This window comes from Hippoglossus stenolepis, chromosome 2 (genome assembly GCF_022539355.2).
Source record: "Hippoglossus stenolepis isolate QCI-W04-F060 chromosome 2, HSTE1.2, whole genome shotgun sequence".
NCBI classification, from domain to species: Eukaryota; Metazoa; Chordata; class Actinopteri; order Pleuronectiformes; family Pleuronectidae; genus Hippoglossus; species Hippoglossus stenolepis.
The window spans coordinates 26126698-26268730 of NC_061484.1; the positions used below are offsets into that span (position 1 = coordinate 26126698).

Here is a 142033-nt window from a genome sequence, read left to right on the forward strand (position 1 = left end):
TTTAAACAACAGGGTTTTGGCAGGTTTCAACAAGTTAAACTTAGGACTTTTGTAAAGTCAACAGAAGAAACATTAAAAAAATAATCTAGAGTGTTGAATATTCTCTCTGAAACGTATAGAGTGACATTTAGAGGTTAGGGTCAGAACCTGGGTAGAAAAGGGGTTTACAGAGAGGGACTGACACGATCTACGGTGAAGTCTGTGTGAACTGTTAAAAGAAAACAGATTTTGGAAGCACATGTAGAATATGAGCAGCTCTTGTCACATGTCTGCTCCACCGCAGGCTGAGGGTTTGTTGTCAACATCAATGAATGATTTATTCTGACCGCAAGAGGAAATGATGTCACCACTCAGGAACAACAACAGGTGTAATAACCCTTGATATTTCCTCTTTTGGCCGCTGACAGACCATAACATGTGGTTAGATAAGTGGAATAACGGGACTGCACTATCAGAGGCTTGTTCCTGTGTTATGCTCCTGGTGGATCCTGATGGTGGTGGCAGCTTGATCGTGGACTATGATTACAATAGACTGCTTGACATACTATACGCCTACTCACATATTCTACCATTACTGAAAACAACTCCTCCGTTTCATTCGTCGTTGCTGCTCCCTTCATCTCTATCGGACATTTCCTTAAGTACAAATACTTTAAACATTTGACACACTTACAAACTTCTTCTTCATTAATGTTGTTGATGTGTTCTATTGTACTTCTGGCCATCCTGGGAGAGGGATCCCTCACATGTGGCTCTCTCTGAGGTTCTATCCCCTGTTACTAGGAGGGTTTTTTCAGTAGTTTTACTCTTGTTGAGAGTTAAGAACAGAGGATGTAGCACGGATGTGGGCTTACGGACACTTTGATGACACCACAGGAGCAGTATGGAGGCCTGTTGTTTCCTTTTCTGTTGTTTTTTTCTACGTTTGAAGGAGTGCTCACCATTTACTTCAATCATTTGGCTACAACGCTGTTCACCCCTGAAACTCCAGAAGTGTTGTGTGGACTCAAACACTTCACCCACCCTCCATCGGCATAGTGCTGAGTAGATGATGAGTGAATTGTCATTTTTGGGTGAACTATCCCTTTGAGCCCTATGAGACAAATGGTGATGTATGAACATGGGCTGTACTCATGTGATTAGTTGATTGAGTGATTGATGCTAATGACTATGGGTTTTAATCCGCTGGGGCTAACACCACAACACATTAGCAGATACTAGCAACTCTCCACTTCCTGTGTTCACTCTACAGGACCTTTTAGTTGCTATGGAAACCGGCTAGCAACGAGGCTGGTTTCATTTAAAAACACACGAACAAGCGGCTCCATTCATTCTGCTCCGGAGTTCCCAGTAATCCCAGATCAATTTCACACGATGCGGAGCTAAGGGGGCGACACGCAGTCCCGCTGCTGGTCCCTGTGGTTCCTGTCTTTCAAGTTGAATCAAACTTAAAGTGAGAGGAGTGTCCGGAGCGGAGTTCCGGAGCTGAACGCGGCGGGTGACCGCGGGGAAACGGCGTCAGAGTGCGTGTTTCTCACCTGCTCGCTGGGTCCTCGGCTCTGAATGACTCCTGACAGCGGAGTCAACAACCGCGTCACTGCAACCGAACATGACACCGAGCGTGATGGACGGGGCGCTCCGCCAATCGCAGCCGCGGAACGACGGCGCTGCCAAGGGGCAACGTGGGGGCGGGGCCAGGTCCCACCAGCACATTGGAGAGTTTTCTAGTTGTGCTCATTGTGAGTTAGAGCTGGGCATCAAAACTATATTAATAATCATAAATGTATTATATCTAATCAATAGACATGTTTATCCACAGTGAGGATGTATAACACAGTATATATCTACCTCAGATTTGTAAAATGTCCTCTTAAGAAAGTATTTGTCGTTCCCTATAAACAAGAGAGTTTCTTTTAATTATTATTATTATTATATTGAACTTTCATCACACGGACCGACACATCAACACTCTTACAAAACATACAATACAAACAAAAGCATAAAAGACAATAATCACAAAATAAAACAATAAACAAATGAAGTTAAGTTGCCTATTAAATTTCATGAAAACAAGAGTTTTTTTTAAATTGTTATAATTATATTTAACTTTCATCACAGAGACCAAAAGTAAACATCCTTTCACTCCCACTTTTTTCACATGTCGCTCGACTATACTATACTATTTTGCACTATTTCTAATGGTAAATAACTTTTTTTGTCATCTGTGCATCACAACATGTCCTTATATTTATGTATAAATGGTTTCATCATCCGGCGCCACTGCACTTTACTTCATAACATTTCTATACAAACCACCACAGTGAAAGATGAATATAATGTACTCAGCATTTGTTTTTGTTTTCTTATTTTTATTCTATTGCATATTTTATATTTGTCATTCTCTTTTCTACCTCACTCTGACCTGCCTGCTGCTGTAACAACTGAATTTCCCCGGTGTGTGGATTGATAAAGTTTTATCTTATCCTGTCTTGTCTTACAGCCAGGTTCATCACTTTTTTGGGTCCCCTGGAAACATTTCATTTCTGTTGTTGTGATATTTTGTAGCGCATGTGTCGTCAAATTGATGAAGTTGTTTTCTTGTTTGCAATGCGTCGAGCTCTCTCAGCCGACGTACAAGTGCTATATCAGATGAACGGCTCACAAGATACGAGAGCCACAGACAGAGATTTCTGGAATTAGTAGCTGGATTATAAATCATTGGGTTTAGGAGTTACTGTGACCTTGTTTATTGTCGTGTTTAATCACATTATTTCGTATCCAAATCCCCTCACCACCTTTAGTGGCAGTGAGTAGGAGGGAGAAGCTCTTCTTGTTTTATGTATCTTTTCCCCTTGTTCATAGGAGCTAGGTTATATGTTTGTGTCATTTCTTTACCTTTTGTTATTGCAGGGTAGTTTAGGGCCTATAGAGAATTCTTGTTTGTTGTTTTTGCTCCTCTCTCAAGCTGATAAACTGATGTAACTTATGCTCTGTGTGGGATGGGAAGAGTGGGGAGCCACACCGCAGGTTATGTCTAGGTCTCCTCTAGACCACGGACAAAACACCCTTTGATGGGGGGGCCTCCTTGTGCCCCTCAGTGTTTTTAACATCATGGCTATGGCCCTGACACCTTTGCAGCTGTCTGTGGATCACACTGGTCTGACGATAAGATAAGTTAAGATGAGATGAGATGAGATGAGATGAGATGAATTGTTAAGATAAGATGAGATAAGTTAAGTTAAGTTAAGTTAAGTTAAGTTAAGATAAGATAAGATAAATTAAGATAAAATAAGATTAGATTAGATAAATTAAGTTAAATTAAGATGAGATCAAATAAGTTAAGATAAGATAAGATAAGATAAGATAAGATAAGATAAGATGAGATGAGATAAATTAAGATAAAATAAGATAAGATAAACTAAGCTAAGCTAAGTTAAGTTAAGTTAAGATAAGATAAGATAAGATAAGATAAGATTAGATAAAATTAGATAAAATAAGATAAGATAAGATAAGATAAAATAAAAAAATAAGATAAGATAATGATAAGTTAAGTTAAGATAAGATAAGTTAAGATGAGATAAATTAAGTTATGATAAGTTAAGTTAAGATAAGATAAGTTAAGATGAGATCTGTCTCCACACACTGACGCTCGGTGTGTGTCCATGTGTTTAAGGAGAAGTCATCATGGCGGCGCCTCCTTTCATCATCACAGCCATGTGAGAGCAGCGCGCGCTTCTTCGCATCCTCGTGAGTGTCTTCTCCGTTGCCAGGACGACCAGAGGGGCTGACCCCGGCCACGTGACATGCTGCAGCAGTCGTAGTAGAGAGTGTGTGTGTTACAGTGTGTGTGTTAGTGTGTGTGTTACACAGTGTGTGTCGGTGTGTGTGTGCCGCCCCTCGCTCAGATCGGCCCGGGCAGTCAGTGGAGCTGTTCGCCCGCAGACAGGCAGCTCACTCCGGGCAGCGAAAGATGGAGACGGCGACGGCGACGGGGGATCGTATTTTCGCCGCGGAAGCCATACTGAAGCGCCGCGTCCGCAAGGTGAGACACACCGCCGCCGTCCCGCGTCTTTCGGCCGCCTGCAGATGTTGGCCCTCGGTCAACACGGCACGGCACGGCTCGGCTCGGGTCCACTCGTGAACATACAACGCTAGCGAAGGCCTCGGTGCTGCCAGATGCCTTTGGTTAGTCACAGCTAGCTTGGGGCTAACTAGCACGGGCGTGTGGGAGTAGGGCAATAAAACGGCGACACAAAGAAGAGGCCAGGAGCTGTAACAGGAGGGAAATGGAGGGGCCCGACGTCTCTGCTGCGAGCTAACGGGAGCTAGCGCTACACGGTCACTGTCTCCATGTCGGACCCGACTCACGTCGAAGAGGCTGTTCGCTCCTGCAGCCTCTGATTCATGGGCCATTAACACATTAGTCCCACATCTCCTCGTGTCCTGTGGAGGAGACAGGGGTTCACCGACCACAGCTGGTTGGTTTTTATCAGCCTGTTGTGGCTTGTATACCACGAAAAGACCCCATAAATGAGGGTCGGATGCCATCTTAAGAGCCTGGTGCACACAGCCAGGCCTCCGGTCCCTGGACTCCACAGTGGTGCCTCTGCTTGTTGGGATGCAGATGTGCTTTGTTGAGCCTAAACTGGGGAATTCCTGTGTCACAGCAGGACGTTTCCAGCTGCAACACCCCAATACGAAATATAAGAACATGCTCCACACAGCTATTATGTATATATAAAGTGTATTTCCATCATCGACCAAACAAAACTATTTAAATGCAAACACAAAATCTAACATGAAAAGGAGCAGAAAGAGGATTAATCTTATATACACTGTCCCTCTTTCACGAGACATTAACGAAGCAAATCATTCAATTATCTTAAAAATAAAACTAGCTGCAGGCCAACACAGCCCCTCACGTCCCTCTGTTAGTTCCTAAGTTCATTTGATACCATTCACAGAAGCGCACAAAAGGATTTACCTGTCACAACACAACTTAATCAACGCATTAAATTTTAATTCCTCAACATAATGGTTTTATTTGTTGTTTTTTTAATATACTGTTTGTTTTTAGATTCATTGGTCTCTTTGTTGGGGTTGTTCCACCAGCCACAGCTGACTGAGGTTGTTTTTATCAGCCTGTTGTGGCTCGTATACTGGAAAAGACCCTATAAATGAAGGTTGGATGCCATCTTGAGAGACTGGTCCACACCGTCAGGCCTCCAGTTACTGGACCTTTTCTGCCTGTTACAGCAGGAAGCTTTCAGGCACATAACACGCTCCAGAACAAGAACACGCTCCACAAAACTATACAAAATCTTAGTATTAAATAGTGTCAAGAATGAGTATTCCAATGTAATCGAATCGCTTGCACTCAAACACAACTTCCATTTAAAGGCCCGATACGAGCTCTCCATTAAAATTTTATTGAGAGTGACTCGTCCTTTTTTGGCAATGCAGATATTTAATGGTTACCGTGCAGCTCGAGTTCCCTCTGTGTGGAAAAAAGTTTGTGAAAATCATGACTTCATCGAGTGTATGGGATTTTAAATGGGAGGGGATGAGCTCAGCAGTAAGGCATCCCCCAACTAAAAGTGATGGTCCCTAACTGAAATATAATTAAGAGCAAATATGATGTTTGCCAGACGAATATCGAACCTGACAAGGACTGAAACACGATTAAGTTTATGTGATTATGATGTTCTGCTTGAAAAGCATCCTGCAGGATCTGATTCTGTGTAAAATCCAAGAATAAAGTCGCTGCTGCAAATGAATTCCAGATTTAAAGTATTTTATTTTGAAATCTCTCTTCACTGTCTTATAATTGCTGCTTTCACTTATCCACCTTCTGTCTTTGTTTTGCAGGGGAGTATTGAATACCTGGTAAAATGGAAAGGATGGGCAATGAAGTAAGTGATGAATTTAATGTAAATATCACAACCCTCAGTCTCTTGAAAACGAGGCATTCCTCTGTGTTGTCGTGCTTTTAAAATGTCCTCATAATGAACCTGAGATGTGGATTAAGTGGATGTTGCTCCGTCCTTGTTCAGGCACAGCACTTGGGAGCCAGAGGAGAATATTCTGGATGACAGGCTGATAATGGGCTTTGAGCAAAAGTGAGTACACGATGACAGAACATACACCATAGCTGCTTTCAGACATTCTGTCATGTCCGGACATTTTCCTGAGATTTTCTGGTTTCTGGCTGTATGTGACAACGTAAATGTCAGTTGCTCCCGACATTTCCTGGCACTTTTCCTGCCAGCCCCCTTTAGTAAAATATCCGGGAAATGTCAGAGTGAGTCCATCTAAGAATACAGCTGCAAAAATGTCCAGAAAATTGACAGTGAGCCGGTGGGAGTGTTGATGGCGGTTCTGACACGTGACGGACGCAAAACTGGAAGAATAAAAATATCTCAGAATGCAAACGTAGGATTTTGGCTCTAAACTTCAAATCTTATTTAGCAAATCTATTTTGTTTATTCAAGTTTTTAGTTCTTGTTCTTGCACAATGTTTTGTCATCTCACTGGAAGTTAACTCCTGTGTCTCGTAGTGCTTGTACTTGCTCTGTTAGTGTCTTCACATTCTGAAGTCCTTTATTTCTGCTGCCAGGCCACTTGCGCTGCATGTGAGAGTCGATGTTAAGACTGAAGCTAAAACGGACACCATGAAACTGACAAAACTAAAATGAGACATCAAGTGGAAACTAAAACACAAGAAGACAGAGAGCGGCCGACTTCAAGCAGCCTGCGTGTCTGACTGCTCTACTTTCACACGCCCACAACCTTCATCAACCTTCTCATTTGATTCGTTTCATATTTGCTCATCCAGACGTCTCACTCTGTTTTTAGCTTGTGTTTGTGTGTTGGTTAACTGTCGTTTCTTTCTTCAGGGAACGGGACAGGGAAATGAACGGCCCGAAGAAGAGAGGACCGAAACCCAAAAACTTAGTCTTGAAGGTAGATTTCGATGTTTGTGAATCTGCATGGACCTAAACTACATATTCTTAATATTCAAATAGGGTTAGAGACACTTATGTGAGTGGGAGCGAAGTGATCAAAGGTGGTGTCGTAGGCGGATTTAGATTTTAGATTTGTTCAGGAAACAATACTTAGGTTTTCAACTGCTGCCCAGCTGCAGTTCACTGTTTTTGGGGGTTAATCGACTTGTTGCAGAACTGATTTGGTCGATTTAAGGTCAAAACACCACACTAAATTGAAGTCCTTATTAAATCTGGTTTGGAAGTGTTTTTAGTTGAGGTACACAGGCAGCATTTTCAGGTATCTGCACCTGGACATAGTTTAATCCCAGAAATCAAGCATTTCCATGTTTTTATCTTACAAATCACAAAAAGCAGGATTCCTAGACTAACATTGGAAGCAGATTGAGTATTTTGCCATCCAACTTTTCAAACTAGCACATTCTTTTTCTGTGAAAGTCAAACACTCACTCCTGCAAACACGGTTTCTTAAATTGTTTCTTTCAGGCACGTGGTCATAAAAAAGAGCCCAGCAGCCAAGCCTCCACCGCCCGCCAACAAGCATCCAGCGCCCGCCAAGCCTCCACCGCTCGTCAGACCACATCACGCTCCGCCTCCATCCGAGCACCTCCCTCCTCTTCTGCCTCACCTCGTCATTTGCCATCTTCGTCCTCCTCTTCCTCAACCGTCGCACCCTCTCCCAAACTCAACTCCCTCGCAGCCACCCACAAGCTAAAGAAGGACATTCACCGTTGCCACAGGATGTCCAGGCGTCCTCTGCCCCGCTCAGACCCCACAGGGCCTACTTTCTCTAACCCTGGTGGTTTCCCCTCCCGCATGCTTGTCTCTCCGTTCTCCGAGACCGTCCGCATCCTCAACCGTAGGGTCAAACCTCGAGAGGTCAAGAGAGGTCGGATCATCCTCAACCTGAAGGTCATTGACAAGCCAGGCAGGGGTGGCGCAGCTGCTGGCAGTAGGAATGTTTCAACAGGACGCCATAACATCCCTTCACGCAATCGTATCATTGGGAAAAAGGGAGAGGCCCCATATAGACCTTTCCAGCCTCCTCTGAAGATGCTGGGGTTCCCGATGTACGGGAAGCCATTTGGGCTGCAGTGTGGAGGCCCTGCGGCTTTCCCTTCCCACCCAGGGTCATGCTCTAGCACAGCAGCCAGGGGCAACCACACCACCTCCTCTCAGTACAAGTCACCTCCATCTCCTTCCAGCTCCAGCGGCTCTGAGGGAAAATCTCCCACCACCTCCAAGCCCCCCACTGGAGCCTCACCTTCCAGCGAGGATCCCAAGCCCAGTAAACCTCACACAGACACCCAGAAGGGGCAGAGCGCCAAGCCAGCCGCTCCCGCCCCATCCTCGGATGCAAACCCAGTGTTGTCAGCGTCACCCTTCCTCCCCTCCTCACCCTCTTCTTCCTTGGAAGACGAGGAGGAGGGTGGTGCCCTGGACCGCATGGAGCCCTCAGAGGGAGCCAGGAAAAATCCTCGCCAATGCCAGGCTAAACGCCCACCGCCCGCCACTCCCCCCTCCGTCCCAGCCGGGGACCAGAGCTCTGCCCCAACCGAACCCAAGAGGGTGCCTGCCGAGGGAGACCCTGACTGGTACCCCGAAATGGCGCCAAGCTGCAAGGATGTTGTGGTCACTGATGTCACCACCAACCTTGTCACCGTCACAATAAAAGAGTTCCCCTCCCCGGCCTCCTGCCCTGCCTCCCCCTCTGCCAGCCCCGAAAATGCCTCCTCCCCTGCCCCTGCGGCCACCTCCGACAACCCCTCCCCAGCCAAGCCATAGGAGAGCAGATGTTATGAAGTCGATCGCCATTGATAAGAAAATATCATGCCAGTGTTGCCACTTCAGCCCCCTCCTACCTTTTCCTTAAAGGTTTGTCCATATTTGTGTATCGATTAATGAAATGTAATGTAACTTTACACCACCCAGCCATTGAATAGTGGAAAAAAGCATATTTTTATTAAAAGGAAACTATATGAATTTGAAATGGGGCAGCTAATACGCCCCCTTGTTGTCACTTAAATTGCCATATTTTGATCAATTGCACATCACTGACTCTCGGAAGCAGACGGAGAGAAAAGATGTTTGTTTTCTTTCTCTTGTTCCAGACATAGTGAGTTTAGCTTCTCTGGTGTAACACAAATGGAAAGTGTTGTCCATCTGTTGTGTCGCTTGAGCCTTTATCAAGCGACTTGTGGTGCGTTTGAAAGAAGCAAATATATTTTCCGATCCACGCTCTGCGGCGGAGGCTGATCCAGACGGCCTTCGGTGTTACGCCAATTTCCTGCCCCCTGTTCTCATCTGAAGTCCAGCTTGTTAATGATAAGTGAGGTGTTGTGTCTTTGCACTTAACACAGTTGGACTCTCATATATTGCATCAATACAGCGAGGTAAATACAATGCACTTGACTGCATCAAAACAAAATGACCTATGTAGTTCATCAATTTTTCAAGGCCTTTTCCTCTTGCTCTCTTGAACGCACATGCATATACGTACAGAACGCGTCAGTATTTATATGCACGCACAACCTTAAAAGCTGCAAAGAAAAATACTAAAGCAGTAGTTTTTAAGTTATTGCTGTCCTTACTGTCACTCCTTGCTTGCCTTGTTTTCTCACAAACCCACCACCTCTTCTGTAACGTCCACCAAGACTCTAAACTGGCCTGCGGTTAGTCATGAAATATTCTCCTTTACGTCGTTTAACTTCTCAACATGTCAAGGTCTAGAGGGTCCGTGAGCTGAACACAGTTTAGACTGATGCTACCAACTGAGAGCAGCTAGAAATTGTCATTTGTTGAAGCTGTGAGCCACTTGGTTAGTGTTTGAAGTCTTGTGTCTTTTGGCCTGTTCCATAACTTGACAGGTTTGCCTGTTTACCTTCCACGTGGCAGGTAGAGTGAAGATCTTGTTCGTTTGGCGTTCGTGGGTCTGTCTTTCAGCCAAGTGCTTTATTTGTCGTCTAGATGACCACTCAGAGTCCTTGACAGTACAGACACTTTGGAATGGTGGAGCCTGAGATGGAACCACCGACCTTCTGGTTAGTCGACGACCTGCTCGACTCCTGAGCCGCCTCCGATGGGAGCTGAGGTTCCCCTGCTGCTCTTGGTTCAGTAGATTTTTTTTTTTCATGAAGGGTAAAAAATAGCAAAACAGTCCTTGAAACACAACTTTGTGTGTGCGTCTGTCAGGGGCATCATGGGACAGTTGGAAACAATGTCATGTACCTCAATGGTCAGGCAATAATCTTCATGTCAGACGGTTTGATCCATTATTGTTTTTTAAAATCTTTATTCAAGACTGTGATCTTTCAGTTTGAGAGCAGGACTTATTGATTTCATGTTGTAATGCTTTCAGTCAAAACCTTGCGCTTGCACTCAAATAGCCCCTGCTTGTGCTCAAACTGTTCACTTGCACTCAGATATTTTTTGTTGCTTGGACGGATTTTCCGAACCACAGCTTCAGCTCTTCTCCTCTCGCTCACACCTCTTTTGTGGTGTGAGTGAAATGTTTGCTGCTCTTTGATTTCTCTGCTCTTGGATTTTATCTTCTGAGCTTGGATTTTTTTTTGTCCAAATTCCCCGACCAATAGAATGTCAGGTGTAATGTTACAAAATGAAATCGTCCGTCACCCAGACGCTCACAAGTTCTTTACCATGAAACTCTGACGAGCTCAATCCCTGCAGGTTTTTTTCAAGCCTTTCGAACGCCTGGAATCTGGGATCAAACTTTTTGACCCTCAATAGAATCTGAAGTTCTCGGCCCTTTGAACACAGACTCCAAACCCTTTCTCTGGTGCTTTCTGCTCTTTCTCGACCTTCCCCGACCTTGACTTTACTCTGGTGTACCTGTGTGTTACAGTTTTTAAAAACAATCTTCCGCTTGTATTGCCTTATAGCTGCTCCACTCAACCCCAGTTACACTCCAGGTGACGTTTACCTCGTCTTACTCGGCTCCTCAGAGAGCGTGATTTAATAAAAAACACTCTCAAACCATAACTTTAACGTGGTAACTTTAAGAATCACCTCATCGTAAACTGTAATAACTCGACTGCTTTTGTTATCATCTTCTCTACAAGTCTACAAACACTGACGAGGACGATGTCGCCTCCTCTCCTGTCACATACTGGATGGTTCTAGTCGTCGTCGATACTGTTTCAATACTCTGATAGGTTACAAATGGAAGGATTTATTCCAAAATGACATATACATTATATGAAGAAATAGACACTGTTATGAAAAGGTCAATATCTCAAATTCACATGAAGATACTTTAAGGAAGGACAGTACTTAACTTCAGCTCTGATTTGACGTGAAGCGTGAACGGACTGAATCGTTTATAATTTTCCAGAAACACTATGAATTCAAGGATTATTTTCTTCGCTGAATGGATATTTCGCAGTTTGGGATAGATTTTTTTCATCTACTATATCTTTAATATCTTTAAGTGGTGGATAGAAGTGACTCTTGCAGTTGGTAGATGTGTAAGGTATTAGGCTGCTAAGCGACGTTTCTCGTTTCTTTACTTTCTCATACGGGGTAGCACAACTCAACTTAGTGGCCTCTCATTCAACCAAATAGGGCTGTTGATTTTGTTATTTGAATTTTTAAAGCTTTTTTCCCCTTTTTGAATTGTGTTGCATTTATATATATATATATAAATGCAACACAATATGATGTAATTTTAAGTGCTGGAGTAATTTGGCACTAATTGAGGAAAAAAGGAAGGATCCTTGTTTAAATGTACGGATAAATATGCTTAATGAATTTAAATTGTGCTTTTTAAGCTGTTTTTCCCTTTGTACTGTACTTTAATAGTTTGTTTTTTTAAATATGCATAATGGTGTTAATGTGATGCTGTTTATTTGAATGCCATTTTTTTTAAATAGTCCAACATGGGTTTGTGCAGAAGACGAACCCCCGACTGATTTTAATGTGTGAAGACTGCGGTTCTGTCTGTTTTTATGCTAATATGAATAATGTACATTGTATTGATGGTAATGACGAGGAGGTGGAGGATAATTATGACATTGAAATGTATCTGAACTTCTGAAGCATGTTTTGCAAACCCTTATTGTACAGATTATGTATTCAGTGTCATGTTAACTGTTACCGATGTTGCTTTCTGTGTTTCTTGTACAAGGCTTTTAATTAAAAGCTCCTTTAAAAAAAAAAACAGCTTGCTTCCATTTGCTTTTTCATTTGGTTTCCTCTAAGAAAGACTTGAATATAGGACGAACAGGAGGCTACTGATTATACATAGAAGCAAAACCTTGAATGAACATCTACAGCAATTAAATTCACTCATATGGAGCACAAATTGTTAAATTCAGATCTCTTGAGGTACAGGTTTGTACTTTGAAAAAGGAAAACTCGTCTGTTTCTGTTAGGAAGTGCTCAAATGAAGGTGACAAATGTTCTACAGCTTCGTCGCTGTAGAAAAAAGAGAAACAGCAACACTATCCTGTAAAGCTTTTAAGGTTTCAGTGTACAAAATGTCTGCCTTTCATCTGTGCCTGGAATAAGCTCACTCACCTCCCTGCAGAGGAGCGAGTGACCCTGACTGGCACATCACACAGACATGAGCCGATTCGTTCTGTAACTTAATTGCTCGGATGGAAGGATAAATGGATAAATAGATGGATGGATATTATCTCTTTGAGTAATCAAAACGAAAGACGAAGAAACAAGTTTATCTCAATAAAAATGAGCCTATATCGACGCTAAGGCCCAACAGTCTCCTTCACTTCAATCAAGTCGCACCAAATTATACACAATCATAGATATCAGTTCCCTCAATATGCCAGATTTTTTCCATCAAGATCCATTAATCATTTCATGAGAAATTGGTGAGAATGTTAAAACAAACAAACGCCCCATCTCACATTGTTACAAGGTGATTTTAAAAAACTGGATCCGTCCCTTTGTCCAGATCAACACCAGAATGTAATGAATTCCCGTTTGACAGGTTCTCTCATCTCTCCATTAAGTTTTGTGCAAAGCTGTTGTGTAGTTTTTGCTGATAATCAAACAAGAAGTAAAATCCTCCCCTCGTTGGCTATGATGCAAAACTGAACAGACATACATAATGCATGATTCTCATAGAGGTTGTCAGAGTCACTGCCGACATGTAGATGGAGTCGAAAGTGTTTCACTGAACATGTCTCCTACTACCATCAGTCCACATGCCTGGTGCCACAGGGCGGCGCTGTTGAGCTGCTTTGATGCACTCAGAGCAGTGTGTGAGGGCCAGGGTGATGTTAAGGTCGTCTGGGCTTTCATCTCTCAGTGTTTTGATGTTGTGATGAAAAGCCACAAACACGGAGTTCAGACAGATTTTATTTATCTGTCTGCTGCTCAGACACGTGAAGGATGTGAGGAGCAGAAGAAGAGGGATGTGATCCAGTGGTGTCTCCTCGCTGGGTTCGTCTGTTCCCTCTCAGGCACGCCACCACCAGGCTTATGAGCCAGATGGAACTGAACAGTGGTTTGATACGAGTGGCCTACATCTGCAAGTGTGTGTCTGTGTGTGTGTGTCTGTGTGTGTGCAACATCCACCACCTCTGCAGATTAATCCACAATCTGGGCGACTGGTCACTGCGGGGAAGCCTGACTGGAGTCGGGCTTGAGCCTCTGGTTGTGTTGGAGGTTTGTAATAACGATAATAATAATAATTTGACAGACACAGAAAAAATGCATTCACACCCTGTAAAACCAGTTAATAAATGAAACCAATATAAGACAGCATAAGGTAAAGGTGGTCATTACAAATAGAGAGAATAGGAGCAATAAAAACAAGAAAGGCCAATAAATACAAACACAAAGCAATAAAAGATAAAAAGATGACATCACATTAATTGAATTAACAAGCATGAGCTCTAACGTTTACGCTCCATTTCAAACCAAACCATCAGAATAATATTTGGACAAACACACCTTCAGTTGATTGTTTAACTATTCAGAGGTTTAAACTTCTTCTACGTTCACATTTAACACTGACATAAATACCATGTGGATAAAAACAGGAGACACATTTTCTTGCTGGTTTTGGAGAAATAAAGTAAAAGCTGGGAATATCTTATTTTTCTGCGAGTATTTTCCCTCTAGAAAACCTCATGTAAGTTTTGTGTAGATATTTCAGACTCAAATCTCGTTTCACAAGCTTCAGTTTACGTCGGAAAGGGAAGAAGAAGTCTCTGGAACATCAGAGTGAGAGACAGAAGTCACACGGGGATTAATGCATCATGGAGGAGAGCTGGTGCTCGACAGACTGAAGAGAAACGCAGCAGCACGACGAGCTGCACTTTACATTCACTCCTTATCTGCACCAGCGCACTGAAATATCTCAGCAGGCCGTTTGATGGATTGCCATGAAATGCTGTAACAGTGGTTTTTGGTGCCCGCAGGATGAATCTAAAGGACTTTGATGATCCCCTGACTCTTCCTCTGATGTCACCATGAGGTTGATGTTTGGGGTTTTTTAGAGAAAAGGCCTTTTTATTGGACGGATTAAACTTTGTGCGGGGGCCTCGCGTCCTCCTCAGAAATAACTTTGTTAGTTGTTAGTTTTCACAGATTCATCCTGAGCTGCACGTCTCTGCATAAATGAACTAACGTTGAGAGAAAACTAAAAGTGATCTATCCGGCGCTCGAGGAGAAACTTTGGAGTGTTTGTTTGCTGAACAAGGCCACGGAGGACGAGAGTGTCGGGGGTCGGATCAGAGGCTGTTGGTGGTGAGCTGCAGTTTGCACGGCCTCCTGGGAAAAAACACATTCTTCATCTCCGCCTACTCAGACCAGAAACCTCAGTGTCGAGGCCCCAGAGCTTTTCTGTTTCTCCTTCTTCGTCGTCTTCTGTTATACAGAGCCTCCTCCTCCTCCTCCTCACCATAAATTGCCTGTGAACTTCTTCTTTGCCCTTCAAATGCGATACTGTCAATTCTGTGGATACTTCATGCAGACTACACATGTTGTAGGACACACACTTAACGATTTCAGTCCCCAGTAACTGTGTCGTTGCAGAAGTGTGTCTACCGTGCATGTATTTGAGTCAGTGCATGGACCTAAGGTGGCATTTCTCACTATATCACAGATGAATTATACTTCACGCAGGGAGCACATCTGTGGGAGTGACTGGCCTCTTCTTATGTTTGAGTTTTTCCTTTTTGAAATCATAAATTCCATGGCTGTGGTTGTTTTTAATGTTTAGATGCCACACTTAAACCTAATTCTGACCCTGAAGCCAAGTCTTAACCCTCACAACCACACACAGCCTTTGTGAGGACCAGCAAAAATGTCCCCACAACGTCACAATGCCCTCATGGTATTGAACCAAAAATGGCCTTAAAGATAGACCAACACAGACACACAGACACAGACACAGACACACACACACACACACACACACACACACACACACACACACACACACACACACACACACACACACACACACACACACGTTGATCTATCACCTCTGCTGCTGCTCTGACTGACGCATGGCCACAGCCTCGCTCCTCCTCTCCCGCGGTCCCCATGGTAACGCGCGGAGGAGAGCAGCTTAGCAACAGAGAGAGAGAGAGAGAGAGAGAGAGAGAGAGAGAGAGAGAGAGAGAGAGAGAGAGAGCAGCTCTGGACCAGACTTCGCGGAGCCACCTATACACCGGAGCTACACGGAGCGAGCAGCAGAACATCTGGAGAACATCTTCAACGTGTAAGTGCCTCATTTGTAACATGTCTGGGTTGATCTCAGTGTAGGTTAGAACGAGATGCTGATGGTGTTGTGATGCAGGCTTCTCTCCGTCCTCCTCCTCCAGGATCCCGGTGTATTTATCTGTGATCTCCACACTCAGCATGAAGTTCGTGGTGGTGCTGGTGGGAGCGGGCACCTTGGCCTTCCTCGGCGCCGTCATCTGCATCATCGCCAGTGTTTATCCCCGGAAAAACGCCGCGCCTCTCGGCGACAACAGCACCCTGACATCGGAGTCGCTGCTCCTGGAGCCCGGCTCGGTGGCTCACGCCGGCCCGCTGGGCGCGCTGCACGGAGCCGAGTCCTACGGAGGAGGCAACGGGCTCGGCGGCATCGGACTGGAGGTGCCCACTCTGAACGAGCTCAACCTCGGCGAGGAGACGGGAGGAGGCTCCGCGAAGCAGTTCAGCTTCAGCCGCCTGATCTGCACCCCTGTGCCGGTGGGAGAGTGCAAGACGAAGGACCTGAGGCGGGAGCAGCAGCAGGCGGACGAGCCGCTGTACGGAGCCGGGGACGAGGACTGGACTTACCTCCGCACCACCGCGGAGGAGCTCCGGCAGATGGTCCTGCAGCAGAACGACCAGATCCTCATGGACCAGAGGACCATCCGGGAGCTGACGGGGAAGCTGAGCGAGTGCGAGAGCGGCCTGGAGGACGACCGGACCGTCCCGGAGCGGAGCATCGGGGTGTGGAGCGGGAACCGGCGCGTCATGGCCGGGGACGAGGTGAGCTCCTCCACCGCGGCGCAGCTGCAGACCGCGCGGGCTGTGGAGGAGCTGGCCCGGGCCATCATGGACCTGAAGGACCGCATAGAGAAACTGGAGGTGAGTCCAGGGCAGAGTCACTTGGGAGGAGCCCGTTGTCCCTGCGGCTCCACATTTGTCTGACAGCAGGAGATGAGGACTCATAACAGAATTATGACTCAGCCATTGTTTTCCAGGGACTAATTTAGACCTGAACACCCACTTCTCCCAGTGTGAAGGCCAGTTTAGGACCTCTGGGTGAAAGTGAAATAATCCTTTTCAGATATTTTCTATTACTTGACTAAAATGAGCCTCAAATGTCAAGTTTAGTAAAGTCCCACATCCCTCTGCTGCTTTCACAGATCAAGGCTTTAAATGCATCTTCCTCTCCTCCAGCTTTTAGCTTCACTTCTCCTCTCACAAGTCACTACTCATCACTTTTTATTATGCACACGCTCCCCTGCATGGACCCAAGGGAAATCTGTCCACCCCGCTGGCCCTCACCCACCCACCCACAGCCAGCCACCCCCCTCCCGACTGGTGTCAGCCGCCTCTCCCCTTCCATCTCTGCATCCAGCAGCAGGAGAGGGAGGATAAATAAAAGATGAAGCTGGCTGGACAGGAAGGAGGAGGGTGGTGCTGTTGATGGAGGAGAGTCAGGTGTGTGTGTGTGTGTGTGTGTGTGCTGAGAGTGAGATGTATAGAGATGTATACACACACACACACAAACATACACTGCCGCATCACCGCCACCCTGAGCACAGTCAGTTACAAGGTTGTCTCTGTCAGTGTGAATTTATATCCTGGACATCCAACATCTCTTCCTGCCTCAGCAGCTCTGTTGATATTATATATCGCCCTCGCAGCCGCCTCATCCTCACAGCAGCGTCTCTCCCTCTCTCTCTTTTTACTGCTGCTTCACCTTCACCTTCTGTGATTATTTCTAACGAGCTGCAGGAAACCGGCGTGTTTGGAATGGGCTGTTCTCTTGAGCTACTTCCTCATTATTACTTAACGATAGTGAGTCCTCCTCAAACACAATATACTGGCACTTTATATTGTTTGTGTGCAGAGCTTTTTATAAACAGTCCCTGGTGCAGAGTGAAGTTAGAGAACGTTGTGTTCGTCCTACAGACTTTCATGGTATTTATAGTTGGATGCTGACATGCAGACGTCCCATGTTGTCGGACATAGAACACTGTCAGTCCCTGGTAGTTGTGTCTTGTGCAGAAGTGCGAGTGTTGTGCATGTCAGGGTGCATGAGTCAGGGTGGACTCTGTTCATTTGAGTCCGTGCATGAAATATAAGCACAAGTAGACACAATGAAATGAGGCAACAGCCCCTCAGGTGACATTTTTCAAGTTTCTCTGCAAACCAAAGAGAAAAAACTGCTTTATTTGTGATTGCAAAATCAAATCCAAACACAAAATGATGCACACACACACACACACACACACACACACACACACACTAGGTGGTTTTTTTTCTTGCTTTTGTCTCCTCTGTTCTGCAGGAAGAATTTGCATTGACTTGCATTATTTCCTGCAGAATTACTCAGACTTTAAACACAGGCCATACTCTATATATATTTATTTTAATATACCTGCCTCAGCCCCTGTCTTTTTTATTATTTATCGCCCTCATAGCGTCTCACGCTCAAACAGCAGCATTTTTCCATCTTCAACGATTAATTCTCATACTGTCACTGTTGGTCTGTTACTGTCATGAATACAACCCCCCTCGCTTTGCTTTTACTCCTCTTCCATCAGAATCATTTCCACTACGACTGTACTGAACAGTAACATGCTTCTATTTATGCTGATACAATGAAGACAGGAATAGACTCTACTTGTTCCATTATGTTAAATGTCCTAACGTCCTCCAGGTGCAGCTGAGCGGGAACAAAAGGTCCAGTATCTGGACCAGATGTTCACTGTTATATATCGAAACTATCAGAATAATCACAATCTCTCCAGCAGCTATACTAAAGCAAATTGATCAGGATGTAATCATTGATATGTGCAATAACAAAACATAACACAAACTTTATACAGAAGACAGAGTCAGAGATGTTTGTGTATTTAAGGCCACAGGCAGAATCTGCTTAAGTCCAATGGAAGGAAATTAATTATAAGCAGAGCATTTCATCTTTAGATCTTCATTAGGGAAAAACTATAAAAGGGAATCTCGGAGCTTCCAATGGCATCAAAAAGAGCACACGTGGGAAATTGAGAAAAATCCAAATTCAGTGGAAGCTTCACAGCCCTCAGCCTTTGTGATGTGTATACAACACATCACAAAGGCTGAGGATGAATCCATAATGAAAGCTATGAAAACATGAATGAAAAGCAAAGCAGTGCTGAGCATGTTTAGCTTCTGAGCGCAGCAGGAACGTGTTATGACTGTCAATCCTTTAAAAACAACTGATGTTACATAGAGAAATACATTTTCACGTCCTATCTGTGAATTATACGTTGAAACTACAAGTGCTAATCTGTACTACAACTATCAAACTACACCAAAAGCCTCTATTTGACTCTAAATGGATTTATAATTTATAAAATGAACATCATGCTGTATGAAGAAGATGCAGGATTCAGGGTCTTCCTCATTGGCTTCACTTTCTGTACCCGGAGCCTACGTCCAGTCAGATAACTGATGTTCTGTTCTATATAAGCTATCTCCACTAAACCCTGTTGATACTAACACCAGGCTGCTTTCATCAAAGCTCTCCCATGAAGTGGTTTTTAGTTTTCTTCTCTTCACTGCATTTCTTTTATTTTCTCTCTTTACATCTTTTTTGTCTTTAATATTTTAAATACCTACTTAACCTGTGTCCCCCCCCTCCCTCTCTTGCAGGCGGAGATAGGCCCGGCTGCACTGAACCTCACCGACGCATCCCTGGGTACAAGCGGCAGCAGCAGCAGTAACACTGGCAGCAGCAGCAGCAGCGGCAGCCCGGGTGGTAACACCGTCAAGGCCCCTGCTCCACCAGCCGGCAGTGCTTCCTCCCCACCTGCAGCCGCCGCCCCAGGCAGCCGCCGTCCCGCCTCCCCTGCGTCCCCCGCTTCCCCTGCCCCCAAACCCCCCGCTCCTAAGGTGTCCCCCGGGCGTGGAAAGGGCACCTGGAGGGTGGAGGACCTGGAGGGGGAGCTGGAGCGCAAGATAAAGATGTTGGAGAAGGAGCGTCAGGCCATGAGGAAGGAGACTCATGGGCAACACGAGAAGATCAATCAGGGGCTCGACACGGTCAACCACCGCGTCACTGAGCTCGAACACAGTGAGTGTGGGGGGAGACAGAGGTGATGGGGCGGTGGATGAGGGGATGTATGGATGACCTGATTAGAGAGGATGTTAGACCACAGCATCCCTGAGCTGACTCACATGAGAGCTGACACTTTAATGAGCTCGGTGGGCGAACGGTGTCATCTCTGCGGAGAAGAGGCTGTAGATTAAAACAAGTGATTCACGAGTGCTGAAGGTTGTGAAAATGTCAAATGGGGCCGGGAGAGGGAAAATATTAATGAAATGGAAGTAAAAATTACCAAAATCAATTACTGCTCCTCCGAGTAACCTGCAAATCTTCATAATAAATATATATTTATAAATGTTTGCAGTTCTGAAGGGGTTTCGTTGAGTTTCTTCTAGCGTCAAGGTAACTGGAGGTGAGAGCTAACGATGGGAGAAGTGGAGAGAGACGGATAAAAAGAAAAATCACTTCTCACTTCTCCTTTTATCTCCGTCACTCCCCCGGCCTCTCCGCCTGTCTCCTCATCCTCCTGCTGCAGCATCTTCACTGTGGCCTCGAGTTAGAAGAGTCCATCATTACCTGTAACAGGCACTGTGGGGGCGTTTGTGTACGAACTGGCGGGGACAAGCACTAATGACAGGGTCCTTGTATGAATGGGCCATTAACACATCAACAACACTTCATCTCAGTCTCATCTCAGCACCTCCCTGTCTGACTGTTTCTCTTTAACTCCTTCGTCTGTGTGTCCATCAGCGCTGACAGAGCCGTCGTTCCCCGATGGCTTCGTGCTCTCCTTCCCCATGCGGACTAACTACATGTACGGCCTGGTGAGGAAGGAGATCAGTGAGATGTACGCCTTCACTGCCTGCGTGTGGTTGAAGGCCAAGGAAGGAGGCATCGGGACCCCCTTCTCCTACTCAGTGCCGGGGCAGCCCAACGAGCTGGTGCTGCTGCAGGGCGTCCACAACCCCGTGGAGCTGCTCATCAACGACAAGGTACGCAGGTTGTTTATTGTGTTGTGAAGGAAATTAACGACTTCCTCTGGTGAAAAAGATTGAGCATATTGTACCCTGCAGGCTTCCTTCTAATTAGTCAGGCAAAAATAGACCGAAATGGAAATCGTTATTAGTTTATGATTCCAATCTCGGAGCCCATGGGCTATCGTCTGGGGATGAATTAGCCTCTGTGGGGGGGAAGGGGCTATATTTTGGGGAGTCGGCCCAAGACTCTGTTCACTGTTTACAGTTTTTGGATACGTGTGTCGATTGCCCTCTGTGCTTTACCAACCATTTAAAACGGATGGTGCTCTTGAGCAACGCATCAAATAATTCAAAACTGCATTTTTAATAACAGTGATTTACCGAAGAATAAATACAACAGCAAATGGGGACATTCATTTGAATATAATATTTTTCTTCCAAAATAAGATGGTGCAAGAGTCCCAGAGGAACCCGGGTCGTCTTTTTATGTCGTCACGTTTGTTGTGGGCCCACAGCAAACATATGTTACCGAGGGGACGCGGCGCAGAGGGCAGCTCGAGCCAGATGTCGTTTTATGTTGTGTGTTACTGCTTTCTTTTTATAGAGCTTAAGGCTTATAGCCCCCCATGGCAGAGCGGAGTGCTGGTTTGCAGCAGTGATGGGAGGAAGGTTGGGGCAGGACTGAGTTCTGCTGACATAAACCTGTCAGGGGAGGGTGTAACCACAGCCACTGTACTCTCTCACCCGTAGGTGGCGCAGCTGCCCCTGTCCCTACCGCAGGACGAGTGGCAGCACATCTGTGTCAGCTGGACCCTGAGGGACGGAGTGTGGAAGGCCTATCAGGGCGGGAAGATGAAGGGCAGGGGGGAGGGGCTGGCTGCCTGGCACCCCATCAAACCAGGAGGGGTCCTCATACTAGGACAGGAGCAGGTGAGACGGACGGATGGATGGATGGACAAACTTCTGAAAGTATGGACATTGGACCGATTGGTGGATGAACAGATAGATGGACGGATGGATGCATGAATGTGTGGATGAACGGTTCAATGGATGAATCATCAAATGGATGGATCAACAGTTTGATGGATGAATAATCAGGTGGATGAATAAACTCTTTGAGGGCTGCACCGGCAGCTTTTCACACATGAACAAACAGAAACCTTAAGGACCCTCCATCACCTTCATTAGTGAGACATCCACGTTACATAACCATTATGAAATCTGACATTATCCGTCCTCCATTGTGTCAAAAGAACGACGCAAAGGCCATTCAGCATCTCATTGTCAGTGCATAAAGGCTCCTAATCAGAGCGCTGTGGGCCCGATGCTGCAGTGATGCAACAACACTTGATTTAATGGACATTTTCTAAAGAGAGGGAGAGGGAGAGGGGGGAGAGAGGGAGAGTGCTTTATTAATCTGTCTGGTGGATGGATGATGATCCCGGGACATTCCCTTTACAAAGATGCTTTGAATGGACATTTAAAAAAAAAAAAGTTTTTAAAAAGAGGAATCATCAAAACACGATATTTCTTTTCATGGATAAAGCTTTAGCTGCAGTTTCACTCTCACTGGACCAGAAAATACAACCACAGTATTTACTTCACAGCAATGTCCTGTAGTTCTCAGGATTAGATATTATATAATCACCTCAATATACGACATGTATACATCCAGAAAAGTGCATTATTGGAACATATTTTAAGGGTGAAGGACCCATAATAACTTTCAAGAGGTACTGGTCTTGTTTAATTTTTTGTTACACTAACGGCTGAAATGTTACAAGGCTGACATACAAAACACAAACAGTAAACATTGCCCCAGTAGTTCCTGTTCACGTCCAACCATTCTAACTCTTTTTCAATCTCCTCCTCCTGAAGGATACGCTGGGCGGGCGATTCGATGCCTCGCAGGCGCTGGTCGGGGAGCTTTCCCAGTTCAACCTGTGGGATCGGGTGCTGAAGCCCATCGAGGTGGCTGCCCTGGCCGAGTGCAGTTCCCCGCGCTTGGCAACATCGCCCCCTGGACCGACCTGGACGTAGATGTTTACGGCGGTGCGACCAAGGAGTCCCTGGACCCCTGCCACGCCGCCCAGAGATCCAACCCCTCCAGCCCCAGACAGTGAGGGGTGACGGAGAGAATTCGGCCATGGGTGGTCGGGGTATAGGTCGTTTTATGAGTTGATTCAGGCGTTTGAAGGCACATCATATTGGACTTTACAGTATATTTATTTGTTTGGGGAAGGAAACCTTTCTGGTGGAGCGAATGTTAGACCTCTGTGGTCGTTCAGAGTGGTGTATCTGTTTTGTTTTTTGTGTTGGTGTCCACGCTCGTGTGTTAACTTCTGCAGTGAGATACATTGAGTTAGCGAAGGCTGCATGGGTGGATCAACTTCTGGCATGAACCGGACTATGATGGAATATTTCCATAAGCGATTATTAATTGCCTCTGGTTAAATGTACCGCTGTACTGTGGGTAATAATGTGTTGGGCCAGTTAACTTCACGCGGTGATTCAGGCAGAGGGCTGGGTTGGGTTCGGATGCCGATATGGACGAACCTCTCATGATGCCATATCCAATCCTTTTCTTCATTTTACAGACAGAAAGTTCTATCTTTGTTTTCGTTGCGTCCAGTTAGCGGAAAGTGATGCTATCATGGTAACAATGAAAAAAGGAGTTTTGTTCTTTTTTCTTTGACTCTATATGATCCTGTTGAATAACGTCTGTGTTCTTTTAAGTTTTCTATATTGCGTACCATGATTTGGTAAAACGGTGGTCTTATAAATGTACAGTATATTGTGTAATGTATCTCTGCTAATGTTGCTCTGTGCCAGTCTGCTGCCCCTGCTGTTGCCTCACACACACACACAACTCACAGTCCTGCAGAGTCAAGTCGCAGATTTTTTGTTTGCAGCTTAAACGAAGCAGCGCTCGACCTTTTGATTGACGTCTGAAATTAACACTCGATGTCTAACTCACACACCGATCGGACACCGAGGCTACATCCATACTACGTTCTAGTTTTAAAAAACGTTTCACTGCTACTCTGGAGATTTCAAGCACCTAAAAACGGAGAAACCAGGACTGTGTTGTAACATGAACTGGCCAAAACGGAGATGTTTGGAATCGCATGCCCAGCGTACTTGAATGGTCATGTGATGTGCTTTTCCAGATGTGTGGACTGGGATTATTATGCTCGACTCACATGTAAGCGTTGCGTTAATGCCTTGCGCTGGGCGTGACCTATTCTGGGTGGTATTGCGATCATCATAACGACGGCAAGACACACAACTAGTTATCAATACAGTGATAAAGAGTAGCTCATGGGAAATAAAATCCACAACCAGATGAACACACACCAGGTTCAACAGCTGCCTCCGCCTCTGCTTTCACATAAACGTTTGCTTAGGTTGTGTAGCTCTGTGGCAGAAGGTTTGCAGTTCAACTCCCGAAACCCTCCCGCAACCTATTTCCTAAATTTCCCTCGGGATCATCAAGTATCCATCTATCGATCTGTTTGATTGGCTAGCGGCTACGCTTGAGTGTTGGCTTGATCACGATTTCATTGGCTGGAACCTACATGATAGCTTGAGCTCTGCAGCCAGAGCAACGCAACACAACGGACCCACAATGCAACAGATGAAAGATGCCACCAGCCCCTTCAAAGTGAATTAGCAGCGTTACGGTTGACGTGTCCAACGCGGAAGTGTGAGTCCAGCGTAACTGATACAGAGCGAAAAACACACGAGTGGCTGGAGATCGTTTGGGTTTTAAAAGGAGAACGTACCAGTGTGGATGTAGCCTGACATCTGAGTAGCTTTTCTGACATGTTGATGTATCCTTGAATGTAATCCAGATGGAATGTGAGTAAATGTGCATGACCAGGGTCAAATCTGCTGTCACTTCAGAAACAAAGTAGAAATGTTGGTGTCCGTGAACTGCCCCCACGCTCTCTGAAGCACACAGGTGTCTGTTGGTAAATCACATCCTCACAGAACACATGACAGACCGTGAGGATTTACTCTATGATGACCATTTTGTACTGTGCATCGAACTCTGTATAAAAGATCAGCATGAAATATTTGTGTTTATTTAACCTCGGAGCGGACAGAGACGGTAGCAGGCGGCTGTCACCACCTGACAAACTGAAAAACCCACAAACCAAATAAATAAATAGATTCAAAACAGCACATGTGATGCATTTGATTCCCACGTCATCTTCTCCTCAATCCGGAAGCTGTTGAAATGTATGTGACTGAGACATTTTACATTTCTGGTTTCAAAAGCATCTAATGGCACTTTTACATAACGTGAGATGGAAAGAGTTGAAAGTTGATTTATAGTTGAATTATAACATTAATAACAATATAATGTCTTATTTGTGACAGTAATACAGTATAGAATTAATAACAGAATTAATATCTGCTTCCAATCATAAATAATCATCACAAATCATGGTGGAGACCAAAGGTTGGAAGCAAACACCAGGATGTTTTTATCTGGTGTACCTTCATCCAGCAAAATATATATTTACCTATGCTGTGATGCTGAAAACTCAAATTTTTGAGATTAGTCCTAATCTTCTGTTCTCTTTAGTTCAATGCAAGTTCAAAATGGTCATCATAGGAATCGAGATTCGAGAGGGTTGAGGGTTTGAATCTTAAAATACTGTCAGTTTTACCTCAAGACATCAGCCTGTACAACTACAACACATAGACACTGAGTTGTAAAGTGCCTGCCTGGGCTCTGATGCTCGAAAAAACTGTTAAAAGTTTAAATGTTTGCTTCTTCGTCGTCTTCTCTTTCTTCTCCTTCTCTCTCTCTCTGTCACTTTCTCTCTCTCTCATGCTTTTGGTCGTTGAAGGCTGTGACAGTGTTTCACTCGTCCTTATTTGCATCTTCATGGATCTTCTATGATATTGTGAAATAGATGGAATAAAATAATAAAAATGGTTATGACAACATTTCCAGACTCGTAGCTCAATTAATGTGTGTGTGTGTGTGTGTGTGTGTGTGTGTGTGTGTGTGTGTGTGTGTGTGTGTGTGTGTGTGTGTGTGTTGTGATCCCCTTTATCTCTTTACATGGTCACAATAAGAAAAAAAGCAAGTCGCCATAATGTGATGTCACCCCTAGGTCGCCCATAATTGTGTGTGTGTGTGTGTGTGTGTGTGTGTGTATAAGTTGGTTGTGAACAGTTTATTGTGACAGATATTTACACACCTCAGCTCATTTGGGTTAGACCTCAAGCTACAGCCCTTTATGACCCTAACACACACACAGACACACACACAGTGTGTGTGTGTGTGTGTGTGTGTGTGTGTGTGTGTGTGTGTGTGTGTGTGTGTGTGTGTGTGTGTATGCGTGTGTTAATATGTATGACGCTGAGGCGATTATTCATCAGAGAAACACGTCTTTTCATGTAAACATAATAGTTTACTCATAGATTTAAACAAAGCTCTGATTCGTGGCCACTGATCTTCCCACACACGACATTTCTTGGCGTTGGGCCTCAGCTGAACTGGGATCTGATGTGTAACCTCCCACTGGTAACATTTCATTTTATGGGTCTCACTTTAGCTCAGCTTCCTCTCATTCCCTCCGGCCACCACATGTCACAGTTATGACCAAAGGACCATGACTCAACTCCTGATAGGTTTTTAAATCCCTGGAACTGCTCATAAAAGCCAAACCACCATTTTTACTGCTGCTGCTAATGAGCAATACCAAAACCTGATTTGTTGAAGTACGTCTGTCACTACATTTATTATATTGTAGTATATATATACAAATAATGTATATATTTGTATTGTAATTATATTTATAAATATGTATACATCTGTTAATTTTAGGCACCAAATTTCACACACTTATAGATATAAATTCTCTAAACTTGCCAAATTATTTTGTCATCAAGATCCATGAATGATTCTCTTGCAACATTAAGTGAAAAACAATCCTGGATCCACCACCTGACCGCTCCTGACACACACCACATCTGTCCAGTGGTTTCTGTGTATTCTTCCCTTCAAACAAACAAACCAACCAGTAAACACACAACGACACAGTAATGAAGACGTAACTCCTTGTAGGAGCTAATTATAAAATCAGTGTGTCGATCTTTCAGAGATTTCTTCCCTCTCAGTTTTTTAATGATGATGAATCTCTGCTCCGTCTCTGTTGATCTCTGTCACCGCTTGTTAGCAGAGTCACATGGGGTCCTCTCCCCCCCCCTCCCCCACAATCTGCTTCCTCTGCTGTTGAATTATAGATACACAGTAATTACCTCTATCCAGACGTTATGGAAAATCCTGGTTTGACCCTGCTCTCTGTCGCACGTCGGCACCAACACGACAACTCACATGTTGAATTTACAGCAAAACTTCCCCCCCGTTCAACGTCTTTCTCCATTTTGTCCCACGTGCTCTGCTGCAGAGACGCTGGAGTCTCAACCCTCCTCGTGACTACAGATGAATTGAATTCTCTCTGCAGTGCATCGCTCCATCGCTGATAGCTCTTCTCCACTCGAGCAAGCCGAACACATCCTCCACATCCCACTCTGCGATTTCACCGTCGATCAGTCCTTCACCTTGAACTGGCTCAGAACCTGTTCCCCCACTTTCTTCATCATTAAGTGAGGCAGCTTGTTGATGTTTTTATTGAACACTTGGCCTCATCTCATATTTAACCACACTGTGGTTATACAACATTTTCCCCTCACGGTGAAAACTTTCCTCCAGGTATTTATACCACCACCTCCTCCACCTCTCTTTTATCCCTCTCTCTCCACCTGTTGGCATCTTATTCACTCCACCTTGTGTGAAAAACAACTCCATCTCCTTCTCTCCTCATGTTTTGACACTTTTATTTCAGCTACCTACCGGCCCTCTGGCACTTTTCTCTGCCAGCGTCTCACCTGGGTATTTAATGTTCCCTCTCTCTCTCAGCTCTCAGTGTATTTTTGAGATGTTTCACACTTGATCCAAGGCGAGTGCACACAGTGGCATGCAGGAGCCCCGCTCATTTATATGATGAACGCCACCAAGAGCATGAATATATAAGTATTTGAATACAAGAAAAATGAAACAGCATATTGTTGAGCATAGAGAAATAAAATACATACTTGAACTATACATGTGTACAGTTCAGTAACCTGATAGTGGAGTTATCATTATGTGCAATCATACAAACCAACACTAATAAAATACACGATTAAACATTAAAATGAAGCACACATTTATTCCAGGAGTTATTCCGTTCCTTCATTTTGAAATCTTCTGTTCTCCTCTACATCATGAACATCATTTATATTTTAGACTAGCGATGATTATAATTGATTTTATTCTTTCATAAAAGTGTTTCAATCCAACAAGATGAATTAGAAACCAATAATATAAGGGTTAGGGTTAGTATTTAGAATCACAAAAAACTATGATAATTAAATTAAAGGTAGATAATTGTAATAAATAATTCTGTAGCCTACTGCCTATAAATGGGACTTTATGAGCAGTTTATATGGACTTACAGTTAACTGCTTTTGGACAAGGTAAGATAAGATGAGATACTATTGAAAAATATTTCAATGTAATACAATATGTATTGTGGGGTAAAGTAACCCTTAAAGAAATTGTTGCCATGACCCTTCAGAGGCTCCATAGTCGTTAATAGTTACAGTTAATCTGAGCAAAACACTCCTGAGAAAAGGAGGCAGATCTGAAGTTGTGATCGAGACAAGGAGCGACAGACAGAATAAAGGAGAGAAAACTAATCATGGGATCTGTCTGTGATCTGTCTGTGATCTGTTTGTCTGCCTCTCCAGGGATTGATTGACAATCCTCTCTAATCCCGAGGACAGTCGTTGTTTCAGACACCAAATGAATCCAGATGTTCATGAGCTGGTGTTTCAGGCTCTAAAAGCACAACCCAGGTTTATGTAACCGTCACACACTGAGAGAATCTGGGACTATCTCACTTTCACAGCTTTGTGGGGTTTTATTTGTGTGTCTGTGTGTGTGTGTGTGTAGACGATTCTGGGTCAGGACTCTCCACCTGGGGATTCCACCCAGATGCTTCCAGCTGAATGTGGGACAGAGACAGTGAGAGGATGGAAACACAGTCTGTTCCACAGTCGCGTTATTTCAGTACAAATAGTTAGAACAAAAAAATAATAGAAATAAACAGACAAATAAAAATATAAGAAACCATAAATTCATATAACATAACATGGTATTATGATAATTATGATGATTGAATGAAATTAATATATATATTAATTTTATATGTAAGCAGATTGCAGTGCTAACAATGTGAAACAGATAATTAATGACATTATAATAATATAACATTAGTTAAATGTTGCTCCACCCTGCAATACTATGAGATGAGATGAGATAAGATGAGGTAGACAACAATTAAATAAAACAGAAACAATAAAATAAAATAAGAATACGGACAATATCTACATAATATACACCTTGATAGTATTTGTAGAGAAATGTGCCATTGTAGTGTAAATATGATGTTAAATTATATTACATGAATACTCTGAAATGATGGATCGTGATTGTGATGGCTCCACAATTCATGTATTTTCTGTTCCCTTCATCTCTATCAGATATGTATGTATACAGCGGGTAAAATAAGTATTGAACACGTCACCATTTTTCTCAGTAAATATATTTCTAAAGGTGCTATTGACATGACATTTTCACCAGATGTCGGTAACAACCCAAGTCATCCATACATACAAAGAAAACCAAACAAATAAGTTCAGAAATTAAGTTATGTGTAATGAAATGGAATGACACAGGGAACAGTGTGGCATCAACGGCAGCCGCCTACAAACAGTATTTGATCAAAGGCAGCTGCTTTTGAACAGTGTAACATCAAAGGCAGCTGCTATTGAACAGTGTAACATCAAAGGCAGCTGCTTCTGAACAGTGTGGCATCTACGGCAGCTGCCTCACATAGCAGCGGTTTCTGTTGACACCGGAAGTGCCTCTGCGAACTACCGCTGCCACATCTGATCTTGCCCTTACTGTCGTAAGTAGCTCTGCGTCCATACCCACTCTCACTAACACCGACACACATTCAGTAGCAGCTAGTCGGTGGATTCACGGGTTAAAATGTGTTTAAAATGTTGAAGAAACCATCGACCGGTATCTGTTTGCTATCGGGCTAGCTGGGTTAGCTAGCTCATAGAACCTGTGAAGCTAGTGACGGTTACTAACGTGATGGAGCCCGGTTGAGTTTAAAGAGGGTTCGGGTCTAACTAACATGTCCGTTATCTGTGTGTGGTTTAGATAAGAGGGGTTTGTTTTCTGAGGGAATCTGCGGTGAGATGCTTGTGTTAGCGTCTCACCGCAGTTAGCCGTTACTTAGTAACGGCTAAGTGTTGTCAGCTAACTTAGCCTCAGCTGCAGATGTGTACTTAGGAAATAAGTCCCCCTACAACAGCTGGTTCGTGTGTGTGGTTAACGTGTGAACTGTGCGTTTGCAGGGGTCGGGATGGCTGCGACAGGCGAGGGGAAGAAAGAAGAGGACTACAAGAGACTGCACAGCTTCCCTCTCATCAGGGTAGGAAGTGGGACACAGGACACAACATGGGAGCAGCTCATTCTGCAAACACAGCGTCAGAAGGACATTTCCATTGTTTAAGTGTCTCTCCTCAGGCCTCAGGTTTCAGTGCTGCACATCAATTGTGACAGACTCTACAAATACACCACAGCAAATTCCTTGCATGTGTAAATCAGCTTGGCAATAAAACCAGATTCTACGGTGGTCGAGAGAGCTCAACGCATTGCAAGTTAAGGAAACAGATTCATCCATTTGATGACACGTGCGCTTTGCAGTGTCGTTTTTGCAGCGTGTGTTTGTATTTGCATGTGTTGTGACTTCTTTGCAGCGCACGTGTGGTCGAATTGATGAAGTGGTTTTCTTAACTTGCAGTGCGTTGATCTCTCTCGACCACCGTGGAATCGGGTTTTATTGCCAATAAGATTGTTCTAAGGGTGCATTTGTCTAAAATTACCCAGAGACACAAACTAGTACCTTGTGTGTAGACTCTTCAGTCACCAAACATACAAGCCAACATGCAGATGCAGCCACGACTTTCTGACGCTTCAATCCATCAAGCTACAGATATTGTACAGTGGTCTCAACACACTACAATTTAAGAAAACTTGCAAATGGAGAAAACATCTTCGTCAATATGACAACACAACCGAATCCCCACAACACAACAGGGGTCACTAAGAAGTGATGAACAAGGCTGAGTCACTAAACCTGCCAATTCTAGTAATCTGACAAAATATCCATAATTAATTGACAAATAAGATGATATCATGTTGGTATTATAACATCTTAACTCTGTCTTTTTCAGTTCATGTATCATCTTCATTGGGGAATTTTTAATCTGAAAAAGCTCAGATTGAGGAAGCATCATTTTTAATGATGTGATGAAAACTCTCATGTCCACTAGTGTTGGTCTCTGAGCCACTGAGCCACATTGCCCCTTTATTAATACATCATAAGTACATCAAACATCTAAGCTCCTACAAAAAGTGTGGGCACCTACTGTACATGCATGTTAACGGACTGGATCCCCTGAAACGCGTTCACAGTCGTGGTTGTTCATATGAAAGATGGATGTTAGTCATGTGTTATATAAAAGAAAGATGACAAGAGACCACAGAACCATCTGTGACTTGTGTTTGCAGCATTCAGAAAAACACATTTAGCTTTAAACTTGTATTTTTAGTTTTGGTCCCAGAGGGAATGTTATAAACATCTTAAGTCAGCAGATTTGTTGAATGCTCGTTGGCTCATAGTACATGTGATAGAATATAGAGATTCATAAAGGGACAATATATTTAGAACTAAATGTAGACCCTTACAAAATGTGTGGTTCTCAGCACACGGACATGCCAGAAGAAATGAGGGTGGAGACCATGGAGCTTTGTGTTACAGCCTGTGAAAAGTTCGCCACCAACAATGAGGTGAGTGTGTATTGTGTATTGTGTGTTTGATGCTTATCTGGCAGCATTGTCAGAAGTGATTGTTGCTGCCATGACTTTTCTATGGTAACGGGCTCTGAAAGGATACTAAGACACACTCTAAACTCTCTGGCTTGATTCACCACAACTTCCTCTTTGTGACATCTCTTCCAGAGTGCAGCGAAGATGATCAAGGAGTCAATGGACAAGAAATTCGGCAGCTCGTGGCACGTAGTGATCGGCGAAGGCTTCGGCTTCGAGGTCACTCACGAGGTGAAGAACCTGCTCTACATGTTCTTCGGAGGGAGCCTGGCCGTGTGCGTGTGGAAGTGCTCGTAGCACCTCCTCCCTCTCGCTCTCCTCCTCCCCCTCCCTGTGCCGTGGCTTACTGGGCTAGGAATAAACACCAGCTACCAACCAGATGCTGGTTAACATTTGTGTTGTGGCAGGTCAGTTTGTCCACACTACCAGCCACTCTGGCAGATAATAAACCACCACTTCAAGATCTCGCCCAGTTTGTTGGCAGGGAAAATACTTGAAAGGGAATTTCTGAGAGCAGCAGTCACTTTGGCATTAACACAGCTTCCTGCCTTGTCTGTCACTTTTCTTTCTTTTTCTTTCCGTGGTTCTAAACATTTGTGTGTGTGTGCAAGTTCAACTTTTACAAACACTACAGCCAGGGTCTCCAAAGTCCTTTATCCTCATTCCTCTTCAGGGAGCGTGTTTGTGTGTGAGTGAGTTTATATGTTGGTGTGTGCTGGACACGCACAGTTTTTTGAAGTAACACTTCATGTTCACCTCCCTCAGCAGTTTCGTGCAACAGTAAACTGTCCGTTTGCACTCGTGTCTCTCTCTCTCTCTCTCTCTCTCTCTCTCTCTCGCTCTCGCTCTCTCGCTCTCTCTCTCAAGCCGTGCAAGTCTTTTAATAAAATTCTTAATATTTTTTATGTGTACATAGTTTGATGCGACTTGAAAAACTTCTTTTTAAAGACCAGTGGCATCTTCTTACAACTGAAAGGCTCCGAGCCGAACCACACGAAACACGATCCACCTTTTCTCCCTGTAAAGCTGTTTGTAATAATCCCGAACAATATCACCGCCGCGCCGAGTGATACAAGCAATGTGATTGTTTTCATGGTGATGCCAGTGTGTTAATGATCCAGCACAACGGACCATTATGTGTGAACTGACCTGATTGTACAATAAACTCTGAAATGTGATGAAATAGGAACCTAGATTGTCGCCTGTGTTCTTCACAACATTTGCATTTATTTCATTTCTGGCGGGATATTTTTGTGCAGACTTATCAGAAGCAAATTGTAATTTTTATGACGCCTGTGGTGAGGAGATAATAGCTGCGGAGGTAGAGGAGATTTCTTGTAAGTAGAGACCAAATTAGAACGTGAATAAGGCAAATCATTTCTTTTTCATAACAGCTAATGCAGTTACAGAATCGTTAGTGACTGCTCCTCCATTGCCAAGAGTCAAATTACACATTTGTTTAAAGTATCATTTGGGATTTTTTTGGCTGGTTTTGAAAAAAAGTGTAAAAGTACGTGCGTCACACAGAGGAGTAATATGCCAGCAACTGCTTTTACAATACTTTATAAAACTAAGAGATCCACAGAGCAGGATGGTTCCAAAAATACCCCAAAAGAAAAAAGGTAAACGTTGGAGTTTCAGGGACTTGTCACAAAGAATGATGGAAACTTGCCTGAGACAGGTTTTCCCTGAGAACCTGGAGAAACTCGTGTTGAAAAGATGATGATTTAAAGTTTTAAAAGATACCTTCCCTCTAAAGGCAGTTGAAATATTTTGGAAAGGAAGTTGCTCAAAGTGTCAGATTTTCTTAAACGTCTCTGCAGAGTTTCTGATTGACACCAGGATCCACAACTGTTCTGTGGTGTCACTTAAGGTGCTGCTCTGCATCAGTTAATATCAGTTTGTATGTGCAAGGAGATAAAATCAGCTTCCACCCACACTTACAACATGTAAGAGGCAATTTTGCCAATGCAGGAGTTTTATCTTCATGTAAATTAAACATTTTTTGCAAGTTTTAGTTTAACATTGATTTAATTAAAGATAAAATGACGTGCACAGAAACCTTATGTTCACCGTATAATTATATCAGTTTGTAGATTGAAGTGGCTAAAAGAAAAAAGGGACACTGCTTAAGAGAAAGAACGATAGTGTTGTATAACTGGAGTCTTTCTTTTGCACAATGACAGTGCAGAGGGCATTTTGACCCAGTGGTGAGGGGAGGGAGGGAGGGGGGGGGAGGCCACCATTGTTGACAGATGAGCTAAATCTGGCAGCTCCGTCCTGAACATTTGAATCCACAAACACACTGACCTCAGATCAGGTCAGTCTGCTCTCTGGCTCTGTGTCTAATTCATGCAGGGAACTGAATGTGGCTTTCGTAGAGATCTTTTGGGATGGAGCCTCAGCCAATCGCTTGTCAGTCTCAGCTGTCAATCATGGCATCCCCCATCAAATAACTAACCAAACTTTCCCGTACAGATAAACACTTACATCTGTGTGATGAGAACCACCCAAAATAACAAAAACCTTTGAGAAACATTTATGTAACATGCTCTTTGACTTTTAACTTTAGTCCATGTCCCATCTACTAACATGGAGGAGTATACCAAACCATATAGAGTCTATTACGGTAATGACCCATTTGAGATCTATTTTCAAGGATTCTGATGTGTCACTTCCATGTTCATCTTTGGCATTTCTCCATCCCGCCCTTCTACATCCTCCCTTTAATGGCTGAAATGAATTTGACCCATGCATCCAGATTTCCTCGTCCTCCTGCAAATGTAATCCACTGATGCTTTTCACCCAGATTCCCCCGGTTGGACGATTTCACGTAAACGCAGCCGGCACCATTCTGCAGTTATCGCAGCGACTCTCTGATTAATCCAGTGGGTTTAGTGTCAGTAAACATGGTTCCACCCTGTGATGCATCTCATTCATTATTCACCCCAGACGCTCTTTATATATATCTCCTCCCTCTCACCAGGACTCCACAGCGCTGTTAAAAATTAATACAAAGAGCCACAGAGGCACTAAAGACTCTGCTGGTCGGCTCACTCTCGACACTGAAACGCTCTCTCCCCCGTGCACAGGAAGGAGCCTCGTTATCCCGCTGTTGAGTCGGGCTTCTGAGCCACTGGTTCCAGCTGCAGACACAGACAAGGGGTAGAGTTACGTGATGGAGATGATGATGATGCTGTGGATGAGGACGGGGATCAGTGCAGAGCGGTGAGGGGAGTCACGAGGCTGGGATCCAGGGCCTGAAGCTGGGGTCTGCCAGAGGGTGATAGTGGCAGAGCTGGGTGCTTCCACTGGGCTTGATTCATGATGAGGAGGCAGCCAAGACAAAACGTAGCAAAAACTTTTCTTTTTCTTTTTTAACCTCCGCTCATCCCAAACAGTCGAGGCTGATACGCGCCCACACGAAGTTTCTTCTTCTTTTTAAGGTCTCGAACTTGTGCAAAGTGCCTTGAGATAATGTGTGTTATACAAATTGAACTGAATTGAATTAAATGCAGGCGTTGCAACTATGACTGCTGAGAAGGTCGTGCCTGGTGTTCATGTCGAAGAAATCTCTGATTTTTTATCTATCTCCAAATCCAGAAATTCCATTGACTTTCGCACTTGGAATAAAGAGGTGACCATTGCTCTGTAGCTGCGGGGCTGGGATTCACTAAACCAAGCAAACAGCCCATTCCAAACCGGCTGTTTAGAACGGACACTGCACTCGAACTTGATTATTTTTCAAAACTTTGATTACAGATTAAATCGGATTTGGCCCCAAAAAAATCTATGTAACCTACTTAGTACAAATTTGTCCAGTGATACCAGATGCTCTTAATATTGACTATTCTCGATCCCACCAAATAAATACAAATAAATACAAATAATATACTTCATCAAACTTTAAATGTAAAGCAACATGCTACATTTTTTAAATGAATAAAGATACAGAAATGATAATAAAACAGTTGAAGTTTCTACAGGCGCTGCGGTTGTGGCAGCTGATTAATTGAACTATTGAAGTTGAAACACGACTGTGTGCTCTCACCATGTGAGTCTCGATGCTGGAAAAGCTCGCTGCTGTATCTTAGCAACCTCCTTACCTCCTGCGATGACGGGTGGAAGGTGAGAGCATCTCTGACTGTGCGCGCGCGCGCGTGTGTGTGTGTGTGTGTGTGCGTGTGTGTGTGTGTGTGTGTGTGTACAGGAGGTAAAAGAAAATGAAAGAACCTGCAGGTGGTTGGAAAATGTGACTGACAGCTCTCAGAATTCGATGGCTGGTAAAGAAGAGGGAGACTTTTTAAAGTTCAGAGGCTGAAGATTCACAGATTTCAACAGTCGCTCAGGGACACAGAGAGTTAGAGGGAAGTCGAGCGAGACAGGGACGTATCGGGCAGCCACCAGTTAGAGAGACGGGGGGCGACAGAGGACAGCAGAGGAGGACGGGGGGGATACATTTTTCATCTAGACAACGCCAGTCGGCTCTTTATTTAATTGAGAAATGAGAAACACTATTCAATATTGATGAGTGTGTGTGTGGGGCAGCTCCCGTTCTGACCATCAGCAGCTGTGAGTGTGCGCTGCATTCGATCGTCTCCAGACGGAAATAAAAGAGGAAGCATAAGTGTGTTGGGGGAAATGGAGCGAGAAGAAAGAGGCGGAGGAGATAAAAGAAGAACATTGTGTTTGGAGGAAGTCTAAGACGGCTTGTTTATAATGCATCAGTGAGGGGCAGAGACAGAACGAGTGCATTAGACAAAAACCAAGATGCTTATAAAAGGAGGAAAAGGCCCAGAAGACATGGAGCTGACAGTTGTTTGTCTGATTGAATCTGCGTCACTGACGACTGAAGAGATCCTAACAAATTGCATCTTTTAACAGGTCGCACCCTCACAGAATGTGCTGCCGTGCACTATTCTATTGGATGTAATGCGGACCACCTTGAAGACCATTTTAAATATGAGCCAGTTCCACCGGCTGCAAGGCCGAGCGAGGCTGCGTCCACGGTCAAATAAACATGAAGGCCAATAATATCAAGCTCTTAATCATTTTTAATTAAACAAATCAAAGCTGCATTGTCGGCATAAAGCAAATCATAGCAGCAGAAATCCCTTATTGCACCAAGAAAACAACATCGAACCACGAATCAGGACTAAGTCATAACCCTGTGATTTAACAAATGGATCCTTCTCATTCCAACCTTTGCAGGGTTCATTGCACTTCTTGCCTTTGAAAGACATAGTTGTGGCGAGACCAAAATGTGTGATGCTTACGCTTTTAAATGTCGGTATCTGGCTTCAACCTGGAAAACGGTAAATGTTAAAAAACCAAGGGGCAATAAAATGTTTACGTTGCGTCTCACTGGGTCTCTGTTGCTGGGCGACAGCAGTGAGGGCGGAACAAGACAGAAATCCTCTGTACACCAGACCGTCTCATTTGGCCTTTGCCATCTATTCGGCCGACAATGGCCACCTCGTTCGCTGGCCAAATGACACCACAAGTGCAAGATGGCGCATATATGGTCGTCTCCTGCCGTCCCTGTTGGACTCAGGTTCTGTGAACAAGCGTCATGATCCTGGTCAGCATTTAAATGTAAAGGAGAGAATGTGTGTCCTTATCTGTGAAGGTCCACTACTCAGATCCACTGAGCCCTGAGCCCTCCTCCACTTGTTCATTCTCTTTAGTCACTTGTCGATACAGACTAATCCCCACAGATAATAATCACAGCTCACTCATGCAATGATTTAATCCTGTTACCCTCCAGCAACATTCAGTCCCACTGTGGATTTCATAATGTCCACGAAAAACCACATTTCTTCTGCTCCATTTGCATTGTGCTGTTTTCCAGAACGTACATCTTTTATAAGTGCTGATGAATAACGAATGAACCTGAGCACCTGAACACAGGAGGGAGTTCACAGTAAATCTGTTTCATCTCATCAGTTCAGATACATGTGTGGGACATTTCATTTTCTTTAAGAAAGCTGATTGTCTTTCTATGTCAATTTGCGTCACATCAACAGTCACACAGGTACGACACACGTGTTTTTGTTAACCTCTCTCAGACGTTTCTCCTGAATAGATCTGTGTGAGCAGCTTAACACAACATGTAGAAACGCACACAGACTTTAAAGAGCCGCACTTCACAGAAAGTGTGTATCCTGCGGGACGCGGCAGGAGGCCTGAATCAAAGTCTCGGTGCAAACTCACACTCAGAATATGAAACATGTGTCTCGCCCACCGCCTGTTTATTAAAAGCCCGCTTCATCAGATCCTCTGACACACGACTCATAACTCACCGGTTGTGATTCAGGCCACAGGAGATGGAGCCTGATGGTGTTTCCAACAGCAACAGTTGGTGGTAGTAGATTTGTTTATTCACTGCTTCGCACACGCTGCAGATTTAATGCCAAATAGAATGGCACTGAGCAGAGCACACACCAACAGGCCAGCAGTCCCCTTACATTCAATCAAGCTGCATTAGATTGTACACACTCACAGATATTAGTAATCTAAATATGCCAGATTAATTATTCTGTGGGAAAAGGGTGAAAATGTCAAAAATCTCCATTTATCTCGCAATTTTAAAGAAAGTAAACAGTTCTTTTTCGCTCCATGTCCCATCCTTCCACTTGAGGTACGAGGATATTTGTTTTTGTAGTTTTTGCAGGATCGTGCAGACAAAGCAAACAAAACAACAAAACACAACCACTCTGGCAGAGGTAACAAACCCGAAGGGCAACAGACGATATAAACAAGCTGAGGTCTGTAGACAGGAGGAGACGTCCAGGAAGAGTACAGTCCAACAACATTAATACAGATTATTATAGATATTATTTGTATTGTAAAGTGTAGTATAATGCTATTATCATCTTTGTTCCTCAAACGAAATCCCTGTTCTCAGCTACAGAGACTTTTATGTAGGTATGAAGAGAAATCTTATATTTGGCCGCCATCAAAACATAAGATGAACTTAACCCTAACATTGAAATGTTCATTAATAAGATGCATCTCGCAATGTTAAAGAAAGTGAGGAAAAAATGTCTGGATCCAAAATTGTATGGGTTCGTTTGCGGCCCTTCCTTCCACCAGAAAAGTTTGAAACAGCCTAAACTCTGAAGTTACTTATAGGCCATCAAACCAAACTCCACAAGAAGATCCTTCAGGAACCCAGGTAAGTTTCCTCTAGGAAGCTTTTTTAACTTTCTTACGGTTCCTCCAGTGACCTCCTCTCTAAATCCAGCTGTTAAAGCTTCCTTATCCCCAGAGTTCCTTGAGGTTCTCCTAATTCTCCCCAGAGACAAGGCTCTAATTGAAATGACCAGACACATTGTGATTCCTCTTCTGTTCTTACAACATCAAATGAGAGATTCTAACCCTCAACCCTCAGATCAGCTGGCAGAAAGAGAGCGACTGTAGCAGAGAAAACATATTGATCCGAGTCCAGATCACTTTGACCTGGCTGCTCTCCAGCCCTGAGCTTGGTGGCAGAACCGCAGAGCAGTTCAAACACCTGGGTGAAGGCTGTGTGGCCACTGGGCAGAGTTTTATTCCACTGGGAAGCAGGATCACCGGCCGTGTGAAGGGAAGCACTTTGAAAAAGAAGGAAGCCGAGTTGTAAGTTGCTTTTTTTCTGGTGTTTTTCTCGAGACTTTGTCTGTGACTTCAGTAAATCAAAATCCACAGGAGAATGAGAGCAGATGCGAACGAATCGACTTTTAAATAAGTGTTGAAAGCTTCCTGAATGTTTTCTTTTGTTATCGAGGCCACGATCTATCTCTAGATGTTGTTATTCAACTCCTAACTTGTTTTTCTTCCTCTCTTCTCCCCTTCCTGCGTTCACCTCCCCTGACCTCTCCTCTCAGCAGGATGATGCGGTGTTTGCGCCGTCGCTCTCGGACAATCTGTCTGTCCTTGGCCTTCATCACCGTTTTCCTCCACCTCCTCCTGGCGCTCGCCTCTCTTTCCATTTACCAACCGCCGTGCGACTCCCCGCCGTCACCCAACATCCTGAGGGCCCTGGCACGCAGCAGCTTCGCCCCTACAGGGCTCAGTGGTCTCGCTGACCCACCAGCTGACACCACCCAAAGAGATTCTTCCGATGTAGATGCCAGTAAGGATGGCAAAGGTCGCGTGGGAACGGCTCCTGCTTCAGTTGAAGTGGCTGGCAGCCGGGGTCACCATGACAACAACGGAGCGGAACCTTTGGAGTCTGGGATGTCAAAACTGGAGGCGCTGTTTGACCATCCTCTGTACAACACGCCCGGCCCGGCTGTCCTCGAGGACGACTGGCTGCTGAGAGTGAAACCAAAGGTCAAGGCTGCAGAGGAGAGCTCGCAGATGTGGTCAGTGTCGTACAAAACTGTGTGTGCACGAGATTTCCCCTCTGTCATCGTCTCTCACTCTTTTATTATCCAAACATACTTTGTGTAACTTATTCCAGCATCTTTCAGGGACCATGTTCTATCCAGTGCAGTTTATCCCTGCAAAGGCGTCTGCATGCAACTCATCACTGGATCATAAACACACAGAAGACATTTAATTAAACACTGAGTAAAAAGAGCTAAAACTGTATCTGGACTGCTCTTGGTTTATTTGCGTGTTCTTCTGAAACGCACTCTGTCCTTGAAGCTGCATATTCAACATGACTGCTGCTGTAGGTTTCTGTGGCGTCTCTGCATGTAAGTACAGAGCTACTGTCTGTCGCTGGACACATGTTCAGACTGTTCGGAAACAACCTTCGTAGACGACGCAAGAAACGTGAGGCGTCTCCAAGAAAAGCTTTTCATGGCATCTTTCTTGTGAAATTCATTTTAGAGATGTGTGATCTCTAGAAACCACTAATCCTGGTCGTATAGGAACTAACTGGATATTAAAAAACGTTGGCACATTTACAGAAAGATTGATTTATTGGATTTAGACAAATGAATTAAACGATATTAATAATTACAAATTAAATTATTATTTAAAATATTATTAAAAAATGGTTAGAAAAGTATCCCATCCCAATGTTCATCTTTCAAATTGTTTTTCATGACTCTGTGTCAGCGTCAGTGAGGCGATGAGTCGTTTCCTAGCTCATCCGTACGTCTGTCCGTCAATCTGTCCGTCAATCTGTCCGTCAATCTGTCCGTCCCATTCTTGTGAACATGACATCTCAAGAACGCCTTCAGGGAATTTCTTTGAGGTTCTTACAAACCTTCACTTAGATTGAAAGATGAATTGATTAGATTCAAAGACACATGACTGAAGGTTGTTATTTCTAGTTCTGACCAGAGTCCGTTTTCATTTATCTTAAAAAAAAAGATGTAAATTCTCACTTCTGAGAAGCTGAAATGTTCACATGTTAAACATGATGATCAAAATCCTTGCCCACTCAGTTTTCCTTGATGAACTATTTCATTAAGCATCCAAGCTCATTATTTTTTCAATGTAATTTTATCAGCAGTGGATAAATGGTTTGTAAATGAGAGTAATATGATGACTTCTCTCTCTCTCTCTCCCTCTCTCTCTCTCTCTCCCTCCCTCCCTCTCCAGGGTTAGTCAGGAGAGCTACGAGGACGTCACGTGGAACAGCAGCAGCGACTCTCACCCCCCCTGGCTGCGCTTCCACCTGGGCATCTCCCGCTGGCAGCTCTACCCTCATCGTGACCCCAACATGGAGGCTCTGACGCAGCAGCTTGCCACGCACCGCATCGTCAGTGCAGGTCTGACACCGCGGCCTCTCACTTTCATTTCCATTCAGTCCATGTCTGTGCAGCTTTTACTTGTTTTTGTGTTTGTTCAGCTCCATCAGTTTGGTCAGAGCAGAGCACGGAGCCTGTGTCACACCTTGCGTGAGTGACAGCTGAGGTGTCAGGCCCACAGAGGCAGGGTTCTTTTGAAGTAGACGATCAGAGACGGTACGGAGGGCGACTTGAAAAGGAGCAGATCTTACAGAAAGTAATTTTGCTCACACACCTGAGCCTGTGGGGGTGAAGGTGGGCGGGCTTCAGGGAGGGCGAGGGCAGGAGGAAAGCGAAGGGCTGTTGTGATTGTTTGACTCGTCAGGTTTAAGGTTAGACTTTCATATGCAGACTCACTTTGAAGTTCTCCTGACATGAAAGCTGCTGTGAAGCTTTGAGGAGACTCAGCAGAGGATGGACAGGAATACGTGAGTCGCTGAGCGTAAACATCTCAGTGCACGTTTCTCTACGGGTAAACTTTTTCACCGTGTTCTGGTTAGTTAAGGCCCGGCGAAACGCTGGCGACCTTTTCAGGGTGTACACCCGCCTCTCGCCCAGGGTCGGCAGCGACCCTCAGAAGGACGAGCAGTTTCCAGATAATGGATTGATGGATGTGTAACGTCTGAGGACAGGACCTCTGACAGTGATGTTGCTGTGAGGACATTTTGGTTTGTGATGGAGATGATGGTAAAACTGACAATTTAAGGTTAAGTGATTAGAATAAGGAACTGGGTTGAAAATGGTAAATTGATTTAAAAGTCGATTTACCAGTGGACCTACGTTTCGACCTCATCTACAGTCATGTGTTCTGGGTACTGACCATAGGCTGTATAAATATATGTATATAAAGATGGACGACATAATTGCTCTCCAAAAGTGAAGCCAACTGGGTCATAAACCCCGCCTCCTCCAACCTTCTACCAAATTCCATTCAGTAGTTTTCCTCTGATCTTGCAGACAAACAAGCAAACCAACAAACGGACAGAGGTGAAAACATAACCTCCTTGGCAGAGGTAATAATGTTGGTAGAATAAAATACATTTACCATTAGATTGGTACCTTCAAATATTTATATTTAGTTCCTACAAAGAGACAGAGACATCTGGTAAATCCTGTTTTCTCTCCACGTCAACATGCTGAGGGATGTGTTATTTCATCTTTCAAAAGTCACACTCGCAGCGTGAATATGTGCAGGGAGTGTTTTTTGTCTGAGTAATGAGGCTGACGCGGTTCAATCTTCACTCGGCCTTGACAAACTTTTGATTGGTTTGAAGCCACAATGCCTCACATTCTGTCTGTGCTCATCATTTCCCGATTTCAACATCACAGCTCTGAAATAAAAAAAAAAGCAAAAGAAATAGATGATGCTTTTGTCTCCGTACATTTGGTTCAGATTCAGTTTGAATTCATTCTGACTTTTTCAGGATAAACTTGAAAGAGTCACAATGATAAGTTGTTTTTTGGGAATAGTGCACAAAATCGAAATGTTTGTCAAACGTTTGTGGATAAATCTCAATGCTGTGAAAATATGAAGCAGAGGAAAGTCAAATTAAATTAATATATATATAGAGCTATGTCACATGAAATAACAGTAACATATAAACGCAGTAATTTGACAGTAAAAATAAATGAACAAATCAAACAAAAGATGAAAAGAAAACGATAAAAACACAGTAAAAAAAACATCAGATTGAAGCAAGTCTATAAAAATGGGTTTTAAGAAGTGATTTAAAAGAAGTCACATATATAAATGGATGTAAACAAATCCTGACATTAAAGATAAATCCTTCTTTACGTATTTACTGTGTCATGTTCAGTAGTGAGGCTGAGTAACATCTGTAACTCTGAGTGAATCCAAAGTGTCTGGACACCTAATATAGAAAAAGAGACAAACATAGACTCAGTGGAGTCTGATCGAACTGTGCAGTGTCTTCATGGTGACGCACAAACTGAAATGTCTCTTCAGTTTTTTCTTGATGTGTGTGTGTGTGTGTGTGCATGTGTGTGTGCATGTGTGCTGTCATATCATAACGTGTGTGTGCATACGCTGTGAGCTCTGTTGCTATGGTAACCTTCTCAGTACTGTTTTGCAGTGCAGAAGTCTGGGGGGACGCAACTGAAGCTGGTGATGTCATTTCCCAACTACGGACAAGCTCTGTTCAAGCCCATGAAGTGAGTCGCAAAGTGCAAATCCAACACAGACGTGTATGAAATGAAATAAATATCAAACTCTTTAAAATCATTTTGAAAAGAATCGAGTAGATTGAGACTGGAAACTGAAGATTGAGGCAAAGAGGGAGATTTTTAAGTTTTAGCACAACTGGGAAATGTATTTTCAAGTAAATATTGGGAAGGAAAGTGTCGGATAATTCACAAACTGAAATATGTGTGAGAAGATTGGTGCAGAATGAAAACCACGCCACTGAGGTTTGTCAGAGATGTACAGTTAACTCGTGCCTTACGTACAAGTCGGTTTGACTTCGCCTCTCGCCGGCAGGCAGGAGAGAGACGACGAAACCAACTACAACCTCTACTACTTCTCAGACTTCGAGAGGCACAATGCAGAAATTGCTGCTTTTCACCTCGACAGGTGAGTCCGAGAAACCGTTTCATCCAAGAAGCACAGCAACAGATGGAGGAGGAAAATGGCAGCGATGACAAGATATACATGTTATATAACTCTGCATTGTGTTTCCTCTTCTTGTCTTTATCCTCGTCTCATAACTTTTGTCGTGTCCCCCCCCCTCTGCAGGATTTTGGGTTACAGGCGAGTCCCTCCTGTGGTCGGGCGGCTGCTGGACTTGATTAAAGAGATAAAGGACATCACCACCGACCGCAAGCTGGCCCGGACCTTCTTTACCTCGCCTGGTAACACACACGCACACACAGACACACACACACAAACACACACACAAAGACACACACACACACACACACACACACAAACACACACAAACACACACACCTCCATTTTCTAATTCTCAATGTAACAACCACCCACAATTTCTTTTATCCCAATTTCTCTTTTGTCACCATCCTCTCCTCTCCTCTCCTCTCCTCTCCTCTCCTCTCCTCTCCTCTCCCTCTCCTCTCCTCTCCTCCTCCTCCTCCTCTCCTCCTCTGCTCTTCTGGCTCCCCCTAGTGGGCAATGTGTGCTTCTATGGCCAGTGCTCGTACTACTGTTCCACGGAACATGCAGTGTGCGGCCGCCCCGGGGACCTGGAGGCCTCCCTGGCCGTGATGCTCCCTGACCTGTCGCTGGCCACCCGGAGGAGCTGGAGATCCCCCTGGAGACGCTCGTACAGCCGCAGCAAGCTGGCAAAGTTAGTGGTTCTATGTTCTGTGGTCAGAGAGGGAGATGAAGTGATTCAGTATCTCCTCAGCTTGCCTCCAATATTATTCACTAAGGCACCAGAACAATAAAGAGGTTGCTGGACCTAGTTTTTCACTGGAGGTTACAGATACAGCTGATATGAATAAATCATCATTAATCAATGCCTCATACATTTTTTAAATTCTGGCAGAGTTGCTATTCATAAAGAAAACATAGAAATGTATTTTCTTCAGCAGCTTTGGATTTCTTCGACATAAGAGTCAGCCAGAGGTATCGAGCAAGAAGAAAATAGAAATGAAAACCTCACAACCTTGGTTAGAAGTGTCTATTGTGTATAAAAAGGGTATAAACAAGTTTATTATCTTCAGGTTTGTATAGAAATACGTTCATGTTCATTTTCCACTTTGTCATAAATCGTCAATTTCTTCCATTTATGATTAAAATGATTTTTCTGTCAATCTAAGCATTTTATTCTTGCACCAGTTTCGTGTTATCACCATCTTCCTTGTTCTGGGTTAAATCCGTCTTTATCAATGACACCATCAGTAGTCACATGGAGGCGTATCATCCTGTTTCAGGTGGGAGACAGAATCCGACTACTGCTCCAAGGTGAAGACGACTCCACCCTACGACAAAGGCTCGAGGCTGCTGGACTTCATAGACTTGGTCGTACTGGACTTCTTGATGAGTATGTTCATACTGTTACAGAGGATGTGCTTGTTTAAACTCTCTATGCAGGTGTCAGAAGAGAGTCGGGTACATACAAACCTTTTCCATGAGCTTTTTAAACACTGCAGACATTTAGACATGCAACAGCAGCAAAGCCTCTCAGGTGTACATACTTACTGTAATGATGGCTGCATTCCACTTACATGTCCTGATACTGTGCCCGTCAGGAAGGGAAGACAGAGCAGGGCTGAGAGCAGGTCGCTGAGAACATCAGTGATAACAGTACAACTGGTTTTCTACATCAGACAGATCCGCTTCTCTTCCTCTAAATTGATGTGTCCACCAGTTTCCACAGTCAAAGGTAAAATAGACCTGCTCTCAGCCGGGCTCGCAGGGATCTTTGCCTTTTAGACAGATTATATATAAAACATTATTCATCATAAAACAAATATCATTTTTTAATAATTGGTATATATGCAGTGTTACACACAGCAGTCGCTGGCAATGGGATTCTTGGGTCACAGGCTCCCTCTCACCATGCTCAAACATATTTAGAAAGAAAACCACACAAGCATAAAATATAGAATATGAAAACTAAAATACAACATATAAATATTTGTCTTATCAACCTGCTTTCTCAATCCTGCATCAGCACTTTACAAATGAATAACTCCCAATGAATCTTATGTATTTTATTGTATTTTGAAGCACCGGACATCCTCCTCCAGCTGCACCAGTTTTTACTGTATTTACTTATATTCTGTATTTATTCTGTAGTTTACATCCACAGACGTATGTTATGTTTCTATGGTGAAGGGGGTCGTGTGTTTTGTTATGTTCTGCTGTGTTTGTTGTATTGAATCTGTTGAATCTTTTGAATCTTAATTCCCTAACCGAGCCACAGACATCTACCTATGTTACAGTTAATAATAAAACTAGAGCAATAGATTCAAATGTCCCACGTGTAAAATAGCATCTTGAATTAGATTATAAATGTGCTTCTGATAGAAACAGTGTAAAAGCAGCAGTTGTGAGTTAAATGCTCAGATTTGTGTTTAACATCTAATCCTGTAACTTGCTGGAGGATCTGCATCACTACCTTTACACCGTAGAACTAAGACACACGGTTGTAAACAGGATTATTCAACAAGCTGAATATAAAGCGAGTCGTGTTTATTCTGTAGACTTCTGTGCTGCAGACAGAATCAGAGCAGGAAATAAAAGGAGCTTCAGTTTGACCTTCAGGTCTGAAGTTACTGCGCGTTACCGTGGCAACGAGCCGTCGCCGTGGTTGCGGCTGACAACTTCTTCAGAGGCAGGTAAGAAAAGTCACGCAAGTTTCTTTCCTCCTCTTCTTGGTTTTTTGAAAATCGTTTTTAACGTATTTATTTAACCTTAGACACGCCCTCCCCTGTTTCTCTGTATCTGCGCAGAATTCACAACAGGTGCGAAACTACGTCAAGTTTAACGTCTTTGATTTACGACGTCACGGGTTCATACTCAGTGATTTCAAGCTAACTCCAAGTTCCAAGCTAACTAGCAAAGCAGCGTGTTGTGATGTGATGGAGGAGACAGGACGTGAAGTTTAATGCAGTGAACATAGAAGTGGAGCCTGAGTCAAAAAACAAGATAGATTTCTGTGTTTTATGACGTTTTGTAAGAATTATTGTAAATCAGCGACGATCTATCGACGACATTTGACCTGTTCGATATCTTATTCCTATGGTTTGATAGGGAAATGTCTTAATATGTCTTCATTTCTGAGAAGAACGCAGTTTTTTCCAATTCTGAAAAGCTTCTATATTGAAATACTACGTTTTCATTTGTCATAGTATGTTGAAGACTGTATATTTAGATCATCATTTTAGAACATAGGACAGGATGGAGGATATCCCCTGTGCGTTTTAATGGTCTTCCCACCAGCAGATGTTAGCAGATGTTAACCACCACCCAGCAGATGTTCGGGACATGTCTTCAGTTGTGCTCCTCAGCATCTGCCTTTTAATGCGAAGGAAAAAATATGCAGGAAATCAATTTTCCCTATTGCTATAAAATATCTTAATCAGTAAAAGACAGTCAGTCCTAATTTGGTTGTTGTGTTTTATGTAAGTATCTTTTATGTAAACGTTTTAAATCACAAGACACCCTTTTCCAAGGCAGGCCCCCCCCCCACCACAGGTTGATCAGGCCCAGCTGGGATCGTTCCTCCTGATCCAGATCTGCAGTCCGAGATGTTTATGGTCTGGCCTTAGGGTGGTAGTGACAATATGTGATGGGACTATTAGCCGCTGGCCTATGTCCACCAACATTTCCCAGTCTTGGGCTCGCTCCAACTGACCAATCCTGTTCAGTGGAGGAGGTCCTCTCTGTCCTTGTTCCCCTTCTTGGACAAATGTCTCTTTGTTTCAATTGTTGCAGCCAGGCATTTGAGTACTTGTGGCCACATCAGTGGGTAACAGGCCAAACTGTGGGCACCAGAGCTTTAACTGGTTGATGTTCTTAAATGTTCAGTGTGTAGATTTTAGTGGTGAATTTGCATGTTGCAGCTGAACACCCCTCACCTCACCCTCCCCTTCCAACATGAAGGAGGACCTGTGGTAGACTTCAGTTGTCATAAAAACTCTTAAGGTATTTAGTTGGTTCAGTCTGGGCTACTGTAAAAAACATGGTGGTCTCCGTAGAGAGGACCTGCTCCAGATGTAAATACAAAGTATTTAAATATAAAGGGCCCATTCTAGGTTAAAGAAAACACAATTTCTACAGTTTAGATGAAACATCACTAGGATTATTTTATAGTCAGTTTCTGCAAATAGATCCCTTTCACCTAAATCTTACACACTGAACCTTTAAGGCCCCCGACCTGTTCGCAGTCTTTGAGGCTGGCATCATTCCCTGTCATTTATTTCTCTCTCCGGTTTATTGGCGGGTGGCAACATACATCAACCTGCATCTACTGTTGGAATGGGTTCTCCTTTGATGCAGAACTTGGGATATGACCATGATCTGACCAAAAGAATCATATGTTTTACATCAAAGGAGAATGAATCAGTAGAGAATAGTCTTTGACCTGTATTGTACCACGTAGCTGATGGTTTGTATTTCATGTCGTGTGAAGTGACCCAAACTAAACTAAACGACCAACGCAATACCAATTTGCTTTATTTATTTTTCCTTCCAGAACCTAATGTGGCTTGGCGACACAAAGCATGGGGCGGGCGACCCTACTGATGGTCTTGACCCTACTGATGGTCTTGAGTCCTCTGATGGTCTCGATGAAAAGATGAGCATCATATGGGTTGGCGCTTCAGAGGGGAGATCCCTTCAACTCCCCTTTCAGACCGGTGGTAAAGACATTACACGTTCAGGACCTACGCCTAAGAAAAAGACCCACACTCCTGAAGTGACTTTCCCTCCTCTGTGCACAAAGACATCTCTCCCAACGAAGATGGCTGTTGCCTTTGTGAGTAGGCCCCTGTTCAGCCGAACAGCCCTCCTCCCAAGTCCCCCCTCGGACAGAGCTATATCAGCGGGGGAGCCTCCTCATCACATCGCCCAGGTCGGACCCAGGAGATCCATAGAGGACACAAAATGGAAAGTGCCTCAGTTGATGCCGTCCCTGACTGATCTCTCACAACTAAGACGTCCTGCTGGGTTGTTCTCACTGAGGTACATGAAACAATGTGGTGATTAATAAAATATACAGTCCTGTATTAATTTACTAAAAAACTGCATGATGAAATAGGATGGCGGTGGAGTGTAACAGGCTTCGCTGTGTCTTGGTCGTTGTTTTGACACAGTGTCTGCTGCAAATACATATTCTTTCCTTTTTATCCTTCTTATGTTGTTGAAACTCGAGATTTGCTCTCCAAGCTGTTTGAGTCCGCACTGACTTTCTTTGTTGTTTACTCTGCTTTTATTGTTTCAGTCTCACGGAGAAAGACGAATTAACAAAAGTTACAGCACGTAAGGATAAGAACAAGAGGGCTGTAAAAGGTGGGACAGCGACCAAACCAAATAAACATCCACTGACTGGACAAGAAGTCTTTAAAATCTTTTCCCAGAAAGTACACCAGGCAGAATTGCAGATTTATTACCTAAAAGAAGCAGATGAAGACTCTCACAGGTACAACTGAATATTTACCCTCCTGTAATTCCTAACCTCTATAGATCCTTTCATTTACTAATTTATGAAATGCATTAAAGTATGAATAAACGTTGATAAATGCTCTTTGTCTTTAGACCTTATGACCTAGAAGTGGTCCAGTCCGATGAAGCCGGCTCAGAGCATTACATCTTCTCCCCCATTTCTGTGCTCCACGCGACAGAGACGGGTTATGGGGGAGTCGTCAGTCTGGCTGACTGGAACAGAGAGTCTGTGTTGTGGACGTCTTTGCAGGAAATCCCATTTTTCAGGGACTTCAGGCTCCAGAAGGCTTTCACCTGGTAACTACATACAGGCTGTAATTCATGTCTGTCTTGCTACTGACGTTTTTGTCATCTTCTCATTTGGCCCGTGCCGTTTTCCTTTTTTTCGCCAGGTGGAATAGAAATGTGCGCAAGATTGTTTTTCAGCGCAGGTGTGAGGCCCTGCAGGACAAGCTGCTTGTGGCTGTACCTCAGTTCAGAAGTTCTCTTCATCTGCTCGCCAGGTAAGTTGAAACAAACCTGAGTCGCAGGGCACCGTGTTGCTGCTCTCCGACATGCTCTGACGTCTGGACATTTTCTGGGAATCTTCTGGAGGGGGAGTTTGTGAGAGTGCAAATGTCCAAGTCAGTTGCTACTGTAGTAAAATGTCTGTTTGCGCAAGTGGCCGTGATCATGATGTTTCTAACACGCGACTGACGTGAAACTGGAAGGAATATTTACAGAACTATCAGACTTTAAGTGAATGGTTCTCAATGTGTGCCGCCATTGATTCTCACCTCTGTAACCTTTAACTTTAACATGTTCCTCCCTTTACTCTGTATCTCTTACAGCCTGACTGAAGATCTGAACCAGACGCACTGGCTGCCCCACGAGGAATCTCAAACCTACACATTGATGGAATTCAAGAGAGTTCTGACGACCAGGAATCAAGAGGGTCTGCACGTTCTGGAGACGTTATCCCAGCATCGCACTGACATCCTGAATGCGGTACTTCATTGTTTGTTCCTGACAAAATACAAAAATATAACAACTCCAACAATTGAGAGTTTTGGAAAGAACTTACATATTTTATTCTATCAAAGAACGAAGACTTTATTTCCCTGGAATCATCTCTTGTAATACTCCTCTATCCCCAGGTGAAGGAGAACTGCTATAAGTCGCACCAGGAGCTGCAGTTACACATGAAATACGCTAAAAAGCCAAATAAATACTACGAACCCATTTACCTCCACCTGGCTCACAAGCAGGACCTGGAGAAGGAGTTGGCTCAGTCGGAAACGGCTCTGCAGAAACTGGGGATCTTCGGTTCCCTCGTCGATCGGATGATTGTGCAGAGTCTCGTCACCGTCATCCGTCAAGACGTCGTCTCTTTTCTCAGCAATTTTCTGAAGGTGACACAGGCATTCGTCTAATCCATTTTACTTTCCAGCGTTCCTCTACATGAACACCCTTTCTGCTAGAAAATAATGAATGCTGATTAAAAACATATTAGCCTTGTCATTTTTGTCTGTAAGGCACATCTGTAATTCACAGTATATTCAGGTAGAGCCTGCTCTTAAGCTATAACCAGAAGAGACAGGCATAGAAAACTTACTGTGAAGCAGAAAGGATCACATCAAGCATTTTAAAAAAGAATTTCATTGGTATTTCACTAAAAGCTATTAATGTGTTTTTTCTTTGTTTGTTAGAGAAATAAATCTCAGCTGTGTAGCCTCTTCTACACTGAGCTGTGTTTCGATGCGAGCAGTCAGCTGACTGTGGACCCACCGGTACGTCTGTTCCAAGCAGCAGTGAGTGAAGCACTACTGACCGTTGGCGACTCCATTATTCAGGTAACTTCCACATTTCCACATATCGTTTGCATCGTATTGAAGCGGTGTTGTAACTTTGACCAGTGTCTGGATCGTGACACCTTTCTTCTCTGGTAGATGTGCGACACTTGTGGATTCTTCTTGGAAATCAGCAGCAGCGTCGATACAGACGGCGACAGCTCGGACAGTGATCAGGATTCAACTTCTGACCTCAGTTGCATTGAACCTCCTTCTATCACAGGTACGATCCTTTTCACTGGAGATGTTCCTGGTCTCTCACAGAATTCTTCAGATATCTGATATCAGATAATTTGAAGTTTGCTGACTTAAATATGAAAATGTTCATGAATCCAGCCAAATGTTGTCATTCCTGTTTCTACGGATGCAGATACATAATAAATGTTTGATCAACAATTGAAATGTGATGTATCCGTGTGTTTTAATTCCCAGGAGACAATCAGAACAGTGTTAGAAAGAGATGTCGTAGAAAGTTCTGCTGCTTGCAGCTGCTCAGAGATCAGCCAGCTCACGGTCTGATGCTGCCAAACCAAACCCTGTCGATGGTGCAGGGCCACACGGCGCATGGCTGCTTCCATCCGCTCTCTAAGACACAGCTGGAGTGGCAGATCAGGATCAGTGACCTTTCAGAAGACGTTGAGAGAGAGACGATGAAGATCATGAAGGTAAGTCTCACTTTCAAAACCCAGTGATTGTGAAGAAAGATGCACATCAGCTCATGTATTTATTTATTGATTCTTACTTCTTAGGAAGCTGAATTAGAAATCCTGCAGCTGTGTGAGAGCAGCACATTTTTGGCGGACATTCATTCGTTCATTCGTCAATGCAGTCGAGCTTTTTTGGAATCCATGAAGGGTCAGCCTGCTCTACTGTACGAGGAGCATATTCTAAAGATCCGCAACTGGACTCAACAAATCCACACGGTTCCCTCATCGATCTCTACCTCCAACCAAGTGTTCATAATCCACTGCGCCCACTTGAAGGAAACTCTAGGTATGTGTGCGTTTGATGAAAGTAATTATATCTCCTCTGCAGATACGATTCCTATTCAAGTAACCAGGAAATCGCCTCTGTTGTCTTTTCATGGGTAAAAGAAAACTTACTTCCTGATCTTAATAATAATGATGTGCTTGTTGCCTTTGTTTTTATTTCAGGGCGCCAGCTGAGGCTCATTGAGCAGAAGGTGCTCAGGCAGCTGGTTGAGCAGATAAAGCTGCGGTCAGAGAACCTTGTATCAGACCTGGAGAAGACCACAGCCGAACTCAAGACGGAACCAGAACACTTGGATGACTTCTCCAACTATTCTCTCATGGTACAGAAACTCTTTGAACTTGACATGCTTGCATGAGAAATTAAATATCACCACACATTAGTTACCACATAGAAATGGGTAACTAATGCAAAATAGATGCAAATCCCAAAGGGTTAGAAAAAGATCTCATAAAAAGATTATACCCCAAGTAGTTGTCTTTTACCTTAACATGGGGGGGATGGGAATTATCCTCTGGAGACTCCGCTCTGGGTCACACATTCACTTTGATTGAATTATTCATCCCAAGGGCTCTGCCTCATCAGGGCAAATGTGTTTTGAATTTATATTTCATTTTCCAAGAATGATCAGGTGATGCATATGTCTTTGGTGCTTTTGTTTGAGGGCACACTGGGAAGGTACACTTGTGTTTACTTTTCTAAGTGACATGTGTAAGTACTCCTGAAATCTTGTGATGATGAGAGTTTGTTGGTTGTATTTCAACTAATCGTTCATTATCCACCCAGAAGACACAAGAACTTTCTCTCTTTCCTCTCTAAGTCTAAGTGGTGTACACCTGCGTAACTATTCCAACCTTAAAATCAAATTAAAACCTATAATCAATGAAGCTAAAGTTAAATTGTTTTGGCCTAACAACATAAGAGATTAATTAATTGTATGATAAACTAAATAAATGATGAAAACGTTTCTCTGCAGGTGACGGAGTCTTGGAAAATGCAGTCGGACACACAGAAGCAGTTGAAGTACATTCACTCGCTCCAGGACACCGTTGGCAGGACCTACAGACAGATGACTGAGCAGGAGCGCACTTTGGAAGAAAAGGTCTGCAGGCGTGGAATGATTTCATTAATAACCACGTCCGAGCGATTTCTTTTTTCCAACACTGCTTCTGTTTGTGCTCTATATTTAGATGCTGGGCCTGTGGGACTGCTTCACGCCCGTCTTGAAGGAGGCAGTGAGGATTGTATGGCATCGTCTTCCCACGGTGGCAAATGCATTGGACACAATGGTCCCATTTTTGGTCTCTGACCTTAAACTCACGGTCTCTAAAGCTACATGTGGACCCTCCCTTGACCCCACACAGAGCGTCAAAGAGACGGCCTCGAAGCTGAACAACATGTGGACTCATGTGCACAATCTAAATGAAAAGCTGGAAGAACTTAACAGGATCGGTCAAAACCTACAAGGTATAAATCATGGATGTAGATCATTTATAGATGCAAGTTGCTGTTCCAACCACGGGGGAACAACTTGCAAGAATGATAATTATATCAGAATATAACGTCCTGTTTGCTCCCTTCAGGACCTACAGTGGATCTGACCTCTTTGACCCCGGATATTCAGAAGATCACAGCCTGTAAAGACTTGTGGGAGCTGGTAGCTGCATACACAGCATGGACAGAAGAATGGAAACAGCTGAATCTCAGTGAGGTAGCCTGTCAAAACTCTTTCTGCTTATTGAAAATTTGGCTCCTTTCATTTATTTGGAGGAAATAATAGGTAGAGTATTGGAAATCACACCCTATATCATAATAAATACATGTAATGTGCGAGTTAAAACACATTCAATTTAAAATGTTCCATCAGGTTGTGGTGTTACAAGGCCAGGAGAAAATTGCCAAGTGGAAGGAGCAGGCTCTGTCTCTAACAAGCATCATTCCTACCCATGATGCAGTGCTGCAGGAGACTTTAGGAAATCTGGAAAACTTAAGCCATCAGCTTTCAGTTGTGGCCCAGCTACAGAGCCCCACTTTGAAACATAAACACTGGAGAGCTATTTCCAAAGGTCAGACTGAGTTTTCATATTGTAATACATAAGAATAATTTGTGAACGATCTAAAATGATGAAAGTACATTCCTCCTGGCAGGCATGGGCAGACTCTATGTCCAGGAGGAGAAGGTCACTGTTGCTGACCTCATGTCTGAAAAGCTTGAAGATCACCAGAAAGTAGTAAGCAAGGTAAGAGTAGGAGAAATGTTACATTCTGACTGATTTTGTGCCAGAAGAATCTGTAGATAGAAAAGTTGAATGATTTATTGAAACTCAACACATTTTGCTTGTACCTTTTACTTTGTCAGATATGCAGGGATGCACAAGCAGAATATGACATGGAGGAAACCTTCAAAAAGCTTCAACGGGGATGGAAAGCGAAGCTGTTTCAGCTGGATAGATTCACCCACTCTGTTTTGCAGCGTTGTTTTTCACAACATGGATTAACAGAGGCAGAGAAACCCACAGAGGGCATCGTTTCAGAGCTCCAAACCGCCAGTCGATGCTCCTGTGATGAAATAAGATTCACCATTATTGGTGAGGCTGAATAGCAAACTAGGAATTAACAGAGATGTCCCTCTAAACAAGCTCATTGGATTATAGCATGACGTTGTTTTAAATGTGGCACTGCTTGCCTTCTTGTTTTGAAAGATTTTGGCTAGTTCTGGTTTATTTGGTTCATTATTGGCTGACACGCAGCATCGCTCTGGCTTGCTTGTGGCCCAGATCTGGCAAACAGGAGGAAACCACTCAAGTGCCATTATTCCATTCGGTACATGGGCTGAATGAAAGTGTTGTCTTGCTGTGTTTTGCTCTGTTGTTTGGGAAAAATTTGTAAAAAAAAACACAACTTCTGCTCACAACTTTCCGTGTTTTCTTCCCATTCAGGTCTTGAAATACACTTTGCTGAGATAGAGAATGATTTGTTGGCCCTGTCCATCATGTTGAAGTCTCCACACAGTCTTGACTTCAGGCAGCAGCTGGAAGAGTGGGTGCAATCTCTGCAAGATCTCGGTGAATATGACTTTCAGAAGAAGAACGATTTTCTCTTCTTGTCCCCAAGTGCAAAAATAGTTTGAACTGTCAGAATTGAATGTCTTTCTTTGCTTTTTCTCTCAATATTAATAGAGAACCTGCTCGATTTATTTGAAAGATTCCAACAAATATGGACCTTCCTGATGTTGAATGAAACGTTCTTTAGTGTTCAAAGAGTGGATCTGGTATGTGTCATCACAAATTAAACGTTTGCAATGCAAAGAGTTTATATGTCATAACGATTCATGGGATTTTTGTGTTTCTTCATAGCTGGAGAAGTTCAAACCGGTTGACGAGACATTCAAGGACATCATGCGGGGTACAACAGAATTCCCTGATGTGTTGAGATTCATATATTCCACAAATACAAATGGGAAGTTTCATGGTGAAAGTCTTCGCCGGATACTCATTGGTGGTCTGTCTACAATGGAATCGATTTCCAACCAGATGGTGGATTTCCTGGATGCCTTCCGTGAGCAGTTTCCAAGACTCTGGTTCTTGAGCGACACGGAAGTAACACAACTACTCTCCTTCCACCCAGAGCCCTCCAAGCTGCAACCCTATGTACGCAAATGCTTTAAGGGGATACACTCGCTTGAAGTGCAAAGTGAAAGTCCATGTAATACAAGAGATGGAAAGACCGACGGGGTTTCATCTGGAAGCCACAGGCAGATGAAGGTGCTGGGGGTTTTCGCCAGCCTCCAGGAGCACGTCAGCTTTCTGTCTCCTTTAGAATCAAATCCTAACGCCTTGGATTGGTTTTGTCAATTTGAGAAACAATTAGAATTGACCATGATGCAGCTTGTAAAACAATGTAATGCTGCTCAATACCAGGTTCAACAATCCTGTACAGATCTGGCATGTGACGAGAAAATCTTGCTTCAATTTGAGCAAGGCAGAAAAAATATTCAATATGTGCTGGATCTGCTGACTGAGTTCCCTCTCCAGTGTATGCTGGTGGCTGAGGAAGCAGTGTGGTCCAGTTTTGTTCTCCAAGCTCTCCAGGAATCAAGCCCGGTGAAGCTGAGACACATAAAGGCCCACAACTCTGCAAAACTGAAAAGCCTTTGCCGTTTTATAAGAGACAGAGGCACAGGGGCAGAACGGGAATCTCTGGTGTCTAGATACATGATGGTGTGTCTGAGTGCTTTAGTGCAACTTACAATGAACCATGCACAGCAGCTGTCTCAACTCATGGAGGTGCGGTGTGATCCGGAGTCATCTTACGAGTGGCTTGCCGCGATGAAGTATCATATAAACTCAGAAGATCAGAGTTTGAAATGCGATGATGATCCAGGGTGTTACGTTGATGTTTTGGGCCATCGCCTCCAATATGGCTACGAGTACTTTGGTCCAGAAGACTTGGTGATGGTGCACACTCCTTCTACAGATCGGGCAATACTGGGGATTGTCCTTGCTCTGACAAGCTACAGATGTGGGTTTGTGAGTGGACCCTGCATGTCTGGAAAGAAAAACACCGTGCTCCAGTTAGGAAAAGCACTGGGGCGGCAGGTTGTCACTGTGCAGTGTTATCCAAGCATGAGACTTGATGTTGTCCAGCAGATGCTGTTCGGTGCCCTCCAGACTGGAGCATGGCTTCTGTTTGACTCTGTGGACTTACTAACACAAGGGGTCCTATCGTCGCTGGGACAGCATCTATTAGACATCCACCAGTCTTTCAATGGGTTTACAGAAAATGGGAATCAAAGAGGACACAATGAGCGAAAGGACCAGACTGCCGATGAGGTCGTAGGTTGTACAAAAACTGATCCAGAGTGTCGAATGATACTCGCAGGGAAAGACATTTCCGCAAACCTCAACTATGGATGTGTTGTCATCTCTTCAACGCGGTACACATTCGAGCTTCCAGAGAGTCTGCGATTTGCAATGAGACCAGTGGCATTGACCCATCCCAGTTACAGGATCATTGCGGAAGTTACGCTGACTTCCATTGGCTTCTCAGATGCCGTGTCTTTGAGTCAACGTCTGGTGTCTCTCATCAATCTGGCTAAGGATTGTCGTTGTCTGCCTGATTTCATCACGGACAACCAGAGCGGCTTTCTTGTTGTCTTGCAAAAGATCATCTCTGCCTCTGAAATACATTTAAATCAAAGTGTAAGGCAACAACAAATGTCAGATGAGGCTAAAAGAGCAGCTGCAGAAAACACGGACCTTGTGTCTCCTGAAAATGTGTCTGCCAGAGATCCTGAGGTGGACAGCGAAGAATTTGAAAAGCTCCCAACGTCGCACAGTTCTCGTTTGTTAATTATACAGAGCTTAATGGAAGAAAGAGCCCTTGTAGAAGGGATTATTTCTGTCTTACTACCTGCTCTTTACGACCACAGGAAAGCCTTGAAGTTCTACACCGTTTTCAAGGATGCTTTCCCCATAGCATTGGAGTTTCCTCTTTTCCAACAATATCTTGAAGAAGAAAAAAACAACCAACTTAAAGAAGCAATTACAGAAGAATTGCAATGGAAGCAGCTGCATCCTGACACAGAAACCATCTGCAACGCTCTCACACTCTACCAGACAATGGAATCGTCTCAGGCAGTTCTGCTCATAGGCCCGTCAGGCAGTGGAAAAACAACCTGTCACTCTGCCCTGGCTGGAGCACTCGATAGTCTGGCTGCCAAGGCAATGGGAAATGTGTTTGAAAATGACAGTGTGTTAAGAGGAGACGCCCCACAGGCAGATCCACAGATCTGGAACTCAGTTGATACTGTGGTTTTATTTCCTAATGCCATGTCCCACGAGGAGCTATTTGGCAGCTTCTGTGAAAAGAGAGGATGGCAAGATGGAGCTATTGCAAAAGTGGTGAGAGATTCAGGACGGTGGGAACACACACGTTCTAAACTGTGCAACAATAAGAGGAAACGTGATCAGACGCCAAGAGCGAAATGGCTGGTAATGGACGGCGAGCCTGTTGGGCAGCCGGGCTGGTTAGATTACTTAACCACTCTGTGCAGCCCCGAGGACCCGTTCCTCCTCCTCTCATCAGGGGAAAAACTTGTGTCAACCCAATCCTCCCTAAAGCTACTTATGGAGATCACAGACCTCAGAGATGCAACCCCCTCTGCGGTGACCCGCTGTAGCTTCATTCATTTTACAGGAAGCGATCTGTGGAAGACTGTGTGGAAGAAAGAAATGGATGTTCTCCACTCTGAATACAAACTGGATCAAGGAACCTTGAACATGTGGAATCGTCTCGCTGAAGATCTTTTCTCCAGCACTCTTGGGCAGATGGCGTCAACCTCTGCAGTCCAAAGTGAAGGACAATCTTCCAACAGCTCCGCCTATGGACTACAAGAAATCACGTCATTTGGTCGGATCCTAACCGCCCTCCTACAAAATCAAAGGACGCAAGTAGAAAAAGCTGAGGCAACACTTGAAGACAAAGCAGGTATAACCATTGTGCATTGACTTATAACCTTGTGATAGTAATGTAGTGTTTTTTATCATTTTAAAACTAAAACTTGTCTCTTCAGATTCACCTCTAGATGGAGCCGGTACATCAGACATCGATGCCCAAAGTAAACTCACCAGAAACCTTTTCCTGTTGGCTTATATTTGGGGATTTGGCGGACATCTGCATCCTCGGTAGGATATTTTTGTTATTGTTATTCTATGTTGCTATCAAAATTTGTATAAACAGAAAGTCTCCTCGATGAATATCAGTAACCGTTGGCATTCACGTGTGTTTGTTTTTGTTTCAGTCACTGGCCACAGTTCGACTTGACAGTTCGCCAAGTGCTGTTTTCCTGCCGGTACAACATCCTGGTTCCTGACGATGAGAATGTGTTTGAACACTTTTTTAACCTCGACAGTAAAATGTGCCCCAAGAAAACACTGTCGACAAATTCCATCACGCCCAAGGTTTGTCTTAAACATTTCATCTAGTGACAATTCCATAGATATGGTGATCGCTACATTTGATAACTTACAACTGTTTTAATTGTTTGAACATAGTTTGGGAAATACAACTATCTACTGAACCTCATGTTGGAGGCAAACCAGCCAGTGCTGCTCGCAGGGGAACCCAGCTCTGGAAAAACCAGCCTGTGTCAATCTTTGCTAAGTTTTGACAAGCCACACATCAGCCTGACAGCCAGTCCATCCCTGAGCTCCAGAGACCTGCGCACTATACTGAGTAACATCAGCTGCCCGAGGTACTGTCAAGATTCTGTGGGTTCTGCGACCAAAGAGCCGAGACTCCTTCTGTTTGTGGACGATTTGCACGAAGCCCCCTGTGGTGAGTACAAACATTCACCTCAGATGAGCTAAATTGCTTCAATGTGAATGTGAGTTTTTATAACGGTAATATTTGTGCTCTTCCTGTTGATAGATGTCTTTGGGAAGACATCGACTGCTCTAGAATCTCTACGACAGAGTATTTCAAAGGGACAGATTCTCACCTTAGATACCTACCACTTCAAGCCATTGTGTTCTGGACTCATCAGTTACATGGCTACCTGTTGTGCCTCTGGATTGGGCAACTACCACAGTAATGGGATATCCTCCCGGCTCTCACGCCTGTTCTCCATCTTTGTCCTCCCAAGCCCCTCTACAGACATCATACTGTCTATCCATTCTCCGAGGCTACAAGCTTGGCTCAAAGGAATGCCACTTCAACAGAGCGGTGAGGACATGGCATGTTGTGTCATCACTGCAACTAAAACTCTGTATCACGCTGTATGTGACCAATTCCAGCCGAGTGAACAGAGGCCCTTCTTCATGTTCTCCCATCATGACCTGCAGAAGGTGTTTCAGGGGATGTACTTGTGGCAGCCAAGCATCCAAACCACACAGACAACGCAGGATAAGGTCGTTGCTCTACCTGGGTTTCCTCCCGACCTGCCAGAGACAGAAGCATCGGTTCTTCAAGTAGCACATCTCTGGATGCATGAGTGCATGCGTACTTTCCAAGATAGATGCTCTGAGGAGGAAAGCAAAACTCTTGTGTCACTTATAGCAAAGGTTGCAGCAACAGAGTTTGGTGTTAGATTGGACACAGCAGGCGCCTGTAAAGAAATACATCAGGGTCCAGATACATTAAGTCTGTCAGCAGAGCCAGAACCAGCTGCCCAGTCAGACCTGAAGGAGGACGATACACTGCCTGAGCCTTTCCTTTTGCCTGAAAACAATTGTTCAGAAGGGGAAAACCTAATAGATCACCCTCCGCAGCTCCAGATTCTTCAGCACATGGAGGAAACAGTGGCTGGGCTTGTATATGGTCCAGAGCTCTCAGAGACCTGGAGTTCAATGGATCCACAACACGGTTCTAAATGGAGCTTTTCTTACAAGGAGCAGGACCTTGATGCGGTGCTGCAAAAGCTGCCTGCTCTCCTGGACAGAAATCGGGACGACAAAGGACCTGACGTTGATAGTAACTACACTACTTCCAGATACATTGTGCACAGACAGAGAGTGAGTCAACTGCTACACATACTCAGAGCTTTGCTCACACCTAAAGGTCACGGAGTACTGATCGGCTCAGACAAAGGAACAGGACGTAAAACCGCTGTACGTTTGGCGGCCGACCTGACAGGCTACCCGTTGATGGAGGTACATTCAGGCAATGAGAGCCAGTTGCACGAAATCCTAAAAGAGGCTGGGAATCAATCGAGAGTGGATGGAGTTCATGTTATCGTACTGGTCCATGAGGATATCGGCCCGGCTGTTAGAGATGAACTGTTGGCGGCAATGGGGCGCAGAACCTTCCCAGCGCTCTACACGGAGGAGGAGCTGAAGAACCTGGTTTCCAGTGTGATGGACGTGACAAGGTCAAGACAATACCTCATGGACAGTTGGACGCTTGATAAGTAAGAGGAAATACCCAAGTGATCTTGTAATTCTGTCTTATTGTAGAATTAGACCTAGAAGTACATTCAGTTAGTATTTAGTGTCCTCATGTACTTGTGATGTGGGTGTACTAGTATTGTTGATATATTTATAGAAATGCAAAATCACTCACCAGAATGAGCTTACAGGAAAATAGTTTAGGTACTTAGACAAAATTTTAGGAAAATATAATGAGTGTACTTATCATATATTTTTTATTTAAGGTACTTGAGCAAAGTCCACAAAAATGTGCATGTGTTCCTTATGATGTCCTCCACCAGCGATGGAACCCACGTTACCAATGTGAGTATTTTCTTTGAATTATTTATTTTCTATGTCACTCAAGCTTTGTATCCAACTATCTTTTTTTTCATTTTCATAAAAACAAATGCCCACTTTATTTTAAAATGTATTTTCCGACCCCCTCTTCCCAAACGGACACAGAGAGCTCCATGTTTTAGATTTGAGCCCTTGTTGTGTATTCAGTGTTGTACACAAAGTGCAGTCCTAAATGGAGGACTTTGTTTTTACGTTCCAGAGACAAATGACCAAGACCCTGAGTCTGAGCTGCTGCGTCGAAGTCTACCAGCCGTGGTGCATCCAGTCTTTAGCTAGAGTTGCTGCTCAATTTCTCAAAACCAGTCCCCACAAAAGTGAGTAACTTCACATAAACTATCTTATTCTCACTTCATTTTAACCTTTTTTTACTGACGATGATATTCCTACACTTTACCCTGACATTATTTCTCTCTTTTTACTTCAATTCAGTGGAGACAGACGGCTCACTGACCAGCCTGTCAGTGGCTATGGCAGGAGTCCATCAATCTGCACGTCGGTATGCCTCTGTCCTTCTCAAGGCTCAGCCTTTCAACCCTATGACCTACATGGAGTTCATCTCCCACTTCGGTTACCTCTGCAAACACCTGCACAAACAGAGGCAGGGACTAGCCAACAGGTAATCAGTCTTTGAGTAGAATTTCTTCTTGTGTCTCGAGTATTGAATGAACATGACCTCGATCGTCTCACTGGAAACTTCATCCCGAACAAGATTGACTGTGGTCAGCACTTGTTGCATGAGACTGTAAAGGTCTAAATGATCTTTTCTTTACACTTTTAAAGTAAAAACAATAAACATATTGGTCTATAACAACATTTTTCTTTTTCAGAGTTGCCTTTGTTTTGTCTCATGTGGATGTTTTGAATGAAACAACTCTGCAGAACAAACTGAACTTAGAGAGACTGAAGAACAAGGTTGATAAGACCCAGCAGGTAATTGTACAGCACTTCAGCACGTGCAGCTTCACTGGGGTCAATATTCTGTATAATGTTGCAGCAGATTTCCTGTTTCAATTTCGCAAGCAATATATTCAGTGCACTCATATATTCTGAATAACATATGACACTGCAGGGGCCATTGTTAATCGATTTCACACTGGCTTCTCCTTTTTAAGTTAAAGATTATGGTAAAGTCCCCAAGCTGCATGTAAACCTCAGTTAATATTGTCATTTTAATCATATAAAAAAAAAACTGCAAATCAGTTTCATTCAACCATTAAAGCTTTGTTCCCCTCCTCTTGTTCCGGCAGCGTAAGAAAGATCTCGTCAGAGCTGTCGATGACCAGACAATCCTGTTTGAGGAAGTTCAGACCAAATGTGCGGAGGTGAAGATCAAGCAGCTGGACGTGGAGGAACAGTTTAACGAAGCTCAGAAGCAGGTAGATAGATCATCTGTTTTATCCAATCCCATGTAAATAGAAGCTAATTAGCAATTAGACATTTAGAAGAAGTGTCACTGAAGATGAATCTTTTTGTTCTTCTTCTAGTTGATGCCTGTGTTCCTGTCATGCCTCAAAATTCTGGAATGCCTGGACTTCTCTGACCTGGAGGAGGTGCGTCACTACAGAGATCCCCCCGTTGGAGTGGTCACAGTCATGGATGCCATTTGTCTGCTGTTTAATCATCCGCCCGGCTGGGACAGCGCCCGACTGCTTCTTAGACGACCTAACTTTTTTCAAGTGAGTAAAAAAGTTAATGTAGTTTTGGAACCGATTTTTTTTATGATACCTCAGAGTTAGCAACTGTCAGCAAATTAAACACAATACTGTAAAATAACAAGACACATACACACGTACCAGGTACTTAGTTGAGTCATTGTTCCAGTTTGTGTCGTGTAAGCTTTGGTATTGTCGTATTGAATTCTTGCTAAATGTTGGTGTTATTATACTGTATCTCCTTTTACCAGGAGCTGGAATTCTTTGACCGGTTCACGCTGACGCAAGGACAGCTGCGGCAGCTCCGCCAGATAATCATCAGTCCTGAGTTTGTGCCAGAGTCTGTACGAGACGTGAGCCAAGCCTGCGAGTCCCTGTGTCGATGGGTCCAGGCTGTATATGAATACTACTCTCTGCGACACCAGCTGTTGGTCAAGCGTCAGTTGGAGGAGCTGGACAGAGAAGTACGAGCTCAGCTGCACCAGGCCAAGCAGCACAAACAGGAGGCACACTATCACCTGGAGGATTTGAAGCGTCAGCTTCAGTTTATACAAAAGTGCCAAAAATCGCTTCTACCGAAGCTGCATGAGGCTGAGAAGATGGACAGAGAATTTACTGCAACTGCTGAGCAGTTAGAGGAAAATGTCAGGGACTGGAGGGCTGCTGCTGAGGTAACATCATTTCAAATATACTTTACATGTCACTTAAACATTGTTGGATGTTACATTATATTTAAATTATTATAATTTGTTTCTATTTTCCCTTCAGGAGGCAGAGTTACAAAAACACAACTTACTGGGAGATGCCCTCGTCCTGGCTGCGATCGTGGCTTATTTAGGCCCCTTTCCTCCTGATGTGCGCACAGAACTACTAACCAAGTGGAGGAAGCTGTGTCAGACAGGAAGTATCAACACGAACCCAGAGGACCCTAGAACATCCCTGTTTCCACAGTCACACCCTGCACCTCCTTCTCCACCTCCGGGTTTTCCCATCCCTGTTTTTGAGAGGCCGCAGCTTCCTCTGGGTCGAGCGTTGGGTCTGAGCGACCTGCAGATCCAGAACACTGTATCTTCCAGACTTGTGGTCCAGTTGCTGCTGTGGGGCTACAGAAATACCCTGTGTCAGCGCTGGCCTCTACTGGCAGACATCCAGCAGCATCAAGAGAGAAGCTCCCAGAGCTGGTTCATCACAGGTGGGTCCTGAGACAACTTCTGAGCTGGGGATTTTGGTTTTCAGCCACCAGAAGTCCGTTTGTTTCCTCTATATAACAGGACGAATTGTAAACTGTGTAGAAAAAACAAAACATCACAAGTGTCTGCTCTTCAGGTGACGATATGGATCCTGAGACTGAGTGTGGGATGGTGATTTGTGCCGATGACCCAGAGCTGCTGGAGAAACTGGACCAGGCTGCTGAGAAGGGTGAATTTCTGCACTAAAGAGAATAATCAAATATATTCAGTGTCTGTTTTCACCCTTAAGTCAATCCAACCATTTTGTTTCTGCAGGTTTGAGAGTCCTGGTAACTCGAGTGGAACATGCAGACCCTAGTTCTCGGTTCCTGGCCAGATTGGCGCCCCCTGCTGGATGCCGCCCTCCAGGGATAAAGCAGCAGGCTCAACCAACCCACCCTGATTTTCGCATCTTTCTTAGCACTCATCTTCCCGTCCGACTGCTCAGCAGTGGTAAGAACGATTTGTAGAGTCAATATAAACAGAGATAGTCTCTGTTAAAGTCGTCTAACTGGGAGTTTTTAAGCAAGAGGACGAAGGATAGGTCTAAGGGGAATGAATGACTTTGGCTTTAGGGAGTTTTTGCAGCTGTTTAATGGTTTCATGGTTTTTCATTTCTATCCTTATTTGTTCGTGACTGTGATTTAAAAAAAGTCCTGGTTCCATTTAATTTTTTTGTTAAGTAGGGTTGGTTTGATATGACTTCAAATCAATATCTCAATTATTTCCATCTTCTACCTCCATTAAGTATTAACTGAATTAACTAACATGGACAACATTAAGTCAGTAAGAGGTTATTATTGTGTAGTTTTATTCTGACGTCTCTGCATTGGAGATGCATCATCATTTGGAGACTGTTTCTAGCTCGCCCTGGATTTGTCATCAATGCACAGATGAACTAACTTTTCACAGATCATTTAATATCGTGCTAAGACAGGATTCAGCTCTGTTTAAACGTCTGTTTGCATAAAGAGCTTGATCCCGGCTTTAAAACATCCTTGAACAGTAATGAGCTCGAACACTGGACATTTAGGATATGAGCTCTCTTAACTTACAAGTAGTGAGTTTTTAGTCCTGCTCTTGTTCCTCAGAGATCCATCCATCCATCTTGGCTCAAGTCCACGTGGTCGACCTTTCTCTGAGCTCAGAAGAGATCGAGGAGCTGATGCTGACGCTGCTGCTGCAATCTGAGTGTGAGGAGCTGCTGATTCAACACCGACGGCTCCAGAATGACAAGCAGCTGCTGCAGGAGAAACTAGTCAGAGAAGAGGTCACTACACCAAACAGATACTAAATGCCCTCTGCACTGTGCAGATTCATCTGACTGATATCAAATGATTATCGGTGGATTATTTTCCAAACCTGAATATTATATCTTGCCCCCAGGAGCTGTAGTCTGACTTTTCATGTACATCTGGGCACTGAGAGTGATTCACACATTATTTTAATTGAGCTGCCAAGTTGGTGGGGCTTTTATGCAAAATCTGATTTGATATATGATCTGCTGTTGTTCGTAGCTGCTGTTCATCTGTTGACTTGTACACAATCTTCTCTCAGGATGCTCTGAAGAACCACGTCCTGCAGTCGAACGCCTCAATGCCGCCGGCCCCTGCTTTTCGCCCCAACGCGGCCGTTTTTCAAGAGGCGATGAAAAACCTGCAGGCTGAGATCCAGCAGCTGAGCGAGGAGCTGGAGCACCACGAGGCTCTGGTGGCTCCCCCCCGACAGCTGGTGAGGCTGGCCGCCGCCCTCTACCAGGCGCTGCAGGAGGTGTCCCGGCTTTCCCCCGCCTACTACTTCTCCCTGCGCGGCTTCATCGTAGTTATACAAGATGTCTTCATTGAGAAGGGCAGGCCATTAGTGTCGTTTGCCATCGGAAAAGTGCCAAGGGGCATAAAGCCAGAGATCACAAACAAGATGGTTTCCCAGCTGCTGCTCCAATACAGGCCTCTTCTTTTCAAGAGTCATTTCTCTGTTCTGAAGCTGCTGGTGTCTGTAGCTCTGCTGCAGCACAACCAGCTCTGCTCTGAGGGCGAGAGGGGGGCCTTCCTCAGGGGCCTTCAAGACATCGAACATCAACCCTGTCCCCCGTCGCAGACTGCCTCACAGTCCACCACTCCTCTGCCCAGCTGGACCCCCCCTCAGATACACCCAGAGCTCCTCTGCCTGGAGAGTGTCCCGGCCTTCACAGGGCTGCTCTCCTCACTTTGCACTTACCCCGCACAGTGGCAGGAGTACCTGCGCTTCCCAACCTCCACTGTGGCGGGCGCTGTTCCCTGTCACTCACACTCCCATCTGTCCCTGGTTCAGCGGGCTCTCCTCTGGAAAACCTTGAACCCAAACCGCCTGGAGGGACTGGCTGACATGATATCTGCCTCCCAGCTCTGCCTGCCCGTTCAGACTGTGACGTCTGAGGCCCCTCACACCGGGAACCCAGGGTCTCTCTCACGATACGTCCTCAGACACGAAGGACCCATCAGTCTTACCTTGCCAAGTCCAGGAGGAGACAACAGGACAAGTATTCGGCCTCTTCACTTAATAAACACACTGGCAGACTGTGTAGGAGAAACCGGGGTTAAACCGGAGGTAACACACCATTTTGTTTTATTTTAACTTAATAGCAGTTAACATAAGTGCAGCGCTTCTTTAATACTAAATTAACATGTTTTATTTTCAGGTAAAAGTCATTTCTTTAGGGGCTCTGTGTGACGGAGAAATCCTCCTCTCAGCGCTGGACAAAGCAGTCGACGACGGCCACTGGTTGGTTTTTAGCAACTGTCATCTGCTGGGGAGATGGGATGAGGAAGTAGTGGCTCGCCTCAGTCAGATGATCTCCTCACTCAAAGGTAGGAGTCACTTTATATTGTGTTTGTATCATTCATGAGCATTAACACGTGTTTTAAAGTCCAGTCTTTAGTGTGTTTCTCCATCTGTCTGCTTCCCTGATTACTTCATTGTTTCACAGAAGAGCGAGGCCCCACTCGCCCGGGCTTCCGCTTGTGGTTTGTAACTCAAGAATGTGCATCTCACCACATACCAGGTAAACGATTCTATTTCCATTACTGCTTTGATTAGGTTTAGTTTTCCTTTCAAGCTCAGAAACCGTGGATAATTGCTTTTTTTTATCGTTGAACAGCGACAGTGCGAATGCGCTGCCTGCCTCTGGTCTGCGACTCCCCCTGGGACCTGAAGGAGGAGCTGAGCCGCTCCCTGCATCAGGTTGTTTCCATCACACAGAGTCGATCCCCGTCGGGGGTGACGGCGGAAAACATGGAGTTCCTCCTCCGCTGTGCCGTCTTCCACTCCGTCCTGCTGCAGAGACAGACCTGTAAATACTTAGGCCAGGGCAGAATCTACAACTGGTGAGGAAACGGGCCCAAATAACGTCTACTGCAGTTGATGTAGGGTGGAGGTGTTGTCTCATTACATATTTGTATATTTGCCAGGCTGAAAACAAACTGGATTAATGTATTAGTTGTTCAAATGGTGGATATCTAATCATGGATAAAGAGTTTATACTTGTGGATTGTCTCTAGGGACCAGGGCGACCTCCTGGCTCTGGTGGAAGCTCACGACTGCATCAGCCGTCTCTGTCAAGTCCAGACTAAAGCTTTGCAGTATATAGCAGGTGAGGCAGCAATAACATCTGAGCCTGTCCCTCTGGTTTACTTCCTGTTTGCCTTAACCTTGTTGTACTCTTCATTCTCAGGCAGCCTGGTGCACGGCGGCCATGCGCTCGACTCTGCAGATTTGGAGCTGGTGGAAAACACTGCCAAGGCCTGCCTGAGCAGACTGTCTCCCCTGTGGGGCAGAGGACCACACATCCTCTCAGACATCATCAGGAACCCCGGCCAGTTCGGTAACCACACCACTTTCTTATTGTCACGTGTTCTCAATAGTTTGTGTCCTACGAGCTAATTGATGAGAGAGTAAACCGGAGGAAATGAGGTCAGACATGTTCACAACAACAACAAAATCTCCAGAACATTCAGTCGGGGGGTTGGCACCTGGGTAGAGAAAGCAGGAGGCAGGACATCACACACAAAGTCCTCTGTGTAAATCACGTGTATTGACTGTGGTTTTGTTTCTTAGCCTCAGATTTGACAGGACTGCTGCAGATACTGGAGCAGGGTCTTCAGGATGCAGCCAACATCAATGACCCGGCCGTGCTGGGCTTTAAAGCGGATGTGGCAGCCGAGATGATCAAGATCAACAGCCACAATTTGAACATTCTGCTGCAGGCCTCCCAGAATCCTCTGGGAACGGCGAGGAGTTCACGTGGCACCTTCACGGTGTCGACCAGCAGCCACGCCACAGACAGACTCCTGGCTCTGAGGAGTTACCTCACAAACAGGAGTGACAGCAGAGTTACAAATGCAGGAGCTGTTTCCCGCAGCTCCCTGAGTGACTTCCTCCGGGCGGAGTGGGATGAGCTCATTCATACGGTGTCCTCGCTCCTGTCACAGCCGCAGCAGCCCGTTCGATACGGCACGCCGACCTTCGCTTCCCTCGCCGCCCTGTCTCGCTTGGAGAGGAGGGCGGAGTTGCTCAGCGCTTATGTCGAGCGCAGCAACACTTCAGATCCACCCGGTGCATACCGACTCTCTGCTTTCAGCAATGCCAGAGGGTTTCTGGTGGCACTTATGAGGAAGGCGGCTCGAGTAAATCTCAGATATATCAGTGATGTAGAACTGCATTTTCAGGTAAATCACGACTCCACAGTAAAGTGACTGGAACCCAGTGGATGAAAAATATTTTAACTTTAACTACAGGGTAAAGATTGATGATTTTCTTGTCCCCGCAGGTCCTGAGTGACGGCAGATACCCAGACTCCCCCCCTGTGGATGCTGTGTATCTATGTGGCCTGGAGCTTCGAGGGGCAGCGTGGGACCCACAGCTGGGAGCCCTGCAGGGCACAGACTCTCCACGGCCATGCTCACTGCCGCTTGTTTGTGTCACGGCTCAAGTCAGGAGCACAAATCACACCCGAGATAATGTTCGAGTCTCAGAGGCGTCTTCGTCGACCGCCCCTCAGTTACCGGTCCACCACTGCCCCCTCTATCTAGATGAAGGGCGAGAGCCGGGAGACTCGGGGCTGGCGGACGCTCACATTATAACTAAGATTCCCCTTCACGCCAGTTTAAAACCAGTGTTGTGTAGTTTGAGAAGAGTGAGGCTAGTGAGTCTGCTCTGAAGTGTTAGTTAAATAGTTAGACATCCCATGGAACCAGCACACAAAGGAAAAGACCCCTCGATTTGCTAAAAGTTGCATAAAATGTTCTTGCAGACGCCGAATGAGTTGTGAGTCAAATACTGTTCAGAGGTGCTTGTTTGTGCGATTTGTACATCCTGGTTCATGATGCTGGTGAAGATGCACCGATCACTTAAAAAATCTTGTACCCTGTGATTCCTCAAGTTCATGTGCCGTTACTGTGTAATGTCTGTTTGTACATTTTGTTTTGTTGTACTAATTTGTAAAACTTTAGATTTTTCAATTAAACTGTTGCACAAAGTCATAAAGGCAGTTTCTCACATTTTGTCTAAAGTAGCCGGCAGAAGTTCCCTCATCTGAATAAAACGGACTTAACCTACTGAAAGGTTTTTAAAAAATAAAAAATTCACCAAATAACCTCAGATAACTTTAGTCAGAAAACTTTTCTAAAAGCTTGTTTCTTCAGGGAGTTTATCAGCGTAAACATTCATTCAACTGTTGATTGATGGATTTAGATGTTGAGGCTCATGGTTTGTAGAGGTGATGAACAAACAGATAATTGTTGTGGTTTAATGTGATGCCAATAGCAGGAATGTGCGTTCACCATGTAGTTGTTGACAACATTAACAGAGGTTTTCCTTTTCCTCCCACAGGCAACATGGACCGACACCACTATGAGACCTTTGAGAAGTTTGGCGACAACACTGTTCTGTTGCACCTCGACAACGGCAGAGCGCAAGTATTTCTCTCATTGTTCTCATGATCCGAGTTCACGTCAACACACTTAGTTTTTATGCCTCAGTGGCTGGAGACACATCTTTGGGTTATGAGGGAATTTCTTCAGAACATCAATAAGACTCAGGGATTGACTGATTTTATTTTGGTGGTCAAACGTCAGCGTGGCCTCACAAAACAAGTTTTCGGCCCCTGAACATGATTTCTCAAGTCTGTCTGTAAGGAATTCCTTTAAATTTTGACTCAAAGACTCGACAGGTTGGTGGAGGCATATAACCACATCCATTTTTTTGGTTTCAATGGTTGTTTTGATGGGTGCGATTGTGACTCAACTGATTTCGACTGTGTTGTCACTGCAGATTTGGGCGTCACTCCAGAGATGAGCCGTCCATCCTCGCTCCACTAGAACAGTGCTGCAGGTACAATGAGAAAAATGTGATGAATTTCTTCGTTACTATAATCTTTGTACAGTCCACAGCTTCCTCTCTGGCTACATTAAGTCAAAATAAAAGATTTTTCCTTTCAGCTCATGTGAGGTTAATCCAGATTTGTGCAATTGTTTATGCATAAAAAAAAGCTCCATCCTGTCCTTTATTCTTAAACACCTCTTTCTTTCGTTTTGCTCCAGAATCCGTCAGACCACGTGGCTTCGCCTGCGTCTCCTGTCTCTGCCTCAGTATCGTCTCAGCGACGTCATGCGGGCCTCGCTTTCCCAGGATCCCCTGCACCGCGCGGCCCCCCTGCTGGCAGAGCCTCACCTCGCTGCTCTGGATCGGCGTCTGAGAACCGTGCTGGTGACTGTGAGTCGCTGCCAGAAGCAGCGGAGCGTGGACGCTGGTAGTGATGAGGTCATTTTTGATGACACCGCCCACTTGAAAGACTTGTTGACCCCTGCAGGTTAGAGCAGCCTCACTGCTCCTCACACAACAACATGCAAGACGTCAGCGGTTAAAGTGACAAGGACTGAAATGGTTTCTCTACATATTTTCTGCAGGTTGAATAAATAAGACAAAACACGAGGAGGACTGAGTTATTTACAAAACCCCAAATGGCTGTAAATCCGAAACGTGCACATTCACATCAGTTTAAAATGTATTAAGTTATTAGTGCTGTTAAAGAGGTTTGGTCAGATCTTTACAACTTTACAATTTTCAGGTATTGGAAGTGAAATTTTGGAAATACAAAAATAGGTTTGTAATTATTTTCTCCATATTTGAAATACATTCTCTCCTTTTCTCCTTTAAGTACATGCTGCCTGTATTATGTGATAAATTATTGCGATTAATACTATGACAATAAATTCTGAAGCGAAAAATGATAACTCACAAACCTGTTGATGAGTCAAATTGAAAATGGAGGATGGAAATAATGTTTTCCACACTTTGTACTGTTTTAATCACCTAGTGTTTGGTTTGTTAGCACCGACATAAGAAAATCAATTTACATTCGTTAAGAAAATAAATGTTTCTAGGCCTGAGATATTGGCAAAATACCACCGGTCCAGTTCTGTGTTCTGTCCAATAGAAAACATCAGAAGCAACTTTCCTCACACTTTAGTGCAGATGTGAATTCTTTCATCACCTGTTTGTCTTCAACTCTTTGTTGCTGAGATCACAGCTTTCATCTGGCTTCATTATGAGGGTTTGTTTTATTGATCCTTCTCTTATTTTCATGTATATATACTAAGTTTTTTCGAACATTTGAACTTGTATGTGTGAAACTTCCTGAAGAAGTAATTTCTGTGCAACTAACCACATGATAATTTAATAATCTAGCGGTTGTAAGGCAGCAGAGTGTTTCACCAAAGTTACCATGTTAGGTGTGAGTGTACATCACAGCTAGTTGGGCAGCCGTCCTCCTCCTCAATCAATAATTTACCTGGCCCGGGTCATATCGATGGCACCTACTCGCGTTCCTCTTCCCCTTCCTCACTTGTTCACTCTTTCCATGCGAGCTGCTGATGACAGGGGGCCGAAGGAGAACATCGACAAATGAACACAGGGAGCGAGAGAGAGGGAGGAAGGCACCGCTGTTCGATTTACTGCCTGAAGACGCTGATGCACCCAGGACCAGAAAACACCTGAGGAGGCTTGAATGGGATTCAGACTCTTTACAGAAGTTTCCTTCTGTCTCTGACGTTCAGGTTTCAAGACTTTTATCTTTGTGAGAAGTTTATATTATATTTGCACGATGTCAGGAGCCAGCAGTGACCAGCTGCACAGATCAACTCTAACTGTCTATTCGGTGAGTTTATACTATTGTTCACATAGTTTTTATGCACATGTCATATTGGTCGTAAAACATCATTCTTAATAGGCATGTTGGTCTGTTCATGTGCATTTATGTCTTTGTCTTTGTGTGTGTGTGTGTGTGTGTGTGTGTGTGTGTGTGTGTGTGTGTGTGTGTGTGTGTGTTTGCAGAACCTGATGGAGCACTTCAATCCGGGCCTCCAGAAGCTTGTTGCTCTAGGAAACAGCTACGTCAAAGCTTTTCAAGGTGAGTGAGCGTCATGAGTGACTGGCTGTGTGCACGGCTGGGTGGTTCAATTAGTGTGTGTGTGTGTCTGAGTGTGTGTGTGTCTGAGTGTGCACGTGTTATTGTCATTTACACACACTAATATAACGTGTGAAAATACATGTTGAATAGGCCTTTTTTTTGCTTGTGATCTTGCATGTGTGTAATAGAAGATGTATTCTATATTTTCTAATGTTATAATAAGCAAAGTGTTGTCGGCCCATGTGGGACGGACCAGAATAAGAAATATTAGCAGATGTCAGAGGACATTTTACTGTAGGTGCTGTAAAAAGACTTTCCATGGTGATGTCAGTGGAATCAGAGATGATGGAAGAGGATTTTTACTGAAATCACTGAGACACAGGTTGTGCGAGGAGACAAGGGAACCCTGACAGGAAGGTCATGAACCCACTGTAACAAGATCCACGGGGTCTGTTACTCATTATTAGCACTTCACGTTATTTTTACTACACCCGTCTATAAACCACCTCTCACGTGTCAACACTGCGAGGCTTGTGTGAATGAAATGATAGAGAATAGAGCTGATGGTCTTCGGGAGGAGAAGTTTAACTGGTTAGAAGCTGTAAGTTGTGTATATTTGTGTATATTTGTGTGTATTTGTTTGTGTCCTGCAGCCTTAGCTGTCTGCAGTGAGGCCTACTTCAGCGCTGTGGCTAAGATGGGTGACCAGGCTCTTCACACGCTCTCATCTCGCTCTCTTGGTAAGTGTGTGTGTGTGTGTGTGTGTGTGTGTGTGTGTGTGTGTGTGTGTGTGTGTGTGTGTGTGTGTGTGTGTGTGTGTGTGTAACTCATGTGTGTTTATATTCAATTTGTTGCATTCATCACAGAAACAGAACTGTCCTGTCGATCAGGTGGGAAACACTTTCCCCTTTCAAATCATTTCAAATATTATAACATCCTCATAGGTCGTACTAAAGTATTGATCACATGGACCAAACGTCTCTTATGCCATGTCTCTTTGGTGAGGCAGCTGATGTCAGATGATACTGATGATGATGATGGATTTAGCTGAAATAACCTTTGGTAGTTTCATGCATGACTGAGAGAGAGACTCCTACCTTGTATTAAACTCAACACGTTATATCTGTGGGTTTAGTCGCAGTCCAGAGAGGGAAACGGGATATTTCTTGTGTTGTCTTGAGTTTTTTCATTATCTTGTTCCATGTCAGTAATCTGCTCTGCTGCTGTTCTTTGAGACAAATATAAAGATATATTTGATTCTGTGGAACCTTCACAAATTGTCTCTTTAAATTAAGTTTCAGCTTCTTAGTTATTTGTTCGCTCACCACAATATGTCCCTTTTTTGGGGGATTTATGAATTGACTCGTCCAAACGGCCTGGGGCCAATTTAGGACACATCCTCGATTCTACATCCTCCCCTGCTCTGTCTCCTCCTCTCCTGTGTGTGTATTTGTGTGTGTGTGTGTCTGTGTGTGTTTTTCCACAAGCTTCACTTTCACTCCCACCCTGGGGAGGTGCCAAAGCATTGTTAGCAGTAATTAGCAATATGCTAGCTCCTCCCCGTTGAGTGTGTGTGGGCTCGTGCGTTAGTGCGAGAGGTTCTGCTAGGTTGGCTAACGGAGAAGGTCAGGGAGCCACAGCGTGACCTGGGGCCCTATTGAGTGACGGCCCCTGAATTATAGATGGGGACAGTCTTTCAGCTGCACCCAATTCATTAGTTCAACCACAGTCCATCACCACAGACCAGACCAGAGGCACCAGTCATACAAGGAGCCTGTTTGGCTTGAGTTGAATTGTGTTAAAGTCGTTTATCAAATTACTGCACCACTTAAATATTGTTCCTTTATTTCTAATGAACAAAAATTACACAAAATGAGAGACTTTTACCACGTGAATTCTTCAAAGGGCCATTTTGTTGTACATGCAACAAGGCAACAGGTGAAATGATCCCATTCAAAACTCAATAGAACGAATATTATCACGTGCAATATTCACACAACTGTTATTTCAAATTGATGGAATTTGATGTGTGTGTTAATCTGGTTTTGTCTCAAACAGGCGACGTCCTGATCCAGATTTCAGACACACAGAGGAGACTCACTGCAGAGATGGAGGGTGTGGTCAGTACACGTCTTCTGTTAATTAGGTTATTTCAATAAATACAATTATAATAATTAATATGAATTGCATGGACGGACACACACATGTTTTCCCATTAGGTTTGGAATCAATTTGTTATTTGATGCTACAAAACCATGTGAAACTTTGTAATTGATGAGGGAGTGGAGTTACGTCCATCTTTATACCCAATCTGTGCTAAATGCTGCATAAATCAATTACACGCTGCAGACGTTGCTAAGCTGATTGTGCTTAATTGCACGGCCATGGAAAAAACTGTAACCCAATTAATTAAAGAACAGATCTGCATACTGGGAATTACACTTGTTAGCCTTTGACCCTGAGATGACCCCTGACAGGGTTTAATTCACTGCCTGATTAAAATGCATTGAGCCGTTCATACCCCGGTGCTTGATTGCAGTGGCTGTAGTGATGACAATTAGCAACTGAGGACCGGGCACATTTGCATATAGATTGATTTAAATAAAACAATCCAGCCCATAATGTCAAGTTTCCATATTAACTCAGTTACATCACAGCAACACTGTTTTTCTCCTTGCCACAGTTCCGATGGTTCCAGGTTGAGGTGCTACAAGCCATGGAGAAGAATGTAAAGCTGGACGAGGAATACATCGACGTAAGTTTAGGGAAAAGGAACATGTTTTGATATTATCCTTCATGTCAACACTTAGGCAGCTGTTGTATTTTACATCGTTCATCAACAGTCATCAACATTAACAGAGTTTAAAAGTGGAGTTACTGATTGGATCACGATGGTTTGGCTCGTCTGTGTGGCTCAACGTATTTGTGTACACGATTTAAATGCAAATGTTGAATTAGGATTTCTTGAAAATCTATTATGACCACTGTAGTAGAGAAAACAGGTCTGAGATTGTGCAGTTGTTCCTCAAACCGGGCAGGAACACAACTCCACAAGTTAAACCAAAACTGTGTGTGCAAAAACAAAGTGTCCACAGATTCAGGAAAACTTATCGTCACCACGTCAGACTTTGTTGAATGGAGCTGCTTCCTGTGCTGCAGGGGAGTCGCAGAGTGTACGAGCTGGAGGTGAGGAATCAGGCCGAGGCTTTGGAGAAACAGCTCAGACGAGGAGCCTTCAGGGACTCTCTGGTACACACACACACACACACACACACACACACACACACACACACACACACACACACACACACACACACACACACACACACACACACACACACACACACACACACACACAGTCCAGTAGCTACACTCCTGCGCCATTTGTGCTTCATATTTGTGTGTGTGTGTGTGTTGTAGGAGAACAGCGAGTACATGCTGTACCTGAGGCAGAGCCAGCAGGAGATCCTCAAGGAGGAGGAGAGGAGGTATCGCTTCCTGGCAGAGAAACACTGTGGCCTCACCCAGTCACTACTCTTCCTCATAAACAAGGTTCATGAATACACACCACACAACCACATGGTCAACCCAAAGCAGCAGCCGGCCTCCTCCTGTGGTTTCCTGTGCTGTTCAGATGCAGCTAAATTCAGGCTAATCAGCTGCTTCAAGAATCCGAACGATCTCCTGAAAGTGTCCAGAGGGGCTGTTTGTGAAAAAGGCAAATGTCAGAGGCAGTTGCTGCGAAAATCTCCAGAGTTTCTCCTTCCAGCCGCTGTAGTAAAAACTCCGGCGAATGTCCGAATGAGGCCGTGTCAGAACACAGCAGATTATCTGGAGGATTCACCTCGAGCCAGTGGGTGTCGACAACATTTCTAACACGCGAAAGACGCAAAAGTGAGGAAACAAAACTAAAAAGAACGTATCTCAGGATGAAATAGAGGAGTCACACATGTAGAAGACACCGACGAGGATATCAAGTTGGAAAGTCAACGAGATTTGAGAGTTTTTGGTGATTCAGGCCGACGCAGGTGTCGAACGGAACATGTGAATCTCTGCAGCTGAATTTAAACGTGATGTTCTTCCCTTGCCTGAACACTGGCTCTGATCGAAATGCATTCTTCAGATGTGAAAGGCAAACTCCAGAAAGTCCAGATCCAGTTGTACGGACATTTACATATCTGAAAACGGCTTTAATCAAAAAGTAAACAAATGTTAACTCAAAATTATAAGCAAGAATTTGATAAAATGCACTAAAATGTCTCCTCATTTAATACGTTCTCATGAAAAAGGAGACTTGACCTCAGCAGCTGATCTAACATACGATGTGAATATTCATATTTCCATTTTGACTTTATTTTACAGGTATATAGTGGATTCTGTCATTGTCATAACTATAACTATAAGACAGCACAGATCAAAGCCACTGATGCTGACGTCATTGTCTCATTGGGCTGTTTTCATTTTCATTCTCCTCATGTCGTCTCAGTGTCCATCGTCTTATCTACTGAAGCGTTGCTGATGAGTGAGTTTCTCTCTCATCAGGCTGTGACTCAGTGAGTCGCTCTCCTCTCTCTCTCTCTCTCTGTTTGCAGACCGGTGCGTCTCTTCAGCAAAAGGCCGACGGCTGGAAGGAGAAAGTGAACGAGACCAGAGGGTCCAGACCTCGCACGCCCACACACTTAGAACAAGAGGCACAGGTACCAGCACTTTACCTGCTTTAGTCAATTGTTCTTGTCTATGGGGACATTATGGTTCAGTAAATTATGTTCAATACTATTACTCATACTATTACTGTTATACTGTTATATTCAGTGCTCTGTAAATTCTCATATTAAGGTGCAGTACATTGTCAAATAGGATCAAGGGCAATTTTTATTATCTGCACAAGGGAGCAGAGGCCTTTAGTTAAAAATATCAAATAATATCAGAGACATGTCTTTGTTTAGAATTGGCTTGTTAAGAAGATGTCTTTTTACTATTATAGACTTTAAATAAAGATAGACGACGTGATGGCTCTTGATCACCTCCTGGTGGCTGGCTACAGTATATGTCACAAACCCTGCCTCCTCCGTGTTATTGGATGGGACATGCACCAAGTTTTAATTAAATATGCGACATCAAAAGCACAAGATGGCGGAACCCGTATTTGGGCTTCATTTTTAGATAATGGGAGGAAGTTGAGAATCGTCGTCCATCTTTATTCACAGTCTATGGGGCTAATTAAGTTTCCTCAAGTTAGTTTCCGTGTGTCTGATGCGTCTCCAGCTCCGAGGTTCAGTGAGCTCCCTGCTGCAGACGGTTGCCAGAGATGAAGACATGTCTTGGGCCAGGAGGGAGCAACAGGCGCTGGGCAGAGTGCCCTCTAGAGGTGGGAGGTATACACTACTAATCACAGTACCTGTACATTGTCACATCATAAATGAACGTAAGGATAAACATCTTGTCCTGTCCCTCCTCCACCTCCAGCACCGTCACCTCTGCCCAGCCGCTCTCGCTCCAGCTCAGTGGGTGAATCTCTGGGTCTGGGTGGAGGCAGATCCATGAGAGCCCTGGTGTCTCACCCCTCCTCGTCCAACCCGAAGCTTCTGCCTTTCAACAGAGGAGAGACCGTCACCGTCCTGGTGCAGGAGCCGCGCAACGGCTGGTTGTACGGACGCACTGACAGCAGCTTGCGGTGGGTAGAGGCAAACCGAAGGGAGCCCCATTTCTGATTTTTACATTGGCATTGAATGTTCTCTGGCAACAGCAACCGCAAGAAATCGTATCAGACTGCTGTGATGTCACCGAGGAACAACTTTCTTTTTTTTACTGCTTATTATTGACGAGAGAGATGAATAAACGTATTAATTATTGACATGGTGACAGGTTAACGGTCTCGTAAAGTAGAGAATAGGCTGAAAGGTGTTTTGTAATAGTGGAGTCATTGGTATTTGATCAGCTTCTCAACACAACACATAAGGCTGTAAAACTTACTATTTACCACTTGAAACCATGAAATAAATGTCAGGCGTTGTATGTAGGTTTTTATTTGACAAGAGAAATGTAGAATAAAACACTAGTTTGATTATTTAGAGCAGGAAATAGTGTAATGGTTGATATGGGATTTCACTCTGTGTCGTCTCCTCCAGTCAGGGCTGGTTTCCTGCTGCCTATGTGGCGCCAGTTGAAGATTTCTCCAACACTTTAGCGACAAGGTGAGAATCACATGCATCAATTTTATTCAGGGTATTCTATTTGTCTGAAACCATTCCCGTCTGTAGCATTTCTAACACTGTTCCCTGTCACATGTGAATCCTGTGTGTTCCCTCAGCGGTGGTTCCCTGAGAAGCCACAGTATGAACAATCTGCTGGATCCCACCGACACCTACCCTGAGCAATCGGAGAGCAAGAGCTACGGCGATGTCCCGCCCCCGGCCACGCCCAACCGCAGAGCTTCCGTAGACTTCCGGCCGATCTCTCCACTCCCCGAGAAGAAGGCGGAGCCAGCGACGGAGAAGAGGCTGGGTCAAACGAAGAGCTACAACGAACACCCGCCTCCTCTGCTTCTGCCGAGTCAGAACCTGAGGAGGAGCTCAGTAGATTTTCACCCGATCTCCCCCCTCCCTGAGAGGAGGAGTGAATCTGATGTCCAGGTACCAGAGGATTAACACTGAGAAGAAATGGCTTTTATTTTCCTGTTGCATGAAACAGAAATCTAATCAGAAGTCTAATGTTTGGGTTCCTCACATTGATCTTCTCTTGTTTTAGGCCTTATCACCCCAGGGACCTGAAAACCCTCTGTTTCCCAGGTAAATATCAACGTGTACGACTTCATTCCCAAAAATCAACAACCTAGTTTTTATTGTCCTGGACTTAGTGAATACATTTTTATTAAAGATTGCAGAATCAGTGCTGTATCTGAAAAACCATCAAGTATCCATTTATGTGCCTTTTCAGTGTGAACAATATCCTGAATACACTTCGGCAAATTTCCCATGTCATAAAAATGATGATAGATAAAACAAGTGTACTATAGGTTAAGGTTCCTTTGTTGCACTTGGTGGTTGACACAATGTTTTTAGCAAACATTTTGTTCAGTCGACAGATGCTTAAATGATAGATTGTCAGTTTCAGTCTTGAAAGATCCACAAATGTTTAAATCAATAAGCCCTAAAAAGAAAAAGACATAGGACCTCTGGAACGTGCTGAATATCCACCTCTGACTGGTGTTAGTTATCCAGCCTGGAGTGTGTCCGTGTGTGTGTGTGTGTGTGTGTGTGTGTGTGTGTGTGTGTGTTCTTTATGTGTGTCGGCAGAAAGCAGCTGAGCACATGAGGTTTTGTGTAACATTTTCCGTCATCCTCTCGTTTCAGAGGCACAAACCCGTTCGCCACAGTAAAGCTTCGCCCCACGACGACCAATGACAGATCTTCTCCTCGGATCCACTGACCCGTCGGCCCTCAGGCCGGCCGGGTGTGTAACCGACGCTGCCGGATCAGGTTGTGGAGGCAGGATGTGCATTTTGTTTTGTTTCTGTGTAAAGTCGTCTCGTCTGAAACGTGAAGGGGTCGGAGTCACAAGAGCTGAGGAAGAGTCGCTGGGTTTCTTGTCCAGTTATAGATCAGATGAGGTGTTGTGACTGTAGTAAATCTTAATGGTTAAATATCAAAATCATAAAGTTTTATGTTGATAGGTGCTGGTTTCATTTCATAAAATTTGTAGGAAATACACTTATTATTATTATTATTAGGGCCACTTCAAAAGAATAACTATATATTTGGAATATTATAAATATATTTATAATAAAAATATCATTAAATTCAGATTTTATTCTTATTATATTGTGGCTTCTTTTTCTTTATAAATTTAAAATTAATTCTGTTAAATTACGACCTTGTTTTCATTAAATCATGAGTTTATTCTCATAAAATTACAGTATTTTTCTTTATTTCTGTGTAATATTACAACTTTCTTTTCGATTATGACTTTATTCTCATAATATTTTTTAATCATTAAATTACATCTTTATTATATTTTTCATTTTATTGTTCTTGTTAAATTACGTCTTTATTCTCGCAATATTACAACATTATTCTTGAAATCTTTCCCTGAGACTCTGCTGTACTCAGATCTGTCTGATAAATATGAAGCTACAGCCTCCAGCTGATATTAACACGTTTATTTATTTTATCTATTTTACTGAAGTTGTAACATGTCTTTCTTTCTTTCTATCTTCATATTCTAAGCAAATGTTTCCCGAATCAGATTAGATTGGTCATGTGATGCAGATCTGATTTGACAGAAAAATCCTTTCACATCTGATTTAAGTGATATTTGATGCTAACGCAGTATTTCTCCTTCTGTGACACGTTTTGCATTGTTCGGTGTATTTTAGTGAGTTGAATGTTGTGTGTCCACTGTGAGCAACAAAAAGTAAAGAGACAGTTATTACTCAACCTTTATTTATTATCATTTCTTACTCAGATCTTTTTTTTTCCCTTCACAGCTCGTCTTATATTTCATATTTACTTAACTACATCATCTGATCGGAGGCAGGGAGAGAGGAGGAGGAAGGGAGGAGGAGGAAGGGAAAGGGGAGAGGAGGTGAGGTGAGGGAAGGTGGATGAGGAGGAGGAGGAGTGGGAGGAAAGTGCACTGTTATGTGAACATCTAGAAGTAAAACCAATCAGACAAGATGCACAACCTGAAATACACAGAGGAAGAAGTCTTTATAACATCTACACCATCTACAGCACTAGCACCACCTGTTTTCAGACCACAAACTATCCTCATGAAATCATCAAGAATGATTCTGAAACCCAAACAGCATGAGCGAGTGGATATGAGATATATATAAAAAATGGCTCCTATGATGCCTGCGTGTTTCTCCTCATGGTGACTCCCCGTCGGCCTGGTTCCGCTCAGGTGTGGTAGCGAGCAGCTCTCGTGTGACTCCGTGCTCGGGGTCCAGAGGGAGGTGACAGGAGTTTGGGGGGTGGCCGTTACAAAATATGAATGCAGGGACGAAGAGGAGGAGGAGGAGGAGGAGGAGGGAGGGGCTGTTCGGCTGTCCCCTACTCATGCACCAAGGTCTCAAACTCTGGAAGAGAAAAGTTAAAATGCTGAATGTGCAAAAGTTATAGGACAGAATCGACAGATAAAAGGAGAATGATGGAAATATTCTTTATTTCTATATTGTTAATGAATTCAATAAGTAGAAAAAAAGGCCTTTTGACTTACACCTGAAATAGCTCAGGTGTAAATAATAGCATAATGCACAGGGAAGCCAACGCCTCCTCCATGTTAGTGGATGGGACATGGATCAAGCTAAAAAGTCAAAGTACCCACAAGGTATTTTTTAACAACTCACTGATATATGTTCAAACATGAATTTTTTCCTGAAAGTTTGGTTTTAATAAGTTATTTGATGCTATAAAAACAAGATTTCTGGATCGTGGGCCAAGCCATTGGTTTGCACAGTAGCCTGGAAGCACCGGAATGGAATGCAGCCGTGTCAAAATGTCTCTTAAAATGGTGTTCTGCCCAAAAACGATTACAAAACACGGTTATGAGCCACACTGTTGCACTTCTTACTAAACACACTGTACTTCATTTTTCTTCAGTCGCTCAGACACGGTCCTGCTGCTCTGGATATCTACTGGATCGCTGAATATTTATAAATTTGCGTCTAACAGATGCTCAGCTTATTTCTCTTTGACCACTGTTTGCAAAGTATTAAGAGATGCACTCCTGACTTCTGTTCCCAGGCAACTTCCTGACAAGCTGAAGTAAGTTAACTCCTCTGAACACGTAAACTATGATTCACGTTTTTGAGATTGTGTTTTTTGTACAAAACATTATTACTTATTTACACAGTTGAAATTTTGCTGAAATCTTAAGTTTGATTCTCCTTTGCTGCAGAAATACAAGTCAAAATGTTGCTATCTCCTTCCACTCCGGTTTCTACCTTTTCTTTAATCATAAAATATTTCATAAGCAACTTCCTCTCACCGTCGATGCCGATCTTGCCGTCTCCGTCCTTGTCTGCTGCTTTGAGGAATTCTCTTGTCTCTGCGTCAGTCAGATCTCTGCCCTCCTTGGCAAAGCCCTTCAGTACATACCTGCAGAGAATCATCCCTCACGGTGTTCAGTGAAAACATGACAGACTCCAGACTCCACACAACCTACTGTTTATCTGCCTGTAGCCTTGTTGCTGTGTGTGTGTTTGTGTATTTCTGGGTTTTTGTGAATCCCTCACTTGAGCTCTTCCTCTTCGATGAACCCGCTGCCGTCCACGTCCAGGACCCGGAAGACCTTCTTGACGTTTTCGGCCGTCATGGCCCTCATCCCGACCATTTCAAAGAACTTTCTTGGATCAAATGTTTCTCCTTCAAGAGGCAAAAAGAGCAACGTTACAAAGAGTGAAATCATATCCAGCTGTAGTTCTACACATTCAGAGCAGGATGGTGTGTGATTATGTGGATTGAACAACGTGTCACTTCTCTGTGTCTGCTGAGAACGTGAACGTCAAATCTGCGACGGTTACAGACCTTCGAAGGCTTGAAGAGCTTTCTTGATCTCCTCAGCTTTCAACAGATCTGTCATCGTCATTTTGTCAGCTGGAGAGAAGGAGAGACGGAGACGGAGACGGAGGGTAAGAAATGACAGGAGGAGAATATTTCAAAGAGATGGGAGCACGGGAGGTGGAGGGTTTGGTAACTGATCCACTTTATTATGCAAGTTGTAACCACACGAGCACAAATGATTTACTTCTTCAATGTGAACTCTCTCTCGAAACTTCTGGTTGTCTCATTTATACATAAACACACAAGGTGCTGTCAGTGTGATGGACAAACAGTGTTGAACTCCACCTCCGCTGTACAACATACTGAATTTCAACATTAAGGCGTAAAACAATTCCTTTTTATTTGTATAGCACCAAATCACAACATACAGTATCTAAAGGTACATAAATAATAAGGTCAAGTCCGTACTAAATTATATAGAAACCCAACATCTCCCACAATCAGCAAGCATTGGTGAACAATGTACAGTTAAAGAGCTGCGACCTCAACACAAACTACTGAAAAGGGATTTATCTCCTAAAATATCAAATTCCCTCAAATTTTGTAAGTCCGTCAATAATGCAAATGTATGACTTTAGTATCTCTTCACTGCTTTACAACACTTCTATGTTGTCTTCCTGAATGTATTGTATGATTTGTGTGTGATAACCTTTAACCTTTCCAGTGAAAATGTTAAAATGTGACATGAATTTTCCCTAAGGGCTGAAAACAGCATGTGCCCTTGGCTGCAGTTCACAGCAGCAGCCTGCGGGGGTCAGTAGGTGTCACAGCTGAGCTGGAGTCTCTCAGGCTTGTTGTGTTTCAGTTGTCAAGACATTGACGAATGTGTTTGTGTCTAAAAGGGACCTGAGCTCAATCGTGTGTGTTGTATTTGTGAGTGTGTGCACGTGTGTAAATGTGCCGTGCACAGGATAAGAGCCTGGCAGAGCCCGGTGGGGTAGTTTCAATGGTTCCCCTCCAGGCTGCGCTGTGTTGATCCCTTAAAAATACTCCACCTTCCTAAGTAAAGGACAAGTGACAGTCATCCCTTTCTTTTCTGTACTTGACACCACAGGTCACATTCACACAGTCACACTGCACCACTCACACATTCTCACATACCTCTGTCAATCACACACTTTCACATGCAGTCTGAAGGAGCCGGGGATCGAACAACCGACCTTCTGATTCGACCTGCTCTCTGTCCCGAGTCACAGCTCCTCTCCACCTTTTACAGTCGGACTTTCGGAGTCGAAAGGCAATTAGAGAAAATCGATTCGTGCTGAGCTGTTAAAACATTTCCACTGATGAGATAATATCTAATGAACAAATCAACGTAATGTCTCAAACTAACGTGTTTAAGTCTCAGGTCTTCGTACTTTGGTTTGGTCGAGACAGACAAACTGTGGTTCGTCTTCTGCGGCAAGTCGAAGTGTCCCTGAGCCTCTTCCATCGAGCAGCGTATACACATGACCACTATGAGGTTATACTCCAGCTCCACTGAGACTCCGAGTCTTTGTCTTTTCATTTGCTTTAAAAAACGAGCCCAGAATTTGCATCGTAAAGAGTTTCCTCAGTCGTGCACTCTCAGTCAACTTTCCCTGAAGGAGGCAAGAGTTTAATATTTTGAAGCGTGTGTCAACACGGTTTCAGATCAGAAGGAAATCGTTAGAGATTGAAACTCTGGTAAAAACACAGCGAGCAGTGAGTCACGACACAGCAAGTGTATTATTAACAAAGTATATTTTATTAACTCAGGTAATCTCACTCGGCATCTGGCCCTGGTGTTTTTCTTAAGAGCGGCCAATAGTGACAACATGGAAAAACATCTAGAATATGTCAAACTGTTAACTGCCACACAGCAAGAAGCCATTAGAGCAACACCTGCTCCCAACATGTTGTGTAACACAGACCCTGCAGAGAAGAAAACAGTAACACACAGCAGCATGAGAAGATCAACAGCAATATATATTTAACTTTGCAGAGTTTTCACCCCTGAGCGTTTGTTTGTTTGTAAGAGAAGACGCCACAAAAATTCCTGGACAGACAACAAGGACACTATAGGTGATGCTGAATGGGATGTTCTGTTTTTCACCATTTACTTTAGTAATATTCACGTTGATATATGCCTCAATATTTCAATTTACTTTTGTGTGAATGTGAATCAGCTTCTCGCAGAACATTCTCTCAGTTTTTCCTCCAAAATCACACGGCTACAAATATTTAATCACTCTGGTTTAAATGTTTATAAAACTAACAAAAGGTATTTTACACACAGTTGCAGGATGGATGGATGGATGGATGGATGGATGGATGGATGGATGGATGGATGGATGGATGGATGGGATGGATGGATGGATGGATGGATGGATGGATGGATGGATGGATGGATGGATGGATGGATGGATGGATGGGTGGATGGATGGATGGATGGGTGTGGATGGATGGATGGATGGATGGATGGGTGGATGGATGGATGGATGGATGGATGGATGGATGGATGGATGGATGCCCCAGAGAGGTGACACACAGGGCAGGAGGAGGAGTGACGGAGGTAAGACGAGCACGTTGGGCAGGAGGTCACAATAAGACTTTTATAGCCCTTCACCCACCACCTCTTCCCCTCCTCTCAGTATTCTCTCCATCTTGTTTCTTTCTTTCTTTCTTTCTCTGCAGCGCTAACAAATCACCCACAGGCCTGTTAATAACACCGCTCTATCTAACTGCCCCCTTATCTCCACCCAGGTCTTCTCTCTCTCTCCGTTCTCTGCACGACCCCTCTTCTTCTTCTTCTTCTTCTTCTTTATTTATTTTTACGCACATCCGTCCTTCTTGCTCTTATCTGCTCTGATTTATTCGGTAATCTCCCCGTTATGGAGCCTGTGTCTTCACTCTGCCACAGTTGTCACTTTCAAATAAGTTTAGAGAAGCCTGGTCCCAGATAAGGAGGAAGAACCATTGAGGCTGACAGGTCGGTGCTGCTGTTTGTCCTGTTTGATTTATTCATTTAATTTGTTTTAAATTCTTAAATTCTTTTTTTTAATATTTAAATATTGACCCGAGGTGAGAATGTGAGAGTGAGTGGTTGTTTGTCTCCGTTTGTTGAAGCAGTACAGATAATGGACGGCTGAAATAAATAAATAAAATATCTGAATTTACAGATTCATTGACACATGCAGGCTACTGAGCATCTACACATAAGCCTGTGCATTAAGGAGAGGAACTGAATATTTCGACCTGTCAATCTAAGAAACAATTACTTTTGATTCTATTAAGTTTAAAATTGAAAAGGAACCAATGTTCCTCTGTTTTAGTTCAGCTGCGATCCAGTTGATCGGTTGTTTAAACAGAGCGCCAAACAACCGACGGACAAAGTTGACAGAGAACTGAGAACAGTATCAACTTCCTGAAGATCCTGTGGGGTGTCAGAAAGACAGCAGGAGAGCAGGACGCTGCTTCTGAGGTCGTACGTCCTCATCTCTTTGTCTTTCACCTCAAACAACCTCGTCTTTCATCTAATCCCTTTGCTAATTCCCCCTTCACGTCTCCTCCTCCTCCTCCTCCACTTTCACTTAAATCTTAACCCCAACGACAAATTGCTCCTTCCTCTCTGCGTTGGTCTTATCACCCATCGATCTCCATCCTGTGAGAGCCCTGACAGCCTGTGTCTCTGTCTGACTCTTATCTTTTGTGAGGTGATGTCGTGAATCATCTTGCTTCCAGTCAGAGAGATGAATGAAACTATGATCGGTGCACGTGTGAGCGATATGAGCCGTTACAAAGCTGCAGCCAGTTAAAGTAAAGGACATGAGATATATTTTACTTATTAAAACCCGCACTTGACTTTTTAAAGCTCTGGATACTGTTCAGCACCTTTGAGTTGATTTTGGCAGTTTCTGTTTTTTACGTTTTCAACCGTAAAACTTTAATTCAACGTCAAATTTTTTTGAAATGCTGGAGGATTTTTATCTGATGGAGTCATAAAACTAAACCAAACGAGATAATTTTATACACTGGTCTAGAAACTGTTCAGCAATGAAAAGTCTTTCCCATTGGAAATAGAAATTTGACCTCCCTGCTTTGGACTCTTGAAACAAGTCCTCACATTAAAATGCCAAAAGAAATGTTTGCTTATCTTATATTTGTTGACATGGGACTATATAACTATAACTGTAATTAGACTTCAGCCAAAGAATTTCCAATATAGGGGGAGTTTCCATTCCCAGAACTTCTGGGTATCATAGGGGGCGCTCACGAGCTAGTTCAAAATTAATTGGGACCTTCGGAGTGGTAGCCCCAAAACATGAAGAATTTGAGATGTGTTCCAACATCTTGTGTTGTGAGGCGGTCATGACCTTGACTTTGACCTTTGACCACCCGAATCTAATCAGTTTACCCGTGAGTCCAAATGAACGTTTGTACCAAATCTGAAGAAATTCCCTTGAGGTTTTCCTGAGATGTTGAGTTCAGAAGTCCAAAAAGATGTTTCATGAGGCCAACGGGACCTGGACCACCAAATTCTCTTTCATCTTTGAGTGCAAGTGATCGTTTGTACCAATTTGAAAGGTTCCCTGAAGGCGTTTATGAGATATCAGGTTCAAAATAGCAGGACGGACAGAACATCAACTTAAACGTACGTACAAACGCACGGACAAGCAGAAAACATTCAGCCTCTGGTCGCTGTCGTCGGTGCGGAGGCATAAAAACGAAACAAATTGCTCTTCTCTGCCTCTTCATGCCCTGAGCTGACCCTCTGTTCTCTCAGCGTCCTGAGCTCTTTCTCCTCTATTTCAATTTCTCCTCATCAGCACTCTCCAGCTTTTGTATAACAATGATGGAGGGAGGAGAGGGAGGTGGGGAGAAGATGGAGAGATGCAGAAATACATATGGATGTGATTATTTCAATGAAATGCTGAAATAATTGAGGAGAGTCGAGTCGGGAGTTTGTCAAGGACGAGACGGAGTCAGGCTGAGACCGTTATCAGGGATAATGAAGGAGTCACAATGTGATTCACATTAGCGAGAGCAGGATAAATAAAGGTGAGACGACGGAGGACGGAGAGAGAATCAGAAAACGTGCTGTCGCTCGTACTTATTTGATCTTTTAATGTCGTGGTGAACAGCTATAAAAACTCTGAAATGATAAAAACAGCCATAAACTCTCAAATGAAAAATTAAAGACACAGTGCAAAGGCAAAAACATTTAAATTGATGGTTATTGTCGACAGTTGATGAATAAACATATATTAGATAAACATTGATTTAAATGAAAATTGTGAGGGAGTGAGAGAGAGAGTGACACCGAAAGAGTGAGAGTAGCTAACGATGTAGCTGTAAGAGCGGATACACAGTTACTGCTGTTACATTAAGTTATATCACGAGGGTAACATGCAATAAACTGTAAACAAACACACACACACACATACACACACACATGCACGCACACACACACACACACAGACACACACATGCACGCCATCTTAAATTCATATACAGAGTCACACACACTCTTGTTGAAATCCAACAGACTCCAGCAGCTGAACTGAGCTCGAAGATAAATACAGAAAAATGTTTCTGGCTTTCATGGCTGGTGTTGTTCTGTTTTATGAGCAGCGTTACAAAGGATCCATCTCAGGCTGCATGGAAATAGACATGGGGTCGATATGTGCACACACACACACACACACACACACACACACACACGCACACACACACAGCCTCTTCTTTGCAGCGTCATGCTCTACTGCACTTCTTCTTGCACAGTCACACACGTTTCACAGTCTTTACACAACAAACACATATTTAAAATCTCTTTCCACGTCTCTTTTCTCTGCTCGTTAAATCCTCGTTAAAACACTTTGTTCTCACTGAAACTCACGTTCAACAGTGAACGTGAACCTCAACCCACTTTGTTTGATTTATTGGAGCTTGTGACATTCACCCCTGTCAGTCTGTGGAGACGTAGCCTCCAGGCGCTGTAATTACCAAGCAAACAAAAGGAAAACGTGTAGCGTGAGAGCTGAGGGTTGTTTTTTCTTTGTAGTGGTTCATCGAGCCTGAACGATGAATGTGACGTGTTGACATAAAGTACAAACGAACCCGCTGCTGTTCAGAGAGATATACGATAGATTAGAAAATATAAACACAGAACTACAAGTTTATCTTGAGCTTAAAGCAGCTCTGTGTTACTTTTACTGATCAGCAGCGCCCTCTGCAGTCACATGTGGGGATTTATTCTGTAGGGTTCTATGATGAAGTGGTTTTCATGTAGAGAAAAAACTAAGATTATTAAAACCACTGAACTGAAACACAACTGAACTCTGGACATTACCCATGATCCTCTGCTTCCTGAACCAGAAGAGCTGGGGCTGCAACAAATCCACCAAACTCTGTTTAGAATTCTTCACATTTTAAAAGTTTCCTGCTGAATATTGGAGATAAACTCTGGTTTTTAATAACTTCCGAGGCTTTTTAACTGATCCACAGTTCAGCTTCACTCTTCAACCTGCTGGAGCTGATTGTGACAGTTGAAGCTGAGATCGAACAAACTCACCAGAGTTACTTAGAACAGACGTCCAGGGAGTGAAGGAGGAAACTTTCTCCATGTTCACAGTCACTGAAACATCCAACTACTTTTCAAAGCTGCTGTTTTAAGATTAAAAACCAAGTTGCATTGTCCTGCATCGAGACCAATAAATAATAAATCTATTATTTCTGTCTCTGAAATTGAGTTAAATTAAAATCAAAGGTGCTTTATTGACATGAAAGTTTCATGAAACGACAAACTAAAGACTAAAGTATCAGAATTAACAGAGATAACAGAGAAAACTATTAAACAACATTAGATCAATTAATCCTATTTGTTTATTCTGTCTGTGTGTGTGTGTGTGTGTGTGTGTGTGTGTGTGTGTGTGTGTGTGTGTGTGTGTGTGTGTGTGTGTGTGTGTGTGTGTGTGTGTGTGTGTGTGTTCCTCTGGTTGCGTCATGCAGATAAGGCAGCACAATCCGCCCTGTCTCTTTTCCCTATCTGAGTATTTCTCATTTTGTGGTGTCGTTAGCTTATATAACTTTGGATTTATTATCATTAGTTTAAGTAAATGCTCCTTGTTGCATTAAATGATTTACAGGGGCAAGTGTGTCTCTGTCTCAACCACACCCGTCCACCAGGGACGTCACATGCTCGTCACTGTGCCTCTGATTTCTATCTTTATTTGTGGAATTTAATCTACTTAATCTACTTTAATCTACTTTAATCTACTTTGGCCTCTAGGTTTTTTCTTTCCTGCATGTGTCAAATATGTTTGTGTTATAATGTGAGGACTCTGACAGAGGGGACTCGTCTCTGGGCTCAGCTCTGTGGCTTTGTGGTGTCTCTGGATTTGAGGACGTCCAAGGTGCTGAATTTGGGGTATTTCAAAAATGTAATTACTCTTTTCTTTCTTTTCTTTCTCCCCCCCTTTCTGTGTGTGTGTGTGTGTGTGTGTGTGTGTGTGTGTGTGAGTGTGTGTGTGTGAGTAATGCTTTTGATTTGGAGAACGTGTACTTTCTTCTCTCGGTGAGATAAGGAGTGAGAGAGGAAAGTAAAGAATGTCTTGTCACAGTGCAAAGAAAGAGTCGACATTGACCAAATAGGTGGAGGAGAAAGTTTCTCTCTGAGCAAACTTCAGTGGATAAACACAACAATAGGTTTTTCCAGTGAAGAGCTTGTTCATGAGAATCCATGTGAATTCATTATCAGAAATTAATCAGTAAAATGATGCAACTTGCAGCTGATGCTTTGTGTGACGGCAGCGAGTGAACTCTCACCTGGTGGAAGGGAGAACAGGTGGAACGAGACGCTGGAGTCACGCACCTCAGATTTAATCATTTTATAAAATTGACTTAATCCAAACTTTTATAACGTTTAGCAAAAACCTAAAAGACGTTTTGGATTAAAACAGAATGTCTGTGTCTTGTTTTATTCATGAGCAGATGATTCTCGTCGTGACTGATCCACAGAGAACCGTCAAAAAACTAATATTTAGCCTCTCTCATTCTTTATCGCGTCCTTTAGGCTTCTGTTCCATCTTTATTATTTACTTGTGGTCTCATTGCTCTGTTTCTAGATGCAGCAGCTCTTATTAATTCACTGTGCACCCCCACAAACAGCAGACACACACACAGTTAGAGAGCAGCAGGACAGCATGACGATGACAATTCAGCATCACCAGTGGGATATTTCCCCGTGGACGAGTTTCTGCAAACTACAACACAGCTACAAGGAGAATGAATATGACAGAAACTATCTTTAAGAAGTATTGACCTAATGTGTACTTCTGCTTTTTACTTTGGTCCATGTCATTTTCTCAAATATTGCACAAGCTGGGTTTATGACCAAATCTGCAGCCAGCCACCAGGGGGCGATCATAACACTTAATGAGGTGTCATGTCCTCCATCTTTGTTTAAAATCCACTCTGCAGACACATGATGGGAACCAAAGGTTTTGTATTTTTAAAAACAGATTTTAACGAATTCCCGGCAGATGATATTTGCCTCACATCAAAGCAGGTGAATTAAACCCGTTAACTTCCTTTCTTTCTTTGTTTAATGAAGACAAAGTTTATTATTATCGTACAAGAACAAAGGGTGCACACCGATAATAATAAAATGTGATGAAATGATATGTTGTATTTTGAATTTGCTGAACTGATCCTTTATGTGCAACCAGCTCTGCTCCCAGTAAAACTACAGGCACCATCATGGACTGAACTTCAACGCTCTTAACTGAGCAATATTCACTGAGCAATACTCATCTGTCGGTGCAATATCAATGGTTTATATTACTTTAATTCCGTTCATATTTGTAATATTTTGTATATTCCTAACCCTTAAGTATTGCATTTGACTTATTATTACTTATTGATGCCTATTTTGACTCTTGCTGCTGTAACACTGCACTTTTCCTCTTTGTGGGACAAATAACGGATTATCTTATCTAATCTTATCTAATCTTATCTTCTCTTATCTAATCTTATCTTCTCTTATCTTCTCTTATTTTCTTATCTAATCTTATCTCTTATCTTCTTATCTTCTCTTATCTTCTCTTATTTTATCTTATCTTCTCTTATCTTCTCTTATCTAATCTTATCTTCTCTTATCTTCTCTTATTTTATCTTATCTTAACCCAACTATCATTGTCATCTAACATTTCTTATATCTACATTGTACCATCCCAGCCTCGGGGGTCATGTGCTCTCTCTGCTTCCTCTGCTCTTATTCTGGAGCTCTCTCTCTTCCTGCTGCACGTTTCCTCTGTGTTGCGCCTGTTCTGCAGCTTTGCAGGTTTCAGTCCGCAGCCTGAAACCTGCGCTAACAGACGCGTGTCTCCGCGCGCACAGCTCGAGCTCCACAGTTTGGGAGCAGTCACAGCTGCAGGTCTCATGATGCCTCTGCGGCAGCAGCTCCGGGACGAGAGGTGAGTGCGATGCACTGGATTCTCTGGTTCACCTGTGAACGAGCACTTTTACTTTTGTTTCTTCTGCACTCTTTTATTAAAACTTTAGGGAATCTGCTTTCAATCAAATGTTTGATGGTTGTTTTTGCTGCTTCTCATTTAGAAATGTAGTCTGTCCAACAAATGCACAGATAAACACAATTTATAGCCTACATTTATTTATTAAATAATAATAATAACTTTATTTGTAGAGCACTGGGTGCCAAAAAGTCAAAAAGTGCTTTACAACAAACAATATGAAATCCACAGACAATCAGACTTAATAACAATTAATAATAATAAAGATACAAATAATAAAATTAAATATATATATATATTTTTTAATCTTAAGAAGTTGGATAAAACAGGCTCTGCTCGTCTAATCTCTTCTCAGAAAAGACTCCATCTCCTCTGGTTTTCAGTCTTTAGACTTCAGAATGGATCTCAGGCTGCGTCCTGGCTGTGAGACAAAAGGTCTGAAACATAGGGAGGCGCCCGTCTGGCTTTAAAAGTAAATAAAAGAGTTTTTAAAATCAATCCTGGAACAAACAAACAGTGCAAGGACACTTCTGAGTAAGACCAATATAAAGGGAGAGACAGTGGTCGAGGTGAGAGGCAACAAGGATGTGAATGAGTTCTCGGGAGATAAAAGATTTAACCTTGTTTCCTAAATGATAAAAAACACTATAGCTCAACTTTCTTAAAATAAGATAATCCCATAATAATCCTTTATTTATCCCCATGGGAGAAATGTGTGTATTACAGCAGCTCCTGTAGAATAAACACTTATAACTAAATAAAACTATATCAGGACAGTTAGACACAAAACAGAGCCAGTGGTGTGAATTAGGGATGCACCGATATGGAAATTCTTGGCCGATACCGATATTTAAAACAACAATCTAGCCGATAGCCGATGAACCGCACAAAGGTTTAACAGGGGGGGGATGGGAGGCGCCTGGCTTTCCTTGGCTTCAGCGCCCGGTGTAAACCCGGCGTCAGTGTACCATAATCTGGATGCCAGATTGGCAGGCTGCAGAAAACATACCAATGAACATCGGCCAATGTTATCGGTGAAAGTCAAGTTTATTACCGATACGCCGATGGCAGTAAACGAGGCGAATATCGGCCGCTACCGATATACGGCCGATACATCGGTGCACCACTAGTGTGAATCCATCTCAAAGTGGTGATAGAAGAAGTTTGATTTCCAGGAGCTTTGCACTGATGAAGTTAGAGATTTTAACTGATTAAAGTTTGTATTTTATTTACCAGTGTAAAATAAATAAAACCATTGTATGTTTGTGTTCCTCAGTGACTTCGACCAGCTGCCGGACGACGTCCCCATCAGCGCCACCATCGCTGATATCGAGGAGAAAAAAGGCTTCATCGACTACTTTGTGCGTCTGGAATCAACCACAAACTTCTACCGGAGTGTCGGGGACGAGTGTAATTCTCATTTTCGTCCCCTTTGTCGTCTTCCAGAGATTTGTGATTGAGGTGAAGACGAAAGGAGCAAGCAAGTATCTGATCTACAGGAGATACCGAGAGTTTTTCAACCTGCACCAGGTGCTGGAGGCCAGATACTCGCCTGAAGTCCCAGACAAACCTGGACCCAACACCATCATCCTGCCGTCTCTTCCAGGTGAGTGTGTGTCCAGCTGATGACTGCACACACACACACACACACACACACACACACACACACACACACACACACACACACACACACACACACACACACACACACACACACACTCACACACACACACACACACACACACACACACACACACACACACTCACACACAGTCACAATATTCAACCCGGTGTCTGGTTTCACATTGTTCAAATACTGTACATGTTTGTTTCTTGAACAGACGGTTCAAAGAGGAGTTCTTCATCATGATGTGTGATTCTGGATTCTGTCCTTTCAGATCTGACAGGAAATCTCTCACCTGAACTTTGTGTGAACACAGTCTCCGATTTCAAATGTTTTTATTCTCCTAGCAACATGACATGTGCCCGAGGCTTCAGAGTTTTAAACAAATAATGAGATAAAGATAAATATTTGCTCTAAAAGTCTGGACATAAGTGAAAATCTGCGACTCTGATTGGAATCTACCATGAGCAGGGTGTTTTAGTGTTTTAGACATTGTTAAATAAAGATGGACGCCTCCCCGAAAGTGAAGCCAAAGTGCCTCAATCGCCTCCTGGTGGCTGGCTGCAGTATAGCTAATAAACGTTTCTCTGCGGGACCTCGATACCGAAGCTCCGTCCCCCGATGGCCTCCGGTGCAAGATGGTTGCGCCTGTTGGGATATTTTTGCTTCATAATTGCAGAGTAGGTGGCAGTGGAGATGAGTCATCCATCTTTATTTACAGTCTATGGCTGTAAAATGTCAGATGTGCCTGTGTTTGGATTCTGAGGTTGTATTGTAACATATCACCGAGGTGATGGGATGGCATCATGCTCTGTTTCGACCAATCAGGAACACGCCAGCACACTTCCTGTTCTTGTTTAATGAAGCAACACTCGTCCACCGACTCACACACTTGCACAACGTTGAGCCATTTCCTGTCTGAACTCTGTGGTCGTTCTGATTCTGATGAAAGTGACTGGCTCACATGTCCAGTAAATTCCAATAAAGCTGTTTTTTTTATATATTAATAATAATAATGATAATAGTTCCATTGCATTGATCATTTAGATCCTTGATTGAAAACATTGTTATTGAGTTTAGAGACTGTAGTTGTGAGTGAGCGACTCCTCTGTCGTGTCACAGTGATCTCGTGGAGGCTCAGCTGCTGATTGACTGCAGAGTGAAAACTGTTCTTTGCTGCAGCGTTTCTGCCGAATCAGTGTCAGTATGCAAACTCACTCCGCTCCGCTTCGTGCACACGGAGAGGAACCGACTGGGTGTGTGGTGACAGCTGTTCTCCCGCGTGGCAGAAGAACTGAAACCCCTCTGAACGTGCTTTACGTAAAAGTAAATCCACTGTGTTGGACATAGAGTTTTATCATAAATCCTCCTCCCTCCTCTTTTGTGTCTCGGAGTTTTCACAGGATTTAGATGTGATGGATGTGCTTGATAATCCCAAAACACTGTAGTTGTAGTTGAAATAAGTTTAATCATTTAATTACTGTCGCAGCTCTTCACAGATCCGATTACAATTTCACCCAATTTCATTCCAGACCCGCTCCTCCACGAATCCTGCTCTGTTCAAGCCACAGGGGAAACGTGACGGCTTGTTTCAGGCACATGTTTCTGCATCGTAATGTGAAGCTTGAGATCTAAAGGCTGAGATATCATCTATCTGAAGGTGCAACGAAATATTAATCAAATTTAATTATAATAAGTTTGATGAGTTAGTGTTCACACCTCAACAAATGTGCAAACGTCCCTCTGTTAACCTCAGTGAACATTTATATCCCTTTTTATCTATGTTGTCAAAACCTTTTTAGCAAAAAAACTTCTTCCCCTCCTGCTCACGGCCATAACCTTTGACTTATGATTCCACTCTGGGTCGACTCTTTCTCCGATGACGTGTCGAGCTGCAGGATCTCTACAGATTGAACCATAAGGGAATTTATAGTCAGCGGTGCCTTTTTTTACTAAAGAGAAAACCATGATTTGTAGAAAATCCAGAACAATAAACTGTTTCAAAAGCTGAAATATACGTTTTACTGGGAACAGCGATGCAGCGTAAAAGTTGCAGGATGACAAGGAGTTGAGTTGCATGAAGAGAAAAAAGTGAATCAGAAAGTGACAGAATGAAGAAATACAAGCATCGGTGCACGTCTGGACTTTTAACGGGCGAAGGTCCAGGGAATAAAAGTCATTGGCCCGTGCAAGGGGGCTGTTGTTAAAGAAGATTAAGAGGTGGGAGGACGCGTCTCCAGCCACAAGCAAACAGGAACTTTAAATTAGAACCAGTCACTGAGTGCGACAACCAGTCAGAGGCTGAAGGGTCCCATTTAAAACTCAGGCTGCAAACATCAGACCAGAATCCAGCCGTTAATTCCCTTCAGGTGATAAATCCAGTCACTGTGCGACAGTTTATCTGTGAAGAGGATTCTTACATTGTTTCAGTTTTAGTTTGAGCCCCTTAAGTTTTTTTTAATTCATTGCTTCCTTCTTAAGTCTGGATTTCCATTAGAATTAGGATCAAGTCACTTCAGATGTACGAGATTTTCACTTGACGATATTCAGGCGTCGGCCGTGTTTGTGCTCGTCCGCTCAGCGGCTCTGGTTTTATTCTGCAGCTCCTTGTTTCCCCATGAGTCCGTCTGTCGAGGAGCCGCCGTCAGTTTTGATTATCAGAGCCTGGAAACCAACCTCTGCACCAATAAAGGGCCTGGAGGCTTTGAATGGGAGGCTCGGACCATTGATTTGGGAGGGATGAGGACAGTGTGTGTGTGTGTGTTAGCATCTGTAAACCTGCTGGTTCCCTGAAGTCTGAATATCTATGTTATTTAGTCTCTTTGTCCGTTTGTTGGTTGGTTTGTGCACTTGTGAGCAAGATCTCACAAAGAAGTAATAAACCGATTTCCTTGAAACTCGGGGGAAGGATGGGACACGGGCCAAGAAGGAACTCTTTTAGTTTGGGCTCAGATCCCAACAAGGGGGAAGATCCAGGAATTTCTTTTATCACTTACTTTAACGACATGCGAGATAGGACGTTATTCATCAACCGCACGTCGGGACCCAGAAGACAACACAGCCGATCTTGTGTGTCCCCGAGTTTCACAGCAGCCTCATCGCTCTTATCTTCACGCTGCACCTGTGGTGAACTGAGGATCCGATAAAACAAGGCTCCTGCTGTTCCCTGACCTCTTCTCCCTGCTCCCGTCCCGTCCTGCACGTCTCTTCCTCCATCTCAGGTTTATTTGCTCTGCATCAGGGTAAAGGTTTCGAATGAGTCACATTCTTGGCAGGTGCTTCAACCGGCGCTCAGCGGAGGGTTCGACGTGTAGAGTGCGAGTTGCAGAATTTGCAAAAATGCATTTGAAGTGAAGGTCAAGATGAAATGTAAAATGCCTATTAGAGAATGCGGCTGTTTGTCCGCATCAATATATGAAATAACCTTTATTTAAGGGTAATATAACAGAATACCAATATGTATTTACGGAAAATCCTCCAATTTATGTTTCTCCAATATCATGTATTTCATATATTAATCTCACCTTCCACCTTTTCTGAATTTTAGGCCTTAAAAAGTCGTAAATGCATTAAATATGTTAAATTCTTAATCAAGTTGACGTTCATTCAACACTTATTCTGTTATATTTGTTGACATTTTGCAGAGTGCATAGTTTTTAATGTTTCTGTGTATTGTAGTTCTTTCTGAAGGATACAGATAGTGGCACGGTTTCATAAAAACGACAGATACCTTCTGTCTCCGTAAGTAGTTTGATAGATAACATGGTGTTTTCAGGGGTTTTCTCTACTGAGCTACTTCCCCTTATCTTTAATTATGGGGACGTGTAAGTAATTCTGACTCTGATATCCCTTTATATAAGTTGTACTTGACATAAATCTTAAATTTCATTCATTACTTCTTAAAAAGTCTGAAATTCAACTTATTGAAACCTGCAGAAACTCTGTTATTTGCACCACTGTTACATGTGTAGTGTATAAAATAGTTTATTTTATTACAGAGATGGATCTTACTCTTAAGTCACATGTTATATATGCAGACACGTGTCTTTTATTGTGAAATTAACAGGAACGTCCTCATTGGATGTAATTCTGTGTCCCTCATCGTCTCTCGCTATATTGGGAAAGTTCTATTTTGCTACAAACTCTGATTTAGCATCTGCCGCTGAGGAGTTTGCTGGATAATATTAGATCTGATGGGTTTAATTGCACTGACAGATCTCATCAGGATGAAAAGGGAAAAGACAGACGTGTCGGGTGGGAGCAGAAAAAATAAATGATGGAAAAGTATATTTTTTGATTAATGAGAAACACCTAATAGAGAGAATATCTTTCTTTCATTTTTTGCTTTATCTATTTCGCAGTCTTTTTATTTTTTTTATTCATGAGTCACCTGAATATTGTCTGGACCAGATCCATCACACGTCCTACAGTAGGAAACAGAAATAGAAACAGCTGTGTGATAGATCCAAGGTCAAAGGGACATGTATCCATCGAGGCTCGGGGAGATGAAGAGAAGTGAGTGAATGATTCATCAGGAGAGCGAGTGAATGGGTGGATTTCTGTCTCCGAGTGGTTGAGTGAGTTATCGTGCTGAAGAGTGAGTGAGATGAGAGGAACTGAGGGGAGGAGAGCGAGAGCTGCATATTGTTGGGGGTCATTAAGACTGTGCTAAATCTGATTTAACAGCGGCGCTGGATGGACTCGGATGATTTGTGGGACGGGGCTGATTTACAGCGTTTGGACTTTTGTGCTTCTTAATTTCCGACTGGACTTGGTGCGACAGTCAGGATGGAGGTCGACACGTTTCAGGAAAAGATGTTTTTCACTTTGAAAAAATGCCAATTACTCCAGATGGTGCTGTGATAGATTGTAACACCAGGGAACTAACACCAGGGAACTAACACCAGGGAACTAACACCAGGCCCACATGCATAAATGTGTAGATGCCAGATTAGTTTGTATAAAATACAAGTTCTTTAGGACTCATCAGCCAAAGTATGATAGTATCCAAACTATAGTTTTAAATAGAGACACATCCTCCTCTTCCTCCCCCTTATACAGAAATGAGGCCGAAATAACCTGGATTCAAACGCTGCCATCTTGTGCATTTTGCAGCCGATAACATCTGGAGTCGGTCTCATCCGTCAATCGTGACGTTTCACCCCCATAAAAAACCAAACCTACTGGAGAAGTAAGCACTTGAACAAACACCAGTGGCATAAGAACTATAACCTAAACAGACAGAAACCATGTTTGAGTTTTAGTTTGGTCCATGTCCCATCCACTAACATGGAGGAAGTGGGATGGATGACCTACACTGCAGCCGGCCACCAGGGGGCGATCGAGGCCTCACTACTGTCATCCATCTTGTTACAGTTGAAAGACTGAATCTGTGTGTTTTGCTGGATTTTCACTTTACAAACTAAAAACCAAACTGAAAAGGTCGTGAACTCTGGAAAATGACAAAAGCTAAATAAATAAAAAATAGTAACAAACAACAATCTTTGAAACAAGGTTTTGGGTTTGAAGGTGACCTGTGGAGTTTTCAAGTTTTCAGTGTCGCTCTGTGGATTCTTCCTCCTCCTCATGAGACATTTGCAAAACTTTTAAAATGCTTAAAATTCTTCACCTTCTCATTAGCAGATGTGTTGATTACTGTCTTTGTCGACACATTGATGAGCTTGAACTGTCAATCAACTAAAGGAATTCACTTCATGTGACATTGATGTACTGTACGTGCAGCCATGATGTTCACCCCCAGGGCATCTTTACGTTTCTTGTTCTTCCACTGAACCACGACACACAAACATCTGTTCATGGCAGTTGTGTGATCTCAGCCGTGATTGTGACTCGTGTGTGTGTGTGTGACCCTGTGTGGTTTTTATTCTTTCTGAACATGTTTCTCCTCAGGAAAAGTCTTCATGGGCGTCAAGCAGGACATCGCAGAGAGCAGAATCCCTGAGCTCAACACGTACATGAAGGTATTTACCTCCCTGTGAGTGTTAATGTTGCGCAGGGGAAGGAGGAGTCGGCCTCCTCTGCAGCGTGCGGCGCGGTAGCCTACAACTCGGTGGGCTGAACGATGCCGTAGGTGGATAAGCACTGACTCGGATATTTCAGCCGTGGTTTTGCAGATGGAGCTCAACGCGTAGGCGCAGCTGCTCCCTTCTCTTTGCTCTGCCCTGTGCCCACATCACGTCTGACTGACTGTAGTTGTGCGACTTTTGACATGTTGCAGCGTTGCTCCATCGCTAAAAACACCATCAGGTTCTCTCTCTCTCTCTCTCTCTCTCTCTCTCTCTCTCTCTCTCTCTCTCTCTCTCTCCCACTCACTCACTTCTTCTCCCCGCAACCTACGTGGTTTCTACTTTGCCACGCTCCCTCGCCTTCTCTCGCCTTGCACTTGTAATCACTCTCGCTTCGTCTCTTTCTCTCCCTCTCTTCTCATCAACTCCTTCCACGCTCTTTCTCCATCTCTTACTTCATCTCCACCTTTCTCACACTTCTTCCCTTCATCCACTCCTCTCCTCTTGTCCCAGGGGCTGCTGGGTCTGCCGACATGGTTCCTGCTGGAAGAGGCTCTCCGGATGTTTTTCTACCAGACGGAACTGGACAGCAAACATCAACCTCTGGCCCTGAGGCGTCTGCGTCCACAGACCCGCAAAGTGTAAGCCCCGCCCCCCCACAGCCCACCCTGCTGACAAGATAAAACAGAGTCGTGATGCTGAACTCCCTTCGAACCAATCATCAAAGAGCTCCTGATCTGTTTAGAGGTTAAAACCACCAGTTCCATCCTCGTGAATCTTTATTCAAACTATTGTGCGTCCATGTGAGACCCCTGGTTCTTTTAATATTTATATATAACAAAGAGTCGCCGCCTCGACTGTCTCCTCCTCACACGTCGCATCCTAAAAGAATTTAAGTCGCGAGGAAGCAATAGAGGAATGATACATAAATTTAGAACTGAGAAAAACCCCATTGAGCCTTATTGTCCTTGTTCTATTCTCTACTTCCTCTTTTATAACGACCGTTCCTGCTTCTGATTGGCTCATCTCCCTGTGGTCAGGTTACAGGCGATGTGGCGAAGGGGGATTCTCTCAACAGGATGTGATGCAAAGCCAGACTCCGGTTACTTCCTCTGCTCTTACACCTGACCTGCCTTTATTTAGACGGACAACATGAGGAACTGCGATGTTTCCTCTTTTTCTGTGTTGCGACATGTTTGATTCCCTCATCGCCCTAGAAACCACCTGCCTTTTGCAAGATATCGTAACTGTGATCTCCTGCGATTGAGAGTTTTATTGTCATTTGTCGCACTTGTTACAAAGCGATCCAAGTTGAATTTCCGTTCATACACCTCATTACCTCGTGGGAGCGACGCGATTATTGAGTTTCCTTTTTTGAATTATTGAATCACTGCACTTTTTAATATCAGAGTCGCCAGGAGACGGTTGTGATGGATGGCGATGGCGTGCATACAAAACACACAACTGTAGTACGACACATCCGTCTGTGATGAGTTTGAGGCAAAATAAAACACTGTGATCAGTTTGTCTTTCACGCGTGAAGAACACAGCAGGAGATTGTTCGGTTCAGACGCGTTAAAAGCATTTTAATTTACTAAAATCTGTTCTCTTACATCAATAACATTTTAAAATGCTTTTATTTTTATCTATATTCTCTGTAAAGCACTTTTGAGCTGCATTTACAGATCAAGTTTATTATTATTATAGCAATTATTATTTAAGAGATAATGCATTCTGTTATTAATTATACCTGCAGACGACGTTCACGTGTCTGACTCGTCTCTTCTCTGTTTTTTTCTTTTAGAAAAACAGTCAAACCAAAGATGGACCTCTTCTCCTCCCCGAGGGCAGAGGTATCTATGTGTGGTTAATCGTTCTTTCTTGTTGTTGTTGCTTTGGTAACGGTCTCCATGGCCACCCACAGAGCAACAACTCCTCAGTCTAACAACCACGCAGAATGCACCACATCACCCCGAGAAATACCGTATGATCCTGTCAACACACACACACACACACACACACACACACACACACACACACACACACACACACACACACACACACGTCCAAATCACTGCATTACTTTCTATTGACTGATGTGACAAATCAATAAGGACGGAGTTTAAAAGTGCCAAACTTCTTCTCCTCCCTCTTGCCTGTGACTCCGTTGACCTCATCAATAGTTCGGGCCTCGCTTCACTTCCTCTTTTAATTCCTGCATCCTTCTCTCCTTTCTTATTAGCCTCCCCCTCCCTCCCCCCCTCGCTTTACCTTCTCTCCCCCTTCATCCCCCTTTTTGTTTCAAACAACCCTTAAGCTTCACCTTCATTCCTTTTGCCTCTCCCCTCCCTCTGTCTCTTTTCAAGGTTGTGACCATCTCTCATCCATCTCTCCTCCTCCTCCTCCTCCTCCTCCTCCTCCTCCTCCTCCTCCTCCTCCGTCCTCTTCTTCACATCCTCTCATTTTTATTCCGTTCACACTCTGCACTCGAACACCATTATATAGGGGGTAAAAGAACAGTTTATATCCTGCAGGCGTTGCAGAAAGTTGTGCGTCAGTGTGTAGCTGCTGTGTTTCAGGAGCTCAGTGAGGTCAAGGGGTTGAAGTTTTAATGACCTGAAAGTTAAAGTTAAAGAAGCCTGTTATTCTAAGTACGATGGTTTGTACTCTTGTTGACACAATGCATCCCATAACCCTCCTTTTATACTAATTGTCAAACCCCAGAGCTCCAACCTTCAGTGAGTAGCAGCCAAAGAAGCCCCCCCCACTTAAGGCCTGCAACTCACAGGGGTCCTCACAAAGATAGAAGAACCAGAGCATGCACACGCTCTCCACAAACGCCTATTTTTAAATGGAATCAATACAGTTACACTTGTAGTGACTGTGTGTAATAATGTGTGTGTGGGAGTAATGATGTTGATGCTACTGTTTCATTTGATTTGCAGTTCGATGTGTTTAGTGTTTACGTTTTATTTGCATGTTTCTTTGTGGCACAGTTCATTTTAATTTTGGTCTCACACACTCACACATGGGGCTGATGCTTCCTGAAAGATTTATAAGCTCCATGTGTCAATCATCCCAGTTCCAAACGGATAGGTAGAGTCTCTGCACACTAATGATACCGTATTCAAATATGTGCCTGTGTCGTATCTTTAACACAAGTAAAATAAATCTGCCAGTGCAGCAGTATGTGTATGCAGAGTACTTCAACCTTTACCCAATGCAAAACAATCTTCTATGAGTCAATGGTTGAAATTAGTAAAATAAGGGTTATGTAATTGACAGGAAATTAATTCACAATTATTTTGTTAACTGGATAAACTGGAGATTTTTGCAGTTCAAGTGTTTGTGTGTGATGCACCTTTGTAAGTGGTTATGTTTACAGCCAGAACAAGCTGTACTATGAGTTGTTATCTGCAGGTGGTGTGTGTGTGTGTGTGTGTGTGTGTGTGTGTGTGTGTGTGTGTGTGTGTGTGTGTGTGTGTGTGTGTGTGTGTGTGTGTGTGTGTGTGTGTGTGTGTGTGTGTGTGTGTGTGTGTTTCTGCAGCTCCTGTGTGCTTTAGCCCCTTTACAAAACTTGTCCTAACCTTGCACTCTCAGCTGCACACAAACACACTGAATCCTCACTGCACACTTCACTGGTCTTTTTTTTTTTGCCAAACTAGTAGCAGCAACTCCATCTCACTCCGTCCTCCCCCTCTGCCTCCCCTCCCTCCCACACAGATGTAAAACATCGCTGCGCTCTACTCTACCAAACCTAGCAGCCTACTCAACATTTATTTTAGCTCCCTCTCTCCTCCTTAGAGGGAAAAATGAGCGCTCCTCTGTGCGTTTGTGTGTGTGTGTGTGTGTGTGTGACCCGCTGTGCAGGGAAGTGGCTGTACAACTCCGTCCAAACGCTGATCAATGGCCGGCCTGAGCCTGATGGATCGGAGGAGGAGGGCGCCGGCATTTGTCACAGACGAGCTGGTGCAAACGTTGGTGTTTACACTATGCAACACTTCATTCCACTCCACTTAGTATCAGCTCAGGCTCAACCCCGCAGCCTGCGATGAGTAATTGTTGACTTTGGCGCTATCGGTTTCCAACAAGGTCAATGGGAAGGCAGCTCTTGGTTAACAGAAGCTTTTAATGATGCCCACGCCCGAGGGGTAGCTTGTCTGATTTGTAAAGTGGGGCAAGAAAGACAAAGAAGCAGGAACAAACCGGAGATGTTCAGATACCGGTGTTCAGAATGAATTCAATCTATGGCGGTAACGTGGGCTGAATGTGCACATGCACGGATAACACTCTTATGCATATCAGATTCCAAGTGACAGGTAGCCAGACTGAAGAGAGAAAGAACTGCATCGGATGCCACAGCTGCAGCTGAAATATGAGGTCTGACTGTCTGCAGGGACAGTAACAACGTTATGGACCACAGCACGAGCATGTGGTGGCTGAGCCAGGCCAAACAACAACCGGGTTAAATAACGTTAAAAGTCCCGGTATCGCGTTGGGAAGGGACAATGAGATCATCTCTCACAGAAACAGCTTGAAGGAGAGAAAAGAGGCAGAGAGGTGAAAGGATTGAGTGAAAAAATGCACAAAACCCCATCAAATTAGAAATAAAAAATTAGAGGGGTGGTAGTCGACTGAGGCTCAGCTCCTTCTCTTTTGCAGTGAGAGCCATGAAAGCAGAAATTAGATCCTATTTTAGATAAAGACCTTTCCAAGATAAAGAAAATAAGATTAAATGAAGGTAGAGTACACCTCGTACTTCTCAATGGGAAGAGATACCACCTCAGAATCCAAATGTCCACTTGTAAGGTGTAAAGAAGTGAAATTATGCAGTAGAAGGTTCATTGTTGCAGCCATTGAGGTGAAATAACCACAGATTCAGGAAAGTTAATACGGGAGGTTCGATGAATATTTGAGACCAGCAGAGTCATGGCACTGATTATTAACAGTTTATGTCTGTGGCTAAGTTTACGATTAGAGCTTAAACATTGAATTTAAAAATGTAAAGATATCGTGTACTTACATTAATCAAAATGTTTCCAACAATGTTCAAACCCAGAGAAATGTCGCCTTTTAATTGCGTCACATCCACTTTACCTTTGGCTTTATTACGAACGACGTATGATGAAGGAAAACCACACAGCTAGCCAGTTAGCCAATCGGCTGTTTTCACCTTCCACTGTTTGTATTGGTAACTTCTAATGGATCATGATTAATCATTATCGTTTGCTGCGTAACATCAAGCTAGATATATCGTTATTGTTTTGATTGAGAGCCCCCTAGTGGCCGAAGTTATATTGTTATATTGCTATAACTTCAAATCGGAGCAAACGATGTACGACGAAGAAAAAACGGGAAAACTAAGTGACCCAAGAAGCTTATGGGACAAGAAGTGTTGAAGACAGAAATCCCCACGATCCCATGCTGCTTCACGATGTCATACATATTTTGTTATGATTACGATTGTGAGACACCTATTGGCCGAAGTTACATATCGTACGTTTAAATCAATGAAGCTGATTCGTCAGAAGGTTCCATGAGTCTACGAGATTCACTCTGCAGAACTTTAACGTAACAGCGGAGTCACAGTGAAAAACACAAATAAAAATCACCCAACTCTGCACTTGTACGATGTTTTGTAGCTTATTTTTCTCAGTGTCGCAGCTCATCACATGGTTCAGTGCTTCCAGCAGCAGCAGCAGCAGGCAGGTGTTTCCAGCTGAACCCATTAAACCCACTGCTACGCCACCTGTCAATCACCGAGCAGGAGACGGACACATTTAGCAGTAAAGAAAAGTGGAGCAACATGACAGACAGTTATTTTCAGAATGAGAGTTAATTTAGGACTTTGTCAGGCGGTCAGAATCTGTAACAAATGCAAAGTACAGTAAGTAATGGTGAGCCACATATACTCGTACTGTAAGAAGTAGGGGAACGTTTTAATTAGAATCTTTTTCTTGCTAAAGCCCAAATCCATCCCATTGTCGTGTAGCGTGACGGCTGAGAAGCAGGAGTGACCCACACGGAGGTTCACAACCTCTGCAGCTTGTGCTCATTCTCAGATCCATGTGTGTATTGTGATCCTTCTCTCCGGGCTTTCGAGGAACTGGGCCAGCTACTTAAAATATGACACTTTTAACGTCAGGAGGAGGAGAGAGAGAGAGAGAGAGAGAGAGAGAGAGAGAGAGAGAGAGATAGAGAGAGAGAGAGAAAGCCCTCAAATCTCATCTCCTCCTCCCTGTTGCCAGAGTAATGAGCTGCAGGTTTAACAAGCTCATTAAGGCGGGGTCGGCCCAAGTCTAATTGTACCAGATGATTGCTCCTGTGGCTGCGTGAACCCAAGGGTTGGACGGCTACATTTAGAGAGCTGCTCCTCATCGGGCACCCAGGGCTCATCAACGCCGAGTAGCTGCACTGGATTAACTGCAGCCAATAGGAAGAGGAGACGCAATCTGTGGCTGCATTGCATTCTGGTCTATTCGTACTGCTGCGTGTAGAAAATAGTGAATCGTAGAATCGAGCCCCTTGTCTTTGGTTCATAGGGTCGTGGTGATGTTGCTGTGTATCTGGTATCTTGAGTTAGGGCTTTCAGACATGAACTGAAGTCTGGATACTTTCCTGAACTTCTCCGGAGAGGCTCTATGTGGGAACGTAAATGTCCGAGTATGTTGTTCTGGACATTTTCCTGCCAGATCCCAAGTTAAATGTCCAGATCGTTGACTATCGTTGATCGTTGACTTGAAAGTGGAAGAAAACAAAGATCTCCGGATGAACAAGAGCACGTAAAAGAACGCAGACAAAGACGTGGAAGGATGATGGGATACGAGATCTTTTGGGAAAATGTCCGATCAGGACTTCATGTGTGAAAACAGCTTAACACACAAAATGGCTCATCCTGGTTTAAAAGGGCTTTTGTCTGTTTATCACCTTTTCACTTTTTCGTGAGCAGAGGCTGAAAGAAATTGGATTTAATGAAGTGATTGCTTTTTATGCAGCTTGTTAAATAACAAATTCAGTATTTATTTAGTCAACTGTCTACAGAACAGACTTGTTCATCATATCAACTGGTTTTATTAACAGACTGAACTGTTAAAAAAAACAGAGCAAATTGAAAAATAGAAACAGATGCTACAGAGACAAATGTAAAAAGACAAGGACGGGGATAAGGAGGTAGAATGATGATGTTGAGGAGATGGAGCGAGAGAGGCAGCGATGGAGGGAGGTTTAGAGAAAGGAGGGATTGCTTTGTCACATCATATTTGGTGTTTTTGTTGGAGATAGTATCTTATCGCCCCGGTAACACATTTTCACATCATCTATAAATTACAGCCAGCGGCGTGTCAGCGTGATTATAAAACATCTTCTGGAATGATGCATTAAAAATAACAGCCATGAATTCAAACCCTGTGTGTGTGTGTGTGTGTGTGTGTGTGTGTGTGTGTGTGTGTGTGTGTGTGTGTGTGTGTGTGTGTGGCATGTGTGTGTGTCGTCGGGGTCAGGGTAATCTCAGTGGATTGTTAATCCAGCCGACTCCCTCACTCCCCAGCTTCATTAATCTGCCACTTGCCTCTGTCTCATTTTCTTCTTCACACTCACACACACACACACACACACACACACACACACACACACACACACACACACACACACACACACACACACACACACGCACACACACACACACACACACACACTCACTCACCTCACACACACACACACACACACACACACCCACACACACTTGTTCATGCAGTCCTTCATTCACCTACAGACACGTCCATGCTTGAACATGTTTTTTAAATGTGTAATTTTCTTAATTTACAACATTTTCACGTGCAATTCTGTGCAGCTTGGTTGAAGTCAAGTTGGCTGTTGGGCCTTGGTGGAGGTGTGTGCACACAAAAGTCAACCTCATGGTGGCGCTACAGGAAAAATCAGGGGGTCACCAGCAATATAATCAATATTTTAAATTGAGTAATGCTTTAGTTTAATTATTCTTACAGAGGAAAGCAGAGGTTCCTTTTCACTCCCTCACTCGCACTCTGTCCTGTGAGGATAACTGTATCCCACAGACTCTCTCTGCACCTCTGCTCAACTTTTACTTTCCTTTTCTCCTCCTCCTCCTCCCCCTCATCTTCACCTCCCTCCCACTGCTTTAACCGCTCCTCGTTCTTTTTTCTTTTTTTGGGCTCCCGTTTCGTCTCCAAAGCTCCAACGCGCTTCCAATTTTACCGTCTCTCGTGAGTGCTCCCACTTTCTGTTTCTGTCTTTCTCCTGCAAACATGTTTTTGTGCCACTTCAGGCGACTTTATCATCGATGTGTCTCTGCAGGAGAACACGATTTGGTTTAAACGATAACGACCCTATTGACATAAATGCTAATTTAACTCTGGATTTATTCCAGACGCACTAATGATAACCAGGACTGTTGAGCATCTCACACACACACACACACACACACACACACACACACACACACACACACACACACACACACACACACACACACACACACACACACACACACACACACACACACACCACACACACACACACACCACACACACACACATTTGCTTTGGAGGAGGGCATCTCCTCTTCATCACTTTAGAAAATGGCTCATACTTTTGCACCTAATCTCTCTCTCTCTCTCTCTCTCTCTCTCTCTCTCTCTCTCTCTCTCTCTCTCTCTCTCTCTCTCCCTGCCTCACACACACACTCTTAGATGTACACACACTCAGTACCACATACATCGTACTGCCAGTTGTACACATGGTATTTACACACAGAAACTAAAGACGCAATTCATATATGCAAATGTTTCTCCATTTAAATCATCAATCAATCAACCAATGAGAAACTTTCACAGGTTTCAGCTTCACACACACGTGAGGAAGCATTTTGTTTTTCTCACTGTCTCGTCAATGTAATTGGATTTTTGACAGTTGGTCTGGGAAAAACACGAAGAACTGGACCTCGGACTTTGTCACGTGTCACTTTTTCAGAAGTTTCAAAAATCTCAAATCAATCCTCAGATAATGAAAGTAATCAATAGTTGCAGCTCCACCTCAAACACACGAATCATCACACCCCTGGATGCAACAATAATATAAAATACTGTCATATATGAAGACACAGATCCCTTCTTTCCCAATTTCTTACTTTCTTACACTCTCTTCTTCTCTCACACACACACACACACAGACACACACACAGACCAAACATCTCTCCTTTTTGCATCAGTCATCATTTCTTTTGAAAAGTCCGTTCTTCACTTACTGTTCATCACGTTATTCTCCACCAGTAAAAAAGTGTGTAAAGTCTTACCTGTCCGCTCTCACCGTCTCTTCTCTCTCTGGGTTGAGTGTGTCCGTCTCTCTGTTCTCGTCTCTCTCTCCTCTCACTGACTTTTATGCGTGTGTGTGTGTGTGTGTTTGTGTGTGTGTGTGTCTTCCAGGCGATGTTTGACTTTCGCGGCAACGACAAGGCAGAGTTGAACCTGAAGAGGGGAGAGGTGATCTTCCTGCTGCGACGAGTCAACGCCGACTGGCTGGAGGTAAGAACGGAGAGAGAGGGAGCCAGAGTGGGAGAGGGAGGGAGGGAGGAGAGAAAGAGTGGGAGAGTGGAGCGCGGTGAAAGATGGATGGAGAGGGAGAGGGAGGGATGGGAGAGATAGTGAAGAGGTGGCGGGGGAGAGGAGGCACGAGAGTAAAAATGGAAAGAGAGGGAGGAATCTTGTTCAGGATGGTGGAGGGAAGGAAAGAGATGAAAGAGTGGAGGAGGAAAGAGGAAAGTGAGGGAGGAAAAGACAAGGAATGGAGAAAATGTTGGGGATGAAGAGAGGGGAAAAAAGGGGAGATGGAGAAAGACGAGAGGATGAGATGGAAGGAACAAAATGAAAAGAAAACTTCGATTCTGCATTTGTGTGGCTGCGATCTTGTCATCTTCCTCATCTGCAAGAAGCTGCAGCTCATCCTCACACAGATCTAAATGTATCACAGCATGTGAACATACAACTGGAAGATGTTTGCAGATAAAAACGTTGTGCAGTGGTTAGCATGGTCCCCTCATCGGGCTCTTGGTTCGAGTCCTGGTTCGGCCCCTTCTGTGTAGAGTTATATTCTCCTGTGGGTTTTCTCTCCAGCTTCCTCCCCCAGTCCAAAGACCTGCAGGTTGGGTTAATTGGAGACTCTAATTGGACGGTAGAGGTGAATGTGAGTGTGAATAGTTCTTTGTTTGTGTAAAGACCCTTTTCCATTGGGTCAAAAAAAACCAAACATCTGGCTTTTGTCTGCAATGACAATAAAACACAATCAGCATTTACTCTGAGGTCAAATAACTCCAGTTCCCATTGGCGCTGATGGAAACATGACACCGTGGGGAACTTCTTCTTCTTCTTCTACTTCTTTATTTTGGCAGTCAGCCGCTGCGTTTCCGGGCATTGGCGTATAAATGGGTTATCCGGAACAATGCACAACAGCGTTACCCTTTCTTTGTATCGTGCAAGATGCAAAATGTGACGAGACGAGACAAGACAGCGACGTGAGAGAACTCAGTTTCTGTTGTATTTGGGACATCGAACATGACTTACTGGGGAGGAAGAAGCAGGAACAGAGCAAACTCCTTCTTTTGGGAATAAAGTCGATCGCATATTTTTTGGGCGTGTTTACCAGAGTTTAATTTTGTCGTAAAAGAGTTTTTGGATGATATCTGTTCCTTTATTTGTACTTGTGGGGTCATAAGAGAAGGATTGTTTTAGTTTGAAGTAGAAGTCCTCGACTGGACTGAACAGAGACTTGACCTCAACTCAATTTGGTGTCTGAGAGATGAGCTATAACATGTGATCCAACTTCAACCCCAGCGATGCTCCCGTGGTTAATTTCCTGCAGCACCGTCTCTTGCATATTACATTTTAATGACACTTTGAAAGACAGATTAAAATTTGTTTCATCTCCACATAGCAACAGACCAGAACAGTCACTGGTGTGGCGGAGGTGCCCTGCTCCACTTTCCTTTGCAGGAACAATTACTTAATGAACAAAATGACCTGGTTCCACACTGCAAGTGTCACGTGGAAGTCGCTGCCATCCAAAAATGGGATGTGGGACATTTTTAATTAGCTGCCCAACATGAAAATTCGATGCAGGGACACATTTGTCGTAGAAAACCTGCTTTGTCACATCGTACGTAAAGAAGAAGGTCAGGAAACGTGTTTAATGAAAATGTGTGAGGTGTTGAGATGGAGTGATGAGAAGCCGGGAGTGGGTGAGTGGGAGACAGAGAGAGAGAGAGAGAGAGAGAGAGAGAGAGAGAGAGAGAGAGACGAGGTGGAAGCTGTGGTGGGAGCGAGGGAGCGAGGGAGCGAGTGGAGGAGGAGGATGCACTTATCCTGCCCCTGGCTTTTCTCGATACAGATCCTAGAAATCATCACGGAGAAGAATGATAATCTGTTTATTCTTATGCAACGCTGCAAACACTCGTTGGTCATTTTTGGCAACTTTGCCTCCACCCTTGTGAGTTTTTTTCTGTATTTTAGGGTGGGCGAGGTTAATGCAACACTTACAACTCGTGAAAAGTTGACTGAGTGCATTTGATTTAGTCAGTAGACGAAGAGGCTGTGGGTGGAGAGCGTGACAAACCCAACAGGCAGACTGGTGCATCAAGGTAAATGTTTCAAACTCACCAAAGTACAGAGATCTCATCAGTTTCAGGATATTTCGGGAGAAAATGAGAAAAACTCTCTGAGCAGGAGAAGCTGCAAAGTTTCCGATGAGAAGCCGACTTCATCTGCATCTGGTGTCACATTATTCCAAAACCACATCACCAAGAAATCACCAAAATGTTTCCACCTTCTAGAAATTAGATTAACTGGGGAGTGGAGAGGAAAGAAGTGACATTTATTAAATATTATTCATTTAATAGGTATCATTAATATCATATTTTGACTTGACTGGGTAGGTATTATATTAGTCTGTATATTCCTATGGTTCACTTGGCTTTTATTTTGAAAATAGATTTTGGTTAGAGTACAGCTCCTTTAACTTAAACTTAAAGATGTTCATTCCCCTAATCTTTAAAGTAGTCTTAAAAATTGAAATAAAGAAAACTCTAAGGTACTCTCCTATTAAACAGATAAAGTACCTTTATTTTCATGGCATGGTCATAGTAAACGGTGGATTAACTGTATTTTTAATGCATTTATTCAGTCTTATCGACCCTCAAAGCGCTTCAAATCCATATTAAACCCAAACTCTGACTCGATTTGGCAGAAAGCCTTCGTCAAGAAGCCAGAACTGACAACCAAGTCCCTTAATTGTTAAGTGCTCCAGGAAGCTCCTCTACAAATATCCTGGTTTATCATGACTCGTATAATAATCTTCACAAGTGATGCCTTTGAGTTGCAGCATGGGATCATTGAAATGCTTGAATAAGAAGCCCGGAGAGAATTCCACGTGTCAGGACCGATGGGACCGAACCTCATATTTCACACGTTCATCCTGATAAGGTGGATGCTTCCTTGCACAGTAAACTGCTGGAGATGTGCTTCATGAGATATTCTCTGCACGTGTCTGTGCAGACTTTAAGTAAATAGACACCTGGAGGGTATTAAACGCTGTGCGGTTGTGTTGAGTGTTTGGAACAGCAGCAGCACATCGTGAATAATAGGTTCATTAGTCGGGAAAACGATTCTCTAGACGAAGCTCCATCCTCATATTTCTCTCCTTCAAATCATCAACTCATCTCGTCGTCAGTGTTTTATCAGTCCGACCGTTCACTCTCTCCTCTTCTCTTTTCTTCAGGGCACGGTGAACAATCAGACGGGCATTTTCCCAAAATCCTTCGTGAAGATCATAAAGCCCCTCCCAGAGAGCGAATCAGAAGGTGAAGGTGGAGCTCACACCTACAGCTACCTGCGCTGCTTCCTGCTCACCCCCTCTGGAGTCGCCACCAGGTCTGCTCAGGAGGAAGTATGTTTGTTGTGTGTGTGTGTGTGTGTGTGTGTGTGTGTGTGTGTGTGTGTCTGTGTGTGTGTGTGTGTGTGCGTGTGCGTGTGCATGTGTGTGTCAGGAAGGTTACGTTTTCACCCCTGTCAGTCGGTTTCTTTATTTGTCAGCAGGATTTAGCAAAAATACTGCTGAGCTGGTTTCCACTAAACTTGGTTTAAGGGTGAGACAAGAAGAAAAAAAACAAATTTGCAAAAGAAAGTTTTGTAATGTTGAAATTTAATATGTCTGACATCACACTGAGTTGGTCTTTAGTCTTAGATTCGGGGAATATTGCTTAGATCGGCAAATTTCCAGCCACCTGACTTGAACTCAGAACTCATTGTGTTGAATATTAAGTTGAGCCTCAATCAGTCCAACAACAGATTCTGTTTGAGTAAAGACTTTAGTTTCATCCGAATGCTAAAAGGTTTAGAACGTAACCTGCAGAAATCTGTAATAGTTTTTTTACTCTGAGCACAAAGCAGTTGTACTCACAGATAAATACATGTCATGAAAAAAGATAAATACTTGCCTGGGAAAAGTTTGCCTCGAGCTACATTCATCCCAGCAGCTGAAAATGTAATATTATGGCTAAAAGACTAAATCAATACTAACTTATGAACCTGAGCCTAAAATGAACGTCCTGAGAAAACACCTCACATGGTCATGTTCTCAGTTCAGCTCTTGGGAACGGGTCAATGGAATCGTTTTGTGTAACTTCCAATCTCTTGCTACATTTCTGGTGATTACACCTGTAGGGTTGAATATTTCATGCACCTTTGAAATAACGTCCAACCCTCAGTGTTTAAAACTGATCCTTTAAGATTGTGTGTTTGTGTTTGTGCAGAGACGTGTGTGTCCAGGAGGACCTCACCATCCAGCCGTCATACAAGGAGCTACTGTCCCGCATGAGGTACGTCCCCCTCACAGCACAGATTTCACTTCCTTTCACTTATTTTCTTCAACACGTACGAAGCAATGACAAATATTGCATTTCATTGTCTCTTCATTACATCTATACTCACGTGGGGAAACAGCGATGAGGAGAAACAACGTGTTAATAATTCCTCTGGACGCTTGTTTAGTTGTTTCGGGGGAAATGATGGGATCCAGCCTCACACATGCGAGTGAATCCCCACACCTTCTAAATGATGTGCTAATGGAATCCAACACGGACATATTTGATGAAAGGTTGCAGTGAAGTCAGCGGAGGACGTGGCCATTACACTACAAAAAGTTACTAATTGCTGAGAGGTGACCTTTGACCTCTGCTTTGCAAAGCGTTGTGAAGTGTTCGACCTGTTTTACTGAAGCCATTTCAAGTTGGACTTTAAAAGATGCTGAAGATAAAAATTGAGCTTTTTGTTCTCACAGCCAGGAGAGAGAGCGATGCTCCGATGAACTCAGGCGACCTTAGTGTATTTCACTGCCTGAGTATTTTTTGAGTGTGAAGTTGCAGTAAAATTCCAGATAGAACACGGATGAGTAGACGTCCATTAAGTCTCCAGTCTGCCCCCGGGGGCTGTTGTGCACCGCAAAACCTGCAAATTACCGTTTGCCAATCATCACCTCTCATCAAATTGGTTCCTGTGGGACCTCCGACTCCCCTCACCTCCCTCCCCACCGCGCCGCCATCACCGGATGCACATGGTCATTACGCCGCCATATCTGCTCCTCTCCGTCTTTCTCTCTTTGGCTCTGCCTCTCCCTCGATCTCTCATTATCTGGTAATTTAGATAGGTGAGCGCTGTGATGATTAGTCCTCCCCATTCATAATCAGTTCATTTCCACCGCTTATCTGCTCATTATTGTTTTTCTGCGTTCGGGCTCGTTGTGCCCTGGAGAAGGATGGATGAGACCCTGGTCCTGAGTTTTAAAATGGCTTGGTACTGATAAAGGGAAGGGGAGGATGATGAGAATCGGGGGGGTTGTGTTGCGTGAAACAAGAAAGAGGAAGAGGAGAAGAATCGGTGAGGAAAGGGTGAAGCAACTACAGATGCTGCTGAACTGTACTGTAGAATAAAACTAGTTAATTGATATCGATCATCTTTTGATAATTACTTATTTTCTATCCTGTCATCGTCACCACACTGCTGTTCTTATAGTGTTTGATCATATATAGTCACCACATCGTTCACAGTTCATCGTGCAGTACTTTGTGGAGATTTCACTACGACGAGAACGTGACTTTTATGTGATAAGTCAGATCTCTGCGTCCTTCCCGTGTCCTTTCATTGCTCGGGGCAGGGAGTGTTTAAATATTCCTGCGCTTGTCCTTCATCAGATTTAATACTTCATCATGTTGTGCCTCCAGGAAGCAAAGAGAACAACCCTCATAAAACTCTCCATTTCTTTCTTCTTCTTCTGGGGGGGGTCACGACTTCCTGGACACAAGCGTTACAGTCACGTTAGAGAAGGTGGTGCTGGACCTTTTACTTTCACATTTACTGTGATCCGACATAAAACTGTAATAAAAAGACGAGGAGGCCGAGTGGCAGCAGTAACTTCACTGGAACTGTGGTGCATCACTTCATTTTAATGTCGATGTCAAACATTAACTGTATTTAAAGATGGACGACATGACAGCTCCCAGAAAGTGAAGCCAAAGGGTCTCAGTGGCCCTCTGGTCGTTGTCTGCAGCATAGGTCATAACCACCTCCTCCATGTTAGTGGATGGGACATGGACCAAACCAGAAAGTTTCTGATAATTTGGGTTTTAATTCATTATTTGATGAACATCGTGATTGACAGCTGAGACTGACTCACAATAAGTTGAGCGCTACTGTGGCTCCTCCCCCGATCGCTACTGCGTGGACTCTGTCTCTGAGAAAAGCTTTAGTCTTGGTTTGATTGGTCAGGTTTAAATCTCAGCTGTGATGTCATACTTTTAAACAGGTCAAAGTAAAAAGTGAAACATATCTGAGGTTTAAACTTTCTGAAGTGTGACGTTTCTTCTCTGCGTCTCCCTCAGAAACGTCTTCAAGGAGGACGACATCGCCGTGAACTACCGAGACCCCGAGGGCGACCTCATCCGCATCCTGGACGACGAGGACGTCCAGCTGATGATCAAGGAGAGCTGCGTTCAGCAGGTCAATGACAAGAGACCTGTCAATCAGTTTCCATGGGAACTGCATGTGACCATGACCTCTGACCTCTCTGTTTACAACACCGAGGCCTGAGAGAGAAGAACTGAGGTTCATTCCATGGAGGTAGAGAAACTGTTTGACACTTACTGAGAGTTAACGTCCTTTACATTTCACATTTCTACTAATTTAATGACATCTTCACATTTTACAAGCTTAAGATTTGTTCTTACTCTGGAGAAGCTGAGCAGCACCGAGCTTGTTGTAGATTTAAAACCAACCCGGGAGTCTCGGCTCAGCCTGGAGAAAATATCTCCGAGTACAGAAAATTGAATATGTAAAAAAATTATATTACTTCAAACAGGTCAGAGGTTTTCTGACTCAGCTTGAAGCTACTTTTATATTGAAACTTTTCTCTTGTTAATAAAAAGCTGTTCACATTCAGTGTATGTTGATTCTTTGTATTCAAGTTTATTCTAAATTTATAATATAGAATTTTTGCCAAATCCAAATCGCACCAAATTCAACACTGCACTTCCTCTGTCCCTCAACAACACACGATGAGTGTGAATAAGATGAACGGTTCTGCACTTACTATAGATGGTGGCAAGTTCCGCCAAATATTATTAAGTTTTAATGTTGTAGAGAAACTCAACAATTTCCCCAATGGACAAATACTTGGCGACGGTGGAGAGAAAATCTGAAGAAACCTCGAACAGAACCGGACTCTGTGTGGGCGTCCATACCTCCACCTGTTGGGGTGGGAGAAGAGAAGTGAGAGGTGGATGGAAAGATGAGAAAGAGGAGAAGAAAGAGGGAGAGAGTTAAATATTCATATTTGCTGGTTGCTCGCTCTTAAATGTGAAGATCTGCAGGATTTGTACATCCATGAAAACTGAATCTCTGGACAGTCGGTCCCACAAACAAAAACAGAATGAAGACATCACCTCTGGATTCAGGTTGATGATGGACATGGTTTTTTCACTACTTTCTAATATGTCATAGCCTAAAATGGAGATGTTATTTTTTTTGCATTTGCACAGAATTTACACCAGGGTTTCCTCCACTTTGTCTCTTTGTGGGTACAGAACATATTAACTTATCACTTCCTGCCAGACTGGACCTGAGATGCTTTTGGGAACACGTGCTTGGATTTTCTGTTTGTTTTTGTCCTCCACGTCTTTGTCTCACGCTCACATTTTGTCCAATGTGTCTGCTTTTCATTCACACTCGCCTCGGGACATTCAGATATTGCCTTTGCTGGCAGGACAGTTTTTCCCCTCATCTCTAATGCAAAATTATTCCCCTCATATTCCCGTTCAACAACCTCTCCCAGACACCGTGGAAGTTATGCATCTTTAAAAGTTGCTTATCGCACCGGAGGTGACTGGAACTCGCTCGTACTTAAGCGTAAGCGCCTTCATTCGATTCAGTATTCATGTGCTTGTTTTGTTCATTTCTTGAGGAGTAAGCATTTTTATGGAAATACGTTTTGAATTTTGAATTCAAATCTTTATCTGCTTCTTCATAATGAGAAAATATATTTAATTACCAGTTTTGGGAGAAATGCAACTTATTTTAGACCATTGTCCTAAAAACACTTTTTTTTTTTAACAGTATCTTAAAATACAAATGTGCTCCCTGGACACATGTGGGTGTAAATTGTGTATTTTTTAGGTGTTAATGGGTTTTTTGTTGATCATCTGCTCCTGTGAAGCTCAGCACTGTTCTGATATTCACTCTCACAGAGAGGATCGGTGCAAGAACTGTGAGATTATATTGATGTTTGTGGGTTTAAAGGATCAGAAACACAAAACTTAATCCCTGATAAAACCACAGACACTTCAGTAAAACACACTCAAGTGATCACACACACACACACACACACACACACACACACACACACACACACACACACACACACACACACACACACACACACACACACACACTTTGATTTATCCAAGTGTAAATCACATCAGTACAGGGGCAGTTACAGGTATTTAGGGGACATGTCCTTGATAAACCTGTTTGTCTCTGTGATAACTTTATTTATATATGACTCCAATTAGATCGATTTGGCTTTTTCACTGTTAAAGAGCAGATGAGAATTCCAGTGACAAAGCGCGGTGAAGTGAACGCTGCGGTTCTTTGTGGTGCAGAAGTCGGTGATGCCTCGTTGAGCACAATCACATTTTCTTTTGGTTATGAAGCCTCGTGATTGTTTTCAGTCACTGCCTCATATTTGTGGCGATACAAGTTGTGGCCCATCACGGCCCTGACCTGCTGTCATGTTCACCACTTACATTTATCTGATGCTTTCATCCAGGGAATCGTAAAACTGATCGTACGGTGGCTGAGAGCTCAACACATGCAAATACACGTGCAAACCCCAGAAGTGTTTCCAGAGGACCCAGATAAGTGATGAACCTGCTGTAGTTTAATGCTTTGTGAAGTTACTACTCGTCAGTGGTGATGGAACTTCACAAAGCATTGATCATCACTTTTTCACATAGTGAAAACCATCACTGGTCTCAACACCAAAATTAGTAGAGATCCCGTTGTTTGCTTCAGCAATGTGTTATGAGAGTAAACAGTAGAGTTCATAGTTACAATAATAGGCCACAAGGCAGATTTTCTTAGAATCTGACGATATGATTATAGTTGGGTGAAGTGAGGGGGACTGCATCATCACTACATGATTTTCTTGCGTGTCTGTATTTATCCGTCAGTCAGACCCAGTGAGTGAGTTTGACGTTCTGTCCCTTTCAGGCTCTGTGTCTCTCTGTCACTCATCCTCAGCCTCTCCATCTAAGGAGCTTGTTCGCTCGTCAACCTTTGTCCAGAATCTAATTATCAACGTTCCTCTTTGCTGCCACGACGGCCTGTTGTACGTCTAATTAAGCTCATAATGAATTAGGACCGAAGTCATGTCAGCCTGTGAACCAGCCATGTACCGTGAACAGACGAAACACAGGGTACATGCTCGAAGAGAGCTAAGTGAGGGATTGAAATTGAATTTGACATTTTTAATTAGAGTATATATTATAACTTTATGTTAGCTAATCTGAGCAGAATCCGCTTATTATCGGTTTATTTAATGTATCAGCAGAAGTCTGAGACATTTAAAAATGTTGCATATCTGTCCATTCAGTTTTATTTAAATAGCATCAAATCATAGTTTTCTCAGGGCACTTTTTATACAGAGCAGCTCCAGCATGAACTCTTCAGAATATAATTCCCCCAGCGTGACCCAACATTTCCTCATTATCAAACTTTTGGCAACAGTGACAAGGGAAACTTTCCTTTTAAAGGTCCAGTGTTGATTTAGGTGAAAGGATCTATTGGCAGGAAATAAATATAAAATATTACTAGTGGTGTTTTTACTAGTGTTTAATCATCTAAACTGTTCGAATTGTTGTTTTCTTTACCCTAGAATGAGCCTTTATATTTAAATTCTTTATATTTACATCAGGAGCGGGTCCTTTCTACGGGGGCAGCCATGTTTTCTACAGTAGCCCAGACTGGACAAACTAAACATCTTTTGAGTTTTTATGACAATAGTAGGTTTCCACAGGTTCTCTTTCATTCAGCTGCAACATGACACTTCACCACTAGATGTCACTAAATTCTACACCCTGAACCTTTAACAGGTATAATCTAATCTCAATATCAGAACATTAGCTGCTAATATAGCACATTTGGACCCAGAACCTCCAAGTCGACACGGACTCCTGAGGATGAACGATGGCTGCTGGTAACTGACTGGTGCACTGACAGCTGTCAACCTGAGCTCATGACTGACAGTGAGGGACACTGAAAACTCAGAATGTGTCTCCGGGAAAATATCGGAAGTTATTATCAGAACTCAGGATAGAAGAGGATCACCAGTGAGGAGGATTGGGATTCTAGCCAGTGGAGGGTTAGGGTTATGTAGATGGTTTTCATTGCCAGCACGCTCTCAGTGGGCTTAGTATTCGCTTGCAGCTAGTAAGGATGGCTAACATCGCATGTTGCAGCCCGTGGACCGCATGACGAGGTGTAGCTGCTTCTGCTTTACCACAACAGTTGTCTTGTGACAGGTGGGTTTATTGTGTGAAAGACATCACAGCACAGAGGGGTGGAAAATATTTCTCTCAAAGCCACAAAAGTAAACCTCATGGTGGCGCTACAGCAGGGGTAATTAGGATTCATCCTCATGACCACCATGAATACAAAATTCCACAGTGATCCGTTGTGTAGTTGTTGAGATATTTCAATGTGGACCAAACGCAGTGGAGCCACAGACTGATATCCATCCACAGAGCGGAGCTGCTGGCGTGGCTAAAAATACCCTCCTCCAGTTACCACAGTAACTGGCATCAGGTTTTTTTTGCGATACCCTAAAGAGTCGTGAATCTTCTTTTCAACCACCACAGGTGAGGTAAGGAGAGGGAGGGAGGGGGGAGGGGGGGGTCAGCGAGAGAACATCTCTGTTGGGACGTAACACTGGTTTATGTCAGAGAGACTGAAATAGTTGAATCTGCGCTTGTTCACCTCCCTGAGTGAAATAAACAGATGTGAGGGCCTCGACCTGAATTTACCAACATGTGTTTTATTTCCTCCCCCCTCCCCCCCCTCCCGTTTCCTCCTTTACATTCCCGACCTTCCTCTCACCTTCTCCTCTTCGCTCTCCCTTGTTTTTTTCTCTCATTTGGCAACTCCAGTATTTTAAATCTTCCCCTTACTGGAATCAAACTTTTCCATTTACAGCAGGTACCCACTCGGAATAGAACGAGCCGCAGCTAAATCACATCACGATAAGTTACCGCTGCCGCTGTGGCTGTTTCTCAATGCAGTTGTGTCGGGAGATTGTTTTTTTTTCAAAATCACATTATTCTACGATCCAAATTGCTTTTGGAGGGGCTTCTGCACTGAGGAGGATATCCATTTAAAGTTCCCTGATAAGGTAAACCCCACCATTAGTTTGAGTTATGTAGCTTTTGAAAATGTTTTTTTTTAGACCTTTTCATAGAAGGTGGGCTAAACATTTGTTGGACACGTACCAACAGAGCTCCACTGATATTTCTACCGGCCGATAACATCTGAGGATATCAGCCTTTCACAGGCTTGTACTTCCATCTGCGTTTGCTGATAGGAACAGATGAGAACGCTTTTATTTGACAGAATAAACTATGTTGAAAAGACGTGCTTTTAGGTTTACATTTTATCAAAAAAAATCTTTATAGTCCTCTGTTGTTCTGGAGCCGCTCGCTAAAGTCTGAGGAAAATAACCCTGGTGATGTTATCTCAACTTGGGACTGGATTTAAAGCCGGTTTCACTTGGAAAGAAAACTGTGTGGTCACAGCTCAGCAAACAGCTGAAGGCATGACTCAGAGAAGCAAACGATGGAATGTCATGGTTCATATTTGCTTAAGAAGGACAAAGGGCAAAGGGCAAAGGGCAAAGGATAAGGAGTTAGTGACAGGAGAGTAGTCAGCGGTGGAAGGAGTCAGAAAAAAGGGCAAAAATCCCCCAAAAGTACGTCCGGGAGTCTGCAGGGGGAAATAAGGAAATGCATGATAGACAGTCTGACAGAGGGTGAGTGAAAGTCATGAATATGAGGCACAAGTGCCGGTGTGAGCACCAGGGAGCTGGTTCAGGGAACAGGTGAGCGTAGGTGTGAGGGACCAGGTGAGTGGGGGGTGACTGCAGAGTGGCTGCAGGCAAACGGAGAGTTTGTGACCGTAGAAAAAGTTGGATGATGTGAATTAGTGAAGTGGAGACGGACGTGGCAGTTTACCAGAGAGGGAGGACGCTAATGAGTCACATTTTAAATCTGCTGGTCACTGGTCCCTGATTCCTTCCTTCAAGATCTGACCAGGCTGCAAATAATCCAGGTTGTGTTGTTCAGGCTGTTGTCTGGATGCATCTAAAAAGCAAAACTGTACCGAATGACCTCAGTTAATGACAGAGGCAACTCAAACTGCAACAATAGGCTCAACAGTCATCAAATTCAATCAGGCTGCACCAAATTGGGCATTTAAGGATAATTGTTCACTTTAGGATATATATATATATATATATATAAAGAGAGAGAGAGAGAGAGATAGATAGATAGATAGATAGATTGATTGATTATTATGAGATTGATTGATTGATAGATAGATTGATTGATTGATTGATTGATTGATTGATAGATAGATAGATAGATAGATAGATTGATTGATTGATTGATTGATAGATAGATTGATTGATTGATTGATAGACAGATCTTTATCGTTTTACTATTTGACAAATTACAATACATAATTTGACATGAATCACCCCCTCTTGTTTCTGCATCGAGCGCCTCATAAATCAGTTGTGCTGTGAAGTGCTGCCCCTCGTTGGTCTCTGTGAGGTACTGCAGAGTCATCGGGCAGCACAGGGTCTAATTGTTGCTGCTAATTGCTTCAGTTGACGAGTGTGGTTCAGTTTATAAGTTTTAAAGATGCCGAGGCTTCACAGGTCACATGTGAGCAGCTCAGTGTTGTTGTGTTCCTCTGCTGCCGAGAGACAGTGATGAAGAACCTCTGACATCGGGACAGATGAAGATAAATACGATGATGTGACAATGTTTGTGTTTACATCTGTTTCTGGTGTCTACATTTGGACGTGTACAGTATGACCACACACACACACACACACACACACACACACACACACACACACACGGGCTGGTGAGAGATGGATCCGTCTGTCTGCTCCTGGTCTTTGGTGATGAGTTCAATCCATCTTCATCTCATTCTATTCCAGTCGCCAGACATTCATCCTCCTCATCCTCATTTATGATCATGTAGAGATCTGTCATGTAGAACACACACACACACACACACACACACACACACACACACACACACACACACACACACACACACACACACACACACACACTCCAGACAGACTTCAAAACATGGGAGAGCATCTAACATTTGAGACACACTGTGGATATTAGAGCTCAGTCATAACCTTGACTTCACTATAGCTTGATATTTTCATGTGATAACACAAGGAGGCGCTGTTTAACTGCTTGAAGTAATAAATAGTTCTCCATCATATTTTAAGGAGAGAATAAATATTTTATTGTAGTTGAAGATAGAAAACAAAAAGACGTGGTGGTGGAAGTACTCAAACATAGTAAGTACTTGCTTTTGAATACACTTAAAGTATTTGAAGTAAAGGTACTTGCAGAGTGAATCCTATTCCCTAATGCAGCGATTTACTACATCATCATGTGTCTGTGATTCTGCTGTTTCTTCACCAGTGATGATGATGACGATGATGATGCAGGAGGCGGGTCTAATGTTTCCTGCGCGCTCTGATTGGATCAGACTAATTCCCTTTAGTCACTGATTTCTATTGAAAAATATATGAACAAAATGAAAATGTACCACAATGCATTGTAAAATTCTAGTCGAGAAATAAGTGCTGATATCTGTGGATCTATGTAGGTGAGTAAAAGTACTGGAAAATAAAAATACGTAAGTAAAGTACAGATACATGAAAAGTGTAAGTAACTAAGTTAATGTACTTTCTTACATTCCACCAGTGACTGTAACTCAATCAATCAAATTTTATTTCTAAAGCCCAAATTCACAAATCACAATTTGTCTCATAGGGCTGAACAAGGTGCAACATCCTCAGCCATGGTGGACTCCGTATAAGACCTGTCCCTATGTAAATATAAAGTATATAAATATAAAGTATTAAGTAGGGTAGACACAAAAAATCTATTTATACACTGAAACACACTAGTGAAAACATCACTGTGATTATTTTGTATTCAATTTCTGCCAATCGATCCACTTCACCTAAATCTTACACACTGAACCTTTAACCTTATGTAGGGAGATGCAACACTTCATTGTAAACATTTGAATGCATGATCACCTGATCGATGAACAATCAATGAATGATAAACATAATTGTCCTGAACTTAGTTTGATGGAATTAATTACAAGTGAAAGTCGATAGAATTTACATATTAGTCCTGGATTCATCAATTCTCCTCATTGATTTTCCATTTCGTATGATCACAGCCTCACAACGAGGTCGAGACTGAGATGCTGAGTCATTCATGATCGAGCCGTGAATATGAGATCACTAATCACCGACTCTGGCAGAACCCAAATGTCTGTGTGTGTGTGTGTGTGTGGTCATGATTTATTAATAATCTTTAATGAGAGTGTGTGTGTGAATCGTGTGATGAAATCCTTCCCCATGATCACCACCGAGCGGTGCTGTTGATCTGCTCGTTACCAGGGGTCAGTCTGGCTCTGTGCTGCAGAGACACAGCACATTTCACCATCATAGTCCTGATGATCAAGGTCATCATCATCATCATCATCATCATCATCATCATCATCATCATCATCATCATCATCATCATCACCATCATCATCATCATCACCATTAGCAGCTTCCTGTTGATTAGGTTCTGGGACAAGAAAATAAAATCGCCCTCTGTGCTGCTTCATTTCTGTTTCCAGTAGTTTGTAAATCCAGTTAGAATATTACAACACATGGTAAATAACACTTGCTTTCTTCCTTGCTTCTTATAATGTTGAATTTGTAGTAAAATAACCAAATATAATTATTTTTAAAGTTTGGATCCCCTTAGTTTTTTGGATCGGAGCCTTATTTTACGCCAAAATGAAAAAAGGAACATCCATATGATTGATGCCGTATTGCAGTCAGAGCAGGAGCACGACCGGGTAAACCTGCAGGATACTGCAGTACATTTTCCATCTCACAGGAGAGGAGGAGGAGGAGGAGGAGGAGGAGAAACTGATCGATATACTGTCATCTCCGTTTAGGCCTGCGGGGCTTGAAGGGATGGGCAGAGAGAGAAGAAGGAGAGAGAGAGAGAGAGAGAGAGAGAGAGAGAGAGAGAGAGAGAGAGAGAGAGAGAGAGAGAGAGAGAGAGGGCAAAGAAAATAAGTTGAGCTGGAGTCACAGAGAAAATGTTCAAACAGGACGAGTGGAGTCACACAGATGGCCAGACACACACAGAAGGTCAATTATGAAGCTGTGGAGGAGGCAGAGACTTCTGGGAGTCTGTTGTCAAGAACTTGGCCTGAGACGTTGGTGTGAGGATACTGTGTGTGTGTGTGTGTGTGTGTGTGTGTGTGTGTGTGTGTGTGTGTGTGTGTGTGTGTGTGTGTGTGTGTGTGTGTGTGTGTGTGTGTGTGTGTGTGTGTGTGTGTTTGTCGCTGCACAGATCTTAAATCTCTAAAAGTTGGTGAGGGGCTGAGACAGGTGGGTGGAGGAATCACGAGGAGGAAACAAAGTGAGAGGTCGAGAAGAGGAGGACGTCAGAAAAACAAGAAGAAAGACACTTTTGATGTTGACAATGATAAAAACAGGAGATTTACAGTAATAAATCTGTGTTGCTGGATTACTATAAGCCTGGAGAATGGTTTATTCTGTGTGTGTTGGGATGTGACGAGTGCGTGAGCGATGGAGTTTGTGGGGATTTTTTTTAGAAAACGATCAAAGATTAACTTTACGGAGTCTAAAATCCAGGAGAAGCACTTGAAGACTTTTCTATTTAGTGGTACAAAAAAAAAATTCTGCATAAACTCTGTGATGTAATAAATTCCAAGAGCAAATTAGGTTTTGGTCATTTTTAGTTCTCCACATAAACCAACCTGGTTCCTCCCGGGAAAGAGGATGTTGCTGCGTTTACCATCATTCATCTTTACTTTCATTTCCACGAATAAGTCTTATTCTTTGCGTTTTCTTTGAATAGCATGAACATAAGGGTCAAGATGCTGAAAGATGTTGTAAAATGTTTTAAACTTGAATCGACTATCTTTGCAAACATGTTGGACGGGATTTTCCAGATTTATTACTCGTCTCTGTTTGACCTCTGCAACTGCTTCGTTCTAAACCTGTCTGCTTGTCCCGTGTGGACGGAGCCACTTCAGAATTAGTAAGTTAGTAAGTTACCCTCATTAGTAAGTCGTCCTCAAACACTTCTTCAATACACTGTCACTTTCTATTGTTAGTGTGCAGAGCTTTTTATAAACGGTCTATGGTGCAGAGTGAAGTTAGAAAACACTGTGTTCATCCTACCTGGTTTATGTGAAGTGAAGATTTTGTACTGAATTCTTTTCATGAAACCAAACTGAATTTGCTTTGTTATTGTTCAGTGTGTGTGGTTAATAATGTGGTACAAGTTTGAATGATTCCCTGAACTGCTGTGATGTTTTCATATGTTAAAGGGGACATAGCATGCCCATTTTACCACAAGTTGATATGGTTCCTTGGGGTCTTAATGAAATGTCTGTAACATACTTTGGTCAAAATACCACAAGGATCATATAAAACAGCACCCTTTTACCCTGTATAAACAGCCCTCCACAGAGTGACCTGTTTTGAGTGCCTGTTCCTTTAAATGCTAATGAGCCAGCTCCCCTCCCCTCTCCCCATGATTTTAAACGATATAAATTACATATTTTATATGATATAAATTATCAAATATGCATCCCATACTTTGTATTCCCTTGTTGTCCTGGAGTTTTAATTTTCCCAATCACATAATTAAATGTCCCCTCTGCCCATCCACTACAAGCACACAAGCAGACAGACAGAGAGAGAAAGAGAGGTGGGGGCTATGAAGACCATCATTTACCCCGAACCCCGACATTCAACGGGTACAACAACATGCGGAGAAAGCAGAATCGCGGGCTGACCTTATATATACAGTCTATGGGGCTGACCAGCGGAGAAATGCTCGTCCCGGTGAACAGCCAGGCGGCTGCGTGCTGGAGAACGGCGCTGCGCTGCCTCGCAGCACTCCGCGCCCGTGTACTCCGCGGAACTACTGTAACCCGGCGGAACTACTGTAACCCGGCATACAGTAGAGCTGAACACTGCGGAAGTCTTCCACACAGCTGGCAGTGTGGAAGACCGCAGGGCAGCGCGCAGCCGCTTTCCAGCGCGCAGCCGCCTGGCTGTTCACACGGACGAGCATTTCTCCGCTGGTCAGCCCCATAGACTGTATATATAAGGTCAGCCCGCGATTCTGCTTTCTCCGCTTGTTGTTGTACCGTTGAATGTCGGGTTCGGGGTTACAGTAGCGCTGAACACTGGGAAGTCCTCCACACTGTTGGCTGTGTGGCGCTGACACAAATTCCAGCTCACGCACGGGAGAGAGCGGTCGCGCCCGAGCAGCTGCTGCAGCCTCCCAGTCCCAACGATCCAGACAAATGCCACATGTGAGTGAATCGCGGGCTGACCAGCGGAGAAATGCTCGCCCGTGAACAGCCCGGCTGCGTGCTTGGGAACGGCGCTGCGCTGCCCGCAGCCTCCGTGTAAACCCGGAAGTAACGAGTGTGGGGGACGGGACGGGACGGACGGGCGGGGTGGGCCAAGACCATGTAGGAGACTTCCAGTGTATTGTTACGACACAATACCCAGGAAGCGCAATCGAGTCGCTCAAGCATGACGTTTCTGACTTAGAGGAACTATAACAAAACGCTACAGTGTTTTCCCAGAGTTTTGGGTTGGTAGACATGCCAGATACCCACATTAACCTGTAGAAGCACTAACAAAGTGGAATTTGCATGCTATGTCCCCTTAAGTAGTCGACAGAATCTTCAAACCTAATTTCAAACCTTTTCCTGCTCAGCTGTTCATCTGAAGTTAAGTTTTTGTTAATATTGAACCTGCCACGTGTCCAAATCGCACCAAACTCAACACTTTCAGTTAATAATACACTTGGTGAGTGTAGAACGGTTCTCCAGATATTTGAGACGTTTGTGGGATGAGGTCGATTTTTGGGTGTGAATGTTGGTTGCTTGTCTCTGGATCCGTCCTGTGATTCGCTGGCAACGTGTCCACTGGAGTCGTCCTCAACCTCCATTAGAACTTGGACAGAAATTAATCAAAGTTAATCTCATGAATTATTGGTAAATAGATTTTTATGGCTCGTTAAAATGTATTCATAAGCTTTTATATTTGTCGTAAATGGACGAGGTGTAGGAAGGAAAATATCGGTTAAAGTTCAGCAACGAGACAAACGTTTGTCGACCTTTATTTCACCCTTTAAATGTTTGTGGAGACAAAACAGACGAAAGAAACACGTACAGTATACACACAGACACCCATAAACACACACACACACACACACACACACACACACACACACACACACACACACACACACACACACACACACACACACACACACACACACACACACATCCTCACCTTCACAGGATCTGAAGTGTAAACTGACAACTGACAAACAGGAACACACGTCCACACGCCAAATTTCTTCGTCTCACACATACGTGCACAAGAATAAACTGTTATCATCATCACATCACATCACTGTCATCAGAATAAACCAGAAATATCCAACACACACACACACACACACACACACACACACACACACACACACACACACACACACACACACACACACACACACACACACACACACACAGGCAGACTGGGAACAATGGGCCGACATGTGTGTGGGTGTGTTACGTCTCCAGTGAAACACAGAATAGACCATTGTTAACCTGAAGTGACAGAGAAAGGAAAACAATCAGGAAAAGTCCCTCAGATTTACGCACATCGACTTTCTGGTGAAGTGGAAACTGGAAGCGCCCGTTCTCGAAAGTTTGTAAATTAACTTTGTGATTTTTTCCTGATCTCTTTCATCTCGTAATGACATTTCCACTCGTCTGATGTGTATGTGCAGCTCCCCCCCCCTCCCTCTCTCTCTCTCTACATCCATCATTCTTATCATGTTTCCATTTCTCCTTCATTCTTGTCTGTCTTCTTGTGTCGCTGGACCATTTTTGTCTCCCCTATTGTCTTCGTCCAATTCTCTTCCCCTGCCGACTCGTTCCGAATCCCGTTATCTTCCCGTCATTTCCTCCACGCTGCTCTGGTGCTTCTGCTGCGCTGGCATCCGAAACAAAAGGAAAAATGAAAGCCTTTGTACTTCACTGACTTTGTGTTTGATGTCAGAGCGGAAGCTTTTTCATCACGGTCCAAACTGTAATTAGGGTTTTGCACAAACAAAGAGCTGCTGCCCTTGATGGGCCTTGTGTGGATAAACTACTGAAGGACTCACACCTCCAGTGTTGTTTGGGGCGGTTGCGTATCAGTGCCCCCCCCGACCGTGGTGTGTTTGAATTGGTTTCTGTGGTTTGTCTCACAGTGACACAGCTGAATCCAGTGTCTTCTATCAGGCTGTGATGCAGCTCTTTGGTGTGGAAACTGTCCCACATCAGACTAATCCTATAATATGGTCAATTTATCTGATACAGACCCAACCTACAGCAGTTTATAGATAAAAACCTCTTAACAGGAAACCAATACCAAGAATTAAAACATATAAATACGTGATTTTGATTGTTGCTGTGATTTTTCATATCATACAATGGTAGACTACATTGCCAATTGGTGACCTGAACACCTGTCCGTTGACCCTGTTCCCTTTATCGAGGTAGACGTCAAAATATTTGTTCGTGTAAATAATCGTATCATCGGCGAACAGCCTGATCTGCTGGAGGAATAAACCGGAGAAGTAAGTCTAGTTCATAGAACAAGATTTTATTTTTGATGAGTTCGGGAAGTTGCTGACAAAAGCAACAAATCGCTATGTGTGAACTCTTCAAATCCGTGATTCGTGAAGCTCACCGACATGCTGCAGATCCTGTCTATTTGTGGGGCTAAATATCGAGGAGTATCTGCGACAACTACAGCCAATCAGAGCGCAGGACGGAGTGAAAGTGGTGGAGGTACATATAGTGGTGAGGTGTCCCTTGACGTTTGCATACTGCTCTTATGTTAAGTACTGTAGAAAGAAATTGAATAGATTGATTGATTCATTGATTTTTATTCATGGAACAACTAGTGGTAAATGGTAAGTCATATGATTTTTAATCAATATATACAATCAATAAACACCAGTGGCTGAAGTTAGCTGCAGAAAGGTTTTCTTCAGCGCCTGACGTGGCCTCACACGAGATCCTGTGGCGGCCCAGTGGCTGTCGGCACAAGAAGAGACAAAAGTGTCAGTTATCACACTCCTCCATGACCTTCATGCGTGTTTTGTGTTTTGTCTTTTGCCTCAAGCGTCTTCATACAGCTGCGCTTGCACCACTTTTAGATTTCCACTTAAAGAGGTGACAGATGCAGGCTCGACATGCTGGTGTGTGTGTGTGTGTGTGTGTGTGTGTGTGTGTGTGTGTGTGTGTGTGTGTGTGTGTGTGTGTGTGTGTGTGTGTGTGTGTGTGTGTGCGCACCCGTATGAAAGACAGCAAACGGCTCCACTTTCACTTTCACAACATCCTGAAGAGGGAAACAGATACAGTCCTTCCTCAGTGATGCTCTCAGTGTGTGTGTGTGTGTGTGTGTGTGTGTGTGTGTGTGTGTGTGTGTGTGGGGGGTGAGCCAAAGTGCATTCGTCCCCTATCGGCCACTTGATGGGAGAACGATCGTCTTTCACTCACAAGCCACAGCCATCACATCTTTGTACCACTTTAAACAGACGAAGGCCCTGCACACACAGAAAGTTAAAACCAGAACATCCTCCTCATGAACTGATTTATTCAAATTGTTGAATCGTCTTACTCTGGGTTATAAAAATCTTAACCCAGAATGCCAAAAAGTATAATTATACCTTTTCCTGATACCATCAATTCATCTCTCAACATGTATTTTGGACTCAGATAAAAAGCAACGGATTTGTTTCCGACAGCTTTATCGACCTATTACTTTAAAGTTGAGGAAATACCCTTTTGAGCAACTTGAGTTGAAGAGTGAAACATGACACAGGAAAGCGAGCGGCTGCCGCTGAGTGAACTGAGGTCAGTCCGACCTGTGTCCGTGGTCCGACTCTCTTCAGGCGCAGCCAGATGAAATGTGGCGCGGCTGGCAGGCGCTGCCGACACCTCCCACTGAGAGCCGCCTGCGGGCAGATCAATCAGGCTCCCGATCCAAACACGCTTTACTGCTTCTTCCTCGGCTGCAGTTGAGCTTCACAAACGACACAGTGGGGGATGAAAGGGCTGCACCTCACTGCAAATGAGGCGAGTTACAGCGGACAAATACTGAAGCTGCAAAACGTTAAATCACCAAAAACATGTCGGATGGGAGTCGCAGTTTGTTTATTCAAACTTTGCCCTTTGAGCTAACTTGTCTTTTTAAAACTATTCTTGTTTTCAGACTGTGCAAGTGGTTTGCTACTTCTCAATGAAAGTAAATTGGAATGCATGTATATGACAAAACAGTCTCAAAGCCCATTGGCTATAGATGACGAACTAGCCTGTGGGGGCTGAGCACAATTTCCATTTGTGATTGACTAGAAACGGAGCCCAGCACACGAAATCTTGTCAGTGGAAGTGGCAGGAATCGAACCTCAGACTTCTCCGATTAGTCGATGACCCACTCTACATCCATATCCACACATTAACCCGATTTTCCTCAGTATCACCATTTTTCTCTACCTGAGGAAAGCGACCAACAGCTTCTGGGGAAACCAAAGCACTCTCCGCTCCGTGAGCTCTAAAATGTGCAGTTACGATTCTTTAGACGTCACAATTTCAAATTTTCATTATTCAATATTTTGCAGATTATTGTGTGAAACTGGATGAAAGCCGAGCTGCCGCTGTGACCGAGGCCGAGAATCCAGAGCTCCGTCAGAGCAGCTTCTGTGGGTCACAGCCTGGGTCTGCGGCTCCAACACTTCAACGGCGGTGTGGAAGAGGAGCCTGTTCACCGAGTTCAAAGTGTTTTTCTGATGCTCTCAATGAGTCCAAACGCCATCTGTAGTGTGTAGGTGTGTGTCTGTGTGTGTGTGTTGCTGTACTTTGATGTGTACAGTATGGGTCTGTGCATGTCCCTCTCCCCCTCTATGCTGCTCCGTCTCTCCTTCTCCTCTGACATCTGGACGGGTGTGAAACAGCTGTGTCTGCTGCTGTCCCCCTTGGGATTTATTGCCTATCTCGCACACACACAAACACACACAAACACAAGCACACACACACACACACACACACACACACACTTCCTCATGCAAACCCTCATTCCTTATCTTTCTATAAAATCCAGCCTCACGCTACGCTACACCCTCCCTGACTTGTCTTCCACCTCTCTCAGAATTTGGGGATTTCAAGACGTCTCTGCATTCGACATCGTGACACGACTTGTGTAGCAATGTGGACATTGTGTGTCAGTCGTTGTGCATTTGCCAGTTTGTGCAGTTGCATGCACATTATTCCGTATAATTGCATCACTCCTTTTTCATGCCTGCGCACAGGTACATATGTGCAGGCTCATGCATGTGGACGTTCATGGCCTGATGTGTGTTTAGTCCTCGTGCACCCCCATGGCGAACATTCCTCAGCCTCTGATCTTCCTCTTTTCATCCCTCCCTTCTCTCCTCCTCTTCTCTGCTCTCCTCCTCCTCTACTCTCATCCTCCCCGGGGCAGCCGTTCATAATCAACCTCATTCTGCGAAGAAAAGAGGTCTGTTGGGAGGTGGGGGGGGGGGACATTTTATTCTTTCATCTTCTGCCCCTTTTGTCCTTCTGCCATTTGGATTCAGTTGTGCTTCAGTTATGTGCTGCAGAAGGATTTATGGGATGAAATTGGCTGTGTGATTCAGTGGGATACAGCATGTACGTACACATTGAGGCATCCGCTGTCTGGAAAATGAAAAGAGGAGTTGAAGTAGCTTTGTTCGCGTGTCAGGTGAAGATGGACGAGCAGGTCGGTGTGTCGTTAGCAGTAATGTGGGCGTTTTACAGGACTGTTGTGGTGAAGTGTCTGAAAGAAGGAGGAAGTCGAGTCGCTGCTCCTTCACCTCAAGGAGCCAGTTGAGGTGGTTCGGGCATCTTGTCAGGATGCATGCTGGGAGCCTTCCATTGGAGGTGTACCTGGCACGCCCCAACTGGGAGGAGAACCTAAAGTTTACTCAGAAGTCACTACATATCCTATCTGGTCTGGAAACGCCTTGGGATCCCTGGAAAGCACAGCCGGGTGAGGGATGTCTGGAACTTCCTGATTTGCCTGCTGCCCCACAAGCCGAACTCAGATCAGCTGAGGATAATTAATGGATGAATAGAAAAAAGATCATAATACCCCCAAAATGACATTGAATATTAGAATATAATGCCATAACACAAATCATTCCTAATTAGTATATCTGAGTGAAACTTTTTCTAGACTCTCATTCGGCCTCCAAAAGAGTTTACTTTTGTCGAGATGTTGAATACAAGATCCAGTTCAGTTGTTAACTTACATTTGGGAGCGAGGCCTCAGCTGCACCTTCATCACCTCTGACACGTAGCTGATGAACTGTCCCCCCCTACACTCTCCTCCTGCCCCTCCTGTCCCCTTCCATTACATCCGTCTCCAACCAGCTTGACCAAAAGATATGTGTCCTCCGACACTTTTTCTCTCTCCTCCCACCAACAACCTCCATAACTTCATATCATTAAACTTTTTACGGCGTGATCCTTGCTGCTCTGATGCGTGGATTGTGCAGTTGCTATAAATTGGCCGTCACATTGGCTGCACAGTCTTTACTCTCTAGAGCCAAGACAGCACTTCATCCCAAATACTCTCAATGAGACTGAGATCTTGGCACAGTAACAAAAAAAACCACTGGGATAAAAGCAATAAAAGTGCAATAAAACATGCTGTGATGTCCCTGGAACCGTCTGGAGACTGAACATCCTGCGACTCGCTGTGTTATCAAGTCAAGTCAAGTCAGGTTTATTTATGAAGCCTGAAATTACCAATTTAACGCGTAAGGATTTTACAAGATGTGACACACCCTCCACTCGGATACAGAAAAATGGAAGATGCTGGGTGTGTTTATCTTAGGCATAGAAAGGATGTTCAGATTATTATTCAGATGATTATCAGAGGCGCCAAAATATGAGGCAGAAAAACATCCAGTACAACATCCCTGCCTGTGTAACTTATACTTAACTGGACATCTCCGTAGATACATGTCGTGGTTAAAGCCTCCACAAGGGGGGGTTTTAATGTATGAGCGGTTTTCATCCATCTCTTAAAGTAATGCTCACCACTTAGCGTAACGTAAATTATTTGCTCTCTCAAACCTCTTGAAACAATACGAAAAGCTTAAGAGATGACAGCCGTTCGGGAAACGCATCTCAAAGGTCATCAACTGCTTCTCTGCCTGATTTACACCACACACCAGGGTTGTGTGATGTACGACTTGCTGGAATGTATATTTTGTGTGAAGTTTGGAGGGTATACCGGACAAATTGCCTTGTGCTTGTGTGTATCAGTTTGTATAAAGGCCACATCTGTACGTGCTAAGCTTTTTATTTTATGATTAATGTGAACACAACGCCCTGAGTGAGAGAGAGAGAGTGAGAGACTAATTGGAAACTGCTCCTGCGTGTGTGTCTTTGTGCGAGCGAGTGTGTGGTTACCGCCTGATGGACTGCAGCTCCCGTTATAGCCCCAGAGCAGTGATTAGAGTTGTCTGTGAGCTGATTAATATTCTCCAGAGACGCCGGGCGAGGTGAGGGAAACGATTATGGGATGGACAGATAATGGAAAGATAATGCCCCCATGGATCACACTGTCAGAACAGAGAGGGACACGGAGTGTGAGGAAGGAGGGAGGGAGGAGGGAGGGAGGACAGGCGAGCCAGGGATGTGGGTGCAGAGAGGAGGCCGAGTGGAGAAACTTTTAAAAGACTTTTAAAGTGCACACCACAGGGATTGGACTGAACAAAAGGTTAAAGTTTTAGAAGTAGGTAAAGAGGAAAGACAAGGGGTCGGAATATACTTACGAGCAAGATGGCTGATTCGCGTATCCTGCGTCCATTCGGTGGATCGCTTGTGTGCGTCGTCAGAAATAAACGTGACTTGTACACAAGATGCAATACTCACATAAAGGTCGGGGCAGTAGCCAGTGGACACATCGTCAGCCGAGGCTTTGAAGACAAGCTGTGTGACCAGGTACAGACTTACACACATTTGTATGATGTGTCATTGCCACTGCAACAGAGAGATCAGTACTATTTTACAAGTGGCTGTGTTACCTGCAAGACTTAATGGAAACAAGTAAGAGACCGTTATGTCCATGCACGATGGAAAATGGTGGAAAGACGAAGCGTCCCGGGTGCAGATGATGTGTTTTGTCCATGTTCGATCTCACTGAGTTTCGCCATCTTTGTTTATGTTGACTGTAGACAAATCTGGAGGTTCCAGAAAGATTAGTCACAGTCAAAGTCTCCTGACCTGAGTGTTCGATAATATTTAGTCTGAGTTCTGTGGTCTGCCCCCTACTGGAATCCTCCAGAAACACGCGTAGTCCCCAAGCAAGTATGTGAACGAAAACATTCTCGAAGCAGCCGGTTGCCTATGTGTAATATAAGATGATGTAATGATATATAAATATTAATATTGTCTAGTCCTCAAATATACAATGATCTCACATTTTTAAACCTACAAATGTCTCAGCTAATATGGAAGTGCCCATGATTTTGGAATTAAACGTTTAACAATCATCTAATATGTGTTTGAGTGTCCACATACATCTGGCCATACTATGCAGAAAGTGATGGAGAGAGGGAGAATAAAGGCAGATGAGGACAAGGCTGGAGTCATTAGAGAGGAGCGAGTGACTAAACAGGTAGAGAGGAGTTTAAAAAGGAGAGAAGAGCGAAGGAAGATGATGTAAGATTGGGAGTGCTGAAGAAACGGGAAGGAGAGAGTTATTGGAAGAGGAGAGAATTGAGGGATGCAGAGGAAGGAAGGGAGGGTGGGGGTGGGGGGGCGGAGGCTCAGAGGAGTAAAGAAAGAGAGGAAGGATAAGAATGGAGAATGGAGGGCAGCGGCAGAGGAGTAAATCCAGCCAGCGTTTGGCCTGAGCATAATCTATGCCAACATAATAACGTCACTGACGAGCTGGGCTGACAAACAGCGAGGCCGAGAGGAGGGGAGAACGAAAGAGTGATGGAGGGAGGCGCAGAGGACCAAGGGTGAGAGAGGTGATGTGAGGCCAAACGGCAGAGAGAGAGGAGGAGGAGGACAGTTTGATTAAAGGAAAAGGAGGAAGGAACAGCGAGAGAAAATGCAAAGAAAAGACGAGTGTGGGAGAAGCAGAGCGGATGTACACTGAAGGGAACACTGTCACTGTTCAGACCTGCCATTAAAATCCATCCAAAAATACAGGTGTAAATGCAACAAAGACGTACAGAGACTCGGATTCTCCCTAGAAATGCATGCACTCATCTCAACTTTATTCATTCACCACGTCACACCACTGTACATTTATGTGCCAGGCGATGAATGATTCTCGGGGAACGTTTACTTTTACAGCCTGCACTTAAATTGTTATCTCAACCGCTCGAGGGAACAAGCTCATTCTCTGTGTGTGTGGAGATAAAGTCGGCCTAATGCTCACAGGAATGTTTTGAGGAGCTTGTGGTGTTAATGGGGATGAGAAATCCAATCACGAAGCGTCACGGCAGATTGAGCTCGAGAGGAAAAGTTACGCAGCTCACAGAGACTCCGGCTTCGCATCTGGGAACAAGTCCACACGGCTGAAGACCAACTGTAATCCACGTTGGCTCTGATGTTCTTTGGTCGCACTGACAGTGTCGATGATAGAAGATGAATTTAGTTTGAAGAATGAGAATACATTTATTTTCAAAGCCAAATGCTTGTAAGAAGAGAAGCCCGTTCTCCATGTGGCCCATTTAGCAGAAAGTCCTTTATTTCAAATATTCTGAAGGTACGTCCAACGTGAACATTTTCAAACTTTACAAGTACGTCCGTTAAAAATGTGTAATCAGAATGTCTCTCAGTTTAGTGCAAACCTCCGCTCAGGCCCAGACGTCCCCATATGGAACCACAAACCTCCGCTAAGACATGTGAAACAAAGTGAAAAAACAAACCTGGATTTGCTCATTTAATCAAATCCACTTCAAAATGTAAAACCTTCTTCCTTGATTCATGCCCCGTCCCTCCAATAAATTACGTTTTTTGGATAATCCTGCAAACTAGAAGACACTTAAACAATCCCAGATGATACAAGTCATTTGAAAAGCCCTAACACTGAACGTGCATATAGTATTACATGTAGTATTGTGTAAAAGTATTTATTCCTCTCATCACAAAACAGCATGGTACTCCTGCACCACAGCAAATCCACCAGGGACAGATGGAGGACAAGTGCTGTCATCACTCAAGTGGACCAGCAGCACTTGCTGCAGTCTGTCAACGGATGAAAAGTTGCTTCTATTACAGTCGAAGGACAAGGTGAATTTTTGTTTTATTTCTTCTCTTTTGAGACACAATCTGTCAGGAAGTGTTCCAGAGGAAAGTTTGAGGATTTATGTCTCTGCTTTAAGTGCCAGTGAGATTCCTGCTGCAACTGTTTTCTGGAGAAACATGTGTATTCGTCCATATCCTCCCTAATTGTCTTTTCTTTCCACAGCTTCATAACTGACCTTTGTGTGTGCGCGTGTGTGTGTGTGTGTGTGTGTGTGTGTGTGTGTGTGTGTGTGTGTGTGTGTGTGTGTGTGTGTGTGTGTGTGTGTGTGTGTGTGTGCACCATCTGTGTGACGCCAGCGCTCCAGTTTGAACATTTATGTCTTTTTGGTGAAACTGCTCATTGTTCTCTCTCTCTCTCTCTCTCTCTCTCTCTCTCTCTCTCTCTCTCTCCATCACTGATGTTAACGCTGGAATTCGAGGCACGCAGTTTGCACTTCCTGTGTTTTCGGCGTGTTACTAAGGTAGCACTTCCTGTCTCAGGGGCTGGAAATCAGCGCTCTGATGCATAACACACGTGTGTGCCCAGACCCACATGTACACATCTCCACTTTTTGTAAGCACACCGGACATATACACACAATTACATATTTGTTCCTCTCTTCCTCCTCATTTCACATTCCCCCTTTTTACAGACCAGCAATACATTGTGTGATCTACACAGAAATGTGCTGAATAAACAGTTAATCACAGTTGATAACAAGCCCAGAGCTGCAGCCGGTCGGCTCATACACAACTCTCCTCAGAGTTGAGAGGAATAAGGAGTCCGGCCTCCACACAGGCCCGATCTCAACAATTGTGAGGCAATCCAGGAACAGATGCAGAGACAGAAGACACTGAGACAGTCTAAATATACAGAAGAACTTAGCCAAGAGGCTGAGTTCAACTGCCAAGTGCCTTTTAGCAAGCTAAGAGAGTGGCTGCTGTCTTAAAGGGTGGATGGTCTTTTCTCAGCTTTGAGTGACAACGCGAAAGGAATACTGATGCGTTTTCAGCTCAATGATTAGTTATTTCAATTTTTTGATTCACAAACTTACCTGTCGTCAACAAGAGGCCGCTGCTTTCAGCAAACACACTTTGATAAAACCAGACATAAAGGGCACGAGCTCCAAATAAGAGATAAAAAAGGGCAGAACATCAACTACAAATCGTTCTAAAACTGGATTCATAAATAGGTAATTGTTTGCCAAAGAATATAATAACTTGTATGTAGTCAAACACCAAAACATCAGTTACTAAAGCTTTAATGCAACATTGCGTTTCTTTTCTTCAGCATCCAAACACAAGTGGAAATTTAAAAATGCATTAATTGGGAAAATCAGACAGTTTGATTTTCCATTTGTAAAAAAAAATGTAAAACTAGATTTAACCTGGGTATAAAATATCAGGACTCTCTTGAATATAACGTTTGTATTCCCTCTCTCTCTCTCTCTCTCTCTCTCTGTCTCTCGCTCTCGCTCCGTTTTGACAGTCACACCAACTCCGTGACCCCGACTCGACCACAATGGGAGACTGAAATACTGTCCTGCTGTCATTTCATGGGACTCATCTCTCTGGTCCTGACAGCCTGTGACAGTACGGAGGGACACACACACACACACACACACACACACACACACACACACACACACACACACACACACACACACACACACACACACACACACACACACACACACACACAGACTCACATTCTTTCAGTCTTAGTCACTTGCTCACAGAAAATGCCATTGTCAACATCCAGAGCAACAGACAGAGGGGGTGTGTGAGGGCGGTGGTGCTGCTGGATGGGAGGGGGGTCAAAAGAAAGAGAGGATGTTGAGTGTTGACTTGTGACTTTGAGAAAAGTCTGTGCTCGTGGTTTTCAGCTGTCAACAAAGGAGAGAAGCAGAGAGATAACATCTGAGAGGCAGAAGCACTGGGTCCAGTGGTGACGTGATAAAAGGCTGATGATCTGTTTGAAATCGTCCTTCTTGACAAATGGAGATATTCTGAAAATGTAAATGTTCTCGTCCTCTGGACAGAACAGAGAACAAGTGTGGTCTGTATACATTCACCAGGATCTCTCACATTTCACAGCCCCATGTTTCCTCATGCAAGAAGGAAGAATTAAGATAATTTAATAACATATTAATATACAAAAAATGCTAATTTACATGATTTCATTACATGTTTTTATTAGAAATTAAATTGCTCTGGTCTCACTGAGATGTTAGTTGGTAATTTTGGTTCTGTAGCCATCAGCTTTCAGGTCAACAGTCTTTTGTCAGAAGATGTGAATCTTTGTACCCAGTGTGTTTCTAACATTAGTGTGTGTGTGTGTGTGTGTGTGTGTGTGTGTGTGTGTGTGTGTGTGTGTGTGTGTGTGTGTGTGTGTGTGTGTGTGTGTGTGTTAATAAGCAGATACACCTGGTTTCTTACATAAGCTAAAGCCTCCAAGGCTGCGGCACACCTCCACTCTCAGAGTTTCCACTGCACTGACTTCATGCTAATGATATGCAGGAACATGCAGATACACACACACACACACACACACACACACACACACACACACACACACACACAAACACACACACAGAGACACACATATGCACGTAAATACCAATTACAGCGCACAAACCGTGAAAGAAGTACACAGAGAGAAAAGATGCACTACACACAAGTGAGAACAACATAACACACACAACAATACACACACACACACACGTGCACACGCCCTCATTCAAATACAGTTTGACTCTGATACAAGTGCAAGTCATCACAACCTCAAGCTGCACACATCTAAACCTATCTACGACATTTATACACTCACATTGTATACAAACTCTTTCTATCACGTTCAAAGCTGCAATCTCTTCTCAGAGGTTTTTACATGTGTGTGACTCCGCAGCTCAGTGTAACTTACTACATGTCGTGAATCAGCACGGAATGTTTTAATCAAAGAAAACACCCGCACACACACACACACACACACACACACACAGACACACACACGTGCTATAAGGAGAGGGCATGACGGGGCAGCTGAGCCACATGATAATAAGCAGTGGGCCAGTGAGGACAACAGCGGATTAGAGAGTGAGACAGAGATCAGGGTCATTACCGAGTGAGAGTGCTGAGTGTGAGGTCGGACTGTTAACACACCAAAGAGTGAGTGACGACGAGGTGAGCGAGTAAACAAGGAAGAAAGATAAGATATGAAAAGATAATAGAACAAAGGGAAAGCAAGAATTTGACCATTGATGAAGGTGATATTCACGAATGCGGCCTAAAGTATGTGGACACGTGATCATTAAGTTGGTTTAACGTCGTTTTCTATTGCTCTGCAGTGGTTTCTGTCACCGCTTCAGTCGTCTGTGAAGCTTTCTGCCACATTTTGGATCCTGGCTGCAGGAATCCACTCTCAGTCGGGTTCAACGGCATTTACTCACATGATGTACGATGTTGAAGTTGGTATAAGCTCTGTCCTTATCAGTCCCTATGAGGAAATGGGTTTTTGGGGGTGGGGCTTATTAGATGCGATATGAACAGCAGCTCGAGCAGCAGGAGCAGCAGCAGTTGTTTGAAAAGCACAACACTGATGGCGTCCGTTTACTGCCGTGATCGGGACGGTGCGTTGACTCTGTTGCAGTAAGAAGAACATTAGGTGAACTCGACCAGATGTGTTCGATGTGGTGAAGGATGTTGGGTCTCGTTCCTCTGCACCAAACTCACAACCTCAGACCTCAAACACGAGGTCATGTTGAAACGGGAAAGAGCCTTTGGCAAAGTGCTGTGCAAAGCAGAAAACACACCCTTGCAAATGCACTGCACTTGTTGTGTTTTTCTAGTGTAATCGTCCCTCAAATCCCTTTTAGACTTAATGTCATTCACCCATTCATGCACACACACACACACAC

At 43.7% G+C, this 142033-nt stretch overlaps 9 protein-coding genes across 11 annotated transcripts in view; 7 read left to right on the plus strand and 2 right to left on the minus strand.

The window, feature by feature from the left end:
• Positions 1–1606, minus strand: part of pla2g6 (phospholipase A2, group VI (cytosolic, calcium-independent)) — a 71462-nt gene extending 69856 nt beyond the window's left edge. The window contains exon 1 of the mRNA XM_047343778.1: positions 1539–1606. The gene's annotated coding sequence lies outside the window, so the exon portion shown is untranslated. The remainder of the gene's footprint in view (positions 1–1538) is intronic.
• Positions 1607–3721: 2115 nt separating this feature from the next.
• On the plus strand, positions 3722–12180 carry cbx6a (chromobox homolog 6a). The gene is made up of 5 exons (XM_035180445.2): positions 3722–4042; positions 5869–5912; positions 6054–6119; positions 6897–6963; positions 7491–12180. The coding sequence occupies exons 1-5, from the start codon at positions 3971–3973 to the stop codon at positions 8787–8789; spliced, it is 1548 nt and encodes a 515-aa protein (XP_035036336.1). The 5' UTR covers positions 3722–3970; the 3' UTR covers positions 8790–12180.
• Positions 12181–15625: 3445 nt separating this feature from the next.
• LOC118115262 (neuronal pentraxin receptor) lies at positions 15626–25688 on the plus strand. The gene is given in 7 exon segments (XM_035166340.2): positions 15626–15717; positions 15796–16577; positions 19356–19776; positions 20500–20741; positions 21477–21656; positions 22605–22728; positions 22731–25688. Coding segments are annotated over 6 exon segments (1806 nt in total). The 5' UTR covers positions 15626–15717; positions 15796–15857; the 3' UTR covers positions 22850–25688.
• A 3950-nt stretch (positions 25689–29638) lies between these two features.
• On the plus strand, positions 29639–32947 carry LOC118114954 (dynein axonemal light chain 4). 2 transcript variants are annotated; one of them, XM_035165754.2, is made up of 4 exons: positions 29639–29764; positions 30222–30298; positions 31636–31719; positions 31891–32947. In XM_035165754.2, the coding sequence occupies exons 2-4, from the start codon at positions 30230–30232 to the stop codon at positions 32053–32055; spliced, it is 318 nt and encodes a 105-aa protein (XP_035021645.1). In that variant the 5' UTR covers positions 29639–29764; positions 30222–30229; the 3' UTR covers positions 32056–32947. The 2 variants fall into 2 exon arrangements, with proteins under 2 accessions (XP_035021645.1, XP_035021654.1); XM_035165763.2 differs by lacking the exon at positions 29639–29764 and adding an exon at positions 29776–29981.
• Positions 32948–39630: 6683 nt separating this feature from the next.
• Positions 39631–71968, plus strand: LOC118101419 (extracellular serine/threonine protein kinase FAM20C-like). Its single transcript, XM_047341524.1, has 10 exons — positions 39631–40112; positions 41299–41468; positions 43580–43658; positions 43984–44076; positions 44239–44354; positions 44629–44809; positions 45399–45508; positions 70467–70548; positions 70908–70967; positions 71177–71968. The coding sequence occupies exons 1-10, from the start codon at positions 39631–39633 to the stop codon at positions 71448–71450; spliced, it is 1647 nt and encodes a 548-aa protein (XP_047197480.1). The 3' UTR covers positions 71451–71968.
• LOC118116913 (dynein heavy chain domain-containing protein 1) lies at positions 48935–70121 on the plus strand. Its single transcript, XM_047344458.1, has 43 exons — positions 48935–49155; positions 49415–49612; positions 49729–49932; positions 50028–50138; positions 50466–50622; positions 50772–51026; positions 51324–51467; positions 51564–51687; positions 51900–52129; positions 52214–52457; positions 52619–52776; positions 53431–53556; positions 53645–53921; positions 54038–54165; positions 54322–54520; positions 54603–54694; positions 54814–55042; positions 55394–55519; positions 55634–55725; positions 55811–58943; positions 59041–59140; positions 59257–59416; positions 59510–59792; positions 59886–61362; positions 61606–61684; positions 61920–62034; positions 62150–62336; positions 62548–62650; positions 62968–63096; positions 63205–63396; positions 63624–64043; positions 64141–64564; positions 64699–64791; positions 64878–65054; positions 65693–65871; positions 66159–67187; positions 67279–67447; positions 67567–67641; positions 67738–67963; positions 68138–68229; positions 68311–68460; positions 68694–69304; positions 69406–70121. The coding sequence occupies exons 1-43, from the start codon at positions 48935–48937 to the stop codon at positions 69793–69795; spliced, it is 13308 nt and encodes a 4435-aa protein (XP_047200414.1). The 3' UTR covers positions 69796–70121.
• A 770-nt stretch (positions 71969–72738) lies between the features above and the next one.
• baiap2l2b (BAR/IMD domain containing adaptor protein 2 like 2b) lies at positions 72739–80616 on the plus strand. Its single transcript, XM_035181998.2, has 14 exons — positions 72739–72792; positions 72969–73044; positions 73698–73784; positions 75103–75164; positions 75728–75799; positions 76204–76293; positions 76465–76596; positions 77637–77741; positions 78310–78412; positions 78511–78718; positions 79173–79238; positions 79355–79676; positions 79792–79832; positions 80397–80616. Exons 1-14 carry the CDS (start codon positions 72739–72741, stop codon positions 80470–80472), a joined length of 1494 nt encoding a protein of 497 aa, XP_035037889.1. The 3' UTR covers positions 80473–80616.
• Positions 80617–81733: 1117 nt separating this feature from the next.
• LOC118125702 (parvalbumin alpha-like) lies at positions 81734–110361 on the minus strand. The gene is made up of 5 exons (XM_035184598.2): positions 110078–110361; positions 83574–83642; positions 83282–83411; positions 83035–83144; positions 81734–82123 (listed from the first exon to the last, which is right to left on the minus strand). Exons 2-5 carry the CDS (start codon positions 83632–83634, stop codon positions 82098–82100), a joined length of 327 nt encoding a protein of 108 aa, XP_035040489.1. The 5' UTR covers positions 83635–83642; positions 110078–110361; the 3' UTR covers positions 81734–82097.
• On the plus strand, positions 92878–117263 carry ncf4 (neutrophil cytosolic factor 4). Of its 2 annotated transcripts, XM_035184575.2 has the most exons (10): positions 92882–93043; positions 94377–94461; positions 94547–94706; positions 100635–100705; positions 101264–101391; positions 102555–102603; positions 110208–110306; positions 113551–113702; positions 114584–114649; positions 116708–117263. In XM_035184575.2, the coding sequence occupies exons 1-10, from the start codon at positions 93009–93011 to the stop codon at positions 116913–116915; spliced, it is 1053 nt and encodes a 350-aa protein (XP_035040466.1). In that variant the 5' UTR covers positions 92882–93008; the 3' UTR covers positions 116916–117263. The 2 variants fall into 2 exon arrangements, with proteins under 2 accessions (XP_047193828.1, XP_035040466.1); XM_047337872.1 differs by lacking the exons at positions 101264–101391; positions 102555–102603 and having other exon boundaries at positions 92878–93043.
• Positions 117264–142033: the final 24770 nt, after the last annotated feature.

What these genes read in the sequence shown, in the direction of transcription:
- baiap2l2b (XM_035181998.2), top strand. Translation starts at nt 72,739, where the DNA reads ATGTCAGGAGCCAGCAGTGACCAGCTGCACAGATCAACTCTAACTGTC. An exon ending in TGGACGAGGAATACATCGAC is followed by an intron (nt 75,800 to 76,203) that starts GTAAGTTTAGGG and finishes CCTGTGCTGCAG; the next exon opens with GGGAGTCGCAGAGTGTACGA. An exon ending in TACTCTTCCTCATAAACAAG is followed by an intron (nt 76,597 to 77,636) that starts GTTCATGAATAC and finishes CTCTGTTTGCAG; the next exon opens with ACCGGTGCGTCTCTTCAGCA.
- LOC118125702 (XM_035184598.2), bottom strand. Translation starts at nt 83,634, where the DNA reads ATGACGATGACAGATCTGTTGAAAGCTGAGGAGATCAAGAAAGCTCTT. An exon ending in AGCTCTTCAAGCCTTCGAAG is followed by an intron (nt 83,412 to 83,573) that starts GTCTGTAACCGT and finishes TGCCTCTTGAAG; the next exon opens with GAGAAACATTTGATCCAAGA. An exon ending in ATCGAAGAGGAAGAGCTCAA is followed by an intron (nt 83,145 to 83,281) that starts GTGAGGGATTCA and finishes GATTCTCTGCAG; the next exon opens with GTATGTACTGAAGGGCTTTG.
- LOC118114954 (XM_035165754.2), top strand. Translation starts at nt 30,230, where the DNA reads ATGGCTGCGACAGGCGAGGGGAAGAAAGAAGAGGACTACAAGAGACTG. An exon ending in ACAGCTTCCCTCTCATCAGG is followed by an intron (nt 30,299 to 31,635) that starts GTAGGAAGTGGG and finishes TGTGGTTCTCAG; the next exon opens with CACACGGACATGCCAGAAGA. An exon ending in AGTTCGCCACCAACAATGAG is followed by an intron (nt 31,720 to 31,890) that starts GTGAGTGTGTAT and finishes CATCTCTTCCAG; the next exon opens with AGTGCAGCGAAGATGATCAA.
- ncf4 (XM_035184575.2), top strand. Translation starts at nt 93,009, where the DNA reads ATGATGCCTCTGCGGCAGCAGCTCCGGGACGAGAG. An exon ending in CAGCAGCTCCGGGACGAGAG is followed by an intron (nt 93,044 to 94,376) that starts GTGAGTGCGATG and finishes TGTGTTCCTCAG; the next exon opens with TGACTTCGACCAGCTGCCGG. An exon ending in AAGGCTTCATCGACTACTTT is followed by an intron (nt 94,462 to 94,546) that starts GTGCGTCTGGAA and finishes GTCGTCTTCCAG; the next exon opens with AGATTTGTGATTGAGGTGAA.
- LOC118101419 (XM_047341524.1), top strand. Translation starts at nt 39,631, where the DNA reads ATGATGCGGTGTTTGCGCCGTCGCTCTCGGACAATCTGTCTGTCCTTG. An exon ending in GACCTTCTTTACCTCGCCTG is followed by an intron (nt 44,355 to 44,628) that starts GTAACACACACG and finishes GGCTCCCCCTAG; the next exon opens with TGGGCAATGTGTGCTTCTAT. An exon ending in CACCTCGACAACGGCAGAGC is followed by an intron (nt 70,549 to 70,907) that starts GCAAGTATTTCT and finishes TTGTCACTGCAG; the next exon opens with ATTTGGGCGTCACTCCAGAG.
- cbx6a (XM_035180445.2), top strand. Translation starts at nt 3,971, where the DNA reads ATGGAGACGGCGACGGCGACGGGGGATCGTATTTTCGCCGCGGAAGCC. An exon ending in TGAAGCGCCGCGTCCGCAAG is followed by an intron (nt 4,043 to 5,868) that starts GTGAGACACACC and finishes TTTGTTTTGCAG; the next exon opens with GGGAGTATTGAATACCTGGT. An exon ending in TGGAAAGGATGGGCAATGAA is followed by an intron (nt 5,913 to 6,053) that starts GTAAGTGATGAA and finishes GTCCTTGTTCAG; the next exon opens with GCACAGCACTTGGGAGCCAG.
- LOC118116913 (XM_047344458.1), top strand. Translation starts at nt 48,935, where the DNA reads ATGGCTGTTGCCTTTGTGAGTAGGCCCCTGTTCAGCCGAACAGCCCTC. An exon ending in CCACTTGAAGGAAACTCTAG is followed by an intron (nt 52,458 to 52,618) that starts GTATGTGTGCGT and finishes TTTTTATTTCAG; the next exon opens with GGCGCCAGCTGAGGCTCATT. An exon ending in TTTGCACGAAGCCCCCTGTG is followed by an intron (nt 59,793 to 59,885) that starts GTGAGTACAAAC and finishes TCCTGTTGATAG; the next exon opens with ATGTCTTTGGGAAGACATCG.